This window comes from Erinaceus europaeus, chromosome 4 (genome assembly GCF_950295315.1).
Source record: "Erinaceus europaeus chromosome 4, mEriEur2.1, whole genome shotgun sequence".
Taxonomy (NCBI): domain Eukaryota; kingdom Metazoa; phylum Chordata; class Mammalia; order Eulipotyphla; family Erinaceidae; genus Erinaceus; species Erinaceus europaeus.
The window spans coordinates 90012504-90156682 of NC_080165.1; the positions used below are offsets into that span (position 1 = coordinate 90012504).

Here is a 144179-nt window from a genome sequence, read left to right on the forward strand (position 1 = left end):
TGGTGAGGACTGAGGTGGCTGTGAGAGTACAGAAGAAAGGGGAGAGCAGGAAAATAGTGTAGAACTAGAGAAGGGATGACAGATTCAGCCTTTATTTTAGAAAAATTCATATTGAGAGAGACTGGATTGTTACACACCCAACAGAACAAACATGCTATAATCCACAAAGACCCAGGTTCAAACCCCAGCTTTCCTCTTGTGGGGAGAGGGAAAACAGGAAGCTTAGCAGACAATGAGGCAGTGCTGCAGGTGTCTCCCTTTCTCTCTCCCTATGTCTCCCAGCTCTCTTGTTTTTGTTTGTTTGTTTGTTTCTACCTAGTAAATACATTAATTTTATAAAAGTTCATAGTGAGACATTTGAAAGTCAGCTACCCATCCCCCCCTCCCAAAAGTGATTATCAGTAGATAGCCTGATTTTTGATGCTCTGGAAAGATATCTCAACTGGAGATAATAATTTGGAAGATTAATATGCAGAATGTATAAGGTTATGTGAATAATGAGGCTGCCCAGGAAAAATGTGCAAAACAAGAGCAGAAAGAAACCCAGGACATAATCATCAGGTAATACAGTAAGGTGTCAGGCTATAAAAATTAACATTCAAAAGTCAGTGGCATTCCTCTATGCAAACACTAAGTTAGAAGAAATTGAAATCCAGAAACCAGTTCCTTTTACTATAGCAACAAAAACAATAAAATATCTAGGACTAAACCTAACCAAAGAAATTAAAAACTTGTATACTGAAAATTATGAGTTAAGGAAATTGAAAGAGATACAAAGAAGTGGAAATATATTCCATGTTCATGGGTTGGAAGAATTAACATCTTCAAAATGAATATACTACCCAGAGCCATATACAAATTTAATGCTATTCCCATCAAGATCCCAAGCACATTTTTTAGGAGAATAGAACAAATGCTATAAATGTTTATCTGGAACCAGAAAAGACCTATAATTGCCAAACAATCTTGAGAAAAAAGAACAGAACTGGAGGCATCACACTCCCAGATCTCAAATTGTATTATGGGCCATTGTCATCAAAACTACTTGGTACACCCACACCTATAGACATCTAATCTTTGATAAGGAGGCCCAAAGTATTAAATGGAAGAAGGAGGCTCTCTTCAATAAATGGTGCTGGTAAAACTGGGTTATAACATGCAGAAGAATGAAATTGAACCACCTTATCTCAGCAGAAACAAAAATCAACTCCAGATGGCTCAAAGATGTCAGACCGGAAACTATCAAATATAGAGGAAAACATTGGTGAAACACTTTCCCGCCTAAACCTCAAGGACATCTTTGATGAAACAAACCCAATTGCAAGGAAGACTAAAGCAGAAACAAACCAATGGGACTACATCAAATTGAAAAGCTTCTGCACAGCCAAAGAAACTATCACACAAACAAAGAGACCCCTCACAGAATGGGAGAAGATCTTCACATGCCAAACATCAGACAAGAGACTAATCACCAAAATATACAGAGAACTCAGCAAACTTAGCAACAAAAAAGCAAACAACCCCATCCAAAAATGGGCAGAGGATATGAACAAGACATTCACTTCAGAGGAGATCCAAAAGGCTAATAAACATATGAAAAACTGTTTCAGGTCGCTGATTGTCAGAGAGATGCAAGTAAAGACAACATTGCGATACCACCTCACTCCTGTGAGAATGGCATACATCAAAAAGGACAGCAGCAACAAATGTTGGAGAGGCTTTGGGGACAGAGGAACCCTTCTACACTGCTGGTGGGAATATAAATTGGTCCAGCCTCTCTGGACAGCAGTCTGGAGAACTCTCACAAGGCTAGACAGACATTCCATATGACCCAGTAATTCCTCTCCTGGGGATATACCCCAAGAATTCCATAATGCCCAACCAAAAAGATGTGTGTACATCTATGTTAATAGCAGCACAATTCATAATAGCTAAAACCTAGAAGGAACCCAGGTGCCCAACAGCAGATGAGTGGCTGAGAAGCTGTGGTACATATACACAATTGAATACTATGCAGCTATTAAGAACAATGAGCCCACCTTATCTGACCCATCTTGGACAGAGCTAGAAGGAATTATGTTAAGTCAGCTAAGTAAGAAAGATTAAGATGAGTATGGGATGTCCCCACTCATCAACAGAAGTTGAGAAAGAAGAACAGAAAGGGAAACTAAAAGCAGGATCTGATTAAACCGAGAGCAGGGCACCAATGTAAAAACACTGTGGTGAAGGGGAGGGTGGCCATTGGACTTCCCAGCACGGCGGAGGGTGGGGGGTCGGGGGTGGGTGGTAGGGATGGGACACAGTCTTTTGGTGGTGGGAGTGGTGTTTATGTACAATCCTTTTAAAGTGTAAACATTATATAAACCACTATTTAATTAATATGAGAGGTGAAAAACTGATGATATGTCTAGAACTTCTTAAAACACAGACTGTCTTTTAATACATAGGCTGTCTTTGATATGTTCTCCCCCAAAAGCCTAGACCAGGAAGAACAGAAGCAACCGATAGCACAGCTATCGGTTATACAAGATGCTGGCTGGGTACTATACCCCAAACCCTATCAAAGGGGCTTTCCAAAGTTAACCCTATCACCAAATAATGTGATGATAACAATAACTATCCATTGTCTTCTTGAAACCTAAGACAACAGGAACCTCACATTTCCACTATTAGAGCCTATATTTCCCCCAGTCCTGGAACCTTAGGGTGGGGCCCACTTTTCTGCATGCTGCTCTCAATTCAAATCAAATAATATTGCATCCGCAGATCGCAACCTAATCAACACTACGAGTGCCACCCCAGCATGCTTCACTTCAGACTGTGACCAGAGACTTCAGGTGTGGAATGACAACCCTTCAGCATCATCACTCGGGTGAGACCTTTCCTTCCATAGTATTCTCTAATTCCATTCCAGGTGTTCCACTCCCCAGTAAAGTCACCAAACCTAGATACAGTCCAGGTCCCCTGAGATAGAGGATAGGTTCACCCGTGCCCATAAACTAGGGGAAAAATATATACCTGAAAGCAGAAGTACACAAGAGCATGCAGGGAATACCCCCAACACTTCATCTGTACTATTACAGTCTTTAGGTCCATGATTGTACAACAATTTGTTTGGCTTTGTATGTTAACTCTCTTTTTAGCCACCAGGTTCTGGATGCTGACCAGATTTCCCTGGACAGACGACCCCATCAGTGTGTACTGGAGCGCCACTTCCTCAGAGCCCCACCCTACTAGGGAAAGAGAGAGACAGACTGGGAGTATGGATCGACCAGTCAATGCCCATGTTCAGCGGGGAAGCAATTACAGAAGCCAGACCTTCCACCCTCTGCAACCCACAGCGACCCTGGATCCATATTCCCAGAGAGATAGAGAATGGGAAGGCTATCAGGCGAAGGGGTGGGATGTGGAGATCGGGTTATGGGAATTGTGCGGAATTGTACCCCTCTTATTCTATGGTTTTGTTAATGTCTCCTTTCTTAAATAAAAAAAAAATATGTTATTTACAGCAAAAAAAAAAAAACTACTTGGTACTGGAACATGAATAGACACACTGACCAGTGGAATAGAATTGAGAGACCAAAAGTGAGCCCCCACACCTATGGACATCTAATCTCTGACAAAGGTGCCAGATTATTAAATGGGGAAAGCAGAGTCTCTTCAACAAATGGTGTTAGAAACAATGGGTTGAAACATGCAGAAGAATGAAACTGAACCACTGTATTTCACCAAATACAAAAGTAAATTCCAAGTGGATCAAGGACTTGGATGTTAGACCAGAAACTATCAGATACCTAGAGGAAAATATTGGCAGAACTCTTTTCCGCATAAATTTTAAAGACATCTTCAATGAAATGAATCCAATTACAAAGAAGACTAAGGCAAGTATAAACCTATGCGACTACATCAAATAAAAAAGCTTCTTCACAGCAAAAGAAACCACTACCCAAACCAAGAGATCCCTCACAGAATGGGAGAAGATCTTTACATGCCATACATCAGACAAGAGTTTAATAACCATATTTAACATATATAAAGAGCTTGCCAAACTCAACAACAAGACAACAAATAACCCTATCCAAAAATGGGGGGAGGACATGGACAGAATATTCACCACAGAAGAGATCCAGAAGGCCAAGAAACACATGAAAAAATGCTCCAGGTCTCTGATTGTCAGAGAAATGCAAATAAAGACAACAATGAGATATCACTTCACTCCTGTGAGAATGTCATACATCAGAAAAGGTAACAGCAGCAAATGCTGGAGAGGGTGTGGGGCCAAAGGAACCCTCCTACACTGCTGGTGGGAATGTCAATTGGTCCAACCTCTGTGGAGAGCAGTCTGGAGAACTCTCAGAATGCTAGAAATGGACCTACCCTATGATCCTGCAATTCCTCTCCTGGGGATATATCCTAAGGAACCCAACACACCCATCCAAAAAGATCTGTGTACACATATGTTCTTGGCAGCACAATTTGTAATAGCCAAAACCTGGAAGCAACCCAGGTGTCCAACAACAGATGAGTGGCTGAGCAAGTTGTGGTATATATATATATACAATGGAATACTACTCAGCTGATAAAAATGGTGACTACCGTTTTCAGCCGATCTTGGAAAATTCATGTTAAGTGAAATAAGTCAGAAACAGAAGGATGAATATGGGATGATCTCACTCTCAGGCAGAAGTTGAAAAACAAGATCAGAAAAGAAAACACAAGTAGAATCTGAAATGAAATTGGCATATTGCACCAAAGTAAAAGACTCTGGGGTGGGTGGGTGGGTGGAGAGAATAAGGTCCAAGAAGGATGACAGAGGACCTAGTGGGAGTTGTATTGTTATATGGGAAACTGGGGAATGTTATACGCCTGCAAACTATTGTATTTACTGTTGAATGTAAAACATTAATTCCCCAATAAATAAATTTAAAAAAAATAAAGAAACCCAGGACATAACTTAAAAAAAACACCAATATTTAGGGTATGAGACATTTTTTAATGTATGGAGAATTTTTTAAGCCCTTAAGGAAGACTGCAGTATTCACAGTAGTAGAAAGAAAATCAGAAGGCCATTGTGGTATAAAATAAACTACAAGAAAAACATATTTCAAGAACGGATTGGCCAACAGTGCGATATGCTGTTAAGTAACTTACTTATTGTGTTTATTAAGGGTTGTACCCTAATAGAGTCTAGTAACATGAGTACAAGACTTTTTTCATTGATTTAGTCTCAGTACTGAGAAATATTCCTGGTACCTTATAGCCATTCAATAAATATAGGTTGCATATAGGAACAAATGATCATGCTTGTAGAATAAAACAATATTTATTTTAAAAGATAAGCCAAAAGCTGAAAAATGTTCATTTGATTTAATAATACAGGGCTTTCTGTGACCTTGATGAAAAGCATTTTATTGGCACAGTAGAGTAGAAACCAGATAACAGTAGGTTGAAGTGTGACAGGTTAGAAATTGAACATATAAAGTTTTTTATCAATGGGAGAGAGTCTAACCTCTTCAGAAAAAAGACTGCAAAGGCTGGCTAAGAGCAAGAGACAGGCTCACTTAATGAAGACCTTTTTGGTCAATACCAGGCCACTCCATCATCTGGGGTCTTGTTTAGGGAATCGTTGGATTCCCATACAAATATGATGGGCCTACACCTCTAATAGATCCCTCTCTCCACCATCACTAGTTCCATCAGGAATGTCATCATCAGCCCTCTCATGGGTGACGTCCAGGAATTTGTCCACCCTTTAAAGCAGCATTGCCCCACTCTCCAAAGATGATCCAAACTGGATCATCGGCCACTTGAGGGAAAACTGGCCCTGAATGAATGCAGTCTAGAATGTTCCCAACTGTGACCAAGGACTGCAAGCTCAGACTTATAGGGACTCAGAACTTTCACAGGCACCTGTGCTAAAAATGAATATATATGAGTCCTGGGTCAGGTTGATGGGGTTAACAGTTGATTTTATTCATAGATTTTCTTCAAGTTTCGGAGCTACTCTCTACCCTCATCCAACTTTCTAGCCCTATTCTCAATTTCCTATTCCAGACACCATCTTCTCAGAAAACATTTTTGTCCAACTCCATGTTAGCTAACAACCTCAAGCAAAAATATCAATACAGACAAATGGTTATAGAAGTAATAGTCAACTCATATCTGCACCCTTGAGAGAACTACTTAAGTTTCCAGTGGAGGGAACTGGGATACAAAACTCTAGTGGTGAGGGTGGGGTATGGGTGGTGGCACACTGGGTTAAATGCACGAAGTACTAAGTGAAAGGACCAGCACCAACGATCTCAGTTAGAACCCAGGCTCCCCACCTGCAGGTCACCTCACAAGCAATGAAGCAGGACTACAGGTGTCTATCTTCTCCTCCTCTCTCAATTTCTCTCTGTTCTATCCAAAAAGATTAAACAATGGCCACAGGAGGAGTGTATCTGTAGTGCAGGCACCAAGCCCCAGCAGTAACCCTGGAGGAAAAAACAAACAAACAAACAAACAAAATCACCTGTAAGTTTAGACCAGGGAGAACAGAAACAACTGGCAGCCCCACTTCATAAGATACAACTATATCTAAATAACATTAAAGGACAGAAATTATGGTGAGGTCTTGTATGATACAGCAAATCCTGACAATGGGATTTTCAAAGTTAACCCAATTGCCAAATCATTTGGTTATAGCTATAACTATATATTGCCTTCTTAAACCCTTAGACAGCAAGAACCTTCCTCTTTCTCTATAAAGCCCATATTTCTCCCAGGCCTGGAACCTCTGAGGTGGGGCTCACTTTCCTGCATGTGTCTCTCAAGTCATACCAACAGACACTACCTCTGCAGATCTCAACCTAAGCAATGCGACCAATACCACCTTGACATACTTCACTTTGGACTGTGTCCAGAGACGTAAGGCATGAAATGTCAACATTTCAGCTTCACTACTCTGGTGAAACTTTTCCTAGCTCATAGGACTCCTTAATTCCATTTCAGGTGGCGCACTTCCTAACAAAACCTCAAAATCTAGATATAGACTGGGGCCCATGAGATAAGGCATATGTACACATGTATCTATAAGCTAAGGAAAATATATACCTTAAAGCAAAAATACACAATAGTTTGCAGTGAGTCAATAAATGAAGCAAGCAAGTAGAGTTAAGCGCAGGTGGCACAAAGCACAAGGACCGGCTCAAGGATCCAGGTTCAAGCCCCAGCTCCCCACCTGCAGGGGAGTCACTTTGCAAGTGGTGAAGCAGGTGTTTATCTTTCTCTCCCTCCTCTGTTTACCCTCCTCTCTCCATTTCTCTCTGTCCTATCCAATAATGATGACATCAGTAACAACAACAATAATAGCTACAACAATAAAACAAGGGCAACAAAAGGGAATAAATACATAATTATTAAAATTAAGTTTTGTTTTTTTTTAAAAGACACCATAAAGTACCTAGTCAAGTAGTTTCTACTTAGACCTACATAGCTTTCTCAACTTACTTCCTATTACACTTCCCTCAATCACTCTAAGGCTAACCTTATCAGACAAAGTAAAGACTACAAAAGCTGGATAAGGACAAGAGACTGGCATACATTAAAGATGGCTCTTTTGGTCACTACCAGGCCACCCCATCACCTGGGGCCGTATTCAGGGAGTCCTGGGGTTTCCAGACAGCTATGATGGGCCTAGACCTCTAACAGATCCCTCTCTCTACTGTCACTGGTCACCTCCATTAGGAACAACATAATGGACCCCTTTTGTGGGCCCCTAGAGAGCCTTGCTCTCAATGTGGATCAACAATTGTAGGGACTGTTCTGTTCTCCAAAGAGAGGTTGGGCAACATATTCTACCACTCAAGAAAAATGGGTCCTGAAATTAGTGCAGTCTAGAATGTTCCTAGCTGTGACCACAGAATGCAACCTTAGACTTATAAGGATGCAAATGTTATACAAACTCCTGCGACAAATATGGGCCCCAGATTAAATTGACAGAATTTGCAGTTAACAATATTTACATACTTTTCCCATATTTGGGAGTGATTCTCTTCCCTGATCAGCTTTCTAGTCCTTTTTCTAACTAGGGCACCATCTCCCCAGACAATACCTTGAGTCAACCTGCATATTAGCTGTCAGACTCAGGCAAAAACTAGTAAAGTCATGGTCCCCTTGGAATATACCTAAAATAGACCTACTAGCTTTTTCCAAAATGGAGACCCGAAATCTTCATCTGCAATATTTTTGTCTTTAGGTTCCTGACTAATAAACAATTTGTTCTGCTTTATATCTAAACTCTTTTTCAGCCACCAGGTTCCAGATGCTATGGCACCAACTTGACTTCCCTGGGCAGATGACCCCACCAATATGTCCTAGAGCCCTGCCTTCCCAGAGCCCTGCCCCACTAGGGAAAGAGAGAGATAGGCTGGGAGTATGGATCAACCTGCCTACACCCAGGTCCAGCAGAGAAGCAATTACAGAAGCCAGACCGTCTACCTTCTACCTTCTGCACCCCATAATAATCCTGGGACCATTCTCCTAGAGGGATAAAGAATAGGAAAGCTTTCAAGGGAGGGGATTGGATATGGAGTTCTAGTGGTGGGAACTGTATGGAATTGTACCCTATCCTATGATCTTATCAATATTTCCATTTTATAAATTAAAAACAATTCAAAATATCCCACAAAAAACAAACAAAACCCAGAACTCTAGTGGTAGGATGATGCTGAATCATACCCCTGTTGTTTTATAATTTTGCAAGTCAATACTAAATCACAAATAATTTTTTTAAAAACTAAGTGCCATATCAACTGACCTATAGCAAAAGCCTGTCATTATTGCTTTCTACAACATATCACTGGGAGCTAATGCACAGAAGGAATGAACATCTGAATGGGAAGTAGACAGTAGGTATAAATCATCATTGTAATACTTTAATTTTTTTTTCCCTCCAGGGTTATTGCTGGGCTCAGTGCCTGCACCATGAATCCACCGCTCCTGGAGGCCATTTTTTTCCCCTTTTTGTTGCCCTTGTTGTTGTAGCCTCGTTGTGGTTATTATTATTGCCATTGTTGATGTTGTTCATTGTTGGATAGGACAGAGAGAAATGGAAAGAGAAGGGGAAGACAGAGAAGGGGAGAGAGAGATAGACACCTGCAGACCTGCTTCACCGTCTATGAAGCGACTCCCCTGCAGGTGGAGAGCCTGGGGCTCAAACCCGGATCCTTATACCAGTCCCTGCGCTTTGTGCCACATGCGCTTAACCCACTGCGCCACCTCCCGAGCCCCCAATACTTTAATTTTTAAAAGGAATTAAAGGAAAGAAAGAAAACCTAGTCACCGTATCACCTCTCAGACTGCCATACTTCTGTAATTTCAGTTGACAATTGGTGGCACATTGACTTGCATGTCAAACCCTAGATTCAATTCCCTACATCACCAGCAATCAGAATTGAGCAATGTTTTAGTAAACAAATAAATACTTTAAAAAAAAAGTGCCTGCAAGAAACCTACTCAAAGCAGGTCTCCAGTCAAGAACCCTAACCTGCACTGTCCAGCTTTTTACCTTGTATTGTCTCTCCCCCTCCCCACTTGGATGGTGTCTTTTTTTTTTTATTTGTGTCTGTATAGGGTTCTGTCTTTAACGGTGGTGGTGGTGGTGGTGGTGGTGGTGGTGGTGGTGTGTGTGCAGTCTCTTGTTAAGCCCTTGTGATGAATATATTAAATAAATAAATTTGAGGTGTTCTGTAAAAAGAGAGAGAGAAAGAAAGAAAAGGAAAAGATTCAAAGAAGTGGAAAGATATCCCATGCTCATGGACTGGAAGAATTAACATCATCAAAATGAATATTCTGCCTAGAGCCATATACAATTTTAATGCAATACCCATCAAAGTCCCACCAAATCTTTTAAAAGAGAATAGAAAAAAAAGCTACAAACATTTATCTGGAACTAGAAAAATACCTTGAATCACCAGAAAAATCTTAAGAAAATTTCCTGATTTTATAAGGAAAAAAATGGAGGAATTGCTTTAAATTAGAAAAGGCTTTAAAAGGCTAACTCATACATTTTAGCTTCATCTTACTAGTTTATTGATTTTGGACTTTTTTATTTTGTGTTCTTTATAACTATAATTGCAAGAATTAAGGAAAAAAACAAGGACATTTTCTTGTAAGGTTCTACTGATTGGTATATTTTACAAGGTACAGTTCATATATGCTGATACTTGTCAGTCTTTCACTAAAAGAGCTAAAAGAAAGAAAACTAGGAAAAAAAAAAAACAGAAAGTGACCTTTAGAAAATGCATTCCATGTAAGGTTAAATTCAGACTGTAGTTTTTGTCAGAATCTTCTTTGATGATGGAATTTATTCCTTTGTATCAAGTAACATTATCCTTGGAAATGATCCTTATTCATGGTGTATGCATATTTTTAATATCTTGTTTTAACTGGAAAGATTAATGATGTACAGTAAACACAGTTGTTGGTACAACAACTGTATAAAATTCCTCAATTTTCTCCAAAACATATTCATGCCCAATCTAGGTCCTCCTCCACGATCATGCATCAAGACCTAAAAGCCCCCACCCACCCAGAATCCTTTACTTTGGTGCAATACACCAAACCCAGTCCAAGTTCTGCTGTGTGTTTTCCCTTCTGTTTTTATTTCTTAACTTCAGTCTATGAGTAAGATCATTCAATATTTAGCCTTCTCTTCCTGGTTTATTTCACTTAACATGATTCCTACAAACTCCATCCAAGTTAAGGTGAAGAAGGTGAACTCATCATTTAAAATTTTTTTTTTCCCTTTTGTTGCCCTGTTATCATTGTTGTTGTTATTATCGTTATTATTGCTGTCTTTGTTGGATAGGATAGAGAGAAATTGAGAGAGGGGAAGACAGAGATGGGGAGAAAAAGACAGACACCTGCAGACCTGCTTCACCACTTGTGAAGTGACCCCCCTAAAGATGGGGAGCTGGGGGCTCCAACCGGGATCCTGATGCCAGTCCATGTACTTTCTGCCATATGTGCTTAACTCCCCCCACCGCTGTGCCACCACCAGCTCACAAATTCATCATTCTTAATAGCTGAGTATTATATATGTATATATAAAATCATATATATATTACAACTTACTGAACCACTCATCTTGTTGTTGGACACTTATGTTACTTCCAGGTTTTGACTATTACAAATTGTGCTGCTATAAACATAGGTATACATAAATCTTTTTGGATGGATGTGTTTGTTTCTTCAGGATATATCCCAGGGAGAATTACAGGGTCAGAGGGTAAGTCTATTTCTAGTCTTCTGAGAGTTCTCCAGATTGTTCTCCACAGGGGCTGGACTAATTTACATTCCCACCATCAGTACAGAGGGTCCCTTTGCCCTCACAAACTCTTCAGCATTTGTTGTTGTTACTTTTCTTTCTTTTTTCTTTTTCTTTTTGCCTCCAGAGTTATCACTGGGGCTCTGTGCCTGCAATATGAATCCAGTATTCCTGGAGACCATGTTTTTTCCTCCATTGAGTGAGGAGGGGAGGGGGAGAGAAAGATAGACACCTGCAGACCTGCTTCACCACTTGTGAAGTGACGTCGCTGCAGGTGGAGAGCCAGGGGGTTGAACCAGGATCCTTGCTCAGGTCCTTTCCCTTTGTATTATGTGCACTTAACCCAGTGTGCTACTGTCTGGCTCTGTTACTATTCTTTCTAATGTATGACATTCTCACAGGGGTGAAGTGGTATCTCATTGTTGTCTTTATTTTCATTTTTCTGACAATCAATGAGTTGGAGCATTTTTTCATGTTTGTTGGCCATTTGGATCTCTTCTTTGGTGAATATTCTGTTCATATCCTCTCCCCATTTTTGGATGAGGTGAATTTTTTTATTGCTGAGTTTGGTGAGCTCTTACTATATTTCGGTTATTAGCCTTTTGTCTGATGTATGGCATGCTAAGATCTCCTATTCAGTAAGGAGTCTTTTTGTTAAGGTGGTGGTTTCTTTTGCTATGCAGAAGCTTTTCAATTCGATGTAGTCCCATTGGATTATTTTTGTTCTAATTTTTCTTGCAATTGGATTTGTATCATTGAAGATGCCTATGAAATGTACATGGAAAAGAGTACTGACAACATTTTCCTCCAAGTATTTGATAATTTCTGATATAACATCCAGGCCCTTAATTCACTTGGAATTTACTTTTGTGTATGGTGAAATGTAGTGGTTCAGTTTCATTCTTCTGCAGGTTTCAACCCAATTTTCCCAATATCATTTGTTGAAGAGACATTCATTTCTCCATTTAATAGTTTGAGACACGTTTTTCAAAAATTAGATGATCATATGTATGGGGGCTTATTTCTAGGATATCAATTCTATTCCACTGGTCAATGGGTCTATTTTTGTTCCAATACCATGCAGTTTTGATTACAATGGCCCTAATATGGTTTGAAATCTGGGCATGTGATGCCTCCAGTTGTGTTGTTTCTTCCTCAAGACTGGTTTAGCAATTCTAGGTATTTTCTGGTTCCAGATAAATGTTTGTATCTTTTTTTTTCTATTCTATTTTTTTTAATGGTGGGACTTTGATGGAGATTGCATTAAAATTGTATATGGCTCTGGGTAGAATATTCATTTTGATGATGTTAATTCTTCGAGTCCATGAGCATGGGATATCTTTACACTTCTCTGAATCTTTTTCTATTTCCTTAAATAGTGACTCATAGTTTTCAGTATACAAGTCTTTTACTTCTTTTATTAGGCTTATTCCTAGGAATTTTATTGTTTTTGCCACTACAGTGAATGGGACTGACTTCTGGACTTTTTCTTCTTCTGTCTTAATTTTGTTTGCATAAATAAATGCATAAATTATGTTTGCATAAGTAAGTGCCACTGATTTTTGTATATTAACTTTGTAGACTGAGTGTATGCATATTTGGTCTCAGTTAATGTAATAAAAATTGCCCATAGATAGAATGAGACAAGGAAAAGTGAATGAAAAAAATTAAAATTCTTGAATTATTGAATTGTTTTTGGTGATCTTTGATTATTTGGCATCATCACAAGAAAATTTCTTTAAAAAGGATATCAAAAATGGAACCCTCACCCTCAGGTGTGGTGTAGTGTGGCTATATAGCCTGTAATCTTGTGATCTTTTAAGCACTATTAATAAAAAATTTAAAAATGGAAAAATCAATGAACTATTAGTATTACTACCATTATTATTATTGCCACCAGTGTGTTACCATGGTTTCCTAGCTTTCTTCTACGCTAAAGTCCCTAATCCTACTTTTTGGTTCCTGCTCAATAACCATTTTGTCTCAACTTAGGGCATGCCACCTTCCAGACACCAAGTTACAGATGCTACCATGCCTCTATTCTGACTTCTCTGGGTAGATGACCTCACCAGTGTGTCCTGAACCCTCATATCTCCAGAGCTCTGGTCCACTAGGGAGAGATAGAAACAGGCTGCGGTTATGGATCGACCTGTCAACACCCATGCTCAGCAGAGAAACAATTACAGAAGCCAGAACTCCAACCTTCTGCACCCCACCCCCCAAACAACCTTGATCCATGCTCTCAGTGGGGGAGAAGTGAAAGGATGAAGATAAGAGGGCTCTGAACTCCAGCTCCATCAGCACCCAGGGAGAGAGAAGGAAAAAGAGAGGGACATATGGAGGCAGTTATGTTGTCATGAGTGGCTTGGAGGGGGAAAGAGGATTGAATCAGAAAAAAAGCGGGGCAACTATGTATAAATGTGGACAGATAGTTGTAGAGAAGATGGTTGGCTCATGTCTACAACTTTAGGGGAACTGTGGTGGATTGCAGTGGGAGAGGGAAGATTCAGAACTCTGGTGGTGGGAATGGTGTGGATTCAAACCCCTGTCAACATGTAGTTCTGTAATATAAAAATAAATGAATAATAATAATTAAAAAGAAATATAAACTTGAAAAAGGACTAAATATTATATTTAGATAGTAAAATATTTGATTGTTTACACTATGTAGCATATCTTCAAAATCTAAGGTATTTCATAATGTGATACTTTTCTGATATGTCATCCATCTTCACTCAAGTTATCGCAACCATTTTTTACTTACACATTTCACCATTACTAAACTCCTACCTTTTGGATTTCATAAGTCAACTTAACTTTGTATTTTTCTTAAAGCTCAGAAAACCACCACACACCTTATCCTACAAGAATGCCATCACCCTGTTTTATGCCACTTTGTCATTGTAAAAAAGCATTAAATGTCATACACATGAAATAACTTCCTCACAAGGACCCTATGAGGGCAGTAAAACAGATACTCTGATTTCCATCTTATAGGCAATGAAAATGAAGATCAGACAAACTAAACAAATTACCCAAAATCATAAGGATTATATTTCAAATAATTCATACTCTTGAGTTTTCTGACTTCCAGATTTTTTTCTCATTCTATTATGCCATGGTATCTCTGATCTTTCAGTACATCAAGTTTTTGCACAGTAGACCAGAATACTCCTGCTTCTGTCAAAGAATAATTCTCAGCTGTGCTTTAATCATAGTTTTCATACTATTCTAACTTTCACAAGTGTAGCCAAATAGTACCCAGGCCTTTTCCATATATAAAAGCATTAAAGGGGCCAGGCGGTAGCATACTGGGTTAAGTGCACATAGTACAGAGCACAAGGACCCCTACAAGGATCCAGGTTCAAGCCCCCAGTTCCCCATGTGAAGGGAGGTCTCCTCACAAGCCTCAGAGCAGATCTGCAGGTATCTTTTTCTCTCCCTCTCTATCTTCTCTCCCCTTCTCAATTTCTCTCTGTCCTATCCAAGATATTGAAAAAAATTGCCACAGGAGCAGTGGATTCATAGTGCAGGCACCAAGCTCCTCTCCCCTCCCCTCCCCTTCCCTCCCCTCCCCTCCCCTCCCCTCCCCTCCCCTCCCCTCCTCTCCTCTCCTCTCCTCTCCTCTCCTCTCCTCTCCTCTCCTCTCCTCTCTTCTCCTCTCCCTCCCCCTCCTCTCCCACACCCTTTATTTGTTACCTCCAGGGTCATAGCTAGGGCTTGGTGCTGGCACTACTAACCCACTGCTCCTGGTGGCCATTTTTTCCATTTTTATTGAATAGGACAGAGAGAAAATGAGAGAGGAGGGGAAGACAAAGAAGGGAGATAGAGAGATAGACACCTACAGACCTGCCTCACCCCTTGTGAAGCGACTCTTCTCCCTCTCTCTCTCTCACTCTCATATGTAATCAATACAATTCAAAAAAAAAATTGTGAAAGTCGATCTGAGCACTGGCAGTTTTGGGCAATTTTGTGGTTTGTAAGAGCTCTGGGCACAACCAGACCACTGATATGTGGCAATGGCTCTTCCTCTTACGTTTTTATATCACTTTATAGGAGAAATGTCAATTTATAAGACTGTTACTGCCACAGGTCTGTAGGTTCATCTCTCCCCAGTGGCAGTGGTTCTTCCAGTTGATCCTGAACTATCAGTATCACCTTAACTTGGGAACCTGTAAGAAATGCAAGTTCTCTTGCAAATCTCAACAACAAGAAAACAAATAACCCCATCTAAAAATGGGGGAAGGACATGGGCAGAATATTCACCGCAGAAGAGATCCAGAAGGCTGAGAAACACATGAAAAAAATACTCCAGGTCTCTGTCAGAGAAATGCAAATAAAGACAACAATGAGATATCACTTCACTCCTGTGAGAATGTCATACATCAGAAAAGGTAACAGCAGCAAATGCTGGAGAGGGTGTGGGGTCAAAGGAACCCTCCTACACTGCTGGTGGGAATGTCAATTGGTCCAACCTCTGTGGAGAGCAGTCTGGAGAACTCTCAGAAGGCTAGAAGAGGACCTATCCTATGATCCTGCAATTCCTCTCCTGGGGATATATCCTAAGGAACCCAACACACCCATCCAAAAAGATCTGTGTACACATATGTTCTTGGCAGCACAATTTGTAATAGCCAAAACCTGGAAGCAACCCAGGTGTCCAACAACAGATGAGTGGCTGAGCAAGTTGTGGTATATATATATACACAATGGAATACTACTCAGCTATAAAAAATGGTGACTTCATCATTTTCAGCCGATCTTGGATGGACCTTGAAAAATTCATGTTAAGTGAAATAAGTCAGAAACAGAAGGATTAATATGGGATGATCTCACTCTCAGGCAGAAGTTGAAAAACAAGATGAGAAAAGAAAACACAAGTAGAACCTGAACTGGAATTGGCATATTGCATCAAAGTAAAAGACTCTGGGGTGGGTGGGTGGGTGAGGAGAATACAGGTCCAAGAAAGATGACAGAGGGCCTAGTGGGGGTTGTATTGTTATATGGAAAACTGGTAAATGTTATGCATGTACAAACTATTGTATTTACTGTTGAATGTAAAACATTAATTCCCCAATAAAGAAATTTAAAAAAAAAGTAAAGCAAAAAAAACTTGGTCTAGGAAGTACTGCAGTGGCTATAGCACTAGACTTCAAAGCATGAGGTGCTGAGTTCAATACCTGGCAGTGCATGTATATGTATTACTCTGGTGTTCTCTTTCTTACTCCCTTAACCTCATTTTATTAAATAAAACTTATTTAAAAAGAAAAAAGAAAGAAATGCAAGTTCTGCGTCCAGGTGGAGATGGTAACTGGGTAACACCCAGTTGAGCACATGTTACCATATACTCAAGGACCTGGATTCAAATTCCCTCTACCCACCTGCAGATTGGGAGCTTCACAAGTGGTGATATCTGGCTACATGAATATCTTTTTCTCCCTCCCTCTTTATCACCCCTTCCGTTCTCAATTTCTCTCTGTCCTACCAGATTAAAAAAAAAATGGGACCAGTCTTCCTCAAGTGGCAGAGGAAGTTGACCCAGCCTCCCTTTGAACATTCCTAGCTATGATCATAGAATTTGAGTTCAGACTGACAGGGATATAGAGATTACACAGGCTCCTGTGCTAAGTATGAATAGATATGGGCCCTAGGTCAGATCAATGGGGTTTATAGTTAACTGTATTTATAGACTTTTATCAGGCATTGACCCAGACATACTGAACCAGAAATCTAAAGGCAAGATCCAACAGCCTCATGTTTAACAAGCTCTCTGAATGATTCCACTGTATGCTAAAATTTAAGAACCACTGGTATATAGGGTGGGATGGATATTCTATGCTACACAGAATAAATGATGTTCCCATCAGCATTTTTGAGAATCTTTGCTGTCAAACTAATTCTACATAGAATTTTTGGCAATTCAATAAGCTAATAATAATAACAGTTGTTTGTATTACTGAAGACAAAACACCCTTTATATATTTATAATTACATAAACCTTTCATTCTACTATTCAAACTTATTTCTTTGATTTTGAAATAAGAACAAAGACTATCCTGAACAGTTGCAAGAAGGATACAGAAAACAAAACAAAAACTCTAATCAGCTTTATGAAGAATTACAGAATAAAGGCAATGTTTGAGTTACCAAGCCAATAATATGAAAACATACAATGACATTTGTTCATAACCTACTTTTATAAAAAGAGAAAGGGAGTTATTTCTTTTAAATAAGGAAATAGAAGTAAGAGGAAAGTCCTAAAACTAAACAAATTGAAATACTGGCAACATGTAAAGACACATGCAGAAATGTGGTATGTAGTTCCTAAAAAATGCGAACTGTCAAATGGAAGAGATCAGACTTCTGTATCTTCTTAAATGAAAGTTGGTAGACCCAAGGTGGTCCATAAGTTTTAAATAATAACAATTGGCTGTCCAATCTGGCCCCATTTAGCTTCCTATTGCACTGCAACATCTTCAACTTTTCCCAAAACTTAGTTTGCAATCCATTCACAAAATATCAATAATAGTTAGGAATAAACATGTTTAGGGGAAAAAAAGCAAAATAAAGCAGCAGTTTCTTCAAGTTTAGACTCAGCTGCCAAATAAATCATTTCTATATACAGAAAAGTTTTATTACTATTATATATTCAGCAGTTACAGTTTGTAAAGTTTCCTCACTGTAAGGGGGGATCGAGGGTTTGAACCTAGGTTCTAATACATGGTATTGTGTGTGCTCTACCAGACATGCCCAAAATTATTTTACTCACATGAAAATATAAATTATTAATGCAGATCTTCATTACTGCTTACCTAGACTAGTAACTTTGTTTCTTTCCTCCTTTTAAAAATTTTACTTGCTGCAAATTTTTTCTTGTAGAAAAATTTAAAATCTTTTGCAGTTAATTTCCCACTGTTACCCCTGAAGTATAAGCAAGCTATTGGTCAGACACAAGAGAATAAGCTCTAAGGAAGCTACAGTAGAGAGAACACATTCATCTTGAAAACTATGAGACTTTTTTGACAAGACTAAAGGCCATTTTATATATATATATATATATATATATATATATATATATATATGTGTGTGTGTGTGTGTGTGTGTGTGTGTGTATACATATATATATATATATGTATATACACACACAGATACACATATATATATTAACTCTGAATAGGGAGATGTAGAAGTGGAATATTAAGTGAAAACAGTGCTATTAGGATGTGTTCTACCTCTTACACATCCTTTAAACCATCACCTGCCCCACAAACACTGTCAAAAGGGAAGTAAGCCCACAACTACTGTCAAAAGGAAACTAAAACCTGTCCAATAACCCTGAACACTCTTCCAGGTCACCTCACCAAACCATACAGAAGACTGGTGGATTACATATAGGTGGGTGGGTGGGAGGGTGGGTGGTTGACTGCAGTTCTGTGTCTCAGACTCTACGCTGGGATCATATTCTAACTAACACAGTGAGGTCTCTTATCTCTTCAATACATGCATTAATAAGTGACGAGAAAAATAATTTATATTATATGTAAAAAATAGCTAAATCATGATTAGTTGAGGACTAGGAGGAAAAGATATCTCTTTATGAGGCATTAGATATTTTTAACCTATAAAAGTCAGAAAGGACTATGGATTACTCCAAGCAATACAAAGATAAAGAGATAATCGCTCATTGAAATGTATGGCATAATATGTAGAAATATTTACTTACAGTTGCAATGTATTATTATTATTACTTTTGAAAAAATGTTTTTATTTACTATTGGATAAAGACAGAGAAATTGAGAGGGGGAGGAGAGAAAGAGAGGGAGAGAGACAGAGAGAAATTGAGAGGGGGAGGGAGAGCTAGAGAGGAAGAGACACAGATACCTGCAGCACCACTTCACCACTCGTGAAGCTTTCCCCCTGCAGGTGGGGAAGCTGCAATTTTTTTTTAAATTAAGAAACATATTCATATGTAATAAAAAGTAAATACCTTAAAGTTCCATCAAAGATTAATAGTCATATTATCTTATGATCAATATACTAGTATTTCAGTATTTATATAATTTAAGATATCATCCTTATAAGCACAGTTTTAAATATCACTTTTCAGATGACTTTTTTTTTTAATTAGCCCCATTTCCATCTAAACCATACCCTTTTCCTTTTATTATTAGTCACAGCATTCTTTTATTGTTATAAAGTAATCTAGCATATTGTTAGAAAAGTCTAAGTATACATTAATGGACATGTTTTTCTATTTTAACACTACTCTCTACCCACCCAACCTGACTACAGGTTGTGTAAGAGAATTACCATCTCTCTTTTTTTGTCCCAGCACCTAGCATAGTACCGAACACCCAGTAGGCACTATTAAATATTCATTGGGCCTATTCATATTTCACCATTAATTTACTAATTTTTCTCTGTTCCTTTATTAAACCCCTGGAATTTCCTAGTGCCATCACAGCATTCTCTTGTAGTGCCTCTTGAACCTAGGTCAGGAGTGGTGAAACAGTCGTCCTACCCAGTGATTTACTTCTTTGACCCCTGTAATGAAGTTTATTAATCAGATAGGAAGTGAAGATTCTAAGACACTAATCTATGTTGTCTCTGTTTCCTGTCCTTTTTAAAAAATCTTTTTCTTTCTTTGCTTTTCACTTCCCTTTCTCCCCCTCCCCCCAATCTATTCTTTCTCCCTGTCTATTTCTGGTAACCTCTCATAACCTACATCAGTTTTTATGCCCTTTATCTAAAGTTCTGGAATGCAATACTAATGAGATTACTAATCTACAAGTCTTAGAGAAAACAAAACACAATAGCCACTGTTTGTTTATAGATAACTTCAGCAGTGTTCTAAGTACAGTTAAAAGAAACTCAGCTTTCATTAGTCACATAGCAACAAATTACCTGAATTAAGCAGCTAACAGGTTTTAAATGCTGAAATGCTTGCAAACTTAGATTGGCATTTCTTTTTTGCTTTTCACATAAACTACCATATAACCATCTGAATATAATTTCTGTACTAAAACTGTAGAAATGTGCCATAACTAGAAACCCCAAACTTAAAGATTTCAAAGCAGATTACTTTTGTTAAAATCTAATAACCCTGAATTTCCTTTATACATTTAGAAAACAAAACAACACATATAAGAATAAAAGAGAAACACTTCTGTTTAAGATTCGATCTTTAGGCAGAATGCATGTTGTTTTTTATGAAGCAAAAATAGGATTTATAAGAAAACTTGAGTGTAATATAATGTGTGTTGGGTTAAACCACTTATAATTTTGACACAATCAAATGTGCCAATTTTCTGGAAAACGGAACTTTTGTATTTTTTTTTCATTTTGTTTTACCATTCTATGCTAATCCTAACTATGGGATTTTCAAAATTAACCCAATTGCCAAATAATCTGGTTATAGCTATAACTATTTATTGCTTTCTTAAATCCTAAGACAACAGGAACCCTCCCCTTTTTCTATAAAGCCCATATTTCTCCCAGTCCTGAAACTGCTATGGCAAGGCTCACTTTCCTGCATGCTTCTCCCAATCCATACCAACTGATACTGCACCTGCTGATCCAAACCTAATCAATGCAACCAGAACCACCTTTGGACTGCATCCAGAGATGTCAAGTGTAGAATGTGAAACCACTAGGTTCATCACTCTGGTGAGACCTTTCCTAGCTTATAGGGCTCCTTAAATTCATTTTGGCTGGTACACTTCTTAACAAACCTCAAAACCTAGATATAGACCAGGGCCCATGAGATAGGGCATATGTACATGTACTGATGTTAGGGGGAAATATATACCTTAAAGCAAAAGTGCACAATAGTTTGCAGTGAGTCAATAAATGAAGCAAGTAGAAAGACCTAAAAAGACACCATGAAGGGAGTCGGGCTGTAGCGCAGCAGGTTAAGCGCAGGTGGCGCAAAGCACAAGGACCGGCGTAAGGATCCCGGTTCGAACCCCGGCTCCCCACCTGCAGGGGAGTTGCTTCACAGGCGGTGAAGCAGGTCTGCAAGTGTCTATCTTTCTCTCCTCCTCTCTGTCTTCCCCTCCTCTCTCCATTTCTCTCTGTCCTATCCAACAACGACAACAACAATAATAACTACAACAATAAAACAACCAGAGCAACAAAAGGGAATAAATAAAATCAATATTAAAAAAAAAAAGATTAAAAAAAAAAAACACCATGAAGTATCTAATGAAACAGTTTCTACTTAGACCTAGATACCCTCTTCAGCTACCTCCCATTACACATCCCTCAATCACTCCAAAGCTAACCCTGGCAAACAAAGTAAGGACTACAAACACTGAATAAGGGCAAGAGACTGGCATACTTTAATGATGACTCTTTAGTCACTACCAGGCCAATCTATCACCTGGGGCCCTAGTCAGGGAGTCCTGGGATTCCCACACAGACATGATGGGCCTAGACCTTAACAGATCCCTCTCATCACTGTCACTGGTCATCTCCATCAGGAACAACATAATGGACCCTTTTGTGGGCCCCTATCAGAACTGGCCCTCAATGTGAATCAACAGTGGTAGGGAATGTTCCATTCTCTGAAGGGAGATTGGATAGTATAATCTGCCTATCACCCGAGGATGATGGGTCCTGAAATTGCTGCAGCCTGGAATGTTCCTAGCTATGACCATGGAATGCAAGCTCAGACCTACAGGGATGCAGAGGTTAAATAGGCTCCTATGCTGACTATGGGCCCCAGATCAGATCTATGGAGTTTACAGTTAACAATATTTACATACTTTTCCCATATTTGGGAGCTACTCTCTTCCCTGATCCAGCTTTCTGGTCCTTTTTCCAACCATGACACCATCCCCCCAGACAATAGCTTAGGTCATCTGCATATTGGATATCAAGCACAGGCAAAAACTAGTTGAGTCATGGGTCCCCTGGAATATACCTAAAATAAACCTACTAGCTTTTTCCAAAATGGAGACCCCCAAATCTCCATCCACAATATTCTTACCTTTAGGTTCATGATTAGTCAACAATTTGCTCTGCTTTCTATCTTAATTCTTTTTCAGCTATCAGGTTCCAGATGCTAAAATGATGCCAACCAGACTTCCCAGGGCAGATGACCCCACCAATGTGTCCTAGAGCCTCACTTCCCCAGATCCCTACCCCGCTAGGAAAAGAGAGAGACAGGCTGGGAGTATGGATCAACCTGTCACTGCCCATGTAAATGGGAAAGCAATTACAGAAGCCAGACCTTCCATATTCTGCCCCTCATAATGTCCCTAGGTCCATGCTCCCACAGGGTTAGAGAATAGGAAAGCTATCAGGGGAAGGGATGGGATACAGAGTTCTGGTGGCGGGAATTCTGTGTAGTTGTAACCCTCTTATCCTATGGTCTTGTCAGTGTTTCTATTTTATGAATAAAAACTTTAAAAATAGATGCTTATAAATAAATGAATTAATAAATGAATTCTTGTTTTATTAAATTTATTGTAACTTTAAAAAAAGAAGTCACATATACATTATTGGCTTACCAGAGGAAAAAAGAGAGGAGGGGGAAGGGAAGAAAACATTCTACAAGATATAATAGCTAAAAACTTTCCTACTTTAGACAACATAAAAGACATAAAGGTTTAAGAAGCCCATAGGTTCCCAAGGAGAATTAAGACAGACTTAAAAACACCAAGACATATCATATTTAGAATGAAAAAAATAAGGATTAAAAAAAAAAAAAGATCCTGAAGGCTGCAAGAGAAAAACAGTCAATTACAGAAGAAAACCCATAAGATTAGCAGCAGATTTCTCCACACAAACACTAAAGGCCAGAAGAGAAGGGCAAGATATATATCAAGTATGCAGCTATCAAGCACAATGAACCCACCTTCTCTGACCCATCTTGGACAGAGCTAGAAGGAATTATGGTAAGTGAGCTAAGTCAGAAAGATAAAGATGAGTATGAGATGATCCCACTCATCAACAGAAGTTGACTAAGAAGATCTGAAAGGGAAACTAAAAGCAGGACCTGACCAAATTGTAAGTAGGGCACCAAAGTAAAAGCCCTATGGTGAGGGGTAGACATGCAGCTTCCTGGGCCAGTGGGTGGTGGGAGTGGGTGGGAGGGATGGGTCACAGTCTTTTGGTGGTGAGAATGGTGTTTATGTATACTCCTAGTAAAATGTAGTCATATAAATCACTAGTTAATTAATATGAGAGGGGGAAAATTAATTGTATGTCTCGAAGTTTTTTAAAACACAGACTGAATCTTTTTAATATATAGGCTGTGTAATTGATAGGCGGACTTTCTCAAAAGCCTAGACCAAGTAGATCAGAAGCAACCAATAGCACAGCTATATACAAGATACTGGGTACTGTACAGCAAACCATAACAAAAGGACTTTTCAAAGTTAACCCAATTAACAAATAATGTGATGATAACATTAACTATCGATTGTTGCTGAGAAGTTATTCTGATGCAGTCTCCGCCCCCAGGTTTTTCTATGCCCCGCTAAATCCTAGAGTGCCCCCTTTCAACCAATCCTGGCCCTACACGTCACCCCTGGTTGTCGCCCAATAAAAAGCCCCCTCACCCCTCCCCTCTCTCTCTCTGGGCTCTCGGCTCTCCCTCTCTGAGGTCTCGCTCCCTGCCCTCCTCCCGTGGTCGGCCATTGCCGGCTGGCTCCACGTGGTCTGAAACAAACCTCCCCCCCATCCTATAATAAAGATTTGTGTACCCCTTTGCTCTGGACGTCCGCTCTCTTCTCCGCGGTGCAGCCCGAAACCAGACCACCGCAACAACAATCGATTGTCTTTTTGAACCCTAAGACAGCAGGAACCTCACATCTCCACTATAGAGTCTCTACTTCCCCCAGTACTGGAACCCTTGGGTAGGGCCCACTTTCCCGTATGCCTCTCCCAATCCATATAAAATAATATTGCATCTTCTGATCACAACCTAATCAACGCAACGATGGCCAACTCAACATGCTTCACTTCAGACTGTGTCCAGAGACTTCACGTGTGGAATGATAACCCTTCAGCTTCATTACTCGGGTGAGACCTTTCCTTTCATAGTATACTCTAATTCCATCTCAGGTGGTTCACTTTCTAACAAAGTCCCAAAACCTAGATATACACCAGTTTCTGTGAGAGAGCATATGTTCACACGTATCCATACCATAAACTACTGCAAAATATATACCTGAAAGCAGAAGTACACTAGAGTTTGCAGTGAGTATCCCCCTAACACTTCCTCTCCACTATTCCAACCTTTGGGTCCATGATTGCTCAACAATTTGTTTGGCTTTGTATGTTAACTCTCTTTTCAGTCACCAGGTTCCAGATGTCATCAGGATGCAGGCCAGGCTTCCCTGGACTGAAGACACCACCAATGTGTCCTGGAGCTCCGCTTCCCCAGAGACCCACCCTACTAGGGAGAGAGAGAGGCAGACTGGACTGACCAGTCAACGCCCATGTTCGGCGGGGAAGCAATTACAGAAGCCAGACCTTCCACCTTCTACAACCCACAATGACCCTGGGTCCATGCTCCCAGAGGGATAGAGAGTGGGAAAGCTATCAGGGGAGGGTGGGATATGGAGATTGGGTGATGGGAATTGTGTGGAGTTGTACTCCTCCTACCCTATGGTTTTGTTAATTTATCCTTCCTTAAATAAAAAATTTTAAAAAAGATATATATCAAGCACTCGATAAGAAAGGCTTTCAACCAAGACTACTGTATCCTGCTAGACTGTCTGTCATTCAGACTAGATGGAAGCATAAAAACTTTCTCAGAGAAAATCACATCACTGGAAATCTGGCTGGAGCGCAGCAGGTTAAGTGCACTTGGCGCAAAGCGCAAGGACAGGTGTAAGGATCCTGGTTCGAGCCCCCGGCTCCCCACCTGCATGGGAGTCGCTTCACAGGTGGTGAAGCAGGTCTGCAGGTGTCTATCTTTCTCTCCCCCTCTCTGTCTTTCCCGCCTCTCTTGATTTCTCTCTGTCCTATCCAGCAATGACATCAATCACTACAACAATAAAACAACAAAGGCAACAAAAGGAAATAAATAAATATTTTAAAAAATCACATCACCATAAACATGCCATATATCAGAACACTCTAAAATTTTATAATAATGGCATTAAAAATATCTTCAATCTACAATATCAATAAATGTCAATCGCCAGAATTCACCTATTAAAAGGCACAGAGTAGGAAGATGGATCAGATAACACAACCCAACCATATGTGGCCTGAAGGGATCCCACCTAATTCAAGAAGACAAACAGACTCAAAGTGAAAGGATGGAAAACTATCATACAAGCCAATGAACCACAAAAAAGGGCAGGAACAGCTATTCTCATATTTGACATGATAGACATCAAAATAATTAAAATAAAATAAAATAATTGGGATGAACATTACTTAAAATTCAGGGGATCAGTCAATCAAGAGGACTTAACAATTATTAACATCTATGCACCCAATGAGAGGCCATCTAAATACATCAAACATCTACTGAAAAAGCTACAGCAACATATTAAAGCAACACACTAATAGTAGGGGATTTCAACACTCTTCGGATGTTAGACCAGAAAATATTGGCTGAACTCTTTTCCATCTAAATTTTAAAGACATCTTCAATGAAAAGAGTTCAACTACAAAGAAGACCAAATCAAAAATAAACCAACGGGACTACATCAAATTGAAAAGCTTCTGCACAGCAAAAGAAACCACTATCAAAACAAAGAGACCCCCTCACAGCATGTGAGAAAAATTTTACATGCCATACATCAGACAAGAGGCTAATAACCAAAATATATAAAGAGCTCAGTATACTCAGCAACAAGAAAACAAATGACCCCATCCAAAAATAGAGAGAGGATATGAATAGAATATTCACTACAGAAGAGACCTAAAATTCCAACAAACATATGAAAAAAAAAATGCTCCAAGTCATTGACTGTCAGAGAAATGCAAATAAAGACAACAATTAGATGCCAAGGACAACAATGAGATACCACTTCACTCCTGTGAGCACGTCATACATCAGAAAAGATAGCAGCAACAAATGCTAGAGAGGTTGTGGGGACAAAAGAACTCTCCTGCACTGCTGGTGGGAATGTCAATTGGTTCAACCCATCTGGAGAGCAGTCTAGAGAACTCTCAGAAGACTAGAAGTGGACCTGCCCTATAACCCTGCAATTTTTCTCCTGGGGATATATCCTAAGGAACTCAACACACCCATCCAAAAAGAACTGTGTATACCTATGTTCATAGCAGCACAATGTGTAATATTCAAAATCTGGAAGCAACCCAGGTGTCCAACAACAGATGAGTGGCTAAGTAAATTGGGGTGTATATACACAATGGAATACTACTCAGCTATTAAAAATGGTGATTTCACCTTCTTTACCCCATCTTGGATGAAGCTTGAAGATCATGTTAAGTGAGATAAGTCAGAAAGAAAAGGGTGAATATGGGATGATCTCAATCATAGACATAAGTTGAAAAACAAGATCAGAAGGTAAAACACTAAGCAGAACTTGGACTGGAGTTGGTGTATTGCACCAAAGTAAAAGATTCTGGGGTGGGGGGGAGTGTTCAGGTCATGGAACATGATGGCAGAGGAGAACTTAATGGGGATTGAATTATTATGTGGAATACTGGGAAATGTTATGCATGTACAAACTATTTTAATGTCAATTCTAAACCATTAACTGCCCAATAAAGAAAAAGAAAGAAGGAAAGAAAGGAAGGAAGGAAGAAAGAAAGGAGACAGAGATAGAGAAAGAAAGTGAAAGAGACCATATCCCATTGTGTCCTTCATTCTGAATGGGGCTGTTAAAATAGTAAAGTACTGCACTACCCAAGTGAGCTATTTTATCAATTCCAGTATTAGTTCTTAAAAATCCAGTTGACTGAGGATATCTTTTAAAAGGGAGCAAGAGAAAATTTGTTGCTTATCTTTAACTCTTGAACTGGATGTGTAACTATCTACTAACTATTCACTGAAAAATGCTGGCGGGGATGGAGCAATAGTGATGTATTCTAATTCTTGGGTGTAGCCTCATGCTAGCAATGTTACTTTGGGGCAAACCAAATGACCTTTCAGCTTTATCCTAAAATCATGTTTCACAGGTATAGGAATCAACTATCATAAACAAATGTGAGGTCTTACTGGGATCATTCTGAGCCCAGTACTTAGAAATTAATAAGATAAAGAATATCATGAGGGGGCCAGGTGGTGGTGCACCTGGTTGAGTGCACATTTTACAATGTGCAAGGACTTGGGTTCAAGGCCCCAGTTCCCACCTGCAGGAGGAAAGCTTTGCGAGTGGTGAAGCAGGGTTGCAAGTATCTGTCTCTCTCCCTATCACCCCCCTTCTGTCTCAATTTCTGGCTGTCTCTATCCAAGAAGGAAGGAAGGAAAAAAAGAAAGGAAGCAAGAAAGAAAGAAAGAAAGAAAGAAAGAAAGAAAGAAAGAAAGAAAGAAAGAAAGAAAGAGGAAGAAGACAGGAAGGAAAGAAGGGAAGGAGGAAAAAAAGAATGAATGAAAGAAAGGAAGGAAGGAAGGATGGAAGGATGGAAGGAAGGAAAGAAAGAAGGAAGAAAGGAAAGCATATCATAAGATCAGGTAGATAACATAATGGTAGGCTTCAAGGTCCTAGGTTCAGTACTTGGTACCACCATATGTCAAAGAAGAACAAAGCTCTGGAAGGAGGAGGAGAAAGGAATAGAAAAAAGTAAAAGAGAGGGAAAAAAAAAAACCAAAAAAAAAAAAAACAAGAGAGAGAATATCATGATAGAGCAAATTAAATTTGTGAGACATACTAAGGCTACCTACTGTAGGTGTATGGATCAGAAATTAAAACTGTCAAGAGATCCAAGTAAAATGTCTGCTTGGGGCTAGGGAGATATCTTAATAGCTATGCAAATAGACTTTCATGCCTGAGGCATCAAAGATCCTAGGCAAGGATTTAATCCCCAGAACTACCATAAACCAGAGCTATCATACTCAAGATGCAGTGTAGGTAGATGAAAATGTTTATCCCCTCACTCCTTAATTCCCCCATCCTTCAGCCAAAGCAGTGTATAGGCCATAAAGTCCTATTCTGACCTCAGAGATCATTGTTTATATTGTATTGCTTTATTTTTGTCACGGTGGGGGAAAGTGGAATGAACCTGGACTTTGAAGGCAAACAGAGCTAAAATCAGATTGAGGTTCTGTTGTTTACATGTATGCACTTTTGTATATTTCCTAACTTGTGATCTTAGCCTCATCCTCAGTAAAACAGGTTGAGTTCATAGTAGTTTACTTTTTCACAGTAATCTATTACTTCCGTAGCCTTGCACACCTTGAAAATAAGAGTATTTTCACTATGAAAGATATTGCTGCCCACAGTGGTAAGTGGCCAGACAAGGATTTTTGATGACCTGAATCTTGTCCTGCATTGCTGCTGGAAGGGGTGAGGACAATGGGTCTTGTTGGCACTCTGTTACCTCTGTTACTTACTCTTTAGGGCACAATGGTTTTCTGAGATGCACTCTTGGACAACCATCTTATTTGGAATATTGAAAAGGAAAAAAAAATGAGAACCTTTCTGATTATAACATGCTAAATGATCTCTCTTTCCTTCTTTCTTTCTTTCTTTCTTTCTTTCTTTCTTTCTTTCTTTCTATCTTTCTTTTTCTAAATGATTTCTTAGTTCTGTTTCTTCCCCTAGATCAAGGACAAACAGAGCAACCTGCTCAGCCGGTTATCTTCCAGGCTGAATATTATTCTCAAGAGTAATGACTGAATGTCTCTGAGAGGAGCTTTTCACACCAAGCAATGCTTCATGATAACTCTCTCTGGTAAACTCACTAGCCCAGCTGCTCCTTGGAACTCGGTTCCATGGAAATCCTACTCAAGGTCATGGGCACTACTGTTCACTAGCAAACTCTTCTTTACTTTGTTCAGGTTTCTACTTTGGGAGCAAGAAGGTACATGAACTAGATAAAGGTTTGCCTAAACATTACTTGCAGGAAGAAAAAAAAAATGGCAATCATCACAAAACTATAACAATGGAAATACCATGCTGGCGAGGCAACTTCTGTGACCAGGAGAGGTTTTATTCTGACTTTTTACAGGTGCTGGACTTTTGAGTAATAGAAACGTATGTATCTTTCTGGAGAAAATCTATCATCACTCATCATTTTGCAGCAGTAGTAGAATCCATGGCTTTAAGATGTTTTTGAAGCTAACTGCAACTTAGGTATTGTTGTATTGTACCTCTTGAAATTCCTACTTTACCTGAGTTGATTACAAAAGAATTTCCAATTAATGAATGTTCAATATGTACTAACTGCTCTGTATGTTATTTTCAATCATTACAACTAAGTATCACTTAAAAAAGACAAACAAACAAAAGACAGAAAACTGTTCAGCTCTGCTTTATGGTGATGCTCAGGATTGTACGTGGGACCTCAGAGCCTCAGAGATTAAAGTACTTTGCATAGCCATTATATTACCTCTTGACCCTGCAAAATGTCACTCTTACACAAGTAACAAAACCAAAAGCCCAGTATCTTGCCCAAAGTTAAAGAGTCAGAAGAGGGCAGAACTGGGATTCCAACTCGGTTGTAGCATTCAAGTCAATATTTTTTCTAACTCACTGTATTTTCTGCCCATTTCTGGTAGAGTTTCTAATAGATCTAAAAAGATTTCATTCTTTAAAATTGAATTGTAAAATGTAGGCAGGGTACTATGAACTCAGTTTAATATTAACACTGTGGCAGCTATGTAACTAGTCTTACATTGACAGTAAATAAAACAGTATCAAGAGTAAGACCAGGAGAAGATTACTAAGATTATTAAGTAGCCATTGAGAAACAGGACAAAGAAGTGCTCTTAGCACTTAAATTCTTATCATAAACTCCATCAGCACACAATAGATTAGTAGCACATAAGATGACTGTATTTATTTGTGCTCATGACAGGTGTAAATAAATTTTATGTAATGTATATAGTCAGTTTTTCTTAACGCCTCAGTTGGATGTTTTTAGAAACTCTTACAAATATTTAAGGAAAGGTCACACATAGTACTAGTCCTCATGTAGACTGAGATTTCTCACACGTGGCAATGTTATTTTGAAATAGATGATTTTGTGGGGACAGGGCAGAGACTGTCCTATATATTACAGGACAAGTAAGACAGAAATTTCCCTCTAGAAGGAAAAAATAAACAGAAAGAGATGGATCCTGAAATTGGGGCAGCTTGGAATGTTCCTTCTCGTGTCTACAGAATGTGAGCTCAGATCTACAGGGATGCAGAGCCTTCAGAGGCTCTGAAGCTGAATATGGGCCCCAGATCACATCAAATCGATGGGGTTGACAATCAACAATATTTACACACCTTTCCCATATTTGGGAACTACTCTCATCCCTGATCCAGATTTCTGGTCCTTTTTCCAGTCTGACATCATCTCCCCAGACAATAACTTGGATCCACCTGCATATCAGATGTCAGGCTCAGGGAAAAAAAAAAAAAAAGCTAGTATAGTCATGGGCTCTTTGGAATATAACTAAGGTAGGACTACTAATTATCTACAAAATGGAGACCCCCCCCCCAACTTTTCATCTAAACTATTCCAGCCTTTAGGTTCTGATTACTCAACAATTTGTATGGCTTTATATGCTAACTCGTTTTTCAGCCACCAGGTTCCAGATGCTAACATAATGCCAATTGGATTTTCCTGGACAGAAGACTCCGCCAATGTGTCCTGGAGCTCCAATTCCCCAGAGCCCCGCCCCACTAGGGAAAAAGAGAGACAGGTTGGGAATATGGATCAAATTGCCAAAGCCCATGTTCAGCAGGGAAGCAATTACAGAAGCCAGACCTTCAACCTTCTGCCTTCCATAATGACCCTGGGTCCATACTCCCAGAGGGATAAAGAATAGGAAAGCTATCAGGGGAGGGGATGGGATATGGAGTTCTGGTGGTAGGAACTGTGTGGAGTTGCACCCCTCGTATCCTATGGTTTTTGTCCGTGTTTCCTTTTTATAAATAAAAATTTAAAAAAATATTCAAAAAAATAGCACCCAGTACATTTTAGCCTAAGTGTTAAAATAAATGTCAAGTGTTCTGTGTGGAAAACACCTCCAGGATTTTTATGTTGCACTTGAAAAATAAAACTTAGCAAAATTGTTCAATAACATTTTCACATAAATGCAATTATTTGTGTGTGTGTGTATACACACACACACACACACACTTATTTGGAAATGTTCACAATGAGCTGTGTTCTTTAACTGTACTCCAGTGACAGGAATGAGTCTTTGGCTCAGATAAGACCTTTCCTGTCCCAATACACAGGTCTTACCATGCACATGGCACCAGAATAATAAAACTTAAAAACTTAGTGACTGAATTCCGCTAAATGTCTGGTTCACAAAAGAGGAAACCTGTCCCCTGACCGATGGACATCTGTCAAGAAACTCTCCAAACCCTCAAGCTAATGGACTTATTGCTTGAACTCTAGCTAGACTTCCACCTCATTGCATTTCTTGTCCATAATTGCAACACATGCTAAGTCTTTAAAAAAAAACTCACCTGTAGTTTGCTTCAAGTATAGGTTTCCCAGACTGCAATTGCTCTGTTATTCATATATAATTTCCAGTACCTTGTATTTGCTTTGGGTTACAGAGGTAACCCAAAAGTATTTTAGTATTGACATCAGAAAATGTTTAGGTTTAATGGAAAAATGGGAAACCTAATTTCCTCCAGATTCATTTAAACAGGTTAGAGAGGAAAGTATCCCTGATGACAAAAACACACTGTCACCTACATTGATCAAGACAGTTAGTTACTCTTTGGACTAGAGATAAAACCTGAGTCTTCTGGCTGCTATTCACCCATCAGGCCCTGATGGCATTCTTCATAATCAAAATCAAAATCTAAGTTTAATGTGATTGCAAGGAGAAAATTATTTTTATACCTCTCACATTTTGTACCATGCAAAAAGATGTCAAGAAATAACTGTGTTCATTTCTATCATTAAAAAGAAAGCAAACATTAAGTACCTTAAGAAGATTAGTCTTGAAGGGGAAGAGTAACGATGGCAAACAGTTTTACAGAAGGTGGTATCAAACCTCAGAAAGAGTCAGTCCCAATCAAAGTGGCACTTACCTTCACCTTGTGTGTGAGGTGAGGCTTTAAAATCAACTCTAAGGGGAACTAGGAAATGTCACACCTGGCAAAACACACACATTACCAGGCACAAAGATCTGGTTTCAAAAAAAAAATCTGGTTTCAAGCCCTGGGTCCCCACCTGCAGGTGTTAGGGGGAGACAGATTGAAGCAGTGCAGCAGGTATCTTTCCCTCTTTACCTCCCCCTTCCCTCTCAATTTCACTTTGTCTCTATCAAAAACAAAACAAACAAAATAAGATAGATAGATAGATAGATAGATAGATAGATAGATAGATAGGAGGGAGGGAGGGAGGGAAGGAAGGAAGGAAGGAAGGAAGGAAGGAAGAAAGGAAGGAAGAAAGAAAAAAAATGACAGCCAGGCTAGACTTCTAATAGATCACTCTACCATCACTGGTCATATCTATTCGGATTGTAACCATAAGCCTTTTTGTGGGCTTCTTCAGGACCAGGACCATACCCTTGCTTTGAACTAGCAATGGTAGGGACTGCCCCACTCTCTGAAGGTAGACTGTGTCATCCTATCCCTTGAAGAAGACTGGTTCTGAATTGAGTGAAGCTTGCAATTTTCCCAGCTATAACCATGGACTGAGCTCAGTCTGACAGCGACTCAGAGGTTGTACAGGCTCCAGTGCCAAATATGAATAGATACGGGCCCCAGGTTAGATTGATGTGGTAAACAGTGAAATACATTCACATATTCCCCTTAAGCTTGCAAGCAACTCTCTTCCCTAATCCTGCATCCTAGTTTTATTCTCAACTGTTGACACTATCTTCCCAGACAACATTTCTAGTGCACCCCCATGTTAGCTATCAAGCTCAAGCAAAGATTACTAAGACATAGGCTCTTAGGAACATACCTAAAACAGACTTCTTAGCCTCCTTCCACCCTAGGGTCCCTACTTTTATCTGTTCTCTTCCTATTTTATGTTTCCTGTTTATTAAACATTTGTCCTGCTTTCCATCTTACTGCCTTTTAGCCACCAAGTTCCAGATGCTACTAGGATTCTATCCTGACTTCCCTGTGAAGATGACCTCACCAATGCTTCCTGGAACCTTACCTCTCTGGAGCACTGTCCAACTAGGGAAGGAAATAAATAGACTGGGGTAAGGATTGAGCTGCCAATGCCTATGTCCAGCAGAGAAGCATTTTACAGAAGCCAGAAGTCCCACCTTCTGCACTCCCCCCAAGAAAATTGCTCCATAATCCCAAAGGAGTTAACAATAGGGAAAGTAAACCAGAGGGTTCTGTACCACCATTCCACCAGGACCCAAAGTGTCACCAGGAATCCTGTTTTTATATCATCAGTGAAATAGAAGCAAATCTGGAAAACATGAAAGGAAGCCAGGCACTGTTTCTTATCTAAGAGAAAAGAGGAAAAAAGAAACTAAGCAGAACTTGGACTGGAGTTGGTATATTGCATCAAAGTAAAAGATACTGGGGTGGGGCGGGGGAGGGCTCAGGTCCTGGAACATGATGGCAGAGGAGGACCTAGTGGGAGTTGAATTGTTATGTGGAAAACTGAGAAATGCTACATATGTACAAACTACTGTATTTTGCTGTCGACTGTAATGCACTAATCACCCAATGAAGAATTTTTTAAAAAGAAAAGACACTTGGAAGTAGTACTAGGTATAGGAGTGACTTAGGAAGTGAAGGCAGGACTGTTAAAAAAGGGAGGTAATAATATATATACATAGATAGAGATAGATGGTTATAGAATCAGTCTGTATTAGTGACCTTGGGAGAACTACTGCAGCTTCTAATGGGGGCGGTAGGGGCACAGAACTATGGTTCTGTGGGAACAGTACGGAATTATACCCCTATTATCTTAAAAATTTATAAATTAATATTAAATCACTAATAAAAATAAATTTAAAAAATGGCGGCCAGTAACAAAGGATTTCTCAGTGCAGGCACCGAGCCCTAGTGGAGAAAAAAAAACAATTAAATAAAAGCTCGAGAGTATTCACTGTCATTTACTATTCTTGGATTTCATCTGTAGCATGTGGCAACACTCTGGGTTGTTCAATAGATTCCACATCAAAGTATTTAGTACAAAGCAGGTGCACAATTAGGAGTAAGTTACTGAGACTACCCGGGAGATGGTAGGGGCACAAAGAGCAATAAAGGCAGCAACTCTTTATCGCCAATGGCTTGAAGCCACTAGTTCTTCCCTCTGAGATCCTAAGGACAGTCCTGCTGCTTCCCTCAATTAATCTCTACTCTGGGCTCTCTGCAGAATCGCTGACTCAGGAGAAAGTGAGGACCACATGACTCCAAAGAAAGGTTACATTTTCACCTTCAAACTAGAGTCCGAAATGGCTGGTGCAACACCAGCAGCAGACCTGAAGTCAGGTGTCTCCAATTCATACTTTGCCCTCAGCAATCTCTGGCGGCTTGACGTTCTACAAAGTGCTGAGTCACTGAAGCACAGCGCGCCCGGGGGCGAGGCCGTGAGGTCACGTGGCAGGGGCTGTATGACAACAAGGGCCCAGCGTGCAGTGCCTGCGACCAGCTCTCCGAGCATGCTCAGCCGGGCTATGCGCTTGCATGGAGTCCCGCGGCTCGGCTCCGAGGTTCTGGTTTTGCAGGCGGCCTAAGAGGCGGGATTTGCCCCGCTCTGCTGGCTATGGCAAGGGGGATTGTAGCATCTGGAGCATCGCTGATGGGTGGGTTCCCGTTAAATGGTCTTTTTTTTTTTTTCTCTCTTTTGAAAAAGAGGAATCTGCATTGAGGGAAGACCCGAGGGAGTATTGATTCGTATAGAGATGAATGTTTTCTTTCCCCGTTAGTGGTCATCAAAGCCCCAATGTCTTGTAATGTCCACTGAAAAACCCCAGCGAAATACAGTGGTGGGTGAAACCCACAGAATAAAATTAACCGTCTCAATACAAAGACAAAAAAAAAAGTAAACCTAAAAATGCAAAACACTGTGGATTACAGAGGAATAACTATTGTTTAATATGACTTAGATTGGTCCGTGGCGGGCTATTTTTATCTTTGTAGTAGCGATTGGACAAAGCATTATGGAGGGAATGGCTCAAATTTGAAATAACTGTAGGTGGTACTACATGGCTCCACTTGATTTAAGATTGTCTGTGGTTCTAGGGAATCTTCCTTAGAGTTGTTGAACAGCGAAAGAAAGCCTCTACTCCCTCTAGGCTCTTCCTAAGCTCCACAAATGATCAAACAAGTATGAAGCAGATTGATAGAAAAAAGAAATGTAAGTTGTGTTAATAGCATGTATACCTCCTGTACATATGGAAGAGAGCTAGAAAAGCTGAATAACTCATATACATGATTTTTCAACAGCAGCTTTAAAACTCTTTATTAAAATAAACAAATCCCTTTTCCCTTCTGTCTTTCTCTTTCTGTATGAAGAAATCAGCCCAGAGTGATGAAGCCCAAGTAACAGAAAAAAAAAAGGCAAAAGACTTTAAAATGATAATAATTAAATATTATTATATACATACATATATATGTAAGTAAATATGTAACTCAACTGGAAAGGAGGTTAGCTCACGTTTGAGTTATATATTTTAGAATAATAACCAGAATTGGCGAGAAGATAAAAACTTCTAGAAAGCTGCATTCAATTTTAGAATTTACTATTTACATGCTTGTTAAGAAGGTTAAACATGGGGGTCAGGCGGTAGCGCAGCAGGTTAAGTGCAAAGCGCAAGGACCGGCATAAAGGATCCCGGTTCGAGCCCCCGGGTCCCCACCTTCAGGGGAGATGCTTCACAGGTGATGAAGCAGGTCTGCAGGTGTCTTTCTTTCCCCCTCTCTGTCTTCCCCTCCTCTCTCCATTTCTCTCTGTCCTATCCAACAACAACGACATCATCAACAACAATAATAATAACTACAACAACAAAACAAGAGCAACAAAAGGGAAAATAAATTTTAAAAAAATTTTAATTCTGAAATAAAAAGGTTAAACATTTCTCCTTATGTAGCAATACTTCCCATGAAGTTCCCCCCACCCCTTGGGAGGATTAATGGCTTACAGTCTTCAGTAAAATACAGTAGTTTGTACATGTGTAACATTTCTGTTTTCCACATACAATTCAGTACCCTCTAGGCCCTTCTCTGCCAGCATGTTCCAGGACCTGAATGCTCCCCATTCCCACGATATGTCTGATATGTTTTTTTAACATGTCAAAAGTTTATTACATGTGTATTTTTCTTTAATTTAAAAAAAATTAAATTATTTTTATTTTTATTAGATAGCGACATCCAGAAATTGAGAGGAATGGGGAGATAGGGAGAGAGACAGACACCTGCAGCCCTGCTTCACCACTCCTGAAGCTTTCCCCCAGCTGGTGGGGACCAGGGGCTCAAATCCTGGTCCTTGTGCACTGTAACACATGCGCTCAAGCAGGTGCGCCAGTGGCCCCTCTCTAATTTTTAAAGCTTTAGTTTTGATATGACAGAGAGAAATTGCGAAGCAAGGGAGACAGGGAGGGAGAGAAAGAGAGACACCTGCAACTCTGCTCCATCCCTCCTGAAGGATTTGCACCTGCATGTAGGGACTGGGGGCTTGAACCTGTGTCCTTGGCACAGTACCACATGCACTTAACCAAGTGCACCACTATATATATGTATTTCTATAAGCAAACAGAACAACTGTGATGGGGTAGTGGGGTAGGGTAGCTTGGGAACACCTCTAAGACATCATAATTTTTTAAAATTTTGAATCAATAAAGATTTTATTCTTTCCTTAAAATTCTCATTTTCAAAGGTTTTATTATATGCAGTAAGAGGTCTAAAATGTGCAAAATAAAAATATGCAAAGTAGTTCCTTCCCATTTGTAAACCTATCTCATATGAAAGGTATATGCATATATATTTATATTTGTTGATACACCTTAACCTTAGTGATGCTATATTGTCAATCATACACCAGTAGCACTGTGGTAAACATTTTGAAGAAAAAAAAAGTCACATAAGGTGTATGAACTTATTTTGACATGTAACATCTTTGTTTTCTAGGTAGACTACCCAAAAGAATTCACAATGTTAGTGAAAACATAAAATAGTTTTAAGGATGGTTTTGTCCATTTAACACACAAAAGAAATCAAGGTCTGATTTTATATATTACTAATAGTAAAGCTTAATCTTAAAGTCCTTATAACAACCCGTCTTATTTAGCTTGGTCATACATATAAGTTTTTTTTTCCTTTACATTCATTTCTCACTGCTAGGGATATATCTCAACAAGCTAAACATAGGATGTATGAGGTGTAAGGCTACATTCCTGGTATCTTAAATGTCCAAGCAATACTCTAGTCGATCTAATTAAATATACACATTTTAAAAGTTAAATTTTTTACTTTGATTTTTCTACTCAAAAGCCTTCCACATATTTATTTTATATTCACATTAAGTCTTATATATTTCCTTCATTTTAGTCCATGGATCACATCAAAACAATTTCTTCTTTTTCCTCAAAAATTTTTACTTCAGTTTTGCCTTTATTTACTGGGAGCTTACTTCTACTCTATTTTCAGTATTGTTTCCCTGATTCTATTACCTTGACTTCATAGAATTATCCTTAGAAACTCAATTTCTAGTATCAAAATTGGAAAAAACTTCCATTCTTTAGCAAATTAAACAAATAAATTTTCATAATTTATACATTATATCCTTTACAATGTGTTTTTTTTAATTTTTTAATTATCATCTTTATTCCATAGAGACAACCAGAAATCGAGAGAAATGGGGGAGATAGAGAGGAAGAGAGACAGAGAGACACCTGCAGACCTGCTTCACCACTCCTGAAGCTTTCCCCCTGCAGGTTTTCTAAGACAGAACACATTTTCTAACTATAAAATCTAGTTATTTAAATCACTTTATTAAAGAAATGCTAATTTATGCAATTGCTGTCACAGGAATGGTTTCACATCTCAAGACAGGTATCACCACACTTCACCCATCATCCTCTTACACCATAGAGTTAAAAGTGTTAGCTTTAAGTGCAAATATAAATTAAGTAAAATGATCTAGATTCTCAATGAATTTCCATGTTAGACCTAATAAAGTTTATATTCTCAAAGAGCTATGTGAAAGAAGACTTAAGAAGCAAATTCAAGGGGGTCCGGCTGTAGCGCAGCGGGTTAAGTGCATATGGCGCCAAGCGCAAGGATGGAAGTAAGGATCCCAGTTCGAGCCCCCAGCTCCCCACCTGTAGGGGAATTGCTTCACAAGCCGTGAAGCAGGTCTAGGTGTCTGTCTTTCTCTCCTCCTCTCTGTGTTCCTTATCCAACAATGAACGACATCGACAATAACAATAATAACCACAACAACAATAAGGGCAACAAAAAGAGGGAAAAAGTGGCCTCCAGGAGCAGTGGATTCATGGTGCAGGCACTGAGCCCCAGCAATAACCCTGGAGGCAAAAAAAAAAAATCAAAATGGAACCCCATACAATAAACTTCCATCAACACTCAATGTTATAATTGTAGCATCTTCCACAGGTGGAAACTTAATCTAGTAAATCTGGACACAACTAAGTAAGATTATCTTGCCTGAAGTAATCCTTTCTTTACATTATCCCATTACTTAATATAACCTGCTCTAAAGTTTCAGTTACAAAAATCTCTGACATAAATTATTATGTGTATGTATATGTATATGTATATGTATATGTATATATTTACCTTTCAAGCAAGTTTCATCTGACATCCCAACATTCTTGTTTTATGCGAAATTTGTACATATGAGTCTACCTTTGGTCTGTTAACTCTGTATTAGTAATAAAAATATTTTGAGGCCAATTCAGCTATTTTTATACAATTTTGTTAGCTCTGATTAATAAATACAGGTAGAATAAAAATACTGTACCACATATTATAGCTGTAAAGGCATGCAAGTTTTAATCTAAAACATTGCATTGCAGACCAATTTTCACTTGCTAAAATTATTCCAGATAAGGGTTTTTCTTTCTAAAGACATTTATGTCCATTTCTACAGTAATCTTAAATTTAGAGTTTATGGTTGGCACATGCTATAGTAATAATTCCAATTATGCCATTCAGATGCCAAGTAAAACACAAAGAGGAAAACACAGAAGCATACGCAGACACAAACATATCCCTTTCCATAGAATTTCAACCCTGAGCAGTCATTTTAAATAAATAATATTTAGATTGCCATTGTTTGTAAAAACATTAATTGCTTGGAATGTTCCTGCTCATGACCACAGAATGTGAGCTCAGACCTACAGGGATGCAGAGGTCACATAGGTTCCTAAACTGAATATGGACCCCAAGTCAGAACAGATCGATGGGGATTACAGTCAACAATATTTATACATCTTTCCCATATTTGGGAACTACTCTCTTCCCTGATCCAGCTTCCTGGTCCTTTTTCCAGCCATGACATCATTTCCCCAGACAATAACTTGGATCCGCCTGCATATCAGCTTTCAGGCTCAAGGAAAAAAAAAAAAAAACTAGTATAGTCACAGGCCCTTTGGAATATAACTAAAATAGGCCTGCTAGCTATCTACAAAACAGAGATTCCCAACTCTTCATCTGAACTATTCCAGCCTTTAGGTTCATGATTAGTCAACAACTTGTCTGGTTTTATATGTTAACTCTCTTTTTAGCCACCAGGTTCCAGGTGTTACCATGATGCCAAACAGACTTCCCTGGACAGACAACCCCACCAATGTGTCCTGGAGCCCTGCTTCCTCAGAGCCCTGCCCCACTAGGGAAAGAGAGAGGCAGACTGGGAGTATGTATTGACCTGCCAAAGCCCATGTTCAGCAGGGAAGCAATTACAGAAGCCAGACTTTCCACCTTCTGTACCCCATAATGACCTTGGGTCCATACTCCTAGAGGGATAAAGAATAGGGACCCTATCAGGGTAGGGGATGGGATATAGGGTTCTGGTGGTGGGAACTGTGTGGAGTTGTACCCCTCTTATCCTATAGTTTTGTCAGTGTTTCCTTTTTATAAATTTAAAAGAAAAAAACATTAGTTTTCACTGATTTAATTTTCAAATAGCCCTACTTGCTCTTGATCTAAGAAACTTCTTAATTTTGTATTTCAAAGAATGATTCTTTGATATTAGAGGTGGGGATAAAAATTTTGTATCATTGGTAGAATCTTGTTTCTAAGGTTAAAAGTTCCTTCTTAGGGGGTCAGGCAGTAGCGTAGAGGGTTAAGTGTACATGGTTCTAAGCACAAGGACCAGCTTAAGGATCCTGGTTCAAGGCCCTGGCTCCCCACCTGCAGGGGGTCACTTCACAAGCTGTGAAGCAGGTCTGAAGGTATCTATATTTCTCTCCCCCTCCTTGTCTTTCCCTCCTCTCTCCATTTCTCTTTGTCCTATCCAACAACAATGGCAGCAATAACAACAACAATAATAACCACAACAATGATAAAACAACAAGGACAACAAAAGGGGGGGTGAAACCAGTTCCTTCTTGTTTAAATTCCTAGAGACAATTTGGGAGGAGTAGATATGCTTTTGAAGCCACTTCTTTAGCCCACTAAAAGACTTATTTTATAAGGTAAGTGTGGCCTATTTCTTACAAATATTGGACTGTAGTCTGTAGGTTATTCAAAGGTTGATATACTGATCCAAACACATTTTCTCTACAAATTATATACCAAGATTTCCAATGTACTATGTAAATTAAGATTTTTACAGTCTAGTAAGGAGAGAGAGAGAGAGAATATTTCTTATTAGATTGCAATTAAAGCTACGTGGGAAAGACAGGTAGCTGCTGAAAGCTGGCTACAGTAAAGCCCTTATCTCTATTCAGCTATTTTTGGACTGGAGCCCAGGTTTTGAAAAGGCAACAAGAGTGAAATAAATCTTCATCCTGTAACTGGGAATGTGGCTTAATAAGTAGACTGCATGTTTTGCAACCTGAAACCCTTGGTTTAATTCACAGCACCGGATATGGCCAGAGTGATATTCTGGTGTCTCTCCCTTTCTGTTTCTTCCTTACTACATGTCAGCTGGATGGATAAGGATGTGACAAAGAGGCTAGAACTTTGAACTTAAATGCATGAGATCCCAAGTTCGATAACTGGCATCACAGGTGCTAGGGTGATGATCTAGTTCTTGCTTTCTCTTGTTATAAATAGATCTTTTTTTTTTTCTTAAGTTCATATGCTGATATATTGGGCCAGCAAGATAGTTCACCTGGATAGTGTACCTGCTTTCCCTTACACACAACCCAGATTCAAGTCTAGCCCCAACTGTACTGGAGGAAGCTTCATTATTATTGTTTTTCCTTCAGTCTCTTTGTCTCTGTCACTGTCATTTATTTATTTATTTACTTACTTACTTATGGATTAATGGTTTACAGTCAATAGTAAAATATAGTAGTTTGTACATGCACAACATTTCTCACTTTTCCAAATAACAATTAACCCCCTCTAGGTTTTCCTCCACCATCATGTTCCAGGAACTGAACCCTCCCCCCAATCACAGAATCTTTTACTTTATATATACCAATATATATGGCACTATACCAACTCCAGGCCAAGTTCTGCTTTGTGTTTTCCTTCTGATCTTATTTTTCAGCTTCCGTCTATGACTGAGATCATCCCATTTTCATCCTACTGTTTCTGACTTATCTCACTTAACATGATTTCTTCCAGTTCCATCCAAGATGAGATGAAGAACGTGATTCACCATTTTTAATAGCAGAGCAATATTCCATTGTGTATATACCACAAATTTCTCAGCCACTCATCTGTTGTTGGTCGCCTAGGTTGCTTCCAAGTTTTGGCTATTACAAATTTTGCTGCTATGAACATAGGTATACACAAGCCTTTTTGGATGGTTATGTTTGATTCCTTAGGGTATATCCCAGGAGAGGAATTGTCAGGTCATAAGATAGATTCACTTTTAGCCTTTGTTACTGTCTTGGAAAGGTTAAACCCTGGGGACAGGTGGTGGTGCACTCAGCTGAGCAGAGATGTTACAGTGTACAAGGAATTGGGTTCAAGCCCCCAGTCCCCACCTGCTGGAGGAAAGCTTCACAAAAACAGTGAAGCAGTGTTATAAGACTCTCTCTCTCTCTCTCTCTCTCTCTCTCTCTCTCTCTCTCCTTTCTCCCCTCCCTCCCTCTTGATTTCTGGCTGTCTCTATCAAACAAATAATAATAAAAGTTTTTTAAAAAGGAAAGGTGAAACCCTGGTGATGACCAAAAAAAAGTACATGTATTAAAAAAACATTGTTCAGTTTTATAATTTTCTTATGAATATCACAATGAATGAGATCAGTAGTAATGGTATATAGAAGGAAGACAAAAGAGATAAACTGAGAGTTATCTTACTCTGTTATTTATTGAGATTATCTTATTCAATTTTTTTCTTTATATTATTGGTCTTGAATTTAGCACATAAAAACTTTGGAAACTCAAAAGACATTGAACTTTCAGTTATGGGGAGATTATTCAGTAGTAGAATATTGAACTTTCATTCATGGGCCTCCAGGTTGGGTCCTTGGAAGCCCAAATATCTGGGCAGAGTATTGCTCTGACCTCTCTCACATAATATAAATAAATGAATCTCTTTGCCAAAGACAGTCATTGTGATCATTGAAAACTTAGAGGTATTTTTGACTTTGCAAAAGCAAGACCATATTTTTCTTAAGAGATAATCGAGGTCTTAAAAATATCCTTGAGGCTAATTAAGGTAATTAACTAGACTATTTCCCCTTTTTCTTTTGTTAACTTAATATCTTTCCAATAATAAAATTTAGGTGGAGAGTTATCTAAATCTTTCATGGACCCAACAAGAATTTAGAAGTTTTCTTATTAGAAAATGAATCAGTTAACTAGTTTTTTTTTTTTCCTTTTGCCTTCAGGCTTATTCCTGGAGCTCAGTGCCTGCACTACAAATTCACTGCTCCTTGCAGCCATTTTTTTCCATTTTATTGGATAGGACAAAGAAATTGAGAGGGGAGAAGGAGATAGAGGGAGAGAGAAAGCTAGACACCTGCAGACCTGTTTTGTAGCTTGTGAAGTATCCCCCCTGAAGATTGGGGAGCTGGAACCTGGATCTTTGTGCAGGTGCTTATGCTTAGTACTATGTGCATTTAATCATGTGTGACAAAAAAAATGTTATCTAGATTCACAGTTTGTAGCTAAGCCTTGGATCTTTTAAAGCTAAAAAATATGACCATGTTCACTGAAATTTGCATCATTTGGCTTTCAAGATTTTCTTAGCTACATCTTTTAATTCACGTAAGATTTTTTTTTCTTATAACAACAATTCAGAGACAGACCCTGGATTTAATAATATTATTTCTCAGACCCAGAACTGGAACAGTTTTGTGTGTGTATGTGTGTATTTGTATCCTACCCATGTAACAAAATAGACCAGCAGGTTGAGGTAAAATAAGATCAAATTTTTGATTTGAAAATCTTGGTAGTTGCAAAAACTGTCTGTAAATGGTCTGTCTGAATCATGTAGTCATATACATCCGCTAACCAACAGAAACTGTAAATATCAGTTGCAAAAACTTGGCTTAGAGCAGGGGTGGGGTGGAGGAAGGCGGGTAAGGAGGGGACAGAGACAAACCATCACCAGAGCTTCCTTGGTGCCTTGACAGGTCCATGTGATACCAGGGTTCAGATCTAGGCTGTATTAATGTCAAAGCATGTACTCTACCAGGTGACCTGTCTTTAGGCCCTAAATGTCTATTTATTTATTTAATTAATTTACTTACTGATATTGCCATCAGGATTATTGCTGGGGCTTGGTTCCTACACAAAGAATCCTCTGCTCCTGACACCCATATTTTCTTTTAATCTTTCTTTCTTCTATTCTTTCTTTTATTCTTTCTTCCTTTCTCCATTTCTTTTCTCATTGATAGGATTGAAAGAAATTGAGAGAGGAGGGTGAAGTTAAGAGGGAGAGAGAGAGAGAGAGAGAGAGTGACCTGTAGCACTAGCTTCACTGTTCTTGAAGCCTCTCCACTGCAGGTGGGGAACCAAGGCTTGAACCCAGGGCCTTGTGCATGGTAACATGTGTAGTCAACCAAGTGGCCACTTTCCAGCTCTCCAAAATTTCTTTTTTAAATTAGTGATTTAATATTGATTTACAAAATTATGAGACAACAGGGGTATAATTATATACTGTCCCCACCACCAGAGTTCTGTGTCCCCATTCCTTCCATTGGAAACCACAGTAGTCTTCCCAAGGTCACAGATGAAGATTGACTATTATTTCTAGAAATATTTATTTATAAATATTTGCCTATTTTTCTATGCTCCTGCATTCTCTTCCTTTTTAAGTCATTCCTACACCTATTACTACTTCTTAATGTCCTTCCTTTTTTTCTTCTTCTCTTTACAGGTTCTGATTGAATTGGACTTCAGAGTCCTCTGGTCATCTTCCCTTATCATCTCTCTCCCTTTGGTAGTATGGACCAAAATCCTTTTGGGGGTGCAGAAGGTGTTTGTTCTGGCTACTATAACTGCTTCTCTGCTGCACATGAATATTGGCAAGTTGATCTATACCCCCAGGTGTTTCTATCTTTCCCTAGTGAGGTAGGGCTCTGGAGAGGTCCCAAGGCATACTGGTGAGGTCTTCTGCTCAGGGAGGTCAGGATGGATCATAGTAGCATCTGCAACTGGTTGGCTGAAAGGAAGTAAGATATAAAGGAGGACAAAATGTTTAATAAACTGGAACCATAAATTAGGAACAGAGAAGATGAGGGATCTAAGGGTGGATAGAAGCTAGGAGGTCTATTTTAGGTATGTTCCTCATAGCCCATGACTTTAGTAATTTTTGCTTGAGCCTGATAGCTAACATGCAGTTGACCTAAAAATATTGCCTGGGAAGATGATGTCAGAATTGAGAAAGGGCCAGGGATAGAGATGGATATTACTTAATTCTCAGAGGATATCAATCAATGTTAACATCTATACACCCAAGGAGAGGCCATCTAAACATTTACATTTACATATACATCATTTACATATACATCAAACATTTACTGAAAGAACTACAGGAATATATTCACAACACAAAGCACAAGGACCAGCATAAGGATCCCGGTTTGAGATCCTGGTTCGAGCCCCCGGCTCCCCACCTGCAGGGGAGTCGCTTCACAGGTGGTGAAGCAGGTCTGCAGGTGTCTTTCTCTCCCCCTCTCTGTCTTCCCCGCCTCTCTCCATTTCTCTCTGTCCAATAACAACAACAATAAAACAACAAGCGCAACAAAAGGGAATAAATAAATAAAAACATATATATTCACAACAACACAGTAATAGTGGGGGATTTCAACACCCCTTGGATGTTAGACCAGAAACTATCAAATACTTAGAAGAAAATATTGGCAGAACTCTTTTCCACCTAAATTTTAAAGACATCTTCAATGAAATGAATCCAATTACAAAAATAAATACATAAATAAATAGTTGAACAACAGCCACAAAGCAGAACTTGGACTGGGTCTTTGCACCAAAGTAAAGGACCCTGGGGGTAGTGGGGGAGGATTCAGGATCTGAAACATGATGGCAGAGGAGGACCTAGAGAGGGGCTGAATTGTTATGTGGAAAACTGAGAAATGTGAACAGAGGTAGATGGCATAATGGTTATGCAAAGAGACTCTTATTCCTGAGGCCCCAAAGTTTCACGTTCATAGTGAATTCTGTTCAGTGATCTTACCAACAAATTTATTCCTGCAATTCCAATTAACTCTATCCCCTCTGAAGATTCCTACAGGCACTTCCACCAAGCCATCTTCAAAGCAGCTTCCCAAGCTATTCCTCGTGGGAGACGTGCTAACTATACGCCTTGTCTTGATGCTGAATGCGAGCAACTACTAAAGCAGTATGATGAGTCAGGCGACCCAGATGTGGCCGACCATCTCATTGCCTCCCTGGATGCAGCACGCCAAGCCCGCTGGCAACAACTCACGGAAAGTCTGAACTTCACCCACTCAAGTAGGAAGACCTGAAAGCTTCTTCATAGTCTGGGTGCCGGTAGCCAACCCTCTCCCGTCTCCCATCCTCCTGTATCTCCAAACTCAGTGGCCAGTCACCTAACTCAAGTTGGACGTGCTAAGATCGACCCAGTCTGGAAAAGAGAAATTTCCCATGAGTGGTCATCCCACTTCTGTTTATCTTGTACATCTCCAAAACTCTCTCCCTTTACACTGTCTGAACTGGAAGACGCTTTGAAGAAGGTTAAACCGGGAACAGCTGCTGGCTATGATAACATCACCCCAGAACTCATTCTTAACTTGGGCCCCGCGGCAAAGAAGTGGCTCACTTCATTCCTGTCCCACATCTTGGAATCCAAATCTATGCCCAAAATTTGGCATCGTGCGAAGATAATAGCAGTTTTGAAACCAAAGAAAGACCCAACACTGGCTGCCAGCTATAGACCAATTTCTCTCCTCTCCGTGTGTTACAAACTCCTTGAGAGGCTGCTTCTGTCACGTATTTCTCCTCTTACAGAGAAATTCCTATCACCTGCCCAAGCTGGTTTCCGCCCAGGAAGATCTACCTGCGAACAAGTCCTGGCCCTCTCAACTTATACTGAAAATGGATTCCAGAAGTATTTAAAGACGGGTGCTGTCTTTGTTGATCTCACAGCAGCCTATGACATGGTCTGGCACCGTGGTCTCCTAGTCAAGATCTCAAGATGCCTGCCTCCATGGGTGGCCAACACGATATGCTTTCTTCTCCAAAACAGAAGATTCCGGGTGCATCTGGGTGACAAGTCTAGCAGATGGAGACTTGTCTCAAGTGGCCTCCCCCAGGGTTCTGTTCTGGCTCCTACGCTATTTAATATTTACATCACTGACCTCCCAGAAACTTCTTCAAGGAAGTTCATCTACGCCGATGACATCTGCTGTGCAACTCAGGCATCCAAGTTCGACATCCTCGAGGAAACACTCACGAGAGACATGTCTCTGATATCTGATTCTGTAAAAAATGGCGACTAATCCCTAGCACTGCAAAAACGGTATCATCTGTTTTCCATTTACACCATGCCTCAGCCTCGCGTGAGCTTAATGTGCAGCTTGATGATACGAGAATCCGGCATGAAGCCCAGCCAGTCTACCTTGGCATTACTCTCGATCGCACTCTGTCATTCCACGAACATCTCATAAAAACTGCAGCAAAGGTGGGTGCGAGGAATAACATCATTGCAAGACTGGCCAGCTCCTCATGGGGCGTGAGCGCTTCCACACTATGATCATCATCTCTGGCATTATGCTATTCCACTGCAGAATACTGTGCCCCAGTATGGTTCCGTAGCCCCCATGTCCACTTGGTCGATTCCAAATTATATTCCTCCATGAGGATTATTTCTGGAACCATCCGTTCCACCCCGGTTCCATGGCTGCCAGTTCTTAGCAAAATCGCTCCACCAGATATTCGTTGGGATGCGGCATCATCTAAGTTCATTTCCCATGTCTACGCTCGACCGAACCTGCCAATATACGCGGATATCTTCGCCCACCCTGTCCAACGCTTGACGTCTCATCATCCAATCTGGTCTCCTACGCCTACACTGAACTTCTCTGTTCCAGACTCTTGGAAACAGAGTTGGCAGTCAGCTGAGGTAAAAAACAAACACCTCATTACAGACCCCTGCAAGCGTCAACCCGGCTTTGACCTAACTCGTTATGATTGGGCCCTCCTCAATCGCTTGGCTGGTGTGCTATGTTCCATCGTTGGGGAGCCAGAGACGACCCGAACTGCCCCTGCAGCTACAGACAGACTATGACCCACATAGTCAACGACTGCCACCTCTCCAGATTCAAAGGAGGTCTTGAAACTTTACATCAGGCTCAACCTGACGCTGTTGACTAGCTACAGAAGAAGGGCAAACGCTAGAAAAAGAAGTGAATTCACCTTCTTTACCCCATCTTGGATGGAGTTCAATGATAACATGTTAAATGAGATAAGTCAGAAACAAAAGGATGAATATGGGATGATCTCACTCATAGAAGGAAGTTGAAAAACAAGATCAGAAGGGAAAACACTAAGCAGAACTTGGACTGGAGTTGGTATATTGCACCAAAGTAAAAGACTATGGGGTGGGTGGGTGGGTGGGTAGAGGAGGATTCAGTTTCTGGAACATGATGGGGGAGGAGGACCTAGTGGGGGTTAAATTGTTATGTGGAAAACTGAGAAATGTTATGCATGTACAAACGACTGCATTTTACTGTTGACTGTAAACCATTAATCTCCCAATAAAGAAATTTTTTTTAAAAAAGGAAGTTAGACTAGGGCACTCAAATGTCTTTTTCAAAGTCATCATCCACTAACACTTTAGATCCTCTTCCATGAACTCCATTTTTTTTTTTTTCACAAAGCATATTTAGTCAGGCAGACTGTTGTTCCCTCATGGGGTGCTGACTTAGAATTTGGGGGGTAGGGTGGAGAAACCTTATTTGTGATATAATCTGGGATGGGATGAATGACTCAAATAACAGCGTGTTAACTGTCTCTATTCTCAGTATCCCATAGGCCTTTGGCTAGACTAGAATTTAGTCTCTTCACTGTACTGCCTATGTCCCTGTTTTCTCATTAAATGAAACTGACACTCTCCCAAGAGATCAGTTTCATGGTATTGTCAGGAAATGCAGCAGGTGTGTGGAAAATGTGTGTACTCTGTAAAATGAAAAATTTACACCTTTGATACTTCATTTAAATAGAATGATAGTCCTACATTATACCTTAAATTTTCATTAGTCACTCTCCCAAAATCAGAAACAGCTGAATTAATTTAAATAGCAGTATGTTAACATATACTATTATATCAACATAAAATCAATGTAAAATTATTGAAATAGCAACATTCATTTTGTTGTTTCTGAATCTAGTGTGTATATTCCACACATGTTAGTCCACTACATTTTAATTTGAAATAATTCATCTGCATTTAGATTTTATAAAAATTAATAGTTAAAGTAGATTCATATTCCCAATCTGTTCTGAAAGGACGTAGGTTGTCCAATAACTGAATGGAATATGCATCCTATTTTATTTGTAATTTTTAAAAAAGATTTTATGTATTTATTCAGGAGAGAAAGAACGAGAGCCAGAGCATCACTCTGGCATATGTGATGCTTGGGATCAAACTGGGGACTTAATGCTTGAGAGTCTAATACTTTATCCATTGTGCTACCTGCTTAGATGCTGGAATATGTATTTTAAAAATTATATTGAAATTAATTAATATAAAATAAACTCCTTTTCTTAGTTAAATTTGATATGTTGCAAATGCTCTGTAGTCACAGGAGGTTTACATTCTTATTGTAAGAATGCTGGTGAATGCAAATATGAGGTGAGATCAGGAGAATCACAGAATGGTCCTTTGAGTGACTCACCTGCTTGTGAAACAATGACCTTTTCTCCTGTCTTCACATGAAGGTTAACATTTATACAAAGCCCTTCTAAAGAACTAAAGATACAAAAGAATTATATTATCTATATCCTAGAGGAAGTCACTAACTAGTGTGGAGATTAAAAACTGATTGTATCATATTGTACAAGCTAAGGCATGTACAGAATAAACCAAGTGGAACTGGAACTCAAAAGATAAACAGATATGAAATGAGTCAGATATGAAAATTTCAATAGTAAGAAGAGGACAAGAACGATGAAGGTCTGGTGAAATTGTTGGGGAGAACACACAGTGGGAGTAGCAGTTGAGGTCATATCTACTGGAAACTAAGTAGAATGAGTCTTGATGGGCTAGCAAAAGAGCTTGCTTGGATAGTGCATTGATTTGTCAGTGCATGACTCAGATTCCCATAGGGACACCACCACAGTGAAGGAAGCTTTGGTGCTGTGGGTTCCCCCCACTCTCCACCCCCCACACACCACCACCTCTTCCTGTTACTATCTGGGAAAAATACAAAAGAAAAAAAGAGTTTTGGTTCTTATCCTGGCAATGTGTGAACAATTGAAACATCTCCTGAACTTCAAATGCCTCCATTACTCCACATTCACTCTACAAATACACTCTCAATCATGAAAATTGCAATCTTACCTTGGATATCCATTCTCCCAAATCCTGAGATGAGCACATCTAATATGAAGGGTGTGAAAGAAGAGACTCCTGTTCTCATGTATCCATCTAGTAATTAATAAATACTTAGAAAACATTAACTTTGTAGTGTAAAGGAAGTAGCCATAACAAGTACAGATTTCCCGGTCTCAGTACATGTATAATTTATGCAAAGCTACGCTGTGTACATACTTACAACAGCCATTAACAGACGGAATTAATCCAACTGTGTGCATATATGGGAATAAATAGTCACAGTCAGTAAATGGTAAATAGAAAAGAGCATAGAGTAATCTTGGAGGTGGCACAGAGGATAAACTGTTGAACCACTGAATATACCAGAGAGGTGTTCTGGTTCTCTCTCCCTCTCAATAATAAATAATTCTTGAAAAAACAAGAACGAGTCCAATCTTGACTCTCAAACCTTTATATGATACCCTAAATGCTCTCACTAGATTTTTTTTTTTTTTTAGTATAAGTCACCACACTTCTGTCATTTATTTCTGTAGGGTTTTTTTTTTTTCACAAGAGATAATGAGAGAAAAGTCAGAGCACCATTTCAGTAAATGCAGTAGCACAGACCAAACACAGAACTTTAGGCATGTAAATCCAACACCGCCAGCTATATAGCTATATACTATTTCAACAGCTGTTTTTCTATTTTTCCAGTGTCAGTGCAAGACTTGACACTTGCAAAGCATGATTTATACCTCTGAACCACCTGCTGGGCCCTCACTCTTTTTGTACTTACATAATTCTCACCTAAAAAAATTATTGGGTGGGTTTTACATTAATTCGAAAAATAACTTGCCACCTTGCTTATTCCCTTCAAAAATAATTTGGTGACTAGCTACACTAACTCAAGCAGTCAATTTGCTTGCTCAACAGTTTGTCTCTCTGGATTAGGGAGAAAAGATTTTTGGACAGCATACTTGCTTAAGGCCATGCAGACCTCACTCGGCTTCCCGCCCACCCGCAAGCCCCTCCCCCTTGACTCCGCCCTAACCACGCCTGCGCAAGTCCCCTCTTTAGGCCCCAATGAGTGCGTCCGGAGTTCTAAGCCACGCCCCTTCTCCCTTCCCCGCCCCATCCGCTATCTATAAAGTCCGGAGTCACGGATCCTTCACGGAGCGGCGAGCTGGCGGCTAAGAGAACTGGGCATGCTCCGTGCTGGCTGCGGCGTAGGTTTTAGTCACAAGTAGGAAGAAGTCAGAGCGCTGTACCGGCAAAGAGAAGCCGGAGCCGGCAACGCGACTGTAAGGTCCGCTGTCGCCGCCTCTGAACCGGAGCAGGAGCGGGCGAGGGGACCCTGAGCCGCTCCGCCTGTCCTCTGCTGCTGTGTCCGTGCGGTGCGTGGGATCTCCCCCACTTCCCGCGGCGAGTACCCCGCTGCTGCAGCGGGAGCAGAACTGACCCTCGCTCCCTTCCTCCCTTCCTCCTCCGGCCACCGCCCGAGGGCGCCCCCCGGGGGCAGAGCAGCCGCCCGCCGCCTTTTGCAAGCAGCTGAGTGTGGAGCTCGCGCTCCGCGCCCGGAGCGAGCCGCCGCCGTCACCCCAGTAGGAGGAGGAGGGGGAAGAGGAGGGGGCGGCCATGGGGCTGCTGTCCCAGGGCTCCCCGATGAGCTGGGAGGAGACCCAGCGCCACGCTGACCACGTGCGGCGACACGGGATCCTCCAGTTCCTGCACATCTACCACGCCGTCAAGGACCGGCACAAGGACGTGCTCAAGTGGGGTGACGAGGTGAGCGCCCGCGGCCCCCGTCCCTGCTCGGCGCCTCATCTGGCCACTCAGAGCCGCCTTTGTTCGGCCAGGCCCGACCGGCGCCCCCCGGCCCCCGCGGCCCCAGCATCCCCAGCATCCCGAGTCTCCGGGTTCCCCGGAGTAGGACCGAGCTCTCTCCGCTTCCTGGCCAGACCTGTCCCTTCCATTCATTCAGCTCAGTCGGGGCTTCCTTCTCCTTCATCCCGTACATGCGGACCAGGCTCCAGGAGGGCGTGAGCTTGAAGTGACATTTGGTTGCTTCGGGGAGTGTTCAGCCTGTGGTGTGGCTGCTGGCTGCCTGTCTAGATCCCACGCTCCCAGCCAGATCTCTTGACATGTGTATCTGTGCTAAATGTGAAAAGGAGTTAAGTTGTTCGAGAAGGGCCATTTAGGTTAGGAACTAGGTCTTAAAGATGTTCACTTCTGTCTCACTTTGTCCAGGCATCACTGAATCCTACACCTTCTCAGCAGTTTCACACAACTAACACCACACTGTAGTAATCGAAATCATTTTGACTGTTTACTGAAAGGAGAGGAACCATCCTGATCCGGTTTGAGTGTAACTGGGAACACTTATTAGCATTAGGATTTGTCAGTACCTTCCAGTGACTTAAATCCAGCATCTAAAATTTACAGATCAGGGGTTCAACTTCTGGTTCTGCAACAGAAGTGAAAAATGTCTACATACTCAAGATGCTGAACCATTGTTTACTAACGTGATCTGGAAAGCATTACTTCCTGTAAAGTTTTCTGCCAAAGCTTTCAGTTCTCTCTCTTCCCCTTTTAAAGCATTATACATATATGCAATTCATCTAAGTACTTTTTGAGAAGTTCATCTCAATTTGTGAAGTTTACATTTTGCCATCCTGGCTTGCCTTAGGTGTGTAAATGATCTATCTTCAGGTCAGTGTTATTATCACTTTTGTCTCAAGAGTCAAGTGATGCTACGCTAATGTAGAGTTTCTACAGGCAAAACTGTAGTTTTTCTGTTTTAAGTGAAGCTAGGTCTGCCTTCTACAACTGAAGGAATTGTGCTCTTTGAAACTTGGAAAGTAAAGTGACTAGTATAAGAGGGTTGTTAAACTTTGGACAGAAAAGGGATAAAGAATATATTTGGTGGTAATTCTTAAGTTCTATAGTTCATTGTTTCTTTATAGTATCTGGCATATTTAAGTGAACACATACACAAATATATAGTTAAAAATGGTGTTAAACGATGTACTTTATAATCTATCCTTAGATGTTTTTTTCTTTTTTTTAATATTTATTTAATTTATTTATTCCCTTTTGTTGCCCTTGTTGTTTTTTATTGTTATAGTTATTATTGTTGTTGTCATTGTTGGATAGGACAGAGAGAAATGGAGAGAGGAGGGGAAGACAGAGAGGAGGAGAGAAAGATAGACACCTGCAGACCTGCTTCACCGCCTGTGAAGCGACTCCCCTGCAGGTGGGGAGCCGCAGTTCGAACCGGGATCCTTATGCTGGTCCTTGTGCTTTGCGCCACCTGCGCTTAACCCGCTGCGCTACAGCCCGACTCCCAGATGTTTTTTTCTCTAGAACTCTTATTCTCAGTCTCAATTTCATTCATCTCCATATCCTTACACCATTATATTATTACTATATTTAAATTTTTAAAGAAATCTTGGTTTATAACTTTAAAAAGTTCCAACCGCACAGAATTAAAAATGAACTGAGGTACATATTACATTCCCACCATCAGCAATCTACTCTCTATTCTCCACGATACTATTGACCCCATTTTCTGAATTGATCACCCTCTTTCCATCTGGTAACTACTTTTTTTTTGTTTTCAAAACATTTTTTAAAAATGAAATGGATGAAGACAATCAGTTTATCATGCATATTAAAGATGTTATGTTATTCTTTTGTGTCATTTACATAAGGTGTATGTAAAGTGGTCTGTATTTGGTCACATGTAAATAATGCTTTTAATTCTCAAAATTAAAAGAGTTTAAAAAGCTAGACTCTCAAGTTTATGATAGAAGTTGTAGCAAAAGAGCAAGGGCAAAGTTAGCTGTTCCAGTGTTAGCAGTAATCCTTACAAGTAGGAGGAAATCATTCTCACACTTTCTGCATAAATGTTGGCAGACTGGATCATACTGCAAGCAAACTTGCTTGTAGGCAAAAAAAAAAAAAAAAAAAAAAGAAAAAAGAAAAAAAATGCCTGAGCAGCAGACAAGGAAGATAAAAGTGGAGAAGGGTGTGGTGGGTGGTATGGCCTTGGAGATGAAAGATGACCTTGCAGGGCAGAAAGTGGTGTTTTGCATGTGATATGTCAGACTCTGTTAGCATGATACCAAAATACTGCTTTCCCAAAAGTTTTTTGGGAACTTTTAATGTTATACTTACAGGGTGGTGGGTTTGGATTAAATGGCAGAAACAAATTAACCTTACAACTACTTACCACTGTTGAAATGCTCAGTCCTAAGTCCTAGTTCCTATGACAGTATTTTGCTCTCACAGAAAGAACCCTATGTTGTGGTCCAAGACCTAAACCCAGTTTCCTCATTTGGGAAATCAGAGGATTGGACTCCTACTGATCCCTTCCAGCTTTTACAGTTTAGGTACAATTCATTTTTTAAATTAATTAATTTTATTGTCACCAGGTTGTTGCTGGGGCTCAGTGCCTGCACTTTGAATTCACTGCTCCTGGCAGGCATGTTTTTCCTTCCTTTTTGTTGATAGAAGAGAAACTGAGAGGGAAGAGGAAGAAAAAGACACTGCTTCACTGCCTGTGAAACTTCCTCTCACACTGCAGGACTAGGGACTTGGACTTGGATCCTTGTACATGGTAGCATGTGTACTCTACTGGGTACATCACTCTGAAGTGGCCCCCCCCAAGCACGTTTATATATATATGTATATTTTTAAAGAATTTATTTATTTATTCATGAAAAAGATAGGAGGAGAGAAAGAACCATCCATCACTCTGGTACATGTGCTGCCGGGGATCGAACTCAGGACCTCATGCTTGAGAGCCTAGTGCCTTAGCCACTGCGCCACCCTCCGGACCACATGTTTTTATATTTTTAACCAGACCACTGCTCCCAACTTTGGCTTATGGTGGTGGTAAGGGAATTGAACTTGAGACCTTTGGTACCCCCTCCCCGTGAAAAAGATGTAAACAAAACAAAAACCTTTATTTCTTCAGAAAGAGAGAAAGGGCCCAGGGCACTGCTCTGGTACATTTGGTGCCTGACATTAAAACTGGACCTCAGGCATCCAGGTCCTATGCTGTGCTTCTCAGCAAGCCATTTCTCTGGCCACTGAATAAGAGTTCTTAACGTCCATATTTCAGACCAAATTGCTACTCTTTGAAAAATCACCTGAAGGTAGTCTTTCTCTTGTTGAATAAAGAGCCACCAGCCACTTTGGTAGAAATACGCCACAAAAGTGAGAGTGTGCTTGCTTTGGGGAATTAAAAAGCAGCCTTATAAATAGGTGGGATCTCAGGTTAGTTTACAGATGTGTGTTTTATCATTAGGGTGCGGATCCTAACACTAGCCACCACTGCCCATTGTACTTTTTCTGTGGGAGATAGAAATTTTAAGTCCTAGCTTCTAGGAAAATACTTTATTTGCCCTAAAATGGTGATTGGAGAGAGAAAGGTAAGTTGTATATTGCTGGGTACTCTGTGGCCTGTTAGTGTTATGTATATGCTCATCTCTTTTTCAGTGTTCAGGCATTAACTTTTTAGGTACAGAGTTTATTTACAACTTGGTATGTGTACACATAAAGATAAATATAGGAAATATGTGCTTCAAATGTGTTAATAAATCGTATCTGTGTTCTTCCTAATATTCACTCTAGTGTTAACTATCTGCAAGACCTTTTCAGCTACTTAATGGGCAAATCTGTCCAGGTCCATTTCTTAAACATATTATACGAGGTTTTTGTATTATTGACAATGCCTGCAATTTCATCTAATCTCCCTTTATAAAGACTGTACAAGTTGTTCATGTGTCGGAAAACAAAATTTTAAAGTAAGCATGTTGACTTCACAGGTAGAACACATGGTTTACATGCATGGTGCCCTGAGTTCAGTCCTTGGCATATCACATGACCAGAATTGTGTCTCTCCTGTAAAATAAATATTTTTTAAAAAATGAGTGTCCAGGCAAGGGTAGAGAGCATAATGGCTATTAAGAGACTTTCATTCCTGTGGCTCTAAAGTCCCAGCTTCAATCCCTGGCACCACCTTAAGCCAGAACTGAGAAGTACTCTGGTAAAAAAATAAATAAATAAATAAATAAATACAGTGCCTCCAAACATATGTCTTTTCTAGTGGTTTTTCAAATTCAGTGTAATGGCTCTCAAAGTAAAAATGTAAATTGTTTTCTAGTTATTAGGAAAAGCCATGCAAACTTTAAAAGGAAAATATGTTAATATGTGTGTGTCTTTGTGCATAAGATCAAGATGAGATTTATTGTGTGCTGTTATATTATCCATTTAGTTTGAACTATATATTTACTTATATGGTTTAAGAATACTTAAATGTTTAAAATAGAAGTAAGCTTATTTTATATTTGAACTATAAAAATAGAATGGACAAAAGTATGGTAATTCAAATCTAATTGAATATTCTTTGTAGCTTTGGAAAAACTGTTTTTTTTCCTTGTCTGTAGCTATTTGGAGATAATTTGATTCTTTTAAATCTAGCGATTTTAGGAGATGCAGAGAAATTTCAGTTTAGAGACTAATTATATTTGAGTCTGTTGAGTCCAGACTTCATGTGCTTCCTCTCTGTTTGTCTCAGAATTATGAGGTTTCACATCTGACTGGTGGAAATATGTCCATTGGACATTTCATATGCATATATTAATTTACCACTGAATCCATCAAGGGAACCCTCAACAAATCACTGGGATTCTCCTTGCAGCTTGTTTTCTAGGTACTTGTTCCTATAAATTTTAATCACCTTGGCTTTGTCAAGCCTCGAGCTCTGTCTCTTAAATTTAGGAAATCCTTTAAGCTCTGCTTCACTTCCTTCCCCATGACCTAGAGCTTCTCTCCTCTAAGTGTTATGTTGGGCGAGTTATAGAAGTCACTTAAAAATTTCTTCCAGTACCTGAGGTATTTATTTCTGCCTTGGTTTTCTGTCTGATTTTCAATATCTTAACTCTTTTCAAGGCATTTTCTCACTATCCCTTGGTTGGTTGATTCAGGTGGAGTGTAAAACTGTCTCCCATTACTCCATGTTGTTCAGAAGTGGACATCTTTGCTCCTTTTTCTATTAAGCTTTCAACTCTAGCCTCCTTTATCTGTAAACTTTTACCAAAGGCGGACTATGCTTGAGTTTGTAAGCTATTTCTAGCAAGTTAAAATTAGGCAGATCTTTAAAGTTAGAATTTACTTTGCCCTTTTCTAAATGCTCATCACATAGTTATCACTCGATGACTATTTGATGAAAACCATGATTTTTGAAAGTTTAAATATATCTTATAAGGACTTTGAGATTTAAACCCTTCCTGGTCATCTAGACCCAAATGACTGTGTGACTGTAGATACAGAACTTAAATTCTTTGGGCCACAATTTCCTCATCTGTGAGCTCATCACAAAATCCTGTCTTTTGCTTTTGAATTGTATGCTAATTCATGTTTTTTTATGTTTATTTATTTATTCCCTTTTGTTGCCCTAGTTGTTTTATTGTTGTAGTTGTTGTTGGATAGAACAGAGAGAAATCGCGAGAGGAGGGGAAGACGGGGAGAGAAAGACCTGCAGACCTGCATCACCACCCTGCAGGTGGGGAACCAGGGGCTCAAACCGGGATCCCTACGCCAGTCCTTGCACTTTGCCATGTTTTTTTTTTTCCCAAAAATTATTTATTTATTGGATAGACACAGCCAGAAATCAAGAGGGAAGAGGTGATAGAGAGGAAGAGAGACAGAGAGACACCAACAGCACTGCTTCACCACTCACAAAGCTTTCCCCCTGCAGGTGGGGACATGGGACTCGAACTGAGGTACTTGCACACTGTAACATTAACCAGGTGTGCCACCACCCAGCCCCGATATGTTTCTAATTGTATCTTTATAAAAACAAGTATACGAAGTGGGAGCATCTATTTCTTTGCTCTGTCAAATTTTGGATTTTACCATTTCTCTAAGATTGCATACTTGCTACTGGAAAGCAATCTAGTTTTAAAATTAGGCTACTAGAATTTTTTCCTTTAACTTCCTGGGCAAGTTTATTTGAATTTAACATTTCTGTTGTTGCTATGTGTCTCTTTCAGAAAAGTTGAAACTTTTAAGTTTTGCTTGCATGTGGCAAAACAGTAAAGTTTTTATTTCTACAGTACATGATCTTTTAAGTTAAATATTTATGGACTACTTCCTAGATATAAAGCACTTCCTATGCTACATAATAGTTTTTGACAAAGAAACTAACTTGGGGGAGGAGGACTCACCTAGTAAAGCACACATTTACCATGTTTGAGGACCCAGGTTTGAGCCCCATGCCGCCACATGGGACTGTCTGCATGGGAAATGTTTCACTAGTGCTATGGTGACTCTCCATTTCACTACCTCTCTGTTTCTTATGTTCTAACTAAAAGGGGGGGGAGCAGACACTGCCAGAAGCAGTGGAGTGATAAAGACACTGAGCCCCAGTGATAAAACTCTCATGACAAAAAAAAAAAAAAAAGAAGAAAGAAAGAAAGGAGAAAGAAAAGAAGAGGCTCATTGGGGTGGAGGGTTGGAAAGTGGCAAAAAAAAAAAAAAAACAGGAGAGGAGTTTACTTTCTACTCAGACACTCTAAGGATCTTGTAGGTAGGAGAGCCAACTGGTAGTACCTCATGCCAGGCTAGCGTGGGGGGTGCCTCGTCCCAGGTGCGTACTCTCTGGGTTGGAGAGAACGCTACTGGAGCCAACATGGGCTGCTACTCACTCAGCGACTGGAGGGAGATGACTCAGGAACCAAACATGTGGCGAGACAATGCAGTTCCTTTATTGATCAGAGAGCCATGGCTTTTAAAAGGCTAGACCTGGAAGTGGCAAGTCAGAAACAGAAATGACTAGGAAAGGGGTGGAGAAAGGCAAAAGGGGCTGGGAAGGTAGAAAATTCCTTAGCAACTGTTGCTAAGGGTTTTAACTGGTAGGATTAATATTAGCCTGTAGGAAAGGAGGGTCTCCAGGGTAGAAAGAAGATAGATCAAAGGAATGGAATGGGTGGGGATCTTTCAGGCAAAACAATGATTATGTAGCTAGACCATAGTATCAGGAATGCAGGGTGCTTTGTGAGGCTCCTCACAATTTCCTGACAACCTCAAATAGAGATTGAGAAGTAAACAAAAAGGCTTGTGCAAATGTGAGACTGTGAAGGCGCCTGAAGTAGAGGGAATACTTCTGAGCTGTTAGATCTCTCTCCTTGGTTCCTGGCTTAGATGACCTAGTGTGTAGGAATTCCTGCAGGAATAGATCCTGGGAGAACTGTTTAGGGTATTCTGGTTGGAATTCTTCAAATTAAAAAACTCTTCCTCTTGTGTGGAAGGGTGTCCATGGCCCAAGTTTAAGCTTGCTAATAAAGGCTTTTGCTATTGCAAAAAAAAAAAAAAAAAAGTTCCAACACACATCCAATAGAAAAAACAGGTAAGACAGTGAAAGTGAAAATTTGAGCAGCATCTAAACTAACCAGGTGACTGGGCAGCTACAGCCCTAAATAAAGATGGTGGTTAAAACCAAGGTGGAGAATGAGATAACTCAGGTGAAACATTGCTATTCAGAACCCTGAATGAGTAGAAGTTAAGCCAGAGGAATCTCTGGTCTTGAGAAAGATGTATGGGGGAATAGACTGTCATGTGTAGAGAAAGGATGTTTAAAAAAAAAAAGTCAAACTTTTGAGAGGTGTGAAAGAATTGGAACTGAAATAAGCCACTGAGTTTGCTGGTTAGGCATGGACTGAAAGCTTTGGCAATGGCTTATTTCAAACATAGAGCCAGAACTAGGAAGTAAACTAAAGTCCTCTTAGGACAAAGTTCATGCACTTTACTCTTAGAAGTGTGTCTCAAGCTTTTACACAGAGATCATACACATCATACCCAATTCCTGCAGACTTGGCCATTTAGATGCTCTATTCAGGATGAAATACAAAAAGTCAACCAAGGAGAAATCAGAGGGACTGTTTCAGAGAACAGCTGAGAAAAAGCATACCTAGATGTGCAACCCATTGTTCCTCTAAGGACCTTGATCTCTTATGACCCTAGTTGAAGAGAAGAAATTTCTAATGAAGCCCGAAGCCTTAATAAAAAGTGAAAATGTGTTTAGTATCTTCCTGTTGAGAACAAAAGAGGTTATAATTAATTTCCACTCATATACACATACATTTTTAGAGCATATAAATAAAAGGGCTGAGCTTTGGGTAACAAAACATTTATGTAAATTTTATCTCCTTTGATAAGCAGAGTAAATAGCAGTTAATGAGAATAAAAGAAAAATGACTCTGGGTCCATGCTCCCAGAGGGATAAAGAATAGGAATGCTTTCAAGGAAGGGGATTGGATATGGAACTCTGACAGTGGAAATTGTACCCCTCTTATCCTGTGGTCTTGTTGATATTTTTTACTGTATGAGTAAATAAAAAATGAATGGTTATATAGTGTTTAATTATAGATATGCTAATTTAAAGCTGAAGCAGATATTTGGGTCCCCCCCTTATTTTCCAGATGATAACTACATTGTACAGCTCCTGGAGGTTCAAGTGTGGGTGGTATCTCTCAGTTGGGAACAAAGGAGAGAGGCCACAGTGTTGGGAGGTGAGCAAAGGTTTCTGTGAAGAGGATACTTGACTTGCGACCCAAAGAAGCCAGCTCTTTAAAGGGCTGAGGTAAAACCTTTTAAGGCAGATAGAAAATGCTGTCAAGTTCCTCAAGTGGTTGTTGAGAAGGGAAAGTAAGGTCAGTGTAGCTGCAGCATGGTAGGGAGAAGGGGGTTGAAAATAAAGGAGGCAGAGCCTAGAGCCTAGAAGGTGGGCCCTATTGTTTTTGGTGAAGGTTGCTGCATTTTTTGTGAGTCACTTCAAAGTTTCTAGGAGAGGAGGGCCTTGATCTGCTTGGTGAAGTAACCCAGCTCTACTTAATTGCAGATCAAGCAGGATTTCTACTGGTAGCTTTACTTTTGACTCATGAGATCAGTAGTACTATGAACAACTATCATGAAAAACAATATTTTATGGAACAATATTTCCCTTCCTTTAAGTGACACATTTTTTGTTTTGGCCTATTTAAATATATCTATATTATATATTATCACCCACCGTGGCTTGTATTATTCTGCCTCAATCAGTGTGTCACTGCTCTACAACTAGAAAATGATATGCACTAACATTAAGTGGAGATGTGCACTTACTCAATGCCCTTCTAAGCACATTACCTTTGTAATCCTTCCCTGTGGCTTTTTGTGGTAGAGGTTCACCCCATTTTATGAAAGAAGAAACTGAAACACCAGGATTTAAACTGAATGACTCCAAAGCCTATATGCTAGCTACTCCCCCATTATGCCACCTCTCAGATTGTGGCTGTTTTCACAGGCTGTAACCTAAAATTGAAGGTTCAAGAAAGGAAGAGAAAAGGGTGGTGGTAATGAAGGAAGTAGTATTTTTAATGAATATGTGATTGTGTCTTAGAGGCACAAATACAGCCTTAATTATTTTCTGTGACCAGATGGCTAGTGACTCCCAGCTAGTGAGATGCCAGCACTCTTTCAAAACAGTACTGACTATATTTGGTAATTTTCTCATTCCACGGGTCAAATGCTAATAGATTCAGTAATGTTGCAAGCAGCCTTCCCAGTTAATCTTCTGTTGGCAATCAAGCCAGTGAAAAGACAGATGTGGATGAGCCCTTTCTATGAAAGACCAGGCTGACCTCACTTGTTAGTTATTCTGCTCTGTGACCTCATCCCAGGGCAGCAAGCAGGTAGTTGACTGGAAGCAGAGCTCCCAGTCAGAAGCTTTGAGTTCTCTCTTTGATAATTTAGTTGATTAATGTGAATTTCTTACATAACAGGGAAAGAGCCTATATAGACAGGTCTCCATCTTCTAAGCTTACTCTTTGGTGGGTTAGAATTGCTTTCTTGTTAGGATCCATCCTAACTTCCCTGATGCTCTGCCTTTATGAGATTCTGGTAATGGTGGAATATAGCATTAAACTGGAGGCCTGGACTCATTAGCAACCTGTCACTGGGGCGTATAGTTGGGGCCGCATGTATTCAGCAGTCCTATTGGAATTATAGTTCCTTTGATAGTACTGGTTGGCTCTATTTAGTTAATTTTTTTTAAAGCACTTCTTTGTTGGGTAGGTTGTTTTATACCACTTCCTTAAGAACTAAAACACTAAATTTCTCAAAGGCAGTCCCTGAGGAGAGGCTAACCTTATTTATAGATGTATCTGATAGCAGAATGACCTTGCTTGCTCTACCCTAGGAGTACATCAGGCCCTGAGATGTGTGGCCATCACTACGGAGTGTGGACGTTCCCCAGAAACACACATGCCTTCCTGCTAAAACCTTAAGCTGTCCTGTACCTGGTAGGAGACTCTACAGTTTCTTGATTGCCTTTATCCCCAAGCCTGAGTGCAGTTCATTTGGGGATCAGGTTATCCTCTTTCATCTCCCTTCCCCTTCCCTCTCCTTTACCTTTTCTTTTCTTTTCATATCAGTCTTACAGTAATGAGAAGACTCTGTTCTTAGGGTAGACTCAGGGAATTCACTTATCCTCCTAACCCAAAATTTATAATAGTTAAGTGCAGGTGTTTTGAGAGAAATAAAAAATTATTTCTGTTTACATTGTGGTTTCTTTAGAAGAAAATATCTGATTTAGGTTTCTAAATTGCAGTGTCCTTAGATTATGTTAGTGGCCAGAGAAAACCACACCTCTGGTAATTTTTCTTAATAGGATACTTTTTCTGAGCTTGATTTGTGTGAGAAATCTAACTGGGCCCTACTAGATCCCGTTTGGAAATATCACAGGAGTGCCTTAATAAGATCTTTATAATCATCAGAAAATTAAAACCGACATGCTTGAAGTACAGTGGTATGTTTAGAAAAATCAGTCAGCACTAATCCAAAGTGTAAGAAAGTGAGTGTCTTCTGTCATCTGTAAGGCCTGGAAGAGTAGCTCTATAGTTAGTTAGGAGTTTCCCACATAATGAATCAGTGTCTCTAAGTACAATTCCAGGATTGTGATTTCTCTTGCATTTCTAGCCTGGTAATACAACTTCCTATAGTAGCAAAAATGTTTGTACTATTCGATAGCTGACCACTAGCTAAATTTTGAGACTGAATTTCATTATAAGACTTATTTATTAATGAGAGGAGAACCAGAGCATCACTTTGATAAACATGGTGATGCAGGTAGTTAACTTCACCTAGTCATCTAGAATATCCATTGATTTTCATGTAGTGTCAGCAGATAGACTAATGAATTTTTTGTTTGTTTGTTTGTGTGTGTCTGTGTGTGTGTGTGTGTGTTTCATTTTATTGCCACCAGGGTTATCGCTGGGCCTCAGTGCAGGCGCTATGAATCCATGGCTCCTGGCAACCATTTTGCCTAATTTATTTATTTTCTTTCTACTTTTTTATTTATTTGATAGGACAGAGAGAAATTGATGGGGACGAGGAGCTAGAGAAGGAGAAAGGAAGACAGACACCTGCACACTTGCTTCACACTCATGAAGCATTCTCCCTGCAGGTGGGCAGCAGAGACTCAAACCTGGATCCTAGGGCATGGGGCTATGTATGCTTACCAGAGTGCACTGCTGCCTGACCCCCTGAATTGCTGTGTTGTGTTTGTTTGTTTATTTTTTAACTGTGCTATAAGCTAAAGTCCCAAGTCTGAGATTCCAACTGAAAGCCAGATCAAGGAGAAGCTCTAATTATTTTTTTTACCAATTTATTGTATTACTACTATTCAGAGTGAGCCCAGGGCATTGCACATGTTCAGTTTTACCACACTGGGCCATTTTTTTTTTCATGCAGATACAGAGATGGGAACTAGGCATGTAGATACCACAGTACTGAGGCTTCCTCTATTGCCATGGCACCTCCCATGTGGTGCTGGGGTTTGAACTGAGGTTGAATGTATGGCAAAGGAGGCACCCTACTAGGTGAGCTGACTGCCCCTCCCTGTTTTAATTTCTAACTGTGTAAAAAAAAAAACAAAACAAGACTTTCCTAGAGTACACCCTGTATAATTTTGTGGTACAAAATAATATTTTATCATAAAGGGGGGAACCAAACGATGTCAGATGTCATATGACTTTGATGTAACTAGTCTAAATTATGAAAACATTTTCATTGGGGAGAACAATTTAATACAATATCCAAGCAGTTTAATTTCACATGCATGGCTGTACAAAGTCACTCATGTTTCAGTTTCCCCATCTGCTTATGTCTCCAAGGTACTCAAATATTACCATATAAAACAGATTTGATATTGATATAATCATTAGACAGTTCCAATAATATTCTGAGTCATATCTAATCTCACTGAGCTTATGCCTCAGATTTGCTCACCGTTCTAAGCATAACTGCACTTTTGGTCTTGTCGTGCAGTTCATGCTTATTTATGTATAGGCAGTGTCACTATGGCTCACTTATCTCTGGGTGTTGCAGGATCTCTGCAGGGGGAGCCCTGTTTATCTGCACCTCAGACAGCCACACATGTGATTATGATGCAGTTGGAATGGGAGCAACGAAAGTGCAGACATCCTTTGGGAGACTATAGTGTCCTTGACTACTTCTTTCATCCAGTCAGCCTTCTAGACTAAATTAAATCAGCTTTTCCTATCACATGCACAAACTCTGTTGGTCATTTCCAGCACTCAAATCTTTTATCTGTGTTGTGGTTCTGTCTCTTACTACAACAACAGTCTAAATTTAAGAACAGGAACCATATCTGCCTGACTCTCCACAGCATTCCCAACATGTTGAGTGGGTAAAAGGACAAAGGACATTTGTGGAGGAGGGCAGAAAGAAACTGTTCTGGCACCAGTGGTTCTTAGCCTTAGCTCTCAAAATGGCCATGGACTTGCTTTGAAATTAAGGTAATGAGAAGGCTGGATTTCTGAGAACCTACAAATAGTTCTAGCACAAGTTAAGACTGCTGCTTGGACTATTGGAATACAGCCAGTAATGGAATAGAGGAAGTGGTCCTGAACCCTGAATTTAGTTTCTGTGGGGACCTGCACTGTTGTTTGCTATTTCCAGATCAAATCTTCACTTTCCATTTTCCACTGGATTACCTAAATACAGCCCCTTCTCCAAAGTGTAGGGAGATAGGGGTTCCTCATCTTACACCCTGGGAGGAAATGTAGACCCTTGGGGCTGAGGAAGTTAGTGATAGCTTCCCTTATTCTGAAGTAAGGGACAGAATGGATAAGTGCTTTTGAAAGGTGACCCAGGTGGCCTTTTGTTTAAATTGTTTCTACGGGGAAGTTCCTTAGTTCTGATATACACAGAAAGTGACAAAGAAACTTTGTAAGTGGTCTTGGATCATTTTTGGCTTTTAGGGAGTTTTATTTATTTTTTATTTTCATGACACATATACACTAACCAGAGCACTTCTCAACTTTGGTATATAGTGGTAGCAGGGATCAAACCTTGGACTCTTATACTCTTTCTATACCATCACCCTGACTATTCTCAAATTCTAGACCCTTGAAATCCTAAACCCTCACAGGCAAGTGTTAAAATGGGTCTTTTTTCCCTTTAAGGAAAAAAAAATAATAATCCAAAAAAGAAAGGAAAAAATAGAACAGTGGTGAATGCCATTTAAAGACAATACAACTTCTGATTTTTAAAAAAATATTTTAATATTAGAAATTAATATGAATTGTCATCTTGAACTCTAATGCCTTAATTATTTACATCTCTACTGTATTTTCAGCTATGTGCTATGTGCTGGCTATTTACATCATCCTCAGTTAAGATTCTTTATTTTTATTGGCCTATTTTCGGATGAACATAAAGCACCTCGTGCTTGTGCAAACATGCACCGAATGACTAGAGGTTTATTGTGTCCACATAGTTCCTAGCAACGCTGTATAATATATAAACTGCATAATAGCCTTTTGAATGTGCTTTTGTCATTGATTCAAAGCACCGAAATAACAATGACTTGTATTCTAGCAGGGTAAAATTTACCTTTATCCAATAGAAATCCAAAGGGTGTTAATTTTCATTTTTAGGGGAAAAAATTATGCACATTTAAGTATGAATGTTTCATAGAGGTCATATCAGACTTACTTTTCCCTCATTTAAAATAATAGCTGGCAAATAGCACTATTTCTAAGTTACACCTAGGGATTTATAATGTATGTACTGAGAATAGAGCCTCTAGCTATTTTTGTTATTTTCCAATGATATATTAATTACATAAATTTGAGCTAGTTACTCTGCTACAGATTTGTGCTGGGCTCTGGGTTTATGCTTTTAGAATTTTGTGCTTTTACACAAAATTATGGTATCTATCTATGGTATCTATGGTACTGTCTGTAGAGATACTCTATCTCAGTATATATCCTAGGTACTATTTGAAATTAGGAAGCTGAGAGCATAGTGCTTTATGTAACACTTAACATGTAACATTCTGAAGAAGTGTTCAAGGCTTGGAGATCCCAGGTCCTATTTTACCTTACCACCCTTTCACATACACACAGTACTTTGGTTTATTTGTTTATTATTGGCTGTATTCAAGTCCCTGTTCTTGCAGTATGACCATGGGAAGCCTGTTCAGCTGAGTCTCTTTGTCATCTATAAAAAAGGTGATATGCTTAGTTTGCATGATGGGTTTGAAGATTAGCATCCATGTATAAAGATTTCCATTTCATGACATGCCCTTGCACACTATGCTCCTTAAAGATGTTTGTTTCTTATAGTATTTTCGTATATGTGTCACAAGTCTTAACAGAATCTCCTATTCCATCAGGTTTTCTCTTTAGTAGTCATGAATCTGTAGATGGTATCTGAACATATGTATATAAATTTGGAGCAGTTCCAAATTCTACAGCCTGAATTTTTCAGGCATTTGACTTTAAGTGATGGTACATTTGAAAATCTCTTATTTCAGATTAATTTTCCTAAATAAGCAGTTTTGCCCATTTAAAAAACAAAACACTTAATAGTAAAAGAAGAAGGAGAGTTTAACTCAATTCAAGATGCTGCAACATGCACCATAGATTAGGTGACTTGAACAATGGTTTCTCATGGTTCTAGACTTTGGGAATTCCAAGCTCTAAGGCATTGGCAGTTTAGATGCTATTGAGAACCTTCTTTCTGGGGCACATAGATGATCACTGTGTCCTTACAAAGTGAGAGAGGTAATTTTGTACATCTCTTCTTTAGTCCATCAGGAGGGCTCGCCTTCTAAACTAATTACTGGGGGCCAGGCGGTATCACACCAGGTAAAGTGCACATGGCACGAAGCACAAGGACTGCCATAAGGATCACAGTTCAAGTCCCTGGCTCTCCACCTGCAGGGAGATCGCTTCACAAATGGTGAAGCAGATCTGTAGATGTCTATCTTTCTCTCACCTTCTCTGTCTTCTCCATCTCTCTTGATTTCTCTCTGTCCTATGCAACAACAATAGCAATAACAACAACAACAATAATAACAACAACAACAATAATAACAATAACAAAGGCACCAAAAATGGGATAAAACGGCCTCCAGGAGCAGTGGATTCATACTGCAGGCACGAGCCCCAGTGATAACCCTGGAAGAAGAAGAAAAAAAATCAGCTAATTACTGCATAGCAGAACACAAAACTTCATCCAAGCAGTCACAGGTTTGATCACCAACACCATCAATATCCTGAGCCAAGCTTGTGCACTTGTAAAAATGTAAATAAATACCTCTGGATTGGGGATTAAAGACTTCAGCATCTAAATAGGCAGCAAGAGGTGTATGTGTTTGGGTTTCAGACACACAGTCAATTGGTAGCAACAGCAAACAAAAGTTCTTTGAAAAGTTACTTTTTTGTTGTCATTGAAATCCACCAGGTTACTTCCTATGGTTACTCTGTTCTTTCCTCTTTATATGCCATAGATGAAATATAGACAATTTTTGAGCTTTACCACTTTTTATGATAGTGGTGGCAAACCCAAACACCCTCAGAAGTCTGGCATGCCCACAAAAATAAGGGAAGAATAAGCCACTGCAGAGCCTTCCACCAGGTATTATTACAAATACACTAATGTAAGCTTAATTGAAGAATTTAAACATACACAGTGCAGGGGAATGCTCTCCAACTATTCTTAAATCAAAATCTAATTATTGAAACTTCTAGAATAACTTCTCCATATTGGTGTGTTTAATTATGATTTGACCCACCAGTAGTAGAATTATTCAACAACCTGCCAGTAAATAAAAATTGACCTTTCTTGATTAGAAGTCCCAGATAACCTCTTTTGTAAATGTACAAATAAATTTTAAAAGACAGCTGTGATTTGAAGTGTAGTAGCTTTGAAATATTTCTTTTAAAGTATGATATCTTTCTAAAGGTTCTTAAGTAGAACAGAGGAAAGAAGGAATTGTGGAATGCGTTTTTGTCCTCAAACAGTGCCATTATTGACTAGTTATTTTCTCTAGATTTTCATATTATGCAAACAAATAAATTATCTGCTGTAGTATACACAAATGTGCCTGTCTCAAGTTACTGTGGATTTTTCCCCAACATTCTTGTTTTCCAGCCTTCTTCCCTAAAGGTCACACTGAGCTTGAAGCTAGAAGAATATTAATCTTTCTTTTCTTTATTTACAATAGGTGGAGTACATGTTGGTGTCTTTTGATCATGAACATAAAAAAGTCCGGTTGGTCCTATCTGGAGAGGAAGTTCTTGAAACTCTACAAGAAAAAGGAGAACGGTCAAACCCAAAGTAAGCTGATGTATTGAAGGCCTTTTTTAGTGTGTCTGAAACAGAACTATTAGAATAGATCCTTTCTTCAGATGTATGAGAGACAAGCTAGCATAACATGTTAAAGTCCAGGCTCTGGTTCCTTGATTTAGTAGCTAAGTAATCTTAAATAACTTGTCCGTTCCTCAGTTTTTTTTCATTATAGAATAATAATACTAATTCTAACACCTACCTGCTAGTGTGTGTACATTTTAAGTTCAGCAACTTAGCCACTATGCCAAGCCCCAGGCTTATGTGCACATCTTAAATACACTAATACATCAAGGTACTTGGAATGGTAAATTCAGCATAGAATCTATTGGCATTTAAAGAGAAAGAAAGAAAGCTTGCCAAAGTGTTACTGAGATAACAGACTCAGGTGCCAGATACAACTTGCAGATGGATTTTGTTTGGCTGGTGGCAGAATGTTTTTAAAATAACCCTCTTCTTTTGTTTTTCTTTCCTTCCTCCCTTCCTTCTTTTATTTAAAAAAAATTATTATTATTACTGTTTAAGATTCCAAGGGAAGGATCCAGGGCCTCGTGCTCATGAGATTCTATTGTTGAGCAGCCTTCCCAAGCCAGTTTTCTCATTCTGTTTTCAGAGAGAGGGGAGTGGAGAAACACTGCAGCACTGCTCCACTACCCATGGAGCTCCCTCTCCCTGGTTGGTATCTATGATGTTCTCATGTACCAGGGCTCAAAGCCAGGTCTCACACATAGTAACGTGCACATTCTACCTGCTGACAACCTCCTGTCCCCTAAAATATTTTATTTAAGTAGACAGGTGAATGAGGCATATATTCTGCAGTTTATCTTCTTACTGTGTTGTAAAATTCTTCATTTGAATTTGAAGACCAACAGTTAACTGAAAGAGCCTTTAATGCCTTTATTCTTTTGAAGACTTGTATTAAACAATAAATGTCCTGTATGTGTTTTCAGTTATTTATAAGCATTTTGGACCCAGTGTTTTCAGAGTTTATGTAATTGAAAAGCATTAAGGAATCAGCAATTGGAGAACTTAAAAAGAGATCCTTAATTTATTTTACCTACTCGTTTCTTAAAAAAAAAATTAAAGCAACTTTTCCAAAACTTTTTTTTAAGTAGACTATAAGAGAAGAATTAAGCTGGAATGATTTGTTTATTGCTTTATTGGGGGATTAATGGTTTACAATTGACAGTAAGATACAATAGTTTGTACATGTCTGACACTTCCTAGTTTTCTACCTAACAATTCAACTCCCACTAGGTCCTCCTTTGCCATCATGTTCCATGACCTGAACACTCCCCCCAACCCCAGAGTCTTTTACTCTGGTGCAATACACCAACTCCAGTCCAAGTTCTGCTTAGTGTTTTCCCTTCTGATCTTGTTTTTTTAACTTCTGCCTATGAATGAGATCATCCCATATTCATCCTTTTCTTTCTGACTTATCTCTCTTTATATTCCTTCCAGCTCCATCCAAAATGGGGTGAGGAAGGTGAATTCACAATTTTTTAATAGCTGAGTAGTATGAAATGAGTTTTTTTTTCTTCCTGTAGTCACCCTACCCTTTGGAGACCAGAGTACGGGAGTTACATGATTGAAGGGACACCTGGGCAACCATATGGAGGGACAATGTCTGAGTTCAACACAGTTGAAGACAACATGAGAAAACGTCGAAAGGAAGCAACAGCTTTACTGGAAGAAAATCAAGCTCTTTGCACAATAACTTCATTTCCCAGGTTAGTTCCTATAAACATGTCCCAGCAGAAAATTCAGAACTTTAGGTTATGAAGAGAACAAATCATGTACCAGGGAATTAACCCTAGTGTTTCTGTTCATTGCAGACAGTTGAGATATTATTTGATTGCTTTTGATAGAACCAATGTTAGAACCACAAACAAAAAGTTGGATGCTAGTTTCACTTGGCAGGTGGTGATCTGAGCACTATAGTAAAGAGCATTCATCTGATTTAGTAGGAAAGACCATGAGAACGATCATGAGTAAGCAGTGTGATGATGCCCACTCCAGATGGGGGTGGAAGAAGGAAAGTAAGATGTCTGCCAAGCAGTTCTGACCCTGTAAGGAGCAGCTAAGTCCCCTGATGGTTACCAAGTGCTCTTCTTACTTAATTGTCATAGTTGCTCTCTTGTGTGTTTGCCTGCTAGCAACTGACAGTATTGGCACAAATCTGTCAGAGGTTATTGTTAGCATCGCACTGTTAGTACATGTTAACTATGAATATGGGGCATTATTAGTTCATGCCTGGATGTTGTGCTGAGGAAAGAAATTAAGGATTAGTCATTAAATCTAGTTTCAGCTACATGTTCATAAAGATAATATTAAGTAAATATAAATAATGTAATCTTATACTTAGTTTAAAATGAGATACACAAGTATCATAAAAGTAAACATTGTATCTGTACATAAGGATGCAGTTTGACCAACTCATAAATCTCAAGTATTCTAGAAATCTGTCAGATTGTAACAAAATATATTTAATTCTTCATAGTACAACAGAGATTAGGGTATGGGTATCCTTGGCCTACACCACTTTGAACTGTTTTAATATCTTTTCTTGATGATACATGTCTATTATGGATATGGGAATAAATGAGTTACACCAGTGATCTTAGGAGGATGTTTAAATGGTAAAAAAATTTAATTCTCCATTGTGATTTCTAAATAATTGAAGCCTTATTTAAGCTACTCATGAAAGAGTTTGAATTTTATGATTTCTTCATTTCATTTGTTCAGTCCAATCCCCTGTTCTTATCAGGAGAAGAAAAACTTAACTATCTTAAGTGTGGACAGAGTTGCCTGGAAGAGAATTGGTGTGTACCTTTGCCTTACTTTTTTAAAGAGGAGGAGAAGACGACGAAGGGGGAAGAAGTGAGACTCCATTACTCACTCAAATCTTAAATGTCTTCTTCACAGCAGATACATGCAATGCAGGCATCTGTTATGACTGAAAAGAAACAAGCTTTGCCTTCATGGAGTCTAGCAGTACAGACAAGAATAACTTAGTGCACAGAGATTCAGTGACTACAAATATAAAAAAGTCTTGTTTCTGCCCAGGGATTGCAAACAGAAGTAAAGTATACAGACCTATAAAAATTCCCATATAATTTCCCAAAATGTTTTAAACATACTTTTTTTTTTAAAAAAAATACTATTTATATTTATTTATTGGATAGAGACAGTCAGAAATTGAGAGAGAAGGGCAAAATAGAGAGGCAGAGAAACCTGCAACACTGCTTCACCACTCACAAAGCTTTCTCCCTACAGGTGGGAACTGGAGGTTTGAACCTGGGTCCTTGTGCATTGTAACATGTGTACTCAACCAGCTGTGCCACCATCTGGTACCTGTTCTAAACATACTTAAAGATTTTGTCAATACTGCATTGAATATCATTTCTAAAATTTAAATTATCTAAAATTATATCAGAAATCCACTTCCTTGATTACACTAGTCACATATGAAGTCTCAGAAGTCACATGTACTAATGAACAGTAGTAGACTCCACAAATTCATTAGGTTTACTCCACCTGAATTTTTAATTTTGCTTTCCTGTGGTGTTAATAAAAAAAAAAAAAAGAATGAGATATGGAGTAAAGAAGTAGACATGATCATCTGATGTGTTCAGTGTGGTAGAGGAAGTCTTCTCTGGATGAGGATAGGTGACTGGAGTGACTTCCAGAGGTCTAATAGCACTTGAAGAGAAGTGACAAGCTGTGTTCCTAGGATTCGCCAGGAGTATGGATTCTACTAAGAACTCTTTGAAAGCTGACCAGTGTGACAGGGCTATGAGAATGAAGTAGAAGGTGTGGGGTAACATGTAGCTCTGTAACTAATTGGTGGGCCAGATTGTATTAATATTAACTAAGAAATTGGAGACAAGACAATAGTTCACCTTGTAGAGAGCAATACTACCAAGCTCCAGGCCCTGGGTTCACTCCTAAGTACTGCAAAAAGAAAAAAAAAACAACAACAAAGAAATATATATATATATATATATATATATATATATATATATATATCCCATTTTATGTATATCATGAATTCTGAATTATTTTCACTATTATCTCAACTTCAGTGCCATTTTGTGGAGAAAATGTTGATTAACAGGATTGTGGTCACAAGGGTATATTTACACATTTCCCTAAGACATCTGTACATTTCGACTTCTACCAACTCATCATCCTATGGTGTTTGTCATTGTTGCAAAACTGTAGAATTATAAAGGTCAAGAAATAGTTTATGAAGTTTTTTGACAACTTGTACTGAAGTTGTCAATATCTAGTATCTTCCTCCTTCCCCCAGTGTTCAGAAAGTTATACATTTCATATTGCAGTTTAAAAAGAAAAATGATTTGTAGCATGAATCAGATGTGTTTAGTCTTGGGGTTGGGCGGTGGCACAGTGGGTTAAGCACATGTGGCACAAAGCGCAGGGACTGGAGTAAGGATCCCGGTTCAAGCCCCCGGATCCCCACCTGCAGGGGAGTCGCTTCACAGGCGGTGAAGCACGTCTGCAGGTGTCTATCTTTCTCTCCCCCTCTCTGTCTTCTCTTCCTCTCTCCATTTCTCTCTGTCCTATCCAACAACGAACAACATCAACAATGACAATAATAATAACCACAATGAGGCTACAACAACAAGGGCAACAAAAAGGGGGAAAAAATGGCTTCCAGGAGTGGTGGATTCATGGTGCAGGCACCGAGCCCAGCAATAACCCTGGAGGGAAAAAAAAGAAAAAAAAAAGAAGTGTTTAGTCTTAATACTTTGAAGTTCAGGAATGCATTCTGTTAACAGAAGTAATTGTAGGCCACAAAATATAAATCGTAGGATTTTGCTCCTTTTTATTATGAAGTGGAGTTGAGACAAAGGCTTATAACTCAGAAAAACAAGATTTTAAGAAAACCTATTCATATTTTACATAGAAGAACATTTTTAGAATTATAAACAAAAATAATTATAGAAACCTTACTTTATATCATTGGTAAATCATAAGGAAAGTTTTATGTATTTTGGAATCAAGAGAGATAAAGGAGTTTGTAACCAGCCAGCCATCATATGGGAGAGACCTGGCCTCATAGAGTGTATGCTTGACTATGTTCAAGATCCTAGGTTCAAGCCCTGGCACTGCATGTGAGCACCATAATACTAGGTGAAACTCCTGGCTCCAACCTCTCTCTAGCTGAAGTAAACAGGGTGGTTGGGGGTGGGGTTGGGGGGGGAATCATCTTGGAAATGGTAGAATTACACCTGTGTGAAAACCTGGTGCCATACAAAAGAAATAAAGAAGCCAGAACACCACTGCGGCACTTACAGTATGGGAAATTGAACTGGGAACCAGAGGCATGTAATTCCTTTAGCTATTTCCCTCTTTGCAGGAGTTACTTAATAGTTTTAAGTACAAACCATTATTTCTCTTTTAAGCTGGAGGAAAATGAGCATGGAGACATTGTATCCTCAGTAAAACAACAGATGCTTTAATGCTTGAGGCTCCATAGGTCCCAGGTTTAATTCCCAGAACCACCATCAACCAGAGGTGAATAGTGCTCTCTGGTTTAAAAAAATAAAAAGAAAGAAAAAGTGCAGATATTATGCCCCAGCAAAAATGCTGGTGAGGAGAAAAAAAGAAGATGAAAGAAAAGGAAAAGGGGGCTCGGGTGGTAGTGCAGCGGGTTAAGCGCACATGGTGCGAAGCGCAAGGACCAGTCTAAGGATCCCGGTTCAAGCCCCAGGTTCCCCACCTGCAGGGGGGGTCACTGTCTTCACAAGCGGTGAAGCAGGTCTGCAGGTCTTTCTCTCCCCCTCTCTGTCTTCCCCTCCTCTCTTGATTTCTCTCTGTCCTGTACAACAACAACATCAATGGCAACAAGAACAACAAAATGGGGAAAAAATACCTTCCAGAGCAGTGAATTTGTAGTACAGGTGCTGAGCCCCAGCAATAACCTTGGAGGCAAAAGATAAAGAAGAAAAGAAAAGAGTAAAAATTTCAGCTAGAGAAATTAACTGGTTGAGCATCAGACCTTATGAACTTTAAAAAAAATTTTTTAATTATCTTTATTTATTGGATAGAGACAGGTAGAAATCGGGAGGAAAGGGGATGTTAGAGAGGAAGAGAGACATCTGCAGCCCTGTCTCACCACTTGTGAAGCTTTCCCCCTGCAGGTGGGGACCAGGGGCTTGAACCTGGGTCCTTGCACATTGTAATGTGTGCTTAACCAGATACCACCACCCGGCCCTGTGTTCGACTTTTTGTGTCTGGGATTCTCAGTTCACAGTCCCTGGTACTGCACATACCAGAGAGTTGTTCTGTCTTCTCTCTTTCACTTTTCTCTGCCTCATGTGAAATCTTTTTGCATATGTAGTAACATAAAATTTTTATGAAATGAAAAAAGATGTACTATTCTGCAGTATAACATTATAGTAAAAAGAAAAGATTATGTGGCATATAAATGAATCAAGCTTTCATAAAATGAAAATTTTGTTTCCCCAGTCATGTTAGCCTCACTTCAAGTACTCAGCAGGTACATAGTGACTACCAGATTGGTATTCGATGGCACAGCTAATATTCATTTATTTACAGGTGATGAAGCAGGTTCACAGGCATCTATTTTTTTCTTGCCTCTGTTTATCTCCCCCCTCTTCTCTCAATTTCTCTCTATCCTATCTAATAAAAATTAAAAAGAAAAAGGGAAAAATGGCTTCAGAGTGGGAACCATGGATGGATTGGTAGTGCTGTCATTGAGCCTCAGCAATAGCGCTGGTGGCAATAAAATAAATAAAAAGAAAGTTCTGTTGGAACATACTTGGCTAAAATAAATAAATAAATAAAAACGAACAAGCAAAAAATACTACAAGAAAAAAAAGTGCTTGGAAATGTGCGAATTGGGGTTTTACTGCATTCTTCTTGTTAACTCATTATTCCTTCATTATCATCCCTTCAGCCATCCTGATTAGTTAAGAATTTCACAGATTTATGTTTGTCAATTCCCCTGAGGGGTTTCTCTTAAGGTTGCAGGCTTACTTATACAGAGCATACTGAAGAATTCCCAGGAACCCTTATTATGTTAGGTCATCTGAAAAGTCATGGCACATTTTTGCAAAGAAAAATACATCAGCCCAATAGAAGGGATCTCTTTCCCAGATAAGATCAGCAAATTCACCTGCTCCTAAGGTGGATGTGGGCAGTCCACTAGCTGTTTTATCTTAAGGGAGTATGTGACCTGCTAACGCCCATGTCCAGTGGGGAAGCAATTACAGAAGCCAGACCAGAAGTTCTGCACCCCATAATGATCCTAGGTCCATACTCCAGAGGGATAAAGAATAGGAAAGCTGGGAGTTGGGCAGTAGCAGAGTGGTTTAAGTGCACGTGGCGCGAAGCGCAAGGACCTGTGTAAGGATCCCAGTTGGAGCCCCCGGTTCCCCACCTGCAGGGGAGTCGCTTCACTGGCAGTGAAACAGGTCTGCAGGTGTCTTTCTCCCTCTTTGTCTTCCCCTCCTCTCTCCATTTCTCTCTGTCCTATCCAACAACAGTGGCATCAGTAACAACAATAATAACTACAACAACAATAAAAAACAAGGGCAAGAATAGGAAAGCTTCCAATGGAGGGATAGGATGTGGAACTGTAGTGGTGGCAATTGTGTGGGAAAACAAAACGTTAAATGTTTTCTTGAGAAACATTTCCAAATACACTGATAATATATAATCAGTCTGCTCCTGTTTGATATTTCTATAATAATTTCTGTACATGTAATTACACTGACAAAACCTCTTCTGAAGTCTCATTGAATAGATACAGTTTTCTAAAAAAAAAAAAAAAAAAAAAAGTACAAATAATACAAGGGTTAATTTTGACTCTCCAGTCAAATTATCACCAATTTAAGCCCTGATGAGAATTTCCCTGTTTTGCTTAACATTGTTCATCTTTGTTTTCCCTCACAGCACACTTTAAAAATTCTTGACATGAAACTAGTAGTGTCACTTTTTTTGAGTTTTATATTTAGAGATAAATGCAAAATTTCATTTTTCTGTGTTGGAACTCAAGCTCTTCGTTAGGTCAAGGATAAAAATAGTAGGGATGCATTTAAGACCAGAGAAGATCCTGGCAGTGGATGGAGAAACCTGTAGTGATACGACCTAACCTTTAATATCTGAGGTTATCTGGAGAGGAAAAAACAGGAGACCTCTTCCAGATTTAGATAAAGCTTATGTAGAAGTTGGGAGCACTTGTAGTCTCCAGTGATCAAATGATAATGATAGGTGAGGCAGGATGGTGACGCACCTGGTTGAGAGCACTTGTTATAGTGCACAAGGACCCAGGTTCAGGAGCCCCTGGTCCCCACCTGCAGGGGGAAAGCTTCATGAGCGATGAAGCAGAGCTGCTGTCTCTCTGGCTTTCTTCTTCTCTACCACCGAGCCTCCCCTCTTGATTTCTGGCTGTCTCTATCCAATGAATAAAGATAATTAAAAACATTTTTAAAAAGGATAATGATAGTTGTGAAGGAAGATACTTCAAACTGTTTGAAGGAAATCTGCAACTCTACACTGTCAGTTGAAGTAATTTCAGAGCCTAATGGTATTTCACGAGTAGAGGACTCACATTCCCATATTATAGGACTCAGGTTTAAACCCTGGGTCCTCATCTGCAGGGGGGAAGCTTCACAAGAGGTGAGGCAGGTGTCTTCTCTCTGTCATTGTCTCTGTCTCTCACCTAGCAAAAAAAAAAAAAATGATTGCCAGGAATGGTGAAGCCACTCAGGCACAGAACCACAGAACCCTAGTGATAACCCTGGTGGGGCAAAAAAAAAAAAAGATAAAATAAAAATCTGTGGAAATCTGTGGTGTACATCCTATCTGTGAAATGAAGAAATGGGTATAGCATAAAGTATGTGCTTTGTTGATAATGAGTCAGTGGAGTCTGATTAAATCAGTAAAGGGCTGGAATCACAAAAGATACTAGTGAGCAAGATCAAGTTCAAGGGGACATGAATGTCAAGGGGCACAACACTTTCAAAACATTTGTGCTATAGCCTCCAGAAGGGGAAAATATAAGCATGTGCCTTTCACAGGTGCAATGATAGCAAAACGTTCCTGAAAACAAATCCTACCAATTTAGTTCTTCAATTTGTTGTAGATTAGGCTGTCCTGGGTTCACAGAGCCTGAGTGCAAACCCAATCCAGTTGAAGCTGGAGCTTCCAAGTCCCTCTTCTTTCCTGATGAAGCAATAAACAAGCACCCTCGTTTCAGGTGAGTACGACTTGGTATCACTCAGATTCTTGCTTATTGAGAGTGTGGACAGTACAGTATTCCTCGTAGGGAAACTTTATTGAGCATTTACTGAATTCTGGCTTCTCTTGTAATTACCCAGAAAAGACAGCATCCATATATTTATACTCAGCCCCCACTTGTGTTGTTTCTTGTGTCCAAACTTGAATTGGCCACCTTTTTTGTTTTTTTAAGAAAGATTTATTTCACAAGAGACTTAGAAAGAAACAGAATGTCACCCTGGTATTCTGGGATGAAACTTGGGACCTCAGGATTGAAAGTCCAGAATTTTACTATTGAACCACTTCACAAGCCATAGATTTCCCAGCTTTCAAGTCATCTTAAAATCATTAATCTCTGTTTTTTCCTTAAATGAGTAGATTCTAGTCAGTCCAAATTTGGGGAAATGCCTGTTTTGGGAAACTTTCCCTTAGTTGTTTGTTTTATCCCTTTTCCCCTGCTATTATCCCTAGTATCCAATCTATTTATTTCACTCTTTATACTTTGTAAATAAGGTAGAAATTGTACATCATCTGGTAATGAGCACTCTCTGCCTTCTGTTCATGCACTACTAGGGCCATTAGTTTGCAGTTTAATTCTTGGATTTTTTTTTTAATTGCTTCAGGGCTTAAGCCAATTTGATCTTGCCTTTGTGCTTTGAGACTCACCTATCATCCTAAACCTAGATTCCTGACCTAGAGGTAGGGACGTTTGAAACTCTCAGTGTTCATTCTTTTAACTGGCTTACTCATCGACTCTGAATCTCTGTGGGAAGTAAATTTATGAACATACGTCCCAACTTCAGAGAGAGGGAAAAGAAAAGGTAGATTCTAATGGATGTTAAAATACCATCAGCGATTCTCCTTGGAGAAAGGCTTGTACTTCTGACTAAAGTAAGTAAAGCAGATTTTGTGAAGGTGATGGCACATAGACTGGATTTATGGCACCACAAAGGAAATTTAAGAATTTCTGATAGTCACGTTTAAAAAGTTAAGGTGCATTTATTTTAACCTACATATCCAAGCTTTATTTTAATGTGTAGTCAATATTTTTAATTTACTAGTACATTTTCCTTTTTTTTTTTTTTTTATACTAAGACTTCAAAACCTGGTGTGCTCTTTACTTCACAGTATGTTAATTAACTAACCACAATTCAGGTATTCAGTAGCCAAAATGTGTCTGGTAGCTTCCGGATTAGATAAACATCATAATAGTTCTTGATGGTAATTATTAATGTTGCAGATTGGGGGGAAGCAACTAAGTATTAGGGTTCCAGAGATGCCTTAGGAAATTAAGAACTGAAATTTTATTCAAATATTGGAGTTAACATAGAAGTGTTAGAAATATAGAGTGAGAGGGGCCAGGCGGTGGTGCACCAGGTTAAGCGCTCACATTACAGTGCACAAGGACCCAGGTTCAAACCCCTGGTCCCTACCTGCAGGGGAAAGCTTCACAAGAGGTGAAGCAGGGCTGCAGATATCTCTCTGCCTCTCTCTCTCCCCTCTCAATTTCTCTCTGTCTCTATCCAATAATAAATAAGTTAATCAATTAATAAAAGAATCATAACATTTAAAAAAATATATAGTGAGACCAGTTATTGGCAAATACCTCACATTTGAACTTGGTGTGGTGAGTTACTTAAAGCCCTCAACCATGAACCAAAGGAAGGGGCACTGATGAGTGTAAATCCTTTTTTCATAAAATTCCCTCAGCATATCTTGTTATGTACATAAATTTTCTATTAGATAGTTTTAGTTTGGAGAGAAATGTCATTCCATTTGCTTATATGTCATCAAATTCTTCCATTGTGTGGTGGTTCTTAAGTGACGAGTTTATGCCATTTGGCTATCTGTTTCAGTACTCTCACAAGAAATATCCGACACAGGAGAGGAGAAAAGGTTGTCATCAATGTACCAAGTAAGTTTGTAAGACAAATGGTAGGATGGGAGAGATACTTTTTGAGTTTTTGGTAATTCTTGACTTTCCCTTTTCTTTTTCCTTTTCTTTTTTTAATTTAATAATGCAGTATTTAAGGACAAGAACACACCATCTCCATTTATAGAAACATTTCCTGAGGATGATGAAGCGGCAAAGGCTTCTAAGCCTGACCATATTTACATGGATGCCATGGGATTTGGAATGGGCAATTGTTGTCTTCAGGTACTATTTCAAATATATGAAAGAAGCCAGTTGTCCTTGTCCACATCTCTTTACTAATTTTACTCTTCATGTATACATGTTTCTTTTTTCTAAATACACACATACACACACTCATTTGTCAGGTTGAAGTGCTAGCATTAGTATGCCTTTCTGAAAACCAGAGAAGTTATTTTAGTAAATTCGTTGGAGAATTTATAAACTACACTTCACTCCAGTGTTACACAGTTGTCAGTTTGAAAAGTGGGGGAGTCCATGGTGGTGATTACTCATTTTTTTCTATGTACCTAATTTTTGCTGCCATCTAGTGACAGACTGGCTTGGAGGTTTTCTCATTTCTGAAAAGAAACTCTTGACAAATGCATGCCAATAATTTTGTGATCAAAGGAAGGATTGTTTGAACTTTTATTTTGTACATTCATGGAAAGCCATCTAGCAGTATAAAAGATATTTCTCAGTTCATGTTTGCTTTTCCCCTGGCTTCTATACAGCAGATAAAACTAACTTTTCTTTATTTACTGGGTAAAAACTTTCCCAGGATCTATCTAATCAAATTACTGGAGTCTCTGGCAGTGATTGTGCCTAAGCTCACTTACTCCTGGGCAGGGAAGCACTGAATCCATCTGGTAGCACAGGGCCCTTCATTTGACTTTTGGCTATCATTGCTCTGGATTTTTTTTTTAATGTTTCTTTTTAAAATGTTTATTTATTCCGTTTTGTTGCCCTTGTTGTTTTATTGTTGGAATTATTATTGATGTCATCATTGTTGGATAGGACAGAGTGAAATGGAGAGAGGAGGGGAAGACAGAGAGGGGGAGAAAAAGATAGACACCTGCAGACCTGCTTCACCGCCTATGAAGCGACTCCCCTACAGGTGGGGAGCCAGGGGCTCGAACCGGGATCCTTAAGCCAGTCCTTGCACTTTGCGCCACCTGCACTTAACTCACTGTGCTACCGCCTGACTCCCTACTCTGGAATTTCTTTTTCACTTTTTTTTTTAAAAATATCTTTCTTAGGGAATTAATGTTTTACATTCAACAGTAAATACAATAGTTTGTACATGCATAACATTTCTCTGTTTTCTCTATAACAATTCAACCCCCACTAGGTCCTCTGTCATTATTTTTGCACCTGTATTGTCCGACACACCCACCCTAGAGTCTTTTATTTTGGTGCAACATGCCAATTCCAGTTCAGGTTCTACTTGTGTTTTCTCTTCTGATCTTGTTTTTCAACTTCTGCCTGAGAGTGAGATCATCCCATATTCATCCTTAAGTTTCTGACTTATATCACTTAAGGTGAATTTTTCAAGGTACATCCAAGATCAGCTGAAAACGGTGAAGTCATCAATCATTTAGTTGAGTAGTATTCCATTGTGTATATATATACCACAACTTGCTCAGCCACTCATCTGTTGGACACCTGGGTTTCTTCCAGGTTTTGGCTATTACAAATTGTGTTGCTAAGAACATATGTGTACACAAATCTCTTTGGATGGGTGTGTTGGGTTCCTTAGGATATATCCCCAGGAGAGGAATTGCAGGATCATAGGGTAAGTCCACTTCTAGATTTCTGAGAATTCTCCAGACTCTTCTCCACAGAGGCTGGACCAATTGACATTCCCACCAGCAGTGCAGGAGGAATCCTTTGACTCCACAACCTCTCCAGCATTTGCTGCTGCTACCTTTTCTGATGTATGACTTTCTCTCAGGAGTGAAGTGATATCTCATTGTTGTCTTTATTTGCATTTCTCTGGCAATCAAAGACTTGGAGCATTTTTTCATGTGTTTCTCGGCCTTTTAGATCTCTTCTGTGATGGATATTCTGTCCATGTCCTCTCCCCGTTTTTGGATGGGGTTATTTGTTTTCTTGTTGTTGAGTTTGGCAAGCTATTTATATATTCTGGTTACTAGCCTCTTATCTGATGTATGGCATGTAAAGATCTTCTATTTTGGGTAGTGGTTTCTTTTACTGTGCAGAAGCTTTTTAATTTGATGTAGTCCCATTGGTTTATGCTTGCCTTAGTCTTCTTTGTAATTGGATTCATTTCATTGAATATGTCTTTAAAATGTATGCGGAAAAGAGTTCTGCCAATATTTTCCTCTAAGTATCTGATAGTTTCTGGCATAACATCCAAGTTCTTGATGCACATGGAATTTACTTTTATATTTGGTGAAATTTAGTGGCTCAGTTTCATTCTTCTGCATGTTTCAACCCATTTTTTCCAGCACCATTTGTTGAAGAGACTCTGCTTTCCCCGTTTAATAGTATGGGCACCTTTGTCAAAGATTAGATGTCCATAGTTGCAGGGGCTTACTTCTGGGCTTTCAGTTCTATTCCACTGGTCAATGTGTCTATTCATGTTCTAGTACCAAGCAGTTTTGATGACAGTGGCCCTATAATACACTTTGAGATCTGGGAGTGTGATGCCTCCAGGTTTGTTTTTTCTTCTCAACATTGTTTTGGCAATTCTAGGTCTTTTCTGGTTCCAGATAAACATTTGTCGCATTTGTTTTATTCTCCTAAAAATGTGGTTGGGATCTTGATGGTGATAGCATTAAATTTGTAGATGGCTCTGGGTAGTATATTCATTTTGATGATGTTAATTCTTCCAACCCATGAACATAGAATATTCTTTCCACTTCTTTGTGTCTTTTTCAATTTCCTTGAGTAGTGACTCATAATTTTCAGTATACAAGTCTTTCACTTCTTTACTTAGGTTTATTCCTAGATATTTTATTGTTTTTCTTGCTGTAGTAAAAAAAAATTATTTTCTGGATTTCAACTTCTTCTGACTTAGTGTTTGCATAGAGGAATGCCACTGACTTTTGTATGTTAATTTTGTAGCCTGACACCTTACTGTATTACCTGATGATTTCCAAAAGCTTCTTGCTGGATTCCTTAGGTTTTACTATGTATGCTTCTATGTCATCTGCAAATAGGGAGAGTTTGACTTCTTCTCTTCCAATCTGTATCCCTTTAATTCCTTGCTCCTGCTTGATTGCTATGGCAAGAACTTCCAACACTGTTGTATAATAATGGTGATAGTTGGCAGCTCTGTCAGTACCTGTTCTGAGTGGAAATGCTTCCAGTTTTTCACCATTGAGTATGATGTTGGCTGTAGGTTTGCTATATATAGACTCCACTAGCTTCAGGAATTTTCCATCTATTCCCATTTTTTGAAGTATTTTAATCATAAAGGGGTGTTGTATTTTGTCAAAGGCTTTCTCTGCATCTATTGATAAGACCATGTGGTTGTTGGTCTTCCTTTTATTGATGTGGTAGATCATGTTGATTCATTTATGTATATTAAACCAACCTTGCATCCCTGGAATAAACCCCACATGGTCATGATAAACAATCTTTTTAATATACTGCTGTATCCTTTTGGCTAGAATTTTGTTCAGTATTTTAGCGTCTATGTTCATCAGAGATATTGGTCTGTAGTTTTCTTTTTTGGTTGTGTCCCTGTCTGCTTTTGGTATCAGAGTGATGTTGGCTTCATAGAAGCTGGCAGGGAGTATTCCAGTGTCTTCAATCTTCTGGAAGACTTTTAAAAGTAGAGGTATTAATTCTTCTTTGACGATTTTGTAGAATTTATTTGTAAAACCATCTGGTCCAGGACTTTTATTCTTGGGAAGATTTTGATAACTGTTTGAATTTCATTAGCTATGATGGGCCTGTTCATGTTTTCCACTTCCTCCTTACTTAGTTTTGGAAGTTCGTAGGTATCTAGGAAATCATCCATTTCTTGCAGGTTCTCTAGCTTGGTGGCATACAGTTGTTCATAGAATCCTCACATGATATGCTGAATTTCTGTGGTGTCTGTTGTGATATCTCCTCTTTCATTTATGATGTGATTGATTTGGGTCTTCTCCCTTTTTTGTTTTGTGAGTCTGGCTAACGGTTTGCTGATTTTGTTCACTCTTTTGAAGAACCAACTTTTACTTTCATTAATCTTTTGTATGTTTTTCTTATTTCCAATGTTATTGATTTCTGCTCTAACTGTAGTGATTTCTGTCCTTCTGGTTGCTTTAGGATTCCTTTGCTCTTCGTCTTCTAGGTCTTTAAGATGTGCAATCAGGCTGCTTATTTGTGCTGTTTCTTATTTCCTAATGTGTGCTTGTATGGCTATGAAATTCCCTCTCAGTACTGCTCTAGTTGTGTCCCAAATATTCTGATAGCTTGTGTCTTCATTTTCATTGAACTCTCGAGACATTTTGATTTCTTCCTTTATTTCCTCTTTGACCCAATAGTTAAGTAATGTCCATTCCTATCTTTTTTAATTTTATTTTTTTTTAAGTCTATCGTGTCAGATATGAGAATAGCTGTTATGCCCTTTTTTGTGGGCCATTGGCTTGTATGATAGTTTTCCATCCTTTCAGTTTGAGTCTGTGTTTGTCTTTTTGAGTTAGGTGGGTTTCCTGTAGACAGCATATTGTTGGATTGTGTTTTTTCTGATCCATCTTTCTACTCTGTGCCTTTTAATAGGTGAATTCAGGCCATTGACATTTATTGATATCAAAGATTGAAGATATTTTAATGCCATTTATGTTGAGTTTTAGAGTGTTCTGTTATATGGCATATTTATGGTGGTCTGACTGTTTATAGGAGACCTTTCAGAACTTCTTTCAGGGTAAGCTTGCTGATAGTTGATTCTTTCAACTGTTGCTTGTCTAAGAAGGTTTTTATGCCTCCATCTAGTCTGAATGACAGTCTAGAAGGATACAGTTGTCTTAGCTGATATCCTTTCTCATTGAACACTAGATAGATATCTTGCCATTCTCTTCGGTATGTAGTGTTTGTGTGGAGAAGTCTGTTGCTAATCTTATGGGTTTTCCTCTGTTTTTCTCTTGCATCCTTCAGGATCTTTTCTTTATTCTTCTTCCTTTCCATTCTAAATATGATGTGTCTTGGTGTCTTTAAGTCTTGGTTGATTCTGTTTGGGACCCTGTGGGCTTCTTGAACCTTTATGTCTTTGATATTGTCTAGACTAGAGAAGTTCTCTGCTAGTATGTCCTGAAGAATGCTTTCTTCCTCTCCCTCTCTTTCCTCCTCTGGTAAGCCAGTATTATATTATTATATTATTTCTTTTGAAGTCATCCCATAGGTCTCTGTTGTTGTTTTCAGTATCTCTTAATCTCTTTTTGAGATGTCTTACTTCTTTTTTAGTAGTCTCTAATTTGTCCTCGATCTTGCTAATTCTGTCTTCAGCCTCATTGATTCTTTTCTCTCTCCCCTCTACTGCTTTCTGGAGTTCATCTATTTTGTTGCCCTGTTCTGATACTGTTTTAGCTTGTTCAGCTACTTGTGTTCTTAGCTCAGCTATTTCAGCTTTCAGCTCTCTGATAACCTTGAGATAATTAGTGTTTTCTTCCAGAGTCTCATGTGTTGTTCCTGCATTTCTGATCACAATTCTTTCAAACTCTTTACTCACTCCTGTGATTATTTCCTTAACTAGTATTTGGATATAAAGCCCCTCATTATTAGCCTCATTATTTTGTGCTCAAAAACCTCATTATTAACCTCATTATTTTGTGCTTCACCCTTTGGGGGGGGGGTTTAGCTGGACTCTTGTCCTAGTTCATTTCTCCAATATTTCTTCTTATTGGTTTAACCATTCTATATATTATGTTTTGAGGTCCCTCTCTCAGTACTTTTCAAATTACTGATCACTCTTGCCTGGATTGATTCGTGACTAAGTAAGGTAATTTAAAAGTTAACAGTTGTGGAAATTGACAGTTGTTTCAATATTATTTTAATCCCTGAGTTGGAGCTCAGTGGCTTAAGAGCCTCACTTGTTCTTTTTCTTTCCTTTAGGCTATGGGAGCCTGAGGGCTTTTAAACTATAAGTGGCTTCTTATCTTAATCACTGACTCCTGACCAAGAGATAAAGCAGGGTGTGGCAGAGATAATCCAGTAGTTATGCAAAGAGACTCTCACAATTCCACTACTAGGCCACCGAGGTATAAATCTTCTCTTGAGTTTCCTGGTTAGTTTTCTGTTCCCTGGTGTCAGCCCACAGCCTCCAAGCCACTGATCCAGATTCTGAGGGCAGTAGCAGTGGAGACTCACAGTTGCATTTGGTGAGTCTTAGGGGAGTCCTTTCCTCCCTTCAGCCATCTTTTTGTTGGTGACACAGACTGGAGGTGGTGTCTCAACTGGTATCCTGCTGGCCTATTACCAGCCACTTAATCTCTCCCTAGGCTTCTCTCTGTCCACGAGCCACAGGTGTTTGCACTCACTGGTGATTTGGTGGGTTCCTTCTTCTTCTTCTAACGTTTGCCCTTCTTCCGTAGCCAGTCAACAGCATCAGGTTGAGCCTGATGTAAAGTTTCGAGACCTCCTTTGAATCTGGAGAGGTGGCAGTCATTGACTATGTGGGTCATAGTCTGTCTGTAGCCGCAGGGGCAATTCGGGTCGTCTCTGGCTCCCTAGCGATGGAACATAGCACCGGCCATGGCCTGTTCGATAGCGATTGAGGAGGGCCCAATCATAACGTGCTAGGTCAAAGCCGGGTTGACGCTTGCAGGGGTCTGTGATGAGGTGTTTGTTCTTTACCTCAGCTGACTGCCAACTCTGTTTCCAAGAGACTGGAACAGAGAAGTTCAGTGTAGGCATAGGGGACCAGATTGGGTGACGAGATGTCAAGCGTTGGACAGGGTGGGCGAAGATAGCTGCGTATATTGGCAGGTCCGGTCGAGCGTAGATATGGGAAATGAACTTAGATGATGCCGCATCCCGACGAATATCTGGCAGGGTGATGTTGCTAAGAACTGGCAGCCATGGAACCGGGGTGGAACGGATGGTTCCAGAAATTATCCTCATGGAGGAATATAATTTGGAATCGACCAAGTGGACATGGGGGCTACGGAACCATATTGGGGCACAGTATGGTGGGTTCCTGAAGTCATTCTAGTCCTGTCTTCTTGTGGTCCCAAGTAGTCTCCTTTGGTATTCCTAGTTGACCTGGCAGAGGAGAGGAGAGAAGCACAGCTGCTGGTGCTCTGTAGTCCCGCCTCCAGAAGTTCAGTCCAGCCCTACTCTGGAATTTTAATAACTCAATTTTCTCATCCTTTAAGAAAGACTTAAATTAGGGCCTCTTCTAGTTTTGACTATAAGCTAGTACAAATTTTTTTTATTAAGTGTTATTTAATCTTTAGTTTGTTAAAATAAGAGTAAGAGTTTCACAGAATATAAATTTCAGATTGAAAGTTATAAAAAGGGATTTTTGTACATGTAAATTTCATCCTGTTCTGATTACTCTAGCCCTTAGAGGCCTGCAGCAGAGCAAGCCTTCCTCCCCCCCCCCCCCCCAGGCCCCCTGTGCCTCCGGTCTGAGGACTTATAACACTAACCAAGAAACCGGCATTTCCCCATCTCATCAGCTGCAGCACAGACTACACCTCCTGCATATATATCTCAGATGTGCTTACTTTTACTATTCTGTATTACTAAAATAATTACTGGAGTCATATCTTCCCATGCTAACTCATGTTTAAATAAACATGGTCACTGATAAAAGTTTTTCTGATTTTCTTAACTTATGTAGACTGTATCAACTGTCTTCCAGATAAAGATAGGCCAGTAAGTTTCTACACATATGGTTGGTTATACTTCATTAAAAAAAACAAGGCTTTTGACTTTTAACTGCATATCTGTTTTCCTATCCTAATTACAAATATTTTACAAGAGAACTATTTGACTCTAGAACTTAAAGTGCATGGCTTTAAAGTGGTATCAGTGCTGTCTTGAGTACCAGTTGCCTTTTCTTGGTTTTCAGGGTGTTTTGTTGGGGTAGTAGCACAGTTGCTTCATTCCAGAAAGATACTGTCCACCATTGTTTATACAAATAAATATATTACAACAAGGAAAATTAACTCTTTTATTTACTGTATCATCCAATTAAAATGATGTCACGCATTTAGAATGCCTTCTTATGCTTTTATGTCATATATCGCACCCACTTCAGTATTTAAAAAAATTTCTTAGCAAAAATAATGAGAAAAATACTAGAAACTGCTTGCTTAACTGTAGTTAAACAGAAAGAATAGTTTTAAGGCCATTTTAAAGGATAATAGACTAATTACTGCACATGGTTAAAAAAAAAAAGACTTTCTAGCCACTTCAGGTTCTTAACTCTTGGAGGATTTTAAGAATCTATTAATAAGTATGTCAGTAAGATCATCTATATTATGAGAGGTAATCTCCAACCTTCAAGAAAATTTCCTGACTTCACAAGCTGGATTCTAGATACATTTTAGATGATATATTTTAAGCTTCCAACATCTGTTTTTCATACTTCCTCTTTTTTCTCTTCTCATCAGTTTTCTAATGCTATTGTTGTTTTCTTTAGCTACTTTAAAACAATATCAAAAGTCCAAACTGTTCATATAGCCATACCTTTTTAAAAGAGGAACTTTTGAAAGAGGAACTTTTTTTCCTTGCCCCTCCAAAACTGTTATCCACAGTGATGCCCAGTTTAATTTGCTGATGGATATGTCAGTTCTAGAGTAAGGATTCTAGTTACTATATATATATTTAGTCACTTCAAAGTTAGACTGTTGGTAGACTATTGACTTTCAGTTACAATTTTCCTAAGCATACTTTCCCAGTGTTTACTTATAAATTTGCCTGTTATGTGCTGGGTTATCAGAGAGAAGCCAATCAAAAGGCTGGAGGAAGAAAAAAACTCATCACAGTAACTTTTTAAAAGGCAAATTAACAGTCACACTAAATTACCTAAGAGTAACACAAAAGGGATCTAAGTAGACAAAAGAGGCATGTTTTAAATGAATTCAATCAAAACACTTGAGGAGGGTTGGTGAAGTACTAGGCTGTCGAATAAGTCATAACATTTTTTAAAAGAATTTATTTATTTATTTATTCATGAGAAAGATAGGAGGAGAGAAAGTACCAGCCATCACTCTGGTACATTTGCTGCCGGGGATCGAACTCGGGACCTCATAGTTGAGAATCCAATGCTTTATCCACTGCACCACCTCCCAGACCACAAGTCATAACATTTATTTTTTGGTATTTTTCTATGCACAAATGAGTCCTAACTTTTCCAACAGCACAGTAGCTCACTTGGATAGTATGATGCTCTGTCATGTGTGTGTGACCCAGGTTTGAGCCTGGTGTCCTCTACAATGAATGAAGCTTTGGTACTGTGGTCTCTTATGCTCTCTGCCTTCTCTGTCTCTCTTTGAAAAAAAAATAAAACAAAATAAAATACTAAGAGAAAAAAGATAGTTCATTTAAAAAAAATTGGAAGGGGAATTGGGCAGGCAGTAGTGCAGCAGGTTAAGTGCAGGTGATGCAAAGTACAAGGACTAGTGAAAGGATCCCAGTTCGAGCCCCTGGCTTCCCACCTGCAGGGGAGTCGCTTCACAGGCGGTAATGCAGGTCTGCAGGTGTCTATCTTTCTCTTTCCCTCTCTGCCTTCCCCTCCTCTCTCCATTTCTCTGTCCTATCCAACAACAATAACAACAATAATAACTACAACACTAAAACAACAAAGGCAACAAAAGGGAATAAATAAATATTTAAAAATATTTATTTTATCCCTGCAGGTGGGGAGCCGGGGGCTTGATAAATTTTTTTTTTTTAAAGTTGGGAATACTTAGTTCATATACATTTGGCCTTTCAGATCAGGTTTTCAAAGAATCTCACTATTTTATAAAAATAAAATATAACTTTGCTTCTGAGTTGTCTTTAGCACCTCCTTCCCCTCAAGATACTCTGTTTATTTAATCAATATTTACCAAGCACTGAGTGTCAGACACTGTCTGTATACTTGGAAGAGAGAGACTGAGAAGACAGAATAGCCCTCCTGGAACTTGTTCATAGTAGTGGGCTCATAACATGCATGTATGATTATTTTGCTTATCATCTCCCATGCCTCATTTCTCATCTAATCCTTACCCATGTGAAGACTGCTTTCACAGTTTCCACGTCTATAGAAACTGCCCCTATTTTGCTTATTTTTGGCCAAGATTGCTAATCCTTTTCAGTCTTTATTTTGACATTTGATACTCTTACTTCCTGATATCTATGACATAGCTCTTTTCTGTGTTGGATTTGTAGTGAGTCATTTATTATTTTACTCTTATATTTACATTTTAATTAAAATATAACATTGACTTAAATCATTACTGTAGATACTATAAGAAGGTCAGGACACTTAAGTTACCTAAATAGTTGCTTTCTTTGTTTCTTTTTTTTAATATTTCATTTTATTTACTGGATAGAGACACAGAGAAGTCAAGAGGGAAGAGTGGGAGGGAGAGAGACACTCAAAGCACTGTTTTACTCTGCATGTGAGGACCAGGGACTTGAACCCATGTCTTGGTGCACTGTAATGTGCATTTAACCAGGTGTGCCATCACTCAGCCCCCAAATAGTTGCTTTCTATAGCAGTCACCAGTGATAGATATGCTATTATAAGCCAGTAAGTAGACTTGTGAATCACCCACAGAAGTTCTCTGCTGTGGTTGGAACCTGCTATAACAGGTTGGGACTGTAACAGTAAACAATTTCAAGCTACAATTTCAAGTATTAAGCACTTAACTTATTTCTTACAACACCACCTAATTCAAATTGCCATTCTTTTTTTTTTTAACCTTTTAAATTATATTTATTTTTACTGGTTACAGACAGCCAGAAATTGAGAGGAATAGGGAGATAAAGAGAAAGACACCTGCAGCCCTGCTTTACCACATGTGAAGCTTTCCCTCTGCAGGTGGGGAGGGGACTCGAACCCAGATCCTTGTGCACTGTGACGTGTGCTCAGGCAACTATGCCACCACCCAGCCCCCTATAAATTTTCATTCTTAAATAATGGTAATAGCAGCATATATAACTTGTCAGTTTGCAGTTATTACAAATGGGCATTTTAAATATAATTTGTGTTTTCTGCCCCTTCTGCTGCCTCCCACTCCAAAGAAGGCAGCAGTTTGTTTCGGTTTCCTTTGGGTAGTCGTTTGAGAGGGCTTCTGTTAGTTCTGTAATCTTTTCTCGGCCTAGCCCACATACATTCTACTTACACCACTAATGTAGGTGTTCTAGGTTACCTGCCCATCGTCAGGATATCACCTGAGCTGTCTCTTCAAATACTTCTCTAGCTCAGGTTTTTTTTTCTGGGCTTCTCAGCCTGTTGACCCAGCCTCTCCCAGTTGCTTTGCCTGTCCTTTTTGGATTTATAAACCTGTTGGGTCATGATATCTCTGAAAGAGGGGCATCTACCTTTTTTTTTTTATGATTACTAATGATCAACGAGATTGTGGGTTAAGAGGGGATACAATTCCATACAATTCCCACTTCCAGGTTCCATATCCCATCCCCTCCATCCCTATTCTTTATCCCTCTGAGAGTATGGACCAACATTCAGAAGGTGGAAGGTCTGGCTTCTGTAATTGCTTCTCTGCTGGACATGGGTGTTGACAGGTCGCTCCATACTCCCAGTCTGTTTCTATCTTTCCCTAGTGGGGTGGGGCTCTGGGGAGGTGTGGTTCCAGGACATATTGGTGAGGTTATCTACCCAGGGAAGTCAGGTTGTCGTGTTATGGTAGCATCTGCAATTTGGTGGCTGAAAAGCATTAAGATAGAAAGCAGAACAAATTGTTTAATAATCAGGAACCTAAAGGTAAGGATATAGCAGATGAGTTTTGGGGACTTCATGTTGGAAGAAGCTAGGAAGTCTATTTTAGGTATATTCCAAAGGGCCTATAACTTTACTGAGTTTTGCCTGAGCCTGACAGCTAACATGCAGGTAGGCTAGAAGTATTGCCTGGGAAGCTGGTGCTGGAGTTGGGGATAGGACTAGAAAGCTGGATCAGGGCAGAGAGTAGCTCCCAGATCTGGAAAAAGCATATAAATACCATTAACTATGAACCCCATTGGTCTGACCTAGGACCCTTGTGTATTCATATTTAGCACAGGAGCCTGTGTAACCTCAGCATCACTCCCTATTTCTACCCTCCACTTGTCCGCAAAACCTGCGACTTTGGCTCTAATGTCTGTATTCGCAACATTTGCAGTATCTTTAACTGTTCCCTTGCCGGGGCTTGTTGCCTTCTAAGCCATTCCCCATACTACGTATCAGTGAACATTGAAACCCATGATTAGTGTCACCAAATCCCTTTATATAACCTCCTCAGTTAACTGAAGTGAATTAACTCAGTAAAAAGAAAAAAAGTAAATTAAGTTAGTAAAAGATGAAATACCTTGCTGAACTTCATTTTTCTAATGTTTTACTTTTTAGTCTTTCCTAACTTCTTAATTTTACTTCACCTAGGAACATGATTATTTATAAAAGTTGTTTGTATAGAAGAATATGATTAAATAACTTTTAAAAAGCACAGTTCATCTAAGATGATCTTTTTAAAAAGGTGTTTATTTTAATGAGAGAAAAAGATTATGACCAGAGGGAGTCGGGCTGTAGCGCAGCGGGTTAAGTGCAGGTGGCGCAAAGCACAAGGACCGGCATAAGGATCCCGGTTCGAGCCCCAGCTCCCCACCTGTAGGGGAGTCACTTCACAGGCGGTGAAGCAGGTCTGCAGGTGTCTGTCTTTCTCTCCTCCTCTCTGTCTTCCCCTCCTCTCTCCATTTCTCTCTGTCCTATCCAATAACGACAACAACAATAACTACAACAATAAAACAACAAGGGCAACAAAAGGGAATAAATAAATAAAATAAATATTTAAAAAAAATTTTAATTAAAAAAAAAAAAAGATTATGACCAGAGTACTGCTCAGCTTTGGTTTATAGCAGTGCTGGGAACTGAACTTGTAGCCTCAGAGCCTCAGACATGAAAGTCTTTTTGCATAACCATTGTACTGTCTCAGCTCCCATCTCAAATAAGCTCGCTCCTTCCTTCCTTCCTTCCTTCCTTCCTTCCTTCCTTCCTTCCTTCCTTCCTTCCTTCCTTCCTTCCTTCCTTCCCCCCTCCCTCCCTCCCTTCCTCCCTGTTCCTTCTTTCTTTCCTTTCCCTCCCTCCCTCCCTTCCTCCCTTCCTTCCCTCCTTCCTTCCTTTCTATCTCTCTTTCTTACTTTCTTTTCTCCTCCTATCTCTATCTCTGTCTCTCTCTCTTGGCCAAAACACCTTTACAGCTCTGCCTGTTGTTAGTGCCAGAGATCTAGTCTGGGACCTCTTTATTGCAAGTCCTAGACGCTACCACTGTACCTCACCCCAGCACCAAAGCAGCTTTTCAATAAAACTTCTGTATTTAATGTTGTCATTAATAGAATGTCAATTGTGTATCAGGCATACTTTCTTTTCCAGCTGTCTTCCTTCTCAGACCTTAGCTTTGAGGAAAATGTTATGTTAATGCTATTGAGTTTTTGTTGTTGTCAATAACTTGTGATTCTTGAACAGGTAACATTCCAAGCCTGCAGCATATCTGAAGCCAGATATCTTTATGATCAGTTGGCCACTATCTGCCCAATTGTTGTAAGTAGAAATCACATCTTTTAAAAATACTTATTTGTATGAAGCTTGCATGTGCCAAGTATGCTGAGTGTGTGTGCATTCTAGCCTTTAGCCAGAAATTAACTGGTATTAGTGGTGTGCAGATTTAGAACTAATAAACAGGTGTAAACAGTAGAAGATTACTGTTTCCAGTGAGACATTTATGTGTTAAAGTGCCAAATATGAGTATAGCTACCTTTTCTCACACGTCCTTCATATCCTCATGTTATAGAGGATCAGTTAAATGAATTAAATCCAAGGCTCTAAGTCACTTCTAGTATGTTTCATGATGAGAATGCAATCATAATTAGGTGGTGTAGAGACCTCTGCTCTATAGGTTGTATCAACTAATTGTTCTCAGCTAGAAGAAATTGCATGGAGCTTTTTTTTTCAGCATGTTAGTGACACTTGAACACGCAGGTGCTGACTTTTTGTTTGTTTTTAGATGGCTTTGAGTGCTGCATCTCCTTTTTACCGAGGCTATGTGTCAGACATTGATTGTCGCTGGGGAGTGATTTCTGCATCTGTAGATGATAGAACTCGGGAAGAGAGAGGACTGGAGGTGGGAGTAATTTTCTTAATACTCTTTTTATTTCATGAAGGTAAAACGGGATTATTGTGACTACCTACAATTTTATTATTGTGACTACCTACAAATTTTTATCTTAAACACATTAGTCACATATGGGAAGGAATGCATGGGGATTTAAGCCTGTCTTTGTTTCTGGTCTTTGCTTTCATAGTGTCTGTTTGGGGCTAAATATGTGGGAAATGGTGATTTGGTTAGGTGGAGAGTTGACTTTTCTCATTTGTTGAAATCTGTGTTTATTTTAACTTGTAAACTTCATAGTGCATTTTCCTGTATTTCTAAGTTTAGTGCTGATGGCTGATTTTTTACGAAAAGGCTTTTAGTGCTACATGGATGCTTTATATATAATGCTTTCTGATATGAAAAGTATAACCTGTTGTCATATTTATTTGCTTATGTAAAAGGTGAGGTTGGGGCCAGGCAGTGGTGCAGCTGGTTAAGCTGATTAAGCGCTCACATTACAGGTTCAAGCACCTGGTCCCCACCTGCAGAGGGAAAGCTTCATGTGTAGTGAAGCAGGGCTGTAGGTGTCTCTCTGTCTCTCTCCCCCTCTCTTCCTCCCCCTCCCCTCTCAATTTCTCTGTTTCTATCCAATAATTAATTAATTTAAATATTTTTAAAAATAAAAGGTGAGGTTTTGTCTAAAAAAGGGAGGCTATTACCTCGTTTGCATGTTAAAAATGATCCCCCATCTGTCCAACCAGGAGTGTGCATCAGAACCACCTGTTGAAGGTTTTTTAAAGACTAGGCAGACCCATCCTGTAAAAGTTTTCAACTCTAGAACTTAACATAGATACTTCTTATAGGAGTCCTTATAAGTGATTCTGATGTTCTCAACCAGAGCTATACTACTACTACTCTGACTGATGATTGTGTAATTGTTTATATACATTTCTGAACATATTTTAAACACATGAATTTTAAAGAAAAAATTATAGTGATAGCTTTGTTTTACACTATAGATTTATATTTTTCCTTTCAACATTAGTATTGGGGTTTTTTTTTCTAGCTTAATAAGAATAAAAGAAATCTACTTAGAAAAACTATCAAATACTTAAATCATACCAGGAAAAAGGTCTATTTATGACTCCTCCAGATTTTCTTAAAATATAATTTTCCATAATAATGCTTTTCAGGTCACTTTTTTCAGCATCTTATATTGAACACTTGAATATAATTGTATTTATTTATATATTTATTATTACAGTATATTTTATATGTATACCTACAAATATATATTATGATTATATATTTAGTAGAATTATATTTAGTAGTATTATACATATACATAGTATTGTGTTAATATAATTATTTGGAGACATTAGTTTATTTCCCAATTATTTTACTTGGTAGTCATACTTTCTTTTTCAATTGTAGCCACTGAAGAACAATCATTATAGGATTAGTAAATCTCGGTATGATTCAATAGACAGTTATTTATCTCAGTGTGGTGAAAAATATAATGACATTAACCTCACAATTGACAAAGAAATCTATGAACAACTGTTGCAAGAAGGTAAGCATTCATTTCTTTCCTTCTTCCTTCCTTCCTTCCTTCCTTCCTTCCTTCCTTCCTTCCTTCCTTCCTTTCCCCTAAATTTGAACTTTTAGAATTTTAAATCTCCTTAATTTTGGCCTGACTCTTGGATCTGGTTTCCATCATAAGTATGAAGTCTCTAACTGTTCTTATGAGACTATCTGTCCCTAAGTTTCAAGTTCCAAGTACTTGTGGAATCTTTTAGCAAAAGGAAACTATTTTGTTGGTCTTTACCTAAGCCCTTATTTAGGTCCAGTGCCCCATTAGGCATTGTGTAAGAAGTCAGTAATAAAACTTACACTTTTCTGGTGACCATAGGATAAAAATCCTGAGTGACAAGAATAAACCTGACAACATAAGCTTCTAATATCCTTTCTTCAGATTTGTTGAGCTGTCCTCTCTTGCTGGACATATGCCATAATGGTGGTATCTCAAACTTTGAAGTGAGTCTTGTGTGACCTCTCTCTTCCAGGACTTGATCATCTCCTGTCCCAGCATGTTGCTCATCTTTTTATTAGAGACCCATTGACTCTTTTTGAAGAGAAAATACACCTGGATGATGCCAATGAATCTGATCATTTTGAGGTATATCTTTGATTTTAAATGTGTTTCACTTCACTAACCAAGACAGTGATAGTTTTATGTAACTGTGAGGAAAGTAGATAGCTCATAATCTCACAGCCTTCTCATTACACCATACAGTAACAAATTAAGAAAAAAAGTAATTGTTGTCAAGTATCCTATTTTTGTGATTCTTACAGATTATATCTCCAATGCTAGTTAGAAAAAGCTTTTTTGTTCATATAATGGTGAAAAAATTGAGCATGCTACACACAAAAAAATTTACATCAGTTTTTTAAAAATTCTTTACTGGGGGATTAATGGCTTATAGTAAACAGTAAAATACAGTAGTTTGTAAATGTGTGACATTTCTGTTTTCTACAACAGAACCCCTGTGTCCTCCTCTGCCATCATGTTCCAGGACCTGGACCATTTCACCCACCCTAGTCTTTTTACTTTGTTGCAATATACCAGTTCCAGTCCAAGTTCTGCTTTGTGTTTTCCATACCTATGTTCATAGCAGCACAATTTGTAATAGCCAAAACTTGGAAGCAACCCAGGTGTCCAACAACAGATGAGTGGCTGAGAAAGTTTTGATATATATAAACAATGGAATACTACTCAGCTATTAAAAATGGTGAATTCACCTTCTTTACCTCATCTTGGATGGAACTTGAACAAATCATGTTAAGTGAGATCATCTAGAAAGAAGGTAGAATATGGTATGATCTCACTCATAGGCAGATGTTGAAAAATACATTTTTTTTTTTTCAGGACTCTCCTTAGACCACCCAACTTTTACTGAAAATGTCCTGCTTTATTCTACTAGCAGGTCCCATAAAAAAAAAAGAAAAAAATGGCCCCTCCCCAAAATAACCTCATATTGTACCTGTTTGTATTTGTTAATTATAGAGGATTTGATAATGACATTCAGTAATCTGCTCTCATTTATGGTATGTTACCTTAGTATTTTCCTGAACCTCAAAGAAGTTAGTTTCATTCTCTGTTATCTTTTTTTATATATATATAACAGAATATTCAGTCGACAAATTGGCAGACAATGAGATTTAAGCCCCCTCCTCCAAACTCAGATATTGGATGGAGAGTAGAATTTCGACCTATGGAGGTAAGATGCATTCATCATCTAGAACTGAATCTAAGGAAGCTGACCCACTACTGCCTGCAAGTCTTATCACTGACTTTTAGATTAATTGGAAGGCAGTACAAGTCAAATAGTGCACATTGAAGCATGTCTAAAAGCTAAGAAAGCTTGACTTGTGACAGTAGAATATGGGTAGAGAAAGGAGTTGCACAACTAACTGGAAAAGTACCAAGTGATTTGGAAATATGTATGATCTGAAAAGGGAAACTATGGGGGAAAGGCATTTTATACAATTGGTCCATAACTTCTCTGGACTTCTTGTCTAGGTTCAGCTAACTGACTTTGAAAATTCTGCATATGTGGTTTTTGTGGTGTTACTTACCAGAGTAATACTGTCATACAAATTGGATTTTCTCATTCCACTCTCAAAGGTAAGATTATATTTCAGAATGGGAATGAAATTTCAAAACCTGATTTTATTAGAACTGATTACCCATTAGAGTAAAATGTTTTTTCTGGGCAGGGGTAGATAGCATAATGGTTATGCAAACATACTCTCATGCCTGAGGCTCCAAAGTCCCAGGTTCAATCCCCTGCACCACCATAAGCCAGAGCTGAGCAGTGCTCTGGTAAAAAAAAAAAAAAAAAAAATGTTTTTCCCTCTACCCTATTCTTTTCCTTTGAAATTTAAGTTTATACTTTATATTACTTACTGCATTGGTATGCTTGCCATTTATATTTGTATGAGAGAGAGAAGAAGGAGGAAGAGGACAAAGATCCCCTACTCAACCTATTTGGAAGAAATTCATTATGAGAATGTGAGGATGATTTGGCTGCTTGTGGACATCTGTCACCGTATTGGTCGCCAAGGTTGATTTGGCTGGCCTGACTGGCTAGACAGGTGTCCCCATCCTTCCTCACCCCTCCATGTGCATCGTTCTTGAAACTGTGCAGTAGGTTGAAGAGGACAGCGTTCCCCCTATAGAAGTGAACTGGTCTTCAGGTGAGGATATATGAATAGCTGTGCTCCTCTGTGAGACCCTCCAAACAGATCTCAAAAAATTAATAAATCTTAAGAAAAATTAAGACAGGCAGAGGAAATTGCTGCAATGCGGGGAAACTCAGTGGAACTGAACTGGAGATATTTCTGGAGAATGCTAATGGCATCAAACTATCATAAAAAGAAATCAGAGTTAATCAGCCCCAGCCCAACAAAATAATAATAATATTTTAAAAAAGCTTTTAAGAAGTATTTTCTGGCAGTGTGTGGCACAATTCCAGACTGTGTGGTAGGCTGGATTAAGTCAAGGCCTTTGGTTCCTAGACCAGGATATCTTGGGCACAGAGTAGTTGGGAAAGGTTGGTAGGCAGAGTTATCGTCTGCTGAGAGTACAGGGTCAGAGAGGAGAAGCAGAGGGAACCCTATGTGGAAAGAAGAATAAACTTTTGTGTGCCCCCAAGAAGGCTTTCTCCCTACTCACTCCATGAGAATTTCTCTAGCTTGTGCCTTCCTACACATAAACTTTTGAAGAAGTCTGGCAGTTCAGCTATCTGTTTGCTTATCTTTCCTAGGCTAAAGGTAGCACAGAGTTCTGTGGGTTCACATGGCCTGTAAGAATATACCTTCTAAGCAGATAAATTCATCTAAGCATAAACCTTCATTTACAAATATGAATAGATGTCTGAAAATTAATTTAAAAAAATTGAAAACTTTTAATAGCCTAGAAATAAAGGACCCAGCTATGTCCTCAGTGGAACATGGTTAACTAGGGGCCAGGCAGTGGCACGCACACCCAGTGGAATACACATATTACCACGCCTGACGACCCAGGTTCAAGCACCTGGCCCCTACCTGCTGGGGAGAAGCTTAACCTGTGCAAAGACTGCAAGCACTTTCTCTCTAACCCCCCCCCCCATTTCTTTGTAGCTCAAAGATATAAACATACCTCAAGAAAAGATAGGAAAGATATAAACATACCTCCAGGAATAGACCTTGTACGACAAAATCTTACACTCAGCTCACCAAGAAAAAAAAGAAAGAGGATTTGAAATCAGAAATGAAGTTGTACCTTATACCACAGAAACTCAAAAGGTTATAAAGACTGACTACTAGGAATAATCATTTACAAGCAAAGTGGACAATCTAAGAGAGATAAGTTCCTAGAAACCTACACTCTTATAAGATTGACTCATGAAGACATAGGAAGTCTGGATAGAGTAATTAGTAGTAAGGCTGAATTAGTAACAAATTCCCAAAGGTACATTCAGTACCAACTGACTTCACTGGTACTTTGGGTAATTTTTTATAAACATTTAACAATAATTCTTCTCAAACTCTTTCATATTTTCCTCATTTTTTTGAGAAATACTTGCAAACCAATTTTCTGTGGCCGGCACCACCTTCGTGCCAAAACTAGACCAGGACACTACAAAGAAGGAAATTTACAGACCAGTATTTTTTTTCCTAGTGATTTACAAGATTATAAGCTAATAGGGGTATAATTCCACACCACTCACCACCAAAGTTATATATCATTATTCCCCCCAACTTAACCACCATAGTTCTCCCAAGATCATAGTTATGGGTTGACTATGTATATTTCTTTCTTTCTATTTTCATGTTCATGTGTTTCAATTCCATATATTCTACTTACGAGTGAAATCATCCCATAGTTGCCCTTCCTTTTTTTTTCTCTTCCCTCTCAGATAAGTATAACAGCATATGACTTCCTCAGGTGTTCTCCAGAATCTCTTCACTGTCAATGATGGTGGAAAAACTAAGACTCCATATCACAAAAGTTCTAGGTCCCAGTGGAACTGGGGTTCAGAGTCCTCTCAGACCAGTGTTCTTGATAAACATAGATGCAGATATCTTCAACAAGATACTATCAAACTAAATTTAGTAGTGCATATACTATGATCAGATAGGATTTATTCTAGGAATGCAAGGTAGTCCAATATTGACAGCTCGGTCAAGATGAAAACAGATCTCAGTATAATGAAGGACATATGGCAAACTCAGCTCATAATACTCAGGTTAAGAACTGGAATCTCTTTCTCTAAAATTAGGACTAAGATCAAGGGTGCTTATTCTGGTCATTGTTATTCAACGTAGTGTAGTGGAACACCCTGCTAGAGTAGTTATGTAGCAGAAAGAAAAGGCATTAAGATGAGAAATAAGTAAAACTGCCATATATATATGTTCTACTGGGTATTTATCTGAAGAAAATAAAAATACTAGGGTAAAAATTATTTATACCCTGATATAATATATATATATATATATATATATATATATATATATTCATTCTAAAGGACTTACCAAAACACTGGCAATGCCAGTCAATAAGGTTGCAAGTATAATGTCAAAATAAAAAAAAAATCTGTTGTTTTTATACATTAGCAATACACTATCAAAGAGCAACTTGAGGAAACTATACTATTTGCATCATTAAGAATAAAATACATAGGAATTTAATCAAGGAGATGAAAGACCTGTATACCAAAAGTTAGATATTGCTGAACAAAATTAAGACACAAAAAATGGAAAGACATCTATGCTCATAAATTGCAAGAATTAATGTTAAAATATTCATGCTATTCCATGTTTTCAGTAGATTCCAGTACAAACCCTATCAATATTACAATGGCAATTTTCACAGAAATAGAAAAAAAAAACCATTGTAAATTTTATATGAAACAATAAAATATCCTAAAATGTCAGAGCAGTCTTTGGAGCAGAGAACAAAACTGCAGGCACCATATTGTCGTATTGCAAACTATATTATAAAACTATAATAATCCAAACATTGTAGCATTGGTATGAAAATTGGCACAACTCATTGGAATAGGCCAAGAGCCTATAAATTGCATATATAGTCAATTTCCCTACAACAATAGAGGCAAAGATGGTGAGGAAAAAGTTTCTTTAATAAATGGTGCCAAGAGAACTGGATAACCACATGGAAAAGAATGAAAGTAAACTGTTACCTTCTGCAATTTACACTAAAATTAACTCCTTTAATATAAGACCAGTATTGGACTCCCAGAAGAATTGGATATGACTTCATAAGCTAGGGAAACAAAACCAAAAACAAGCAAATGGGAGTATATCAGACTAAAAACATCTGCACAGCAAAAGTAATTCAAACACACACACACACACACACACACACACACACACACACACACATAAAAGGAGGGGCTGCTTGATGGCACATCTGGTTAAGCACACATAACCAGGCACGAAGACCCAGATTCAAGTCCCTGGTCCCCAGCTACAGAGGGGAAGCTTCATGAGCAGTGAAGCAGTGTCTCTCTGTCTCTTCCTCCCTTTGTATCATCCTTCACTCTCAGTTTCTCTCTTTTCTATCAAATAAAAAAATAATTTAAAAATGTTTTAAAAACCTTCTGCACAGCAATGTAAACCATTAGTAAATAAGACAGTTTTGCTGAACAAGAGAAATTAGCCATTGATAAACGAAAAGCAACATAAAGAATGGGAGAATATACTTACTGAGCATATTATTCAATATGGGGTTAATAACAAAAATATAAAGAATTCATACAACACAGAGAAATAATCTGATCAAAAATTGGATAGAGGATCTGAATAAGCATTTTACACACACAGAGACACATGGTTCTTAGCATATTTCAAGATGTTCAACATCACAAATCTTCACAGAAAGACAAATTATAACCACAGTGAGTTAGCTCCTCACTCTCAAGATGACTGTCATCAAAGGGAGGGTGGGGTAGGTGTTGGTGACATTGTGAAGCAAAAGGAAACCTTTGTGCACTTCTTGTGAGAATTTAAATTAGTACAGTTACTATGAAAACAGCATGCAGTCCCTCAAAAAGTGAAAAATAGATCTACCATATGATCCAGCAGTTCTACTGGGTATTTATCTGAAGAAAGTAAAAATACTAGGGTAAAAATTATTTATACCCTGATGTTCATTGCAGCTTTATGTTTAATGGCAAGATACAAAACAACCTAAGAGCTTCTTGACAGATAAGTAAATAAATAAGCTATGCTGTATATATATATTACTACACAATAAGTACCTGTTTACCTGTTATGTTTTATTAAAGTTTGTGTGTTGCATTTATCATCCCAAAAAATAATACTAAACAATCATACAAATTACGATATTTTTCTTTTTGTGACAACATGAATGGACCTTTAGGGTACTGAGCTAAGTGAAAGAAACCATCTAAAGAAAGAATGTATGAGGGGACAGCATAATGGTTATGCAGAAGACTTTCTTTTGTGAGGCTCCAGGGTCCCAGGATCAATCCCCTGCACCACCAAAAGCCAGAGCTGAGCAGTGCTTTGGTATCAGTCAGTCAATCAATAAACAATGTATGATTTCACTTCCATCTGAAATCTAAAAACTTAAATGAAACAACCAATAGATGTGCAGGGAAAGTTGGTAGCTATGAAGGGAAAAGGGAATAAGTGAATTAGGTGAAAGGAAGCAAGAGGTACAAACTTCCAGTTATAAAATTAACAACTCAAGAGGATGGCAGTATACAGGTTGGAATACATAGATATTCATGTAGAGCTGTAATTTACTTGGTACCATAAAATATTTATTTATTTATTTATTTATTTGGTAATTATCTCTTAGAATTCAATTCCCCCACTGTAATTTTAAAAGCACATAAAAATTTGTTGTTGAGTGAGACAGGCACCTCATAAATCTCAGAAATCTGATTGCTGAAAAGAAAGCAGAAAGGGGAAAATAGAATCCTTGAAGAAGTGTGAGTCCTAATTACAGAATAGAGGAAGCAACTTTCTTGGTTGATATAGAATGTTTTGATTTAGCAACATGATTGTTTTCCTTCCTTAGGTCGATGAAAACATGAAAGTAGCACAGAAACGAGATGCTGTCTTGCAGGGAATGTTTTATTTCCGAAAGGATATTTGCAAAGGTATCAACATTATCTTGGAGTTCTTGGGTCACTTTAGATTCTAACAAGTTGCTGAAGCTCCTCTGCCTCTGTTCTGGTAGGTAGCAACGCCGTGGTGGACGGTTGTGGCAAGGCCCAGAACAGCACAGAGCTGGCTGTAGACGATTATACCCTGATGAGCATTGATACCATCATCAATGGGAAGGTATGGACCAGGTGCAGAAGCACACCTCACCACCTACACCAGCAGACTATGAGTTAATGAAGTGCCCTACTTCTTGTAGGAAGGGGTGTTTCCTGGATTGATTCCGATTCTCAACTCTTACCTTGAAAATATGGAAGTAGATGTGGACACCAGGTGTAGTATTCTGAACTACCTAAAACTGATTAAGAAGAGAGCATCTGGTATGTATCCTTTGACTTTCATCATTTTTGTTTTCAAAATCTCAAATATTATGAGAGCCTTATCTTAGAAAATTCAATTTCTTAAAAGTGACCTTTTAAGTGGGCCATGCTTTACCAGTGCTTTTTAATGTCTCTCTCTATATGTATATAGAGATGTTTCTATAGTTGGTATCATCTTACAATCTTAAGACAGTCACATTTTAACTAGCAGTGCACAAAACAGTGGTGCATCTTTAAGTTGGTTGTACCTTGGATGATGAAATACAGTGAATTGCCTGCCTATTGGTCCATTGTGTTCAACTCTGTTGAACATCATCATGAGCTCTTTCTATAGAACTAAGTAATTATATAGATTAAATAGACAGCACAACTAAAATGTCTGATTCTTAAGGAGATCTCGTCTCATAAGTGTCTGGCATATGGGAACTATCAGCTGTGAATAAGAATAATACTGATAATTAATTGCATTTGTATTTTACATAAGGCTTCCATAAACCTTTTGGAGTCAATCCAAGTGGTAAACCTCTGAAATGAAGTCTTTAGACCCTGGACAAATAGAAGGTCACATACTGGTACAAATGCATTGACTCCCACATCTCAGTAGCTGGCATTGCCACTGTGTAGGTAACATCTAACGAGTACCAGCTTATTCTAGTTACCTGCCTATAATCCAAAATCCCTCTAAAAGGGTTTCTTTGAACACTGTAGATAATCCCATCATGTGACTGCACCAAAAGGTCATAATGATATTTCTTCCTGATTACGTTTATGTTGGCTACTAAATGTCAACTTACTTTTTTCATAAGTCCTCTGTTACTTACGTTGTCTCACACTTCTTATTTTCAGGAGAACTAATGACCGTTGCCAAGTGGATGAGGGAGTTCATAGCAAACCATCCTGACTATAAGCAAGACAGTGTGGTAACTGATGAAATGAACTATAGTCTTATTTTGAAGTGCAACCAAATTGCAAATGAGTTATGTGAATGCCCGGAGCTACTTGGACCAGCATTTAGGAAAGCAAAATATAGTGGAAGTAAAACTGACTCTTCCAACTAAATATTCTGTAGAAGGGGAAAAAACGCACTGCTGTTTGTTGAAGAACTGACTGCAGAACTCTCAGCTCATAAATTATCTGAAGGACAAACTGCACTATTTGTTGGGCCAGTCGACAAGAAATGAACTTAGAGGGAGGGTTTCTTCAGTAAAGTTAGAGTTTATACAGTATACATGTACAAAGTAAAGTATTTTTATGATTAACAATGTATTTTAATAACAGTATATCTAAGTCATTGTGAACTGGCTTGTACATTTTCAATTCTTACTCTGGAGCAGCTACTGTCTAAGCAATTTTGTAAATGCAATGTACTGGTAATTGCACTATATTTGCATTCCAGAGTTTAAAATGTTTACTGTAAAAATATTTTTTCTAGTGGGACCTGATTCACTGAAATTTGTCACTTTTTTAATAACAGGTTGTCTTGTTAATTTTTTATAACTCACCTCCTCTGTTATACGCATAAAATCACTATCAAATCCATTGAAGTTTGCTTGAAGGATAATCTTGGATTTCTGGCACCTTACTGATTTTTTGTTTGTTTTATTTTGTTTTGTTTTGTTTTTGGTAATGAGAATAACAAGCCATTTGGTTACCCTGTCCTAAGCTTTCATTATTAAGTAAAACCTACTAAACTATTGGCTGAAACAAAAACTACTTTTGTGCTTTCCTTGTTCAGATTTTACTGATGGCTGGCATTAAGTTTAAAGACAACTCTGTAATAAGAAGGGAGCCTGTTACCCTGTGTTCACAATTATTGGCTATTGGAGGTGATATTTTATTATAAAAAAGGAAGGAAATGGAATCTTTTTTCTTTATGTATATCCATTTAGTATTGTCAAAAAAAAAAGTACACATTCTTCTCTTGTAACCGTTGTTTATTCTGATTGCTGCTGTCTACCTGTGTTCTCCAAATCAAATGCAGTTGCTAAATGTTTTTGTTTTGTTCCAGTGTCCAGTAAGCATATTGACAATTGTCCTTTAAGGCTTTAAGCCATTTGCTCTAGATTTTACATGGAAATAGTCTACAACTATTTATCTTCTCTAGAAATTCGTGAATAAATCATGATATGCACTGAGTTTCATGAATCAGGACCCTTCATCTTTAACTGTAAATAATTTAAATTTCACATTGTTAAGATTTTTTTTCTTGTTAATTTTTTTCCTTCCCATTAAAAGTCTGAATTGCTTCTGAAATAACAATGTATATAAGATTATGCATACCTTATAGGCATAGACTTTTAAATTGCTAATTAAATTTTAAATGCTAATTTCAAGAGATTTGTACAAGACATATATATATATATATATATATATATATATATATATATATATACATATACACAAAATGGGGTTTGTGCCATATTTCATACATCTATTTCAGAGGCTTAAAGGAATGCCTGTTTTTCATTTGCAATTTGCTTGTGTAAATCAGGTTGTAAAGAAGATACAACTAAAATGTTTGTGGTGTGAGGAAATAAAATGGAATTAACATTCTGAAAATGCTTGCATGTGTGAGTTCTACAACGGAATAGCTGGTGGTGGGATTTTCCTTCTTTTTTTGTTTTAAGAATAAACCTTTTTAAAAATGTATTGATTGATTGATTGATAGAGACAAAAGAGGGGAGGAGATAGACACCTGTAGCACTGCTTGCTTGCCCCCAGCAGGTGGCAGTGAACCAGGGTCATTGTACAATGTAATGTGTGCTCAATCTAGTATGCCACCAGCTGACCCAGGATTTTCTTATTAGCTCAGATATTCCATGAAGTTGTTTCTTCATTGGTGTCCTCAAATGCTTCTGAAAGCAAGTATAAGAGCCAAGCATGGTAGCACACATGCTACCATGACCAAAGGCCAGGGTTCAAGCCCCCCCCCCAACCCCTGCCTGCAGGGAAGAAGCTTTAAGAGCAGTCAAGCAGTGCTGCAGTGTCTTTCCCTTTCCCTCCTCTCCATTTTTCTGCATCTCTTTTCAGAAAAAGAAAGAAAAAATTTAATTAAAAATGAATAGAAGGAGATGTAGTATTAAAAAAAAAAAAAAAGATGCCCCATCTCCTTCAGTGACTGTCAACCCCTGTGGGGAAAGGAAAGTGATGTGTAACTGAAATGACCACTTAGCCACTGGAAGTGACGGTTTCTTTTAGTGCTGAATCTGTGATCACATGGTGAGTGCTGGGCAAGTTAGTTGTGCTTGCACACTCCAGTCTTCTGTGCTAGCAACACCACCTGTGAGTTAGGAAGTCCCGCACAGGACTGTTTGAAACTGTCTTTGAGTTAACATCCATCTGGTTTTTGTCCCCTAAGACCAAGTAGTGTTCATTTTTCTGGGCAGGCTAGTTTTCTCAGAACTCTTCTTCATCTGAAGTTAGTCAGATGAGATAAAGGGATGATGTTTGTCAAACTAAATATACATATAAATGGGGTTCTCACTAAAGCATATATTCTGACTCTGTGGGTTGGTCTATGGCTTCTATTTCTGTATTCCTAATAAATACCCTGGTGGCCAGTACTACAAATCTACCACTACCAGTGACCCTTTTTTTTTTTTTTTCTATTTGTATTAGAATTGTTATGGGGGAGGAGGTGTTACAAACCTGCTTTACTACTCACAAAGAGTCCCCTCTGCAGACCAGGAATGAGGGCTCAAACCCTAGTCCTTGCTCATGGTAATGTGTGCACGTAACCAGGTGCAGCATTGACCAGCCCCATAACACTTGCTTTAATTCTAATGTGTTCATTGAGGTTTTTCTCTTACTGAAAACTTTTGATGTTAACTTTCTGAGAGAAAGTAAGTATCACCTTTCATGAGCTTAAGTACAACTAAGAACCCAAAGTTTTAGCAACAGAATTATAAACACTGAAATAAACAAAAAGGGTTTTCTCTCTGGTGGAAATAGCTGTGGCAGAACCAACCACAAATTCTCACAACTATCTGCTACCTAACCCACTTTTAACCTAAATCTTATTTCCTATCCACAGCATCTCATAGATTAATTAAAGGCTTCCTCTTGGTCCTAACCTGTCTTACAAAGACCCTGCCAACACAGCTCATCTCTAAGACATTTTCTGGGCTTTTCATTCAGATATGGCAGCTTGCCCTAGCAACCTCCTTAACCACCACCTACACAAAAATTAACCAATACCATAGAAATCCAAGATGTGCAGGTTAGGCTATGTCTCTAAAGAACTCGTGGGAAATTTGGGGGGGGGGGTTTAAACTCTTGCAGAGAGAAAGGATGGAAGTATTCAAGTAACTGGAAGTGCTTGGCCTGCAGGAAGGGGTGCTGGACATTATGCCTATGACATCTATCTTTTCTATGTTCTGTTAGGTTAGTGGGCCTTACTAGAACTACAGGCCATTCAGTTGCAAGGTCTTCAGAAGTGCTGCTAATAAGCTTTCCATTTAGACTCAAATCCCTTCCTCCTCTTTTTCCCCTGAAGATAAAGCCACTGACTTATCAGCTGTACTTTCCTTACAATTCTCTTTTGTGTAAATATTTAGTATTCTCTGTAAACACTTCTCAAAATACTTGCCAAGGGACATTTAGAAAAGTGCAAATTAGAAGGGAGACTGAACTAGATATAAGGAGACCTTGTTGAGTGGCCTTGGCTGGAAAAGATACTCCTGTTTGCATTTTTGGCTAAGTGTAGGCTGCAATAGATTGAGTGATTCTTAAAGCCCATTTCACAGTTAATGTCTGTAGAAATGAAATATTAAATAACTGCCAAGCATGCAAGATATTAAGAAAGAGCAATGAACTATATGACTAAAGATGAAAAATAAAGAACTGTTACAATATGGATGTGTTGTAACAGTTTCAAAATACAAAAGTCAGATACAAAAGAATGTATAATTCTACTTGTAAGTTCAAGAACAGACAAAACTAAATGGCAGTAAATCAAGTCCCACTGGTGATTCCCTCTGGCTGGGAGTGGGTAAGCACCAGAAAGACTCAAACTTCTAGGTGCTGGACATGTTCTCTACCTTAATTTGAGTGATGATCCACAGATGTACTTTTTTAAATTTTTTATTTATAAAATGGAAATATTGACAAGACCATAGGATAAGAGGGACACTACTCCACACAATTCCTACCACCACAACTCCATATCCCATCCCCTCCCTTGATAGCTTTCCTACTCTTTATCCCTCTGGGAGCATGGACCCAGGGCTATTATGGGGTGCCAAAGGTGGAAGGGCTGGCTTCTGTAATTGCTTCCCCACTGAACATGGGCGTTGGCAGGTCAATCCATACTCCCAGCCTGTCCCTCTCTTTCCCTAGTGGGGTAGGAATCTGGGGAGGTGGGGCTCCAGGACACATTGGTGGGATCTTCTGCTCAGCGAAGTCAGGTTGGCATCATCTGGAACCTGGTGGCAGAGTAATAAAGCTGGTGGGTTTTGACATTCCACGCCTTATGTCTCTGGATGCAGTCCGAAGTGAAGCATGCCGAGGTGGTACTGGATTGATAGGGTTGGGATCAGCAGATGTAGTATCAGTTGGTATGAATTGGGAGAAGCACGCAGAAAAGTAAGCCTTACCCAAGAGGTTTCAGGACTGGAGAAATAGGGGCTTTATAGAGAAAGGGGAAGTTTCCTTTATAAAGAAAGGGGAAGGGTTTAAGAAGGCAGTAGTTATAGCTATAACCAAATCATTTGGCAATTGAGTTAACCATGTCCCTGCCTCATTTTCTAGTGGGGTCAATTGTTTATTTCTGGTGCTAAGTTTACTAAGTTCTTTATGTCTTTTAATTATTAAATGCCTTTTTTTTTTTTTTTTTTAAACCAGAGCACTCTGGCTTATGGTGGTGCAGGGAATTGAACCTGAGACTTTGGAGCCTCAGGCATGAGAGTCTCTCTGCATAGCCATTATACTATCTATCCTCCATCCTACTTGTTAATTCTGTATCTGAAGTATATTATATAAAGATCTTCTCCCACACTTTAGGGTGTCTTTCTGTTTGGCTGGTGGTACTACTTGTACAGATTTTCATTGATAGAGTTTTGCTTTTGTTCCCTTTGCTGTTGGATTTGAGTTATGAAAACATTTTTTAACATTATTTATTTATAAAATGGAAATATTGACAAGACCATAGGATAAGAGGGGTACAATTACACACAGTTCCCACCACCAGAACTCCGTATCCCTTCCCCTCCCTTGAAAACTTTCCTATACTTTTATTTTTATTTATTTTTATTTATAAAAAGGAAATACTGACAAGTCATAGGATAAGAGGGGTACAACTCCACACAATTGCCACCACCAGAACTCCGTATCCTATCCCCTCCCTTGATAGCTTTCCTATTCTTTAACCCTCTGGAAGTATGGACCCAAGGTCATTGTAGGATACAGAAGGTGGAAGGTCTGGCTTCTATAATTGTTTCCCCACTGAACATGGGTGTTGACAGGTCAATCCATACTACCAGTCTGCCTCTCTCTTTCCCTAGTGGCTCCAGGACACAATGGTGGGGTCATCTGTCCAGGGAAGTCTGGTTGGCATCATGCTAACATCTGGAACCTGGTGGCTGAAAAGAGAGTTAACATATAAAGCCAAACAAGTTGTTGATTAATCATGAACCTAAAGGCTGGAGTGGTGCAGATGAAGAGTTGGAGAGAGGGGCCTCCATTTTGTAGATGGCTAATAGATGTATTTTAGTTATCTTCCAAAGGGCCTGTGGCTATACTAGGTTTTTTTTGTTACCTATCATCTCTATCAGGAACAACAAAATAGACCCTTTTGTGGGCCCCCATAAGACCTTGCCTTCAACTTGGATCAATAATGGTAGAAAATGTTCCATCCTCCAAAGGGAGGATGGACAACATACTCTATCTTCCACCTGAGGAAGATGGGTCCTGATAATTGGGGCAGCTTGGAATGCTCCTACTCATGACCACAGAATGTGAGCTCAGATCTACAGAGATGCAGAGGTCACATAGGCCCTAAGCTGAATATGGGCCCCAGATCACATCAAATTGATGGGCTTTACAGTCAACAATATTTATGCACCTTTCCCATATTTGGGAGCTACTCTTTCCCCTGATCCAGCTTTCTGGTCCTTTTTACAACCATGACATTATCTCCCAGACAATACCTTGGATCCACCTGCATAACAGATTTCAGGCTCAGAGGGGAAAAATAAATGAACACATATTTTTTTAATATTTTTTTCTTTTTTTCAATATTTATTTTATTTATTCCCTTTTGTTGCCCTTGTTGTTTTATTGTTGTAGTTATTATTGTTGTTGTCATTGTTGGATAGGACAAAGAGAAATGGAGAGAGAGGGGAAGACAGAGAGGAGGAGAGAAAGACACCTGCAGACCTGCTTCACAGCCTGTGAAGCGACTCCCCTGCAGGTGGGGAGCTGGGGTTCGAACCGGGATCCTTATGCCAGTCCTTGTGCTTTGAGCCACCTGTGCTTAACCCGCTGCGCTACAGCCCGACTCCCAATGAATACATTTTTTAACTATAGATTGTGAAGTGTGCTCCCAATGTTTTCTTCTATATATTTGATAGTATCTTTGATCTCCTTGGTTTTGACTTTTGTGCACAGTGACATGTAGTGTTTCGATTTCATATGTTGGCATGTTTCAATCCAGTTTTCCCAACACCACTGATTGAAGAGACTCTGCTTTCTCCATTTAATGGTTTGGGGTTCCTTGTCAAAAAATTAGTTGTCCATAGGTATGGGTCCTTATGAAAGCAGTTTTGTTTTGCATTTTTTTTTTATTTGGTGGAGGTGTTTAACGGTTTGCCATCACCAGTAAAATACAGTACTTTGTGCATGTGTGGCATTTCTTAGTTTTTCATATGACAATTCAACTTCCTCTAAGTATAAAAACATTTTTTAACAATATCTCTTTCAAAAGTATTATGTTCGGATTTTCCTGGGAAATATGTCGGTACTGAGTCCAAAAGAGATGTAAGCATTTTGAGCATGAAAACAGGAGTATGGACTAGAGTTTAAATCCTAGTGTTTATACATGCAGCTGGTAAGTAAGACCACTTCTCTATTCTGTCTGTAAAAGCATACAAGAACATGTTGCAGAAGTACTATGGGTTGGAACTGAGATAAAAATTAAAGAACAAGTTGTTCAGACAAATTGAGCATTTATTCATTTACACAAGAGATAGAACCAGAACCTTGCTCCAGCTCATGCGATGCCAGAAGTTGAACTCTGACCTCATGCACACATACCTAGTGTTCCGTTCAGCACACCACTACCTCCCAGGGCACCCCAGGAACGCTGCTATTTATCCCTACTCTTTACTGCTAGAAAGTGAAGAGCCCCTGAGAGTAAGATCCACCTGTCCACACCCACGTTCAGCGGGGAAGCAATTACAGAAGCCAGACTTCCCACCTTCTGCATCCCATAATGACCCTGGGTCCATACTCCCAGGGGGTTAAAGAATAGGAAAGCTATCAGGGGAAGGGATGGGATACAGAGGTCTGGTGGTGAGAATTGTACCCCTCTTACACTCTGGTTTTGTCAGTGTTTTCATTTTATAAATAAAAATTTAAAAAATAATCAAATACAATAATGAATGCTGAGCATAATATACATATATATTCTTAGTATTCTTTATATATTATATAAATATAGCATCTAGATCAAGCCAGTGTTCAATAAATTGTACTGTTGTTAACTATATTCTAAGTTTCTTGTCTGAATAGGGGAAGTTTGTTTTATTATGGACTTGATGAATACATTTGGAAATAAAAAAAAAAAAAAGAAAAGAAAGTGAACAGCCTTGTATTAAAGATGATACAGCCCATATCTAGTTTTTTTTTTTTTTTTTTTTCCTCCAGGGTTATTGCTGGGCTCGGAGCCTGCACCATGAATCCACCAGTCCTGGAGGCTATTCCTTCCCCCTTTTTTGTTGCCCTTGTTGTTGTAGCCTCGTTGTGGTTATCATTATTACCATTGCTGATGTTGTTCGTTGTTGGATAGGACAGAGAGAAATGGAGAGAGGAGGGGAAGACAAAGACAGACACCTGCAGACCTGCTTCACCACTTGTGAAGCGACTCCCCTGCAGGTGGGGAGCCGGGGGCTCGAACCTCTATCCTTATGCCGGTCCTTGCGCTTTGCGCCACGTGCGCTTAACCCACTGCGCCACCGCCTGACCCCCCTCTGTCTAGTTTCTACCAGCATCTTTTCTCAGTAGTTTCCTTTGAAGTAATTTATCCTTATGAGCATGCAGTAGGGAAGTAAGCAGAAGAAAAATAAGTAGTTATACTGATAACTTGGGAAACTCTATTTGGGGGAAATAAATGAAATAGGAGAAATACTACATATTTTTCTATTCTTAGTTATCACCTCCCAATCACAGTCTTGGTGAGTTTCCTAGAACCTGTTGTTTTATCTTTTCCAAAATAAAGCCATATGTTCTGAAAATAATCTTTTGCCATCTTTCAAAATAGAGGCACTTGGCACATTCAAGACTTTTGGTTACAAGTGACAGAGGCCCCCATATCAATTGGCTGTAAGTAACAGGGAAAATCTACTGACTTGCATAACTGAAATGGGTAACACTAGTTTCTTCTCTTTTCTTCTTTTTTCTTTATTTTTAAACTCCTTTACAGGAGGATTAATTGTTTATGATTGACAGCAAAACACAATGGTTTGTACATGTATAACATTCCCGTTTTCTACATAACCATTCAACCCCCTCTAGGTCCTCCTCTGTATGTTCCAGGACCTGGAACTGCCCCCCCCCCAGGGTCTTTTCCTTTGGTGCAATACACCAACTCCAGTCCAAATTCTGCTTAGTGTTTTCTATTCTGATCTAGTAACACTAGTTTCAACCAGCTTATTTGAGAATTAGGGAGAGGAGCTCCTGTTCCAAATGTCACCAGGTCCTGCACTCTCTGTCTCTGGCCTGTGCTTGTCACTAGAATGGTTCCCCATACTGCACATTCATTCTTTCTTTGCCTGCCCTTTCTCTGAGCAACTGCAGCAACTCCAGACATATCTCTCAGTAGTTGAGCTACCCCAGCGATAAAAAGCTTCTTGCTGATACCATCTCCAGGAAATTCTGGTTTACTGGGATTTCATGCTGTGCTGAGTCAGGAAAGTGGGTTCTTGTTCAGATACTAGTATAACTAGTATTTCATGATGGATAAGACATCTTTCTTTCTCATAACTTCAACTGTCTCATTCACAAAACAGAAATTAAAGCTCAATGCTATCTTGTCTGTCCCAGACTTACTATTTCCTTTTATTTTATATTATTTTATTTTTTAAAAGGAAACACTGACAAACCATAGGATAAGAGGGGTACAACTCCACACAATTTCCACCACCAGAACTCTGTATCCCATGCCCTCCCTTGATAGCTTTCCTATTCTTTAACCATCTGGGAGTATGGACCCAAGGCCATTGTGGGATACAGAAGGTGGAAGGTCTGGCTTCTGTAATAGCTTCCACACTGAACATGGGTGTTGATACTCCAAGCCTGTCTCCCTCTTTCCCTAGTGGGCTGAGGATCTGGGGAATTGGAGCTCCATGACACATTGGTGGGGTTGTCTGTCCAGGGAAGTCTGGCTGGCATCATGCTAGCATCTGGAACTTGGTGGCTGAAAAGAGAGTTAACTTATAAAGTCAAACAAGTTGTTGACTAATCATGAACCTAAAATCTGTAATAGTACAGATGAAGAGTTCGGCCGGGTGGGGGGAGAGGCCTCTGTTTTTTATATGGCTAGTAGATGTATTTTAGTTAGATGTATTTTAGTTATTTTCCAAAGGGCCTGTGGCTATACTAGTTTTTTTTTTTTTTTTTTTCTTTTTCTTTTTCTTCCCTGAGCCTGAAATCTGATGTGCAGATGGATCCAAGTTATTGCCTGGGGAGATGATGTCATGACTGAAAAAAGGACCAGGAAGCTGGACCAGGGAAGAGAGTAACTCCCAAATATGGGAAAGGTGCATAAATATTGTTGACTGTAAACCTCATAAATTTGATGTGATCTGGGGCCCATATTCAGCTTAGGGCCTATGTGACCTCTGCATCTCTGGAGATCTGAGCTCACATTCTGTGGTCATGAGTAGGAGCATTCCAAGCAGCCCCAATATCAGGACCCATCTTCCTCAGGTGGAAGATAGAGTATGTTGTCCATCCTCCCTTTGGAGGATGGAACATTCTCTATCGTTGTTGATCCAAGTTGAGGGCAAGGACCTATGGGGACCCACAAAGGGGTCTATTTTGTTATTCCTGATAGAGGTACCCTCCTCACCTACTTCCTATTATACTTCCCTCACTCACTCCAAAGCTAACCTTATCAAAGCAAGGACTGCAAAAGTTGAATAAGGGCAAGAGACTGGCATACTTTAATGATGACTCTTTAGTCACTATCATGCCACCTTATCAGCTGGGGCCCTATTCAGGGAGTCCTGAAATTCCCAAATAGACATGATGAGCCTAGACCTTGAATAAATCCCTCTCTCCATTGTTACAGGTCATTTCTATCAGGAACAACAAAATAGGCCCCTTTGTGGGCCCCCATAGGACCTTTTTCTCAACTTGGATCAGCAATGGTAGAGAATGTTCCATCCTCCAAGGGAGGCTGGACAACATACTCTATCTTCCTTGCAATTGGGTTTGTATCATCAAAAATGTCCTTGAGGTTTAGGTGGGAAAGTGTTCCACCAGTGTTTTCCTCTACGTATTTGATAGTTTCTGGTCTAACATCCAGGTCCTTGATCCATTTGGAATTGATTTTTGTTTCTGGTGAGATAAGGTGGTTCAGCTTCATTCTTCTGCATGTCTCAACCCAGTTTTCCCAGCACCATTTATTGAAGAGAACCTCCTGGCTCCATTTAATATTTTGGGCCCCTTATCAAAGATTAGATGTTCATAGGTGTGGGGGTTTAGTTCTGGGCTTTTGATTCTGTTCCACTGGTCTGTGTGCCTATTTTAGTTATAATACCAGGCTGTTTTGATGATGATGGCCTTATAATATAATTTGAGATCTGGGAGTGTGATGCCTCCATTTCTGTTTCTTTTCCTCAAGACAGTTTTGTCAATTCTAGGTGTTTTCTGGTTCCAGATAAATGATTGTAGTTTTTGTTCTATTCTCTTAAAGAAGCTTGGTGGAACGTTGGTGAGTATTGTGTTAAATTTGTATATAGCTCTGGGAAGAATATTCATTTTGATGATATTTATTCTTCCGACCCATGAGCATGGGATGTCTTTCCATTTCTTGGTATCAGTTTCTATTTCTGTGAATAGTGACTCATAGTTTTCAGTATACGAGTCTTTAAGTTCTTTGGTCAGCTTTATTCCTACGTTTTTTATTGATTTTGCTGCAGCAGTGAATAGGAGTGATTTCTAGATGTCTTCTTCTTCAGATTTAGTGTTTGCATAAAGAGATGCCACTGTTTTTTGTACAGTGATTTTGTAGCCTGACACTTTGCTATATTGCCTAATAACTTCCAGTAATTTTCTGCTTGATTCTTTAGGTTTTTCTGTGTTTACTATTATGTCATCTTCAAATAGTGAGAACTTAACTTCTTCCCTTCCAATCTGTATTCCTTTGATTTCTTTCTCTTGCCTGATTGCTGTTGCAAGAACTTCCAATACTATGTTGAAGAGTAATGCTGATAATGGACAGCTCTGTCTAGTCCCCGATCTGAGGAGGAATGCTTTCAGCTTCTGTCCATTGAGTATGATGTTGGCTATAGGTTTGCTATATATGGACTCCACTATCTTGAGGAATTTCCCATCTATTCCCATTTTTTGTGATGTTTTGAGCATGAATGGGTGTTGGATTTTGTCAAAGGCTTTCTCTGCATCTATTGAGATAATCATGTGGTTTTTACTTTGCTTTTATTGATGTGGTGAATGACATTGATTGACTTATGTATGCTGAACCACCCTTGCATTCCTGGGATAAATCCCACTTGGTCATGATGAATAATCTTTTTGATATACTGCTGTATCCGGTTGGCCAGGATCTTGTTTAATATTTTGGCATCTATGTTCACCAGAGATACTGGTCTATAGTTTTCCTTTTTTGTTCTGTCCCTATCAGCTTTTGGTATCAGGGCTTCATATGGTTTGTTGGCTTCATAGAAGCTGATAGAAGCTGGAAGGGAGTTCTCCTGTTTCTTCGATCTTGTGGAAGAGCTTTAGAAGTATATATATTAGCTGTTTCCTGAAGGTTTTATAGAATTAATTTGTAAAGACATCTGGTCCAGGACTTTTGCTGTTGGGGAGATTTTTAATAACGGTTTAGATTTCTTTGTCTGTGATTGGTGCATTTAGGTTTTGTAGTTATTCTTGGTTCAGTTTTAGAAGGGCATATGTTTCTAGGAATTGTTCCATTTCTTCCAGATTCTCTAGCTTGGTGGCATATACTTCTTCACAGAAGTTTTGCAAGATTTTCTGGATGTCTGTGGTGTCAGTTATGATATCTCCTCTATCATTTACAATTCTACTTATTTGAGCCTTCTCCCTTTATTTACTTATTTATTTATTCATTATTATTATTATTATTATTTTTTAGTAAATCTGGCTAGGGGCTTGTCAATCTTGGTTAATTTTTTGAAGAACCAAAGTTTGGCTTCATTGATCTTTTGTATGGTTCTCTTATTTTTGATGTTATTTATTTCTGCTCTAATTTTAGTGATTTCTGTTTTTCTGGTTGCTTTAGGGTTCCTTTGTTCCTCTACCTCTAATTCCTTTAGGTGTGCAGTAAGGTCAGGCATTTGTATACAATGTGTTAATGGTTTCGATGATTAGGTCTTTTGAGTTTATTTGAGCTTTTTCTTCTTCTCGAATATGTGATTGTATGGCTATGAGTTTTCCTCTCAGTACTGCTTTAGCTGTGTCCCAAATATTTTGATAGCCTGTGTCTTCATTTCAGTTGTTTCCAGGAACATTTGAATTTCTTGCTTGAGTGCCTCTGACCCAGTGGGTCTTAAGCATCATGTTGTTCAGTTTCCAGATTCTGTGACTTTTAGTAATTTTCTGTTTATTGTTGAATGCTAGCTTTACTCCACTGTGGTCTGAGAAGATACTTGGAATGATTTCAGTGCTCTTGAATTTGTTATTACTGTGTTTGTGGCCTAGTCTTTTCTTGAGAATGTGCTGTGTGGATTTGAAAAGAATGTGTATTCTGGTTTTTTGGGGTGAAGAACTCTGAAAATGTCCAGGAGGTCTAGTCTGTCCATCTCTTCATTTAATTCTCTTGTTTCTTTGTTGATTCTCTGCTTTGTTGATCTTAGAAAAGTGTGAGTGTTGTGTGTTGAAGTCTTTTATATTATTGTATTACTATTGATGTATTTTTGTAGTTCTTTCAGTAGGTGTTTGATGTATTGAGATGGTCTCTCATTGGGTGCATAGATGTTAATAATTGTTAAATCTTCTTGGTTGATTGATCCACTAATCATTATGTAATGGCCTTGCCTATCTTTATTTCTTTATTTAATTTAAAATCTGTTGTGTTAGACTTGAGAATGGCTGTTCTGGCTTATTTTTTGTGGTCCATTAGCCTGTATAATAGTTTTCCATCCTTTCACTTTAAGTCTGTGTTTGTCTTGTTGGGTCAGGTGGGATTCCTGCAAGCAGCATATGGTTGGGTTATGTTTTCTGATCCATCCCCCGACTCTGTGCCTTTTGATGGATGAGTTTAAGTCATTGACATTTATTGATATTATGGATTTAATGTATTGTAGTGCCATTATTCAACAATTTTTATTTGTTCTGATATATGGCAAGTATTATGGTGATGTTCTTGTTTATAAGAGGTCTTTTAGAGTCTCTTTCAGTACAGCTTTGGTGATGGTTGCCTCCTTTAACTTTTGCCTGTCTGAGAAGGTTTTGATCCTTCCATCTAGTTTGAATGAAAGTCTAGCAGGATATATGATCCTTGGTTGAAACCCTTTTTCATTCAGGGCTTGATAGATATCTTGCCAGTCTCTTCTGGCTTTGCTAATAGTCTTATGTGTTTTCCCCTGTCTGTGACTTTTTGTTTTTCTCTTGCATCCTTTAGGATCCTTTCTTTATCCTTCTTTTCATTGTAACTATGATGTTTCTTGGTGTCTTCAGGTCTGGGTTGATTCTATTTGGGACTCTCTGGGCCTCTTGGATCTTAATGTTGTTTCTGTTGTTTATGTCTGGGAAGTTTTCTTCTATTATTTCCTCTAGAATGTTTACTTCCTCTTCCTCTCTTTCTTTCTCTGGTAGGCCAATTATACAAATGTTACTTCTTTTGAGATCATCCCATATGTTGTTTTCAGTGTCCCTCAATCTCCTTTTTAATTCTTTTACTTCTTTCTTAGTTTTCTCTAGCTCATCCTCTGTCTGGCTAATTCTGTTTTCTCCTTCTGTTAGTCTGCTTTCACTTCCCTCAGCTCTTTTTTCAGTTCAGTTATAGTATTAGCTTGTTCTGCTAATTGACATTTTAGCTCAGCTGTTTTAGCTTTCAAGTCTCTAATTACCTCGAGGTAGCTAGTATTTTCCTTGAGGGTCTCATCTGTTGTTCTAATTCTGATAGCCCTTTCCTCCATAGTTGACTTCATTTCTGTGATGACTAGGTTTATTATTGCTTGCATACTTTTCTTATCTATGGTGACTTCTGACTGATTTGTAGCTTCTTCTGGGCTCCTGTCCTGACTCATTGTGGTAGCAGTTTTATTTGCTCTTGTTTTAACCATTTTTTTAATTGATGTGGTTTTTATTTTTATATTCTGTCATTCTTCATTTGTTGTGTTTTGAGTACAAGCCATGGTATTCTAAAGCCCTTTCACAAATGCTGTCACAAACCTCAGAAATTACAACAACAGAAAATGAAGCAATGATTGATGCAGTTCAACCAATACCAGTTAGCCAAACAACACCTCCAGTCCAAGAAAAAATAGCAACTAAAACCAAAAGGAAAATAAAGGTAGAGCAAGAATAGACAACTATGCAAATCTACTGTCCACTGTAATTTCTATGGATAGCAAGAGGAGAAAGGGAAGTAGAAAAGAGAAACAAGCACACACAGAGTTTACTCCGAGTCAGATTTCTTCCACAAAGTAATTCCCAAATGAGTATCAGTGAATTTAGAAATCAAAAGAAGAAATAAAAGAAGAAGAAAAAAAGCAGTGAAGTGAAAGAGTTGTTGTTGTTGTTGTTAGCTAGGCGGAGAGAAAAAGGAAAGTGGAGGGGAGAGGGAGAGAGAAACAAGTTCCTCTCACAATGGATAGGACACCCAGTCACCTATCAATGGAAAAAACAACAACAGTTAATTTTTGTAAAGCTGAAGAAGGAGGATGGAAAAGGGACACACGTATATAATAATAGTAATAATAAAAATAAATAAAATAGAGTAAAAAACCCTAAAGTCAGCCTGTTGCTTGAACTGCTCCGGATTGGTTGCAAGTAGCCTGAGCAAAGACAGCCAATTATAAAAAGTATCCAAAAAAACAAAAAACCTCCAGGTAGACTTTCCCTAACAGGGCTGAGGCTCTGATTGGTCAGGTATTTTGTTACTCAAATGGAGCTCCAGCCACTTAAAAAAAAAAAGAGAGAAGAAAAACAAAAAGAAAAAGGCTTAGAATGACACCCGCGTTGAGCTAGGAATGTTGGTAAAGAAAATCACTCAGCTGGAAGCCTGCTAGGATGCTAGGAGAGGCTGCCCAGCCCATAGGGGATGTTTCTGGGTGGGGTGGGGGTGGGTGGGTGTTGTAGGGGGTGACGGTGGGGGGTGGGGGCATGGGGTGGTGGTGGTGGTGAGTTCAGAAATAATCAAGCCAAAAAGATTTTCCTTTTTTCATCCTTTTGGCCTCTGTTTGCCAGCCCACCAGTGGGTTATAGGACTCTTTTTTGGTGTTACCCTGACCACCCCTTGTTCACCTCCTACAGACGGCCCAGTATCATACCTTATCCAGAGAATCCCAGCTTATAAGTTGCTTCTGTTTGGAGCTCACACCAGCTGTTGTTTCCAAGTTGCGATCTTGGCTTCGTTCCCCCCACCCCCGACTTATTATTTCTTGAGTTTATTACAGTAAAAACCCATTTTTAATGTTGACTTAGCTAGAAGGGCCCTCTACTGGTCAATTTTGTAATTGTCTGTTTTATTTCAGTGGTTTCTATGTAATTTCCTAACAAAGAAACTTTCTGAGCAATTAAATTATTTTATTATTATTATTTTAAATTTATTATTGGATAGAGACAGAATTTGGGATGGGAGGGGCAATAGAGTGGAAGAGAGACAAACATATGCGGCCCTGTTTAACCACTTGTGAAGCTTTCCCCCTGCAGGTGGGTCTGGGGGCTTGAAACTGGGACCTTGAGCACTGTAATGCGTGTGCTTAAACAGGTGCACCACCACCTGGCTTGAACAATGAAATTCCATATTGAAATTTGTTTTCTTGTTTTACAAGTATATTTTTACTTACATTTTAAAATAATTATTTATTAGCATAAGAGAGAGAGAGAAACAGAAAGAGAGGGAGAAAGACCCAGGGTGTCACTCTGGCACATTTATGCCAGCAATGAATTCAGAGACCTCTTGCTTGGAAATCTACTTAATTTCTATTCTCATTTTAAAATGAAAATAAGCATATGTGCTAACATGAGCAGTATATCACACATTTGAAGAGCCAAAATACGTAAACTCAAAATAAGAAAGGAAATCCAAGGAAATAATTACCTGGGTAGTGAACCAGCTTTGCCATGCTATTATAGTTATTACAAATCTATTGTCAATGTATAAATTGCTATTGTCAAACTTTCATCCTCAACAGCCTAGTTGAATAAATCTGAGGTGCATTTTCTGTAGTTAAAATCACACATTCCTGATTACTTGACTTCCATTTTATCTTCCCACTTACTATTACATCCTTAACTTTTCCTTTCCTTGTGAAACAGGGTCAAATAACCTTCAGGAATTTCATCAAATATAAACAGAGTTCCCTACTCTACCATCAAAAATATTCTAGGCATCTTAGTTTTAATTCTACCACTCTCTCCATTAATCATTACCATGTAATTCCAGAAATATCCTTGTGGTGGCATTATAGGACTAGGCCATACGCATGCTTTTTCGTGTGTGTGTGTGTGTGTGTGTGTGTGTGTGTGTGTGTGTGTGTGTTATGTTTAGTTAATAACAATGATAATGTTAATAAAGATTTATTCAGATAAGATAAAGTGAATACCATAGATCTATTTATTTTAAGGCATGCTATAATTCTGCATTTAGAGTAAGAACAGATTAGAATACTTTGATAACTAAATTTAAATTTTCTTTGGCTACTAGTACAGAAAAATTCTCTGTATAGGATTTCTGTTTGATGAACATTTCTTCTGATGTTTAGTTCTAGTTTGAAGGTCAGTTATTCGCAGCCACATGAACTGCTGGTGGAAATCTAATCATGGTTTATACTCTGTAAAATTCTCTGGAGATTTTTATAATAACTGTTCAATGTCAACCAAAAATAGTCTGACCATCTTTGATAGGAAACCCAACTACTGGGAGAAGATATTTGCACACACCTCACATCTGATAATCTGTTGAGATTAAACATCTATTGATAGGAAGAACTCATCCAGCTAAAAAAAAAAAAAAAAGAACAACTCAATAAACAAGTGGGCAGAAGATAGACAGTTTACTAAAGAAGAGATTACATAGTCCATAGACATCTGCAGAAATGCTCCACTTCACTACTTATTAGAGAAATGCAAATTACAGCCACACTGAGATTCCATCTCATACCTGTGAGAATGGCCTTCATGACAAAACAGGAAATGATAAGTATTGGAGAGGATGTGAAGAAGAAATCTGTTAAACTGCTGGTGATAAAGCAAAGTGGTACAACCATTATCGAGAACTGTGTGGTAAATCTTTAAACAAACAGAAATGGAAATACCTTATGATGCAGCAATTCCACTCTTAGGCATTTATCCAAAAGACATGAGAACATTAATTTAAATATATATATGCAACCCCTTGTTCATAGCAACATTCATTATTTACAATAGTCAAAACATCGAAGCAATATAAATGTCGATCTACAGATGACTGGATAAAGAAGTTATGGAACATATGCTCAATGGAGTACTACTTAGTAATTTGAAAAGGTGATATTGTGTCCTTTTGGACAAAATGGATGGAACTGGAGGTGATTATGCTTAGTGAAGGCAGTAAAGAAGTGAAGAACAACTACCAGATGATTTCACTTATATGTGGAATGTAGAGAATTGACACATGAACTTTAAAAAAAAAAAGTAGTTAACCCATATCTAAGGTCTTGCGAGAACTATCATTGGGGAGGAGTGGGGGTACAGAATTTTGGTGGTGGGAGTGGTTATTACCTTATAATTATCTAAATCACTAATAAAAAAATATTACTGCGGGAGCTGAGCAGTAGCACAGCTGGTTAAGCGCAGGTGGTGCAAAGCTTAAGGGCCAGTGTAAAGACCCTGGTTCTAGCCCCCTGCAACCCACCTGCAGGGGATTGCTTCACAAGCGGTGAAGCAGGTCTGCAGGTGTCTTTTTCTCCCCCCTCTGTCTTCCCTTCCTCTCTCCACTTCTCTCTGTCCTATCCAACAACAATGACATCAATAAAAACAAAAAGGGCAAAAAAAGGAATAAATAAATAAATAAATATTTTTTAAATGCTTGAGTAAGGATGCATATAAAAGTTCTTTGTGCTTAAATTTACTTATAAAAAATATTACATGGGGTTCCAGGAAGATGGCGAACTGAGAAGCTGCTAGCAGCGTGAGCTCTGATCACATCTTCTGGAAACAGTAGGATTTTCTGCCTTTAGCAGGCCAGTCAATAAGGGGTCCTAGTGGTGACACCAAGGAGGTGACTATAACTTAATTTGGGTTAAGAATTAGAGTAGGGGAAAAAAATTCTTTTCTTCCTTTTAATTTTCAAGCATACCCCTTCCCCCCGCCCCCATAAGCAGTCCCTGGGGACCAGCACCTAGCAGGATACCCCACACCACCAAACAGGGTGCTTTTTTGAATTCACTGATACACATTTGGGAATTTCCTTGCACTGCTCTTTAATTACAACTCTTTTTCTTATCTTCTCCCTTTTCTCTCTCTTGTCTCTTCTTTCTTTTTTTTTTTTAATCTTGTCATACACTTCTTCCTTCTTCTTTGCCTTTCTGAATTTGTGAATTATTTTGGGGAAGAAATCTGACTCAGAGTGGACTCTCTAGGTGTGTATCTCTGCTCTAGTTCCCTTTCCTCTCTAGTTACCCCTAGAATATACAGTGGATAGTAAATTTTCATCACTGTCTATTCTTGCTATCCTCTCTCTTGTCTCTTTCTTCACGGGGATTTGGTTACTATTTTTTCATGGACAGGAGAAATTTTTTGGCTAACTGGTAATGATTAAACTACTTCAATACTTACTTCAGTTGCTACTGTAATTCCGGAGGTTGGTGAGTGCAATTGTCATAAAGGTATTTAGTACAGTGTTACTTGTACTCAAGATACAACAAATGAGGAACAACAGAGCATAAAAAAAAGAAACACATAAATAAAAAAAGGGTAGATCAAAAACAAATAAAACTGTTACTCCAATGAATGAAGACAAGAGCCCAGAAGAAACTACAAATCAGCCAGAAGTAACCATAGATAAGAAAAGTATGCAAGCAATAGTAAAATTATTAATCACAAAAATGAAAACAACATTGGAGGAAAGGAATGGCAGTATTAGGGAAACAACAGTTGAGACCCCCAAGGAAAATACTGATTATCTTGAGGCAATTAGAGAACTGAAAGCTGAAATAGCTGTAATGAACAAAGAAGCTGAGGCAAGGGAAAGCAGACTAACAGAAGCAGAAAACAGAATTAGTCAGACAGAGGATGAGTTAGAGAAAACAAGGAAAGAGGTGAAAGAACTTAAAAAGAGATTGAGAGACACTGAAAACAACAACAGAGACATATAGGATGATCTCAAAAGAAGTAACATTCGTATAATTGGCCTGCCAGAGGAAGAAAGAGAGGAAGGGGAAGCAAACATTCTAGAGGAAATAATACAAGAAAACTTCCCAGACCTGAATAACAGAAAGGATATCAAGGTTCAAGAGGCCCAGAGAGTACCAAACAGAATCAACCCAGACCTGAAGACACCAAGACACATCATAGTCACAATGAGAAGAAGTAAGGATAAAGAAAGGATCCTAAAGGCTGCAAGAGAAACAAAAAGTCACATACAAGGGAAAACCCATAAGATTATCTGCAGACTTCTCCACTCAAACTCTAAAAGCCAGAAGGGAGTGGCAAAATATCTATCGAGCCCTGAATGAAAAAGGGTTTCAACCAAGGATAATATATCCTGCTAGACTTTCATTCAAACAAGATGGAGGGATAAAAACCTTCGTGGATAAACAACAGTTAAAGGAGGCAACCATCACCAAGCCGGGCCTGAAAGAGGTACTAAAAGACCTCTTATAAACAAGAACATCACTATAATACTTGTAATATATCAGAGTAAACAAATTGATTTTTTAGAACAATGGCACTACAATACATTAAATCCATAATATCAATAAATGTCAATGGCTTAAACTCACCCATCAAAAGGCACAGGGTGGGGGGATGGATCAGAAAACATAACCCAACCATATGCTGCTTGCAAGAATCCCATCTGTCACAACAAGATAAACACAGACTTAAAGTGAAAGGATGGAAAACTATCATACAGGCTAACGGTCCACAAAAAAGGGCAGGAACAGCCATTCTCATCTCAGACACGATAGATTTTAAATTAAATAAAGTAATAAAAGATAGGCAAGGACATTACATAATGATTAGAGGATCAATCAGCCAAGAAGACTTAACAATTATTAACATCTATGCACCCAACGAGGTACCATCTAAATACATTAAGCATCTACTGAAAGAATTTCAAAAATACATCAATAGTAATACAATAATAGTGGGAGACTTCAATACCCCACTCTCACACTTAGACAGATCAACAAAGCAGAGAACGAATAAAGATACAAGAGAATTGAATGAAGAGATCAACAGACTAGACCTCTTGGACATTTTCAGACTCTTCCACCCCAAAAAACTGGAATACACCTTCTTTTCAAATCCACATAACACATCCTCAAGGATAGACCACATGTTAGGCCACACAGACAGCATCAATAATTTCAAGAGCATTGAAATCATCCCAAGTATCTTCTCAGACCACAGTGGAGTAAAACTAATATTTAACAACAAACGAAAATAATTAAAAGTCACAGAATTTGGAAACTAAACAACATACACCTTAAGAACCACTGGGTCAGAGATTCACTCCAGCAGGAAATTCAAATGTTCCTGGAAACAAATGAAAATGAAGACACAACCTATCAAAATATTTGGGACACAGCTAAAGCAGTACTGAGAGGGAAACTTATAGCCATACAATCACATATTAAACACCAAGAAGAAGCTCAAATGAACGACCTGACTGCACACCTCAAGGACTTAGAGGAAGAAGAACAAAGGAACCCTAAAGCAACCAGAAGGACAGAAATCACTAAAGTTCGAGCAGAAATAAACAACATCGAAAATAAAAGAACCATACAAAAGATCAATGAAACCAAATGTTGGTTCTTTGAAAGATTAAAAAAAATTGACAAACCCCTAGCCAGACTCACCAAACAACAAAAAGAGAAGACTCAAATTAATAGAATTGTAAACGATGGAGGAGATATCACAACTGACACCACAGAAATCCAGAGAATCCTGCGAAACTTCTATAAAGAACTATATGCCACCAAGCTAGAGAATCTGGAAGAAATGGAACAATTCCTAGAAACCTATGCACTTCCAAAACTGAACCAAGAAGAACTACAAAATCTAAATGCACCAATCACAGACAAAGAAATTGAAACTGTTATTAAGAATCTCCTGAACAACAAAAGTCCTGGACCAGATGGCTTCACAAACTAATTCTACAAAACTTTCAGGAAACAGTTAATACCCATACTTCTTAAGCTATTCCATAAGATTGAAGAAACAGGAATACTCCCTTCCACCTTTTATGAAGCCAACATCACCCTGATACCAAAAGCTGATAGGGACAGAACAAAAAAGGAAAACTACAGACCAATATCTCTGATGAACATAGATGCCAAAATATTAAACAAGATCTTGGCCAACCAGATACAGCAACATATCAAAAAGATTGTTCATCATGACCAAGTGGGATTCATCCCAGGAATGCAAGGCTGGTTCAACATCCATAAGTCAATCAGTGTCATTCACCACATCAATAAAAGCAAAGCCAAAAACCACATGATTATCTCAATAGATGCAGAGAAAGCCATTGACAAAATCCAACAACCGTTCATGCTCAAAAGTCTACAAAAAATGGGAATAGATGGGAAATTCCTCAAGATAGTGGAGTCTATATATAGCAAACCTACAGCCAACATCATACTCAATGGAGAGAAGCTGAAAGCATTCCCCCTCAGATCGGGGACTAGACAGGGCTGTCCACTGTCACCGTTACTTTTCAACATAGTATTGGAAGTTCTTGCCATAGCAATCAGGCAAGAGAAAGAAATCAAAGGAACACAGAATGGAAGGGAAGAAGTCAAGCTCTCACTATTTGCAGATGATATGATAGTATACATAGAAAGACCTAAAGAATCCAGTAGAAAATTACTGGAAGTTATTAGGCAAGGTATCAGGCTACAAAATCAATGTACAAAAATCAGTGGCATTTCTTTATGCAATCACTAAATCTGAAGAAGAAGACATCCAGAAATCACTCCCATTTACTGTTTCAGCAAAATCAATCAAATACCTAGGAATAAAGTTGACCAAAGAAGTGAAAGACTTGTATGCTGAAAACTATGAGTCACTACTCAAGTAAATAGAAACTGATACCAAGAAATGGAAAGATATCCCATGCTCATGGATTGGAAGAATAAATATCATCAAAATGAATATTCTCCCCAGAGCCATATACAAATTTAATGCAATACCCATCAAAGTTCCACCAAGCTTCTTTAAGAGGATAGAACAAACACTACAATCATTTATCTGGAACTTGAAAACACCTAGAATTGCCAAAACCACCTTGAGGAAAAGAAACAGAAATGGAGGCATCACACGCCCAGACCTTAAACTATATTATAAAGCCACCATCATCAAAACAGCATGGTACTGGAACCAAAATAGGCACACAGACCAGTGGAACAGAATTGAAAGCCCAGAAGTAAATCCCAACACCTATGGGCATCTAATCTTTGATAAGGGGGCCCAAAGGATTAAATGGAAAAAGGAGGCTCTCTTCAATAAATGGTGCTGGGAAAACTGGGTTGAAACATGCAGAAGAATGAAATTGAACCACTTTATCTCACCAGAAACAAAAATCAACTCCAAATGGATCAAAGACCTAGATGTCAGACCAGAAAAAATCAAATACTTAGAGGAAAACATTGGTAAAACACTTTCCCACCTACACCTCAAGGACATCTTTGATGAATCAAACCCAATTGCAAGGAAGACTAAAGCAGAAACAAACCAATGGGACTACATCAAATTGAAAAGCTTCTGCACATCCAAAGAAACTATCACACAAACAAAGAGACCCCTCACAGAATGGGAGAAGATCTTCACATGCCATACCTCAGACAAGAAACTAATCACCAAAATATATAAAGAGCTCAGCAAACTTGGTACCAAAAAAGCAAATGACCCCATCCAAAAATGGGCAGAGGATATGAACAAAACATTCACCTCAGAGGAGATCCAAAAGGCTAACAAACATATGAAAAACTGCTCTAGGTCACTGATTGTCAGAGAAATGCAAATTAAGACAACACTAAGATACCACCTCACTCCTGTAAGAATGGCATACATCAAAAAGGACAGCAGCAACAAATGCTGGAGAGGTTGTGGGGACAGAGGAACCCTTTTACATTGCTGGTGGGAATGTAAATTGGTACAGCTTCTGTGGAGAGCAGTCTGGAAAACTCTCAGAAGGCTAGACATGGACCTTCCATATGATCCAGTAATTCCTCTCCTGGGGTTATACCCCAAGGACTCCATAACACCCAACCAAAAAGAGGTGTGTACTCCTATGTTCATAGCAGCACAATTCATAATTGCTAAAACCTGGAAGCAACCCAGGTGCCCAACAACAGATGAGTGGCTGAGAAAGCTGTGGTATATATACACAATGGAATACTATGCAGCTATCAAGAACAATGAACCCACCATCTCTGACCCATCTTGGACAGAGCTAGAAGGAATTATGTTAAGTGAACTAAGTCAGAAAGATAAAGATAAGTATGGGATGATCCCACTCATCAAGAGAAGTTGACTAAGAAGATCTGAAAGGGAAACTAAAAGCAGGACCTGATAAAATTGTAAGTAGGGCACCAAAGTAAAAACCCAGTGGTGAGGGGTAGACATGCAGCTTCCTGGGCCAGTGGGGCCTGGGAGTGGGCGGGAGGGATGGGTCACAGTCTTTTGGTCGTGGGAATGGTGTTTATGTACACTCCTAGCAAAATGTAGATATATAAATCAGTAGTTAATTAATTTGAGAGGGGGGAAATCAATTGTATGTCTCAAAGTTTCTCAAAAGACAAACTGAATCTTTTTAATATATAGGCTGTGTATTTGGTATGCAGACTCTCGCAAAAGCCTAGACCAAGTAGATCAGAAGCATCCAATAGCACAGCTATATACAAGATACTGGGTACTGTACAGCAAACCATAACAAAAGGACTTTTCAAAGTTAACCCAATTACCAAATAATGGGATGATAACGTTAACTATCGATTGTCTTTTTGAACCCTAAGACAGCAGGTACCTCACATCTCCACTATAGAGCCCCTACTTTCCCCAGTCCTAGAACCCTTGGATAGGGCCCACTTTCCCGTATGCATCTCCCAATCCAAACCAAATAATATTGCATCCGCCAATCACACCCTAACCAATGCAACGATTGCCACCTCAACATGCTTCACCTCAGACTGTGTCCAGAGACTTCACGTGTGGAATGACAACCCTTCAGCTTCATTAATCGGGTGAGACCTTTCCTTTTATAGTACACTCTAATTTCATCTCAGGTAGTTCACTTTCTAACAAAGTCCCATAACCTAGATATACACCAGTTTCTGTGAGAGAGAGCTTATCCATAAACTACTGCAAAATATATACCTGAAAGCAGAAGTACACTAGAGTTTGCAATGAGTACCTCCCTAACACTTCCTCTCCACTATTCCAAGCTTGGGATCCATGATTGATCAACAAATTGTTTGGCTTCGTATGTTAACTCTCTTTTCAATCACCAGGTTCCAGATGCCACCAGGATGCTGGCCAGGCTTCCCTGGATTGAAGACCCCACCAATGTGGCCTGGAGCTCAGCTTCCCCAGAGACACACCTTACTAGGGAAAGAGAGAGGCAGACTGTGGGTATGGACCGACCAGTCAACGCCCATGTTCAGCGGGGAAGCAATTACAGAAGCCAGACCTTCTACCTTCTGCAACCCTCAACGACCCTGGGTACATGCTCCCAGAGGGCTAGAGAATGGGAAAGCTATCAGGGGAGGGGGTGGGACATGGATATTGGGTGGTGGGAATTGTGTGGAGTTGTACCCTTCCTTACCTTATGTTTTTGTTCATTAATCCTTTCTTAAATAAAAAAATTTAAAAAATTGTTACTGGAAAGATCCACCAAAATTTTGTGGCCAGCTTTCTTCCATGGAATTTGAATATTTAATTTTCCACTCTAATATGATATTATCAAGTTTTCTTAATTGTTCTCTATACCCTTCCCTCACTCACTCCAAAGCTAACCTTATCAAAGGACTGCAAAACTGAATAAGGGCAAGAGACTGGCATACTTTAACGATGACTCTTTAGTCACTATCAGGCCACCCAATCAGCTGGGGCCCTAGTCAGGGAGTTCTGAGATTCCCAAACAGACATGATGGGCTTAGACCTCAAATATATCCCTCTCTCCATTGTCACTGGTCATCTCTTTCAGGAACAACACAACAGATCCCTTTGTGGACCCGCATGGACTTTGCCCTCAACTTGGATCAACAATGGTAGTGAATGTTACATCCTCCAAAGGAAGGCTGGACAACATACTCTATACTCCACCCGAGGATGGTGAATCCTGAAGTTGGGGCAGCTTGGAACATTCCTACTCATGTTCACAGAATGTGAGCTCAGATCTATAGGGATGCAGAGGTCAAATAGGCTCCTAAGCTGAATATGGCCTCAGATCACATCAAATCAATAGGGTTTATAGTCAACAATATTTATACACCTTTCCCATATTTGGGAGTTACTCTCTTCCCTGATCCAGTTTTCTGATCCTTTTTCCAACCATTACATCATTTCCCCAGACAATAACTTGGATCCACCTGCTTGTCAAATTTCAGGGAAATTTGGGAAGAAAAAAAAAAAAAAAGAAAGAAAATGAGTATAGTCACAGGCCCTTTGGAATAAAATAAGCCTACTAGCTATCTACACAACGAAGACTTTTCATCTGCATTATTCCAGAGTTTAGGTTCATGATTAGCCAACAATGTGTTTGGCTCTATATGTTAACTCTCTTTTCAGCCACCAGGTTCCAGATGCTAGCATCATGCCAGTCAGACTTCCCTGGACAGACAACCCCACCAACATGTCCTGGAGCCATATTTCCCAGAGCCCCATCCCACTAGGGAAAGAGAGAGACAGGCTGGGAGTATGGATTGACCTGCCAAAGCCCATGTTCAGCAGGGAAGCAATTACAGAAGCTAGACCTTCAACCTTCTGCATTCCATAATGACCCTGGGTCCAGACTCCCAGAGGGATAAAGAATAGGAAAGCTATCAGGGGAGGGTAGGGGATACAGCATTCTGTTGGTGGGAATTGTGTAGAGTTGTACCTCTCTTATCCTATTGTTTAGTCAATGTTTCCTTTTTATAAATAAAAAATATTTTTAAATGTTCTCTAATATTTTTATTATGATAGTGTATATTATCAATGTTATAAAGGGTAGACATGGAAGGGCTTGGGCATATTTCCTTTAAAAATTATCTCTGGGGCATCACTTCCATTTTCAGAGAAGTTGGGAGGTAAGGAGAGTCAGAGGGGTAGGGGTAAGGAGAGGAGGAAAGGAAGAGAGAAGGAGAGAAGGAGAGGGAGGAGTGAAGAAAGAAGAAGAATGAGAAGGAGGGAGAGACCACAGCACAGAAACTTCTTTCTATGTAGTGGTTAAAACCTGGGGCATGTACACATCAAAGCAGTGTACTGTCCACATGAGCTGTTTAACCAGCCCAGTACTATAGACTCAAACATCAAGTAGCTAATTTAGAAACACTATACTTAAACTGGCTTTTGGTCACTTTTGGAGTTTTGTAACACGCAAAATCAGGGGACTCTGAAGGTAAAAAGGAGGTTTTTTTTTTTTTTTGCATGCAGGAGACTGATTTCAGATAAAATAAATTCAGCAAACTTACAAAGAAAATATCTTCTGATGAAAAACATAGCACTTACTTTTGCTAGACTTGGTCCTCTTCCAGCAGCTAATAAAATAACCCTATGTCCACAAATCTTCCCATTTTCTCTGCTCTCTTTAATCAAACATTTGAGAATAAATAGTCCTTCTCTCCCACTTTGGCCTATTCTAATGGTTGTAAACAAGGGGGAGAATGAGTATATAAAATACCACATATTTTTCTTGACCAGATAAAAAAAGAATGGAACACCTCACCAAGGTTCTCAAAGTCTTGGGGTCAGGACAACAATTGCCAGGCAATAAACATTTGCTTAGCTATACTCAAATATAATAGATACTTTTAAGCTGACTGCCCAACACAAGGATAATTATTATAATTATTTTTTAAGCAAACTATACCATACAGTCAAAAATTAACCCACTGGTGGTGTCAAGTTTTATACTTCATGACTCCTGGTCATAGCCGAACACTTGATTCCATCAGAGGCAACATGTTGACTAGTCAAGAGCCAGTGGGGTTAAGGATGTAAGAATTTGTGGACTCGGACACAGAAATAAAAGTTCCAGTGTTTCCTGGAGACTTGAGGAGAAAACTCAGGGATGCTTACAGCTGTGATATCTGGTTGTCCATTACCTTCCTTAAATTCTATATGGCCCCCAATATTCCCCCTCACCCCAATAGATTCACAATTTGGTTTGAGCTCATTTTGAGCAGGTTTGTTGATAGGTGTTCTCTGTGAAACATGTCATGGTCTTGTGAAGTTTAGGGACAGTGTAAAAAGAATGTGTGACTTATTCTTGGACCCACAGACATGCATAATCTTGTTATTTAAAAAAATGGGTGGTTGGGGATATGGTGCAGAGGGTAAAACATTGGTCTTACAAATACAAGGTCCCTAGTTCTAGGGATCATTTGCAAGAATGATTCACTGATTTCAATCTCCCTCTCCTCTCCTCTCCTCTCCTCTCCTCTCCTCTCCTCTCCTCTCCTCTCCTCTCCTCTCCTCTCCTCTCCTCTCCTCCTCCTCCTCCTCCTCCTCCTCCTCCTCCTCTTCTTCTTCTTCTTCTTCTTCTTCTTCTTCTTCTCTCTCTCTCTCTCTCTCTCTCTTTCTCTCTCTCTCTCTCTCTCTCTCTCTCTCTCTCTCTCCTTTCCTTAGTAAATAAATCTTGAAAAAAAAAGTCCATGGAATTTCATCTAACTTTGTGACTTTGAAATTTTGCTTTTTCTCTGTCAAGAGTCTCAGCTTTGTTTCCTGTAAAAATAGAAATGATAACATCTGCCAAAGAAAGTCATTTCCAATAGGACATATTCATCTGGCCAGGTACTGCTCACATGATTCTCAGTATGAGCTTTTGGTTGGTCCCTAATGTAGATGGTGCAAACTCAGGGGAGTTTTTTTTTAATTAATAATTTATTTTATTTTGAGAGTAATACAGAGGGAAAGATACACACAGTGAGGAAGCTCAAGTACTGTTCAGTTCTGGTTTATGGTGGTCCAGGGCATTGAATCTGGAACCTAGGAGCCTCAGACATGAAAGTACTGTATAATCATTATGCTGTCTCCCCAGGGCCCCAGAAGAGTTTGAAATAAAAATACATCTATTGTTCCTCTAAAGAAAATATAAACCACTGGGGCCAGGTGGTGGCACATTTGGTTGAGTGCACATGTTACAGTGCACAACGACCCCGGTTATAACCCCTGGTCCCCACCTGCAAGGGGAAAGCTTTGCGAGTGGTGAAGCAGGGCTGCAGGTGTCTCTCTTTCTCCCTCCTTCACTACCACCCTTTCCCTCACAATTTCTGACTGTCTACATCCAATAAATAAATAAAAATTTTAAAAAAAAGAAAGAAAATCTAACCCAGGTATGATTAATGGCAGCCTAGTCAGGAGCCTATGATAATGGCAGGAAACAAGGGATAGGAGCCAGTGGGAAAGGGTGTTGGATGTCCCTGAAGAATGTTTGTGGTGGCCAAGGAGGTAACTCTGTGGTAAAGTCCATCCCTTATATGTGAGGCCTAGAATTTGATCCCCAGAATCACCTGTTATAGAATGGTGCTCTGCTCTCTCTTTCAGAAAACAAACTAGTTACTAAGGAAGGAAGGGAGGGAGGGAGGAAGGAAAGAAGGAAGGAAGGAAGGAAGGAAAGAAGGAAGGAAGGAAGGCAAGAGAAGAAGAAGGAAGAGAAGAAGAAGCTTATGAACAAGACTAAAGTTTGTTCCTGGAGAGAAGGAGTGTGAGCAGCTCTTAAGTGTTAAGCCAGCATGAGGTTAAGTAGGGAAGTCTGGAGTAATTGTTGAGCCTATACACTTAGGAACACTGGAGCAGGATCAGTCTAATGGGCTAAGAAACTGCCCATAAACTCTCCTGCTTATGGTCTCCCCTGTGAAGAAAACTTTCATGTAGTGGGCTGGGAGATAGTTCACCTGGGAAAGTATACATATATGCACCCCCATGTTCACAGCAACATTCATTATTTACAATAGCCCAAACATGGAAGCAATCTAAATGTCCATCTACAGATGACTGGATAAAGAAGTTATGGGACATATGCTCAATGAAGTACTATTTAGTAATTTGAAAAGGTGATATTGTGTCCTTTTGGACAAAATGGATGGAGCTGGAGGTGATAATGCTTAGTGAAGTCAGTAAGGAAGTGAAGGACAACTACCAGATGATTTCACTTATATATGGAATGTAGAGAACTGACACATGAATTAAAAAAAAGTTTCACATAACTAATTAATTTACATAGAGACTCAAAGGCTTAAGAACCCAGAGTAGATAGTTCTCCTGTAAATATTTTTTTAAAAATTAATGCAGCTAACACAAACACAGAATTTCAGGTACATCGGGGAAACCTTTTTTTCTAGGGGGCTCTTTTGGGCAATCATTAAATCATGTCATTAGAATTGGGGCATTAAATAGACTGCTTGGCATACAAAAAACGATTTCCTGTCCCTGGATCTACTAGGAAGTTACTTCATCCTAACTACTCCTTTTTCTCTCCTTTTTCTTTTCTTGTCACGCTATGTAAGAAATGAAAAAGGAAATATAAAAGGCTGCCAGGAGCAGTGGAATTGAACATTGATGGAGTCCTGGTGAGAAATCTGCCTTTCCAGAACACACAAGCATGGGAAGTCACAGACTTATTTGTAAGTACACAAACAACCACTACTGGGAACGTATTGAAGAATTATCTGGTCTCGCAATGGAGCAAAAAATCAGTAACATCACTTCTTCTTCTAGCGTTTGCCCTTCTTCCGTAGCCAGTCAACAGCGTCAGGTTGAAAGCTGTCAGGAGCTGCTTGTTGCTGGCTTTGAAAGTGACTGGGATCCATGTGGATTCAGTCGGCTAGGAAGGATCGTCAGTTTCCCCAATGAATGGGTACTCGCGGGATCCACCATAATCCAACAGAGGAGTGAGTTTTTTTCTTCTTCTTCAGAATTAGAACTGTGTGCAAATAAGATTCTTTTGGAGAAATAAACTCGTGATGTGAGAAGCTCCAGATATACTTTGGTATCTCTGTGGTTACCAGAATGGTACTTAATTTTTTTTTCTTGTCTGTCTTTATTTATTTTTCTTTTTTCTTATTTGATAAGACAGAGAAGAACTGAGAGGGAAAGGGAGACAAAGAAAAAGAGATACATGCAGCACTGCTTCACCAATTGTAAAGCATTCCCTAAACATGCAGGCCTTGGCCTTTTTTTTTTTTAATTTTTAAAATTTATTTCAAAAGGGAGACATTAACAAGACCATAGGATAAGAGGGGCACAACTCCACACAATTCCCAACACCAGATCTCCCTATCCTCTCTCCTCCCCAGATAGCTTTCCTATTCTTTATCCCTCTGGGAGTATGGACCCAAGTTCACTGTGGGATGCAAAAGGTGAAAGGTCTGACTTCTATAATTGCTTCCCTGCTGAACATAGGCATTGCCTGTCTCTCTCTTTCCCTAGTAGGGTGGGTCTCTGGGGAAGCAGAGCTCCAGGACACATTGGTGAGGTCATCTGTCCAGGGAAGTCTGGTCGGCATCATGCCGGCATCTGGAACCTGGTGGCTGAAAAAAGCGTTAACATACAAAGCCAAATAAATTGTTGAACAGTTATGGACCTAAATTCTGGAATAGTGCAGATGAAGTGTTGGGGGGTACTCACTGCAGACTATTGTGTACTTTTGCTTTCAGGTATATATTTTGCCCTACTTTATGGATACATGTGAACATATGCTCTATCTCATGGGACCTAGTCTATATCTAGGTCTTGGGACTTTGTTAAGAACTCAACCACCTAGAATGGAATTAGAGAATACTATGAAAGGAAAGATCTCACCCAAGTAATGAAGCTGAAGGGTTGACATTCCATGCCTGAAGTCTCTGGACACAGTCTGAAGTGAAGCATGCTGAGGTGGCACTCCTTGCGTTGATGAGGTTGTGATTGGTGGATGTAATATTATTTGGTATGAATTGAGAGAAGTATGGACCCCACCCTAAGGTTCCAGGACTGGGGGAAATATAGGCTCTATAGTGGAAATGTGAGGTTCCTGCTGTCTTAGGGCTCAAGAAGACAATGGATAGTTATTGTTATCATGACATTATTTGGTAATTGGGTTAACTCTGAAAAATCCCTTTGTTAGGATTTGCTGTATAATACACAACATCACCCTAATTTATGTTCTTTGGCATTATTTGTATATAGCTGTGCTACCGGTTGCTTCTGTTCTCCCTGGTATGGGCTTCTGAGAGAGTCAACATATCAAAGACTAAGCCTATGTATTAAAAAGACTCAGTCTATGCTTCAAAAAGTTTGAGACATACAATTAATTTTTTCCCTCTCATAGTAATTCAATAGTGACTTACATGACTACTAATTAATAGGAGTATACATAAACACCATTCCCACCACCAAAAGTCTGTGTCCCATCCCACCTACTCACCCCCACCCCCTGCCACCCTGGGAAGCCAAATATCCACCCTCACCCCAGGGTTTTTACTTTGGTGCCCTACTCTGGATTTTAACAGATACTGCTTTTTAATTTCCCTTTCTGTTCTTCTTTCTCAACTTCTGTTGATGAGTGGGATCATCCCATACTCATCTTTATCTTTCTGACTTAGCTCACTTTACATAATTCCTTCTGTCTCCATACAAGGTGTGTCATAGAAGGTGGGTTCATTGGTCTTAATAGCTGCATAGTATTCCATTGTGTATATATACCACAGCTTTCTCAGCCAATCATCTGTTGTTGGGCACCTGGGTTGCTTCCAGGTTTTAGCTATTATGAATTGTGCTGCTATGAGAATAGGTGTACAAAATCTTTTTGGTTGGATATTATGGAGTCCTTGGGATATATCCCCAGGAGAGGAATTACTGGATCATATGGAAGGTCCATGTCTAGCCTTGTGAGAGTTCTTCAGACTGCTCTCCACAGAGGCTGGACCAACTTACATTCCCACCAGCAGTGCAGAAGGGTTCCTCTGTCCCCACAGCCTCTCCGGCATTTGTTGCTGCTGTCCTTTTTGATGTATGCCATTCTCACAGGGGTGAGGTGGTATCTCAATGTTGTCTTTATTTGCATTTCTCTGACAATCAGTGACCTGGAGCAATTTTCCATATGTTTGTTATCCTTTTGGATCTCTCCTGTAGTGAATGTTCTGTTCATATTCTTTGCCCATTTTTGGATGGGGTCATTTGCTTTTTTGCTGCTAAGTTTGCTGAGCTCTTTATATATTTTGGTTATTAGCCTCTTTTCTGATGTATGGCATGTGATGATCTTCTCCCATTCTGTGAGGTGTCTCCTTGTTTGTGTGATAGTTTCTTTGGCTGTGCAGAAGCTTTTAAATTTGATGTAGTCCCACTGATTTGTTTCTGCTTTAGTCTTCCTTACAATTGGGTTTGTATCATCAAAGATGTCTTTGATGTTTAGGTGGGAAAGTGTTCCACCAATGTTTTCCTATAAGCGTTTGATAGTTTCTGGTCTAACATCCATGTCCTTGATCTACTTGGAGTTGATTTTTGTTTCTGGTGACATAAGGTGGCCTTTTCTGATTGACCAAATAGCTAGGGAGCTTGGGTTAGGATATGAAAAGATTTATCTAGTACAGTAAATAATAAATTTCAATTTTTCCCCTGATTGTATTAGTTTCTTGAGGCTCCCATAACAAAATCCAAAATCCAATTAACAGCATGGCTTGGGACGGTACTCATTATTTTTTCACATGGTCTTTCTGGAGGCTAGAAATCTGAAACCTAAGTGTGAACAGGATCAACTTTATCTGAATCATCTAAGGGAAATTATTTCCTTCTGTGTTCTAGTTTCTTGATTGACAATACAATACTCCTGACCTATCACCATCTCACATGAGTCTTTAAATCTGTCAGCTTATTTAGACTCCACCTTATCTTAATTCAGTTACAATGCAAATATTTATTTTTAAATAAGTGCACACTCACAGGTAGGGAAATTAGGGTTTCAACATACTATTTTGGTAGTCACGGTTCAACTCTCAACACTGATTTAATCAGTGGCAAACCTGAGAAGGCTGGTGGAGGGAGCAACGCATCCAGGTTTAGGCAACAAGGACACATTGTTTACAGAGAGCATAAGACCACTGAAAATCAGGTATGTTATTAGTATCATCATCATCATCATGATCCCAGAATTGTAAACAGTACCTATGGTCAAGTACTTCCTTTCAGGAGACTGACTACTTCTGCCAAGGTACCACTACGTCCATCTGTACCTTTATATACAATTTGATTGAACAAGTTCTGGAAACAAACAAAGAAACAATAGTAGCAAGGTTCCCCAAGCTTATTTTTAAAAATATTTTTATTTCTTTATTTTTTGATAGAAACAGAGCAAAAGTGAGAAGGAAGAGGGAAAGGAGAGGGAAGCATCTGCAGCATAGTCTCACTGCTCATGAAGCTTCCTCCCTGCAGGTAGGGACCAGAGACTTGAACCTGGGTCCTTGTACATGGTAACATGTGTACACAACAAGGTCCACCCCAAACTTTTTTTTCTTTTTCTTTTTGCCGGGGCTCCTTAGAGACACTTATGATGCATCCACTGCTCCTGCTCCTGGGGACCATTTTTTCTATATTATTGCATAGGACAGAGAGAAACAAAGAGGAAGGGGAGATAGAGAAGGAGAGAGAAAGACACCTGAAGACCTGCTTCATCACTTATGAAACTTCCCTCTACAGATGGGGAGTGGGGGTTCAAACATGGATCCTTGCTTGGGTCTTTGTGCTTTGTACTAAGCATTTAAGCTGGTGTACCACCGTCCTGCACCATCCCTAACTTATTTTTTGTTTTTGTCATAGAACCCATTTCTCATTAGCTTACTTCTTAATGTCTTCACTTCCTTAGTTTTCTGGTGCTCACATGGGTGGCCTCACAACAGAGATAGCTGCTGGCTTTCCCGTCACTAATTTAAGGGATGCAAGTGATGCAGAAGGAAACGCCAGGAGAAATTCAGGTATGAACTTCCACTTTATTCAGAAAAGGACAAAGCTTATATAGCAAAGTGGGACAAAGAACATTTTTCACATATGTCAGTAATCACAGGTTTTCAAAAGGTGAGTATCCCTATGGTGGGGAGGGCTAAGGAATGACCAGAACTGATGAGATACAAAAGATCAAAACAATTAGTTTCCATGAGGCAAGAAATGTTAGTTATCTAAAGGTGTTAAGAGAAACATGGTTGTTAAACTAGCAGAGTGAGATAAAGCAGAGAATGGCAGAATACTGATGTACGTCATGATGAACAAAGAACCGGGAAGAGGTATGTAGGGGTCTCATTGTTATGTTACTGGTAAGGCAGTGTGATGGAGTATTCAAGCAGGCAACCATTTGGTTTGTAGCAGGGGAATGAGTTAAATGTTAGAAGTTACAGGCCTCTGTGAAGCCTGGGAGACTGACAAGGGGCAACTAAGTCAGGAAAGTGTTTCCCGCCAAGCTCTATCCCTGAAAGGGAGAGACTGATAGGTGGGGTGTCTTTTCAGATCTCCATCTCAAGGATGGGGGAGTTCCCCTATGCTCTACCATGCTTTCACATAATCCCACACAACTTCCCGACCTGAACTGCTTTATTGTTCCCAAGCCTATTGCTCATCCCTCACCCTCAGTGTTCCAAGGGCACTGGCCATTGCTCTGATGCGTAATTCACTTCACCTCAGAGAAAATTCCCTTTCTGGGCCATTGCTGTTGAGCTCAGTAAAGAATACAAAGGCCACAGAAGAAATCATCTGGGGCTTGGCCTCACTGCTCTCTGTCAGTGGCAGCCTACATCTGGACTGATTCCTCTCAGTAGAAGCTGCTAAGCTGCTGACATACCAGACCTCACCACTTGCCCAAGACTGGGAGAAGGGCATAGTGCATAGATTAATACCCTGGACAGGTGGTGCTCCAACTTCCAAATACATCCTGTCCATGGTGTTCCTCTATGCACCACTAGTGAAGCGTTCCCCCTGCAGGTGGGGATCAGGGGCTTGAACCCAGGTCCTTGCTCATTTAACATATGCACTCAACCAGATATGCTACTGCCCAGCGCCGTTTTAATAGTGGTTTAATATTGATTTACAAAATTACACATCAACAGGTCTATAAATACACTCCATTCCCACTACCAGGATTCTGAATCTTCAGTTGCCCCACTTCAAGCCACTACAGTTACCCTAAGGTTGTAGACATGGGCCAACCATAATCTCTACAGCTATCTGTCTACATTTATACATAATTGCCCCATTTTTCTTCCTGATTCAATCCCCTCTTCCCCTCCAAGCCACTCATGACAACATGCCCTTCTCCTTTTCCTCCTCTCTCTCTGGGTGCTGATGGAGCTGGAGTTCAAAGCCCTCATAACTTCTTCCTCCTATCACTTCTCCCCCACTGGGAATATGAGTCAATGTTGTTTCTAGGGTACAGAAGGTTGGAGTTCTGGCTTCTGTAATTGTTTCTCTGTTGGACATGGGTGTCGGCAGGCTGTAATTCTTTTCCCCCAGCCAAGGTTGTATGAAGCCATAGCTGAACTTTCTCCTAGTGACATGCCTTGCATTTATCTTCCTCAAAGAATTCTGGTGTCACATCAAAGGGCAACCTTGAATTTTTTCCATGCCTGTCTCTTGGGTTACTTTGCAGGTGCTTGAGTTTCCTAAGCACCAACTAGAACACTCAGGAGAGGAAGACATTACTCTGTCTTGGATGTTCAGTTTTTGGAGAATAGAATGTTTTGAAATCAGAATGTCTTAAAGAATCACAGTCAGAAATTCTTCCATGGCAAGCTAAAATTTTATACTCTATTGTACCACTGGAAGCAGTAAAAATCATAGGAGATGCTCAGATCCAAAATAAAAAAAGAAACAAAAATAGAAAAAAAGAAAAATTGATAGTCTTGTCACTTTGCCATGTTATTTATTTATTTTTTTTTTGGAGCGTCTTTCTGTATTGAGCCAATTTCACTAAATCATTAACAAAATGGTATATTTAGGGCCTTTACAAATTACTCATATTACCCTAAATGTTTTATAACTATTGAATACAAACATATTTGTGTTGTAAAAAGGAAAAGGCACAACATAGCTATTCATCATTCAAGACAGGTAGAGGTAGGAGTGGGGGAACCAAGACTTAATACCTAATCTAACTGCTGTTTTAGTATCTCACAGAAATGACATTTAACCTAATCCACCTGGAGTTTCCTGGTCAGCAGGAGTGAGATAATGTGCTTGATAAAATCACCATGACTTTCCCATATAAAAAGTGACTTTGCCTGAAATAGTCTGTTAATGACCTCATCTCAGCTCTTTCTGACTACAAAACTCTTCAATTTTGTAAAGCACCCCACTACACCTTTCAGCTGCCTTGATGGAATGGTACATTCCTTTTAATATTTTTATATATTTTTTTGAAGAAAAAAATTTTTTTTATTTAAGAAAGGATAAATTAACAAAACCATAGGGTAGGAAGGGTACAACTCCACACAATTCCCACCACCCAGTCTCCATATCCCACTCCCTTCCCTGATAGCTTTCTCACTCTCTATCCCTCTGGGAGCATGGACCCAGGGTCATTGTGGGTTGTAGAAGGTGGAAGGTCTGGCTTCTGTAATTGCTTCCCTGCTGAACATGGGCGTTGACTGGTCAGTCCATACTCCCTGTCTGCCTCTCTCTTTCCCTAGTAGGGCGGGTCTCTGGGGAAGCGGAGCTCCAGGACACATTGGTGGGGTGTTCAGTCCAGGGAAGCCTGGCCGGCATCCTGATGACATCTGGAACCTGGTGACTGAAAAGAGAGTTAACATACAAAGCCAAACAAATTGTTGAGCAATCATGGACCCAAACGTTGGAATAGTGGAGAGGAAGTGTTAGGGGGGTACTCACTGCAAACTCTAGTGTACTTCTGCTTTCAGATATATATATTTTTAATACTGGAGTCAGTGCCTGTACAGTGACTCTACTGCTCCCAGTGAACATGTTTCCTCTCTCTCTCTCACTTGCTCGCTCGAGTGAGAGAGAGAGAGAAAGAGAGAGTAAGAGAGACACCTTCAGCACTGCTTCACTTCTTGTGAATCTTCTTCCCTATAGTTAGGGACTAGGGTCTTGAACCCAAGTCCTGGCACATTGGAAATATTACCTAATGTGCCACCACCTGGCCACCAGGTTGCTACACTCTATAGTCTGCAAAGAAAATCAAAATAGGGGGCTGTGTGATGGTGCACCTGGTTGAGTGCACATGTTATAATGTGCAAGGACTCAGGTTCAAGCCCCCGGTCCCCACCTGCAGGAGGAACGCTTCACGAGTGGTGAAGCAGGGCTGCAGGTGTCTGTATCTCTCCCTCTTTATCACCCCCTTCCCTCTTAATTTCTGGCTGTGTCTATCCTATAGATAAAGAATAATAATAATAATAATAAATAAGAAGAAGAAGAAGGAGGAGAAGGAGGAGATGGAGGAGGAGGAGGAGGAAGAGGAGGAGGAGGAGGAGGAGGAGGAGGAGAAGAAGAAGAAGAAGAAGAAGAAGAAGAAGAAGAAGAAGAAGAAGGAGAAGGAGAAGGAGAAGGAGAAGGAGAAGGAGAAGGAGAAGGAGAAGGAGAAAATCAAAATAGATAACTGGACTTTTTTTTAGATTAGTTTTGTGTTTTAATATAGGATACTGATGTTGTCTGATTTACTTCAGTGAGCATCACAGTAACTAGTTCAGGGTCTGACTTATAAGTCTACCAAAAATGCTTCCTTAACTGAATTCATAGCTAAGGGAGCAAAACAACACCTCACTGAGTTTTAAATACTTCTGTCAATCTCCACTCAACATCTATAATGAAATCATATAGTTTGGAATGTTCTGCTTTTCTACTCATTCTTTTTGTTCTCATCCCTGGGCAAAAAGGTGTGGGTTATCTCTGAGATTAACATTCCTGCAAGCTCTTCCCCAAGCTATTACACCTTCTCCCCATCTGTCTTCCAAGAATATGTCTCCCTCTCCTTTGCCATTTTCTCTTGTCCTCTTCTTGTTGTTTGAAAGAATGGGCCATACAGCCCACTTCATTCACTCATCTAGCAGC

General features: G+C 39.2%; 1 protein-coding gene across 2 annotated transcripts; it reads left to right on the forward strand.

The window, feature by feature from the left end:
* The first annotated feature begins 51595 nt into the window (after positions 1-51595).
* Positions 51596-105849, forward strand: GCLC (glutamate-cysteine ligase catalytic subunit). 2 transcript variants are annotated; one of them, XM_007516501.3, is made up of 16 exons: positions 51596-52227; positions 69026-69138; positions 70695-70877; positions 78284-78397; positions 80274-80332; positions 80442-80575; positions 93951-94025; positions 94489-94605; positions 96010-96148; positions 96642-96754; positions 97764-97856; positions 98159-98263; positions 103691-103772; positions 103853-103956; positions 104036-104156; positions 105003-105849. In XM_007516501.3, exons 1-16 carry the CDS (start codon positions 52078-52080, stop codon positions 105212-105214), a joined length of 1914 nt encoding a protein of 637 aa, XP_007516563.1. In that variant the 5' UTR covers positions 51596-52077; the 3' UTR covers positions 105215-105849. The 2 variants fall into 2 exon arrangements, with proteins under 2 accessions (XP_007516563.1, XP_060046018.1); XM_060190035.1 differs by lacking the exon at positions 94489-94605.
* The last annotated feature ends 38330 nt before the right edge of the window (positions 105850-144179 follow it).

Coding starts and splice junctions, on each gene's coding strand:
- GCLC (XM_007516501.3), top strand. CDS start 52,078: ATGGGGCTGCTGTCCCAGGGCTCCCCGATGAGCTGGGAGGAGACCCAG. Junction 94,026..94,488: donor CCACTATCTGCCCAATTGTT/GTAAGTAGAAAT, acceptor GTTTGTTTTTAG/ATGGCTTTGAGTGCTGCATC. Junction 103,957..104,035: donor ATACCATCATCAATGGGAAG/GTATGGACCAGG, acceptor TACTTCTTGTAG/GAAGGGGTGTTTCCTGGATT.